Source organism: Oratosquilla oratoria, chromosome 26, assembly GCF_046742065.1.
Source record: "Oratosquilla oratoria isolate Oo_2021 chromosome 26, ASM4674206v1, whole genome shotgun sequence".
NCBI classification, from domain to species: Eukaryota; Metazoa; Arthropoda; class Malacostraca; order Stomatopoda; family Squillidae; genus Oratosquilla; species Oratosquilla oratoria.
In genome coordinates, this window is record NC_134802.1 from 11,993,923 (window position 1) to 12,138,101 (window position 144,179).

The 144,179-nt window shown below is 41.4% G+C and overlaps 3 protein-coding genes and 1 pseudogene across 3 annotated transcripts; 2 read left to right on the forward strand and 2 right to left on the reverse strand.

The window, feature by feature from the left end:
- Nucleotides 1–13,359: 13,359 nt before the first annotated feature.
- On the reverse strand, nt 13,360–22,474 carry LOC143039268 (endoglucanase E-4-like; annotated as a pseudogene).
- Nucleotides 22,475–23,827: 1,353 nt separating this feature from the next.
- Nucleotides 23,828–33,232, forward strand: LOC143039269 (endoglucanase E-4-like). The gene is made up of 4 exons (XM_076209142.1): nt 23,828–23,944; nt 24,028–24,240; nt 30,816–30,969; nt 31,062–33,232. The coding sequence occupies exons 1-4, from the start codon at nt 23,828–23,830 to the stop codon at nt 32,108–32,110; spliced, it is 1,533 nt and encodes a 510-aa protein (XP_076065257.1). The 3' UTR covers nt 32,111–33,232.
- Nucleotides 33,233–33,480: 248 nt separating this feature from the next.
- LOC143039382 (uncharacterized) lies at nt 33,481–86,321 on the reverse strand. Its single transcript, XM_076209308.1, has 4 exons — nt 85,037–86,321; nt 62,366–62,512; nt 60,828–60,976; nt 33,481–44,369 (listed from the first exon to the last, which is right to left on the reverse strand). The coding sequence occupies exons 1-4, from the start codon at nt 85,715–85,717 to the stop codon at nt 43,595–43,597; spliced, it is 1,752 nt and encodes a 583-aa protein (XP_076065423.1). The 5' UTR covers nt 85,718–86,321; the 3' UTR covers nt 33,481–43,594.
- Nucleotides 86,322–117,751: 31,430 nt separating this feature from the next.
- Nucleotides 117,752–118,387, forward strand: LOC143039270 (protein FAM200C-like). The gene has a single exon (XM_076209143.1). It carries the CDS (start codon nt 117,752–117,754, stop codon nt 118,385–118,387), a length of 636 nt encoding a protein of 211 aa, XP_076065258.1.
- The last annotated feature ends 25,792 nt before the right edge of the window (nt 118,388–144,179 follow it).

Here is a 144,179-nt window from a genome sequence, read left to right on the forward strand (position 1 = left end):
CACACAAGTTTTTCTTTCATCGCTAAGTTATTCCATATAATCCAGCAGTTGTGTGTGGGGAAGCTATTCTTTTTTCCTATCGCTTTCTATAGTTTGTCCTTTTTGAGTTTCGTTTCATGACCTTGTTTTTTCCATTGTAATTTTTTAGTAAATCTGTTCTGTCAAGGATTTCCCATTCCTGTCACTTTCATGATTCTAAAAATAGTCAGTAGATCACCTCTTTCCTACTTCTTTACTCTAGTGTTGGTAGTTGTAGTTTTGATAATCCTGTGTTCAAATGCTAATTTGGAAAAGAGCTGGTGCCAACTTTGGTTGTTGCTCGCTGTATTCTTTCTGTTTCCGTGTCGCTGCTTATTACCAGTTTTTGGTCTAATCAATGTGACTATTTTCTTTTTTATCAAAATTCTTCATCCAAGTATTCAAATGCCACTTTCATTGACCTTAGTAGGTTGTATGTTGTCAGTCCTACTATTTTGGGTATTATGTCTGTCTGGTGTCATGCTCATTGCTGAGTTATCACATACAAGGTCCCTGGCTGAGTGCACTTTTTTTTTAGTTAAGTTTTCACCAATTTTGTAAGTTAATTTTTTGTAATTTTATTTTTTTTTTTTTTTTTCTTTTTTTTTTCTTTTACCAAACTCCATTAGGCTACTATTCGTGATATTAAAGTTTCACCTCCCACTTTTGAGTCCATTGCCAGTTGGTGTCCAGGGCTGGATAGTAATGAATCAGTCCTCATGTGGTGAGACTTTCTTTAATATTTTTGCTTCATCTGCAATGAAATTCATATAACATTCACAACGCCTTCTCCCATCGGCGTTTACGGACATGGCAAACATGATTGGAGCCAGTACTGACCCGTGTGGAACACCATTTATCATTTTCCTCCCATTTCAAGTACAGTATTTGTCTCTAATTACTACCCTCATTTTTCTGCCCAGTCAGGAAGTCTTCCATCCATTTTAATTATAATTACCTGCAGATGGCCACCTATTGATTCTAATTTCTCCTATTAATTCCTTTGGGCCCGATACGTTTGTCAAATGCTTTTTTGGTAGATCTAGAATAGCACAAGTCTGCCCATCCATGCTCTCATCTATTATAATCTATTATTCTTGAATACGAAGCAGATTAGACTTTTGTCTTGTACATGATCTTTCCTTTGTCTAAATCCAAATTGGCTTGAAATGAGGTGCCCTGAGAAGTATGATAGAGGTTAATAGGCTGGATAGAGTGAGAAACAAGGTGAGAGAACGGAGGTGGGGAAAGGGAGATAGGTGTTGAATGGCAGCTAGTAGGGCGAGTGAAAGCATAGGAGGGGTTAACCAGCATAGAATGAATGGATGGATGGGGTAAAAAGGGCATTGGGGGAATGGAGGGGAATGTCTGTTGAGGAGAGGATGGGAGAACACAAGATAGCGGGTGAAATGGAGAATGGTGGTGTATGGATGATGCCTGTGGATGCATGAAGTGGAGTGGGTGGGGAATGGGGGGTGATGGAGTATGTGTGAAAAAAATAATTTAATGTAGATGCAAAGGGTTTCCTTGCCCCGTCTTCTCCTTTTCTGCATGAGGGGATGGACAGTGGAGGTTCGCCGATTTATTGAAGCAGCCTTGCTGTGAATGTGCTGTGTCTTGCGATACTGCTCTCTGACCCAGGGCATCAGGCAAGATGCAGGATTGGCACCTGTCATCCCAGAGGAGCCCCAAGATAAGATAAGAGGGAGGATGTTAATGGGAGTAAAAGATGTTGGGGATGGAATTGGATGGGAGTGCGATTTTTATGCCGTTGTTTTTTTGGCTACTGCTCTTCCCCTTTGTAAGGGGGAAAAAGTCTTTGGTATATGTATATTAGGTGTCTGTATTTCACAACTTTATGTAGTGTCATGTTTAATATTACAGTAACCTTACGTCATAATATGTTTCAATTTCAGGTCAATCATTGCATCAATGATATCAGCAGCAATTGGCTATCAGTAATAACATCACTGAATTAAAACTGGGGTAAGAATTCGAGGAGATTAAGGACCATGCCACCATACTGAACTCAGAGCTCAGGAAAGGTTATGATGAGCTCAGGGCTTCATTACTTTTCACAGTCTCAAAATATTGTGAACAACCGCATCAATGTTTACAGGTCAGTATAGAGTCATCTTTAAAAAATGGTTTGTTTTCCAGCAAGATTCTTTTGACTAATGCCTTCAAATCCAAAAATAGCCATCTTCATTCTCGCCCTGTCCTCCTCCTGCCTCCTCCTCCTTCCTGCACCACTGCCTACATCTGAAAATACCACCCAACCACCCAATGGTTGTTGAACATCAATGGTAGACATTAACCAAGGAATTTCTTCTGCAATTGCTGAAAAAGTACAAGAATAGTGTATCAATGGGAACTACTGTCTGGTTGTTGGGTTACTGAGAAGGAGAATTTCCTTGAAGAGCTGAAGCTGTTACAGGAGCAGAATGAAGATCCCCCATAGAAGACATTTCAAGTGCTGCTTCAAGCATTGCAGTTGCTGCCACAGACATTTCCTCTGCTGCAAAAGACATTTCGTTAGTTGCCCAAGAAATTGTGACAGCAATAAGTGACAGTGCAATTTGCTGCAGATGTTGGTGACACCATAATTGGAGCTCCAGTTACAGATTTTGGCTACCGAAAAATTGTGCTTCCATGGTGATTGGTGCAGGTATTGGTGTAATGGCAGCAACCATTGTGATGGGTTGCTTTAGTGGCCCAGTTTAGAGCAGTAGCAAAGAAATTCTCCCTCTTAGAGAGGACTAGGCAGTGCCACCTTTAGAGGGCTTTTTGAAGCAGGAAATTTAAAGTAGTATGCCCTTACTACAAACTCGCTTTCAGTTGGGATACTTAATCTGCTTCCACTCCAACCTGGCAACCCAAGTAGTGATAACCCTAAACCACTTGGCCAGTAAACATTCCACTTAGGTAAGATTGGTATTACACTAGGAACATATCTTAAATGCTTTATGATCAACTTTGATTGACTTTCTTATAATGATAAAGGACTACCAATATCTCATTTATATTAATGTAACAGTTGGTTTGATGTTGAAATTGACCCTATATTTGCATGTGTGGAGGGAATAGAAGATTATTTATATACCTTAGTTTTTCATGTCTAATGGCTTAATAGTGGTATTGCAGTAACTCTTCTGTTAGATGTTCAGCCTTACTTTTTTATTTATAAGCTGTCAAGCTGTCTTAACATATATATATATACATATACATACAACGTACATATATAATATACATATACACGTATATATTTGGCAGAAAAACCACTGTTAATTTCTCACACGTACTCCCTCACCCCCATCCCCTACCATCTTCCCCTCATGCATCACAGCATCATCTATACACAACCATTCTCCATTCACCCCTATCTTCTGTCCTCTCCCGTCCTTCCTCAACAGACATTCCCCTCTTTCCCAATGCCCCTTTTACCCCATCCATCCATCTCATCCTAGGTTGCCCCCTCATGTTCTCTCCTTCCACCTCTGCCTTCCACACCTCTTTTACTAGTCTGGAGTATGTTTTCAGTTTATTCCAATACTTGTGTACATTCCCTGCTTTTTTACACTTACTTCAAGCAGAGAACTTTCTTAAATATCACATATTTGGAAATTGTATTGTTTAAGGAATGCTGAACACATGAAAATTAAAGCTACAAGAAAAGGTAGTGTGGGATTTTCTTTGTCTTACTATACACACACTCGCATTGCAAGACTAGGCTAGTATTATTACTATATATACTCAATATAATATGAATTGTTATGATAAATTTTTTATGCAATATTGGGTTTGTACTGTACTCAGGTAAATTTTTGGAGGAGTTAAAGTCATACCTTTTTAATAAAAATAATCTACTTGGTAGGCCTGCATTTTCACAGTAACTGTTGGAGCTATGCAGCAATAATGTCCTTGTGTCTTGAATTATTTTCTTTATTTGCTACTTGTAGAACAGAACCTCAGGTAGTATGTGCGGCTTAAATCAAATACCTTATATAAATGAATAAGTTATGAGTGTTTTTTTTTTCTTTATCAGATTGCATCATTAGTTGCATTGCTTACATGACTTTTAAATGCACACATCTGGCTCATTGTATTATATTGTTATTATCTTGTAGGATGTATATTTTCAGCAGAATTGCTGCTATACCCAATAAACCGTAAATTATTATTATTATTAAGGGTTGTATAACTTCAAATCTGTTTCTTATTCTACCTTCCTGTGATTGTTTATTTGTATTTTGTTTCATTATTTATATTTACTGGGAAATAGAGCTGGACGGGGAGAACTTGAGGGAAGACCAAGAATGAAGTTGATAGATAATTTGAAGGAGTATTGGATGCAAGAGAATATCCATCAAGCAAGGAAGGAGAGGACAAAAGATGGGTGCAGGTGGTGAGTGTTGTAAATGGATGAAGAAATGTTGTGGCTAAAAGGCTTTATTTTGCCTGCTCTATATATTACTTGAATGAGGAGTGGTGGGGGAGTTGCCATGAAGTGTCTTCTTCATTAGGCTAAACCCAGAAAGAAGGCAGTCAGCCAGGCTGGTGAGCTTTCCCTTGGAGTTCTCACTGGCTAGGGTGGAGTAGGATCCAAAGGGTTACCATCACCAGTAGGGTCTCAGCCAGAAAAAGGAGCTCAACCACATCATCATGAAAATGCAGGCACGCTTCTTGCAAAGTTAAACCTGGGGTCTGGGGTAAGAGCAAGCTAATCCCCCTTCCCCAGAACCACTTCATTGCGTACTGTGCCAACAGTTTAACTTAAGAAATAAGGAGACTGGAAGAGACCATAAGGCCCACACTAGGCAGTTCCATGTCCATTACCACCTGTCATCCCCATCCATAAAGTTGTTTCTTAAAACAATTGATAGTTTCAGCACTCACTACATGGTTATTAAGTCTATTCCATTCATTGACCACCCTATTAGTAAGCCAATTCTTGCCTATTTCTTTATTTAATCCAAATTTGTCCAATCTAAACCCATAACTGCAACTACTGCCCTGTTGTCTTAATAATCACCATGTTTGTGTCACCCTTGTTAAAGGCTTTGATCCGCTTGAACACCTCTATTAGGTCACCCAGCACGCTGTGTCTTTCCAGAGAGTGGATTCTAGTGATATGTCCATTCGATAGGACAAAGACCAAAACGGTACTGCATAGTCCAGGATGGGCCTAACTAATGCCAGATAGAGTTTGATAATTACCTGTGTACTTCTATTCGTAACCATCCTAGCTATGAAGCCTAATGCTCTGTTAGCTTTATGCTAAAGCACTGTTTTCCTAGGTTTAAGGTCAGATTCACTAGAACTCCCAAGTTTCTCACTCAGTTTTCGCTAAAAACATGTTATCTAAGCTATATCTTGCAGGGTTGTGTAGCCCTACATTGAATATGCTGCACTTTGAGATATTAAAGTCCATTTGCCATTTCACCAACCATGTGAACAATTTTAAGATCTTCCTGCAGAATCTTGGCATCTTTTGACCTAATTAGGCGTCCTGTTTTAGTGTCGTCTGCAAACGCACTAACATCACTCTTAATCCCATTGTCCAAGTCTATATGCATGATGAATGATAAGGGACCCAAAACCGAGCCCTAGGGAACTCCACTAGAAACACTCCCCCATTTGGGTTTTACACCGTTTATGGTGACCTTTTTCCATCACTGATCCAAGCTTCAATCCATTCATACACTTTTTTCCTATACCATGGGCCTTGACTTTTTTTATTAGTCTCTGGTAGGGCACCTTGTTGAATGCTTTGTTAAAGTCAAGGTAACTAACATCATTATTATCTGACACCTTGTATACTTTAGTGTAAAAAGATAGATGATTAGCCACACATGACTTACCCTTGGAGAACCCATACTGTGAGTCACAAATCAAATTACCCATATGTTTCTCGATGTAATCTCTGATTCTTTTAGTTATTATTGATTCAAAAGCATGTTACCTATAACTGAAGTCAAACTGATTGGCTTGTAGTTGCATATAGACAATTTATCTCCCTTTTTGAAGACAAGAACAAAGTTTGCCTGCACCTAAGCAATAGGCACAAAAACCAGTAGTCTACTGACTTATTAGATATTTCGATTAAATGGTCGCAGATTTCAATTTTACATTCTTTTACCACTCTTGGAAAATTTTTGTGTGGAGCTGGGGATTTTGTAGCTTTAAACTGATGTTAGATAGTCTACGTTCTTCATCCCCAGTGAAAAATGGATCACAGTCAGGTATCATGGATCTAACCTCTCCTTTGTAAACACAGAGAAAATATTTGTTATACCCTTCTCTCATTTTTCCCTCTAATTCTATCATGACATCTTTGTCAATATAAATTGGACCTATCCTTTCCCTATTTCTTGTTCTGTAAAGAAAGAAACCCTTTGGGTTGGATCTTGCTTTTCTGGCAACCTTTATTTTGTGGTTACTTTTCGCTGTGTGTGTGTTCTTTTTAACCAGTCTAGCCATATCATTATATTTAGATCTAAGGTGAATTTCTCCATTTTATATTCTGGTGTAAAGTCGTCTTTATTCTGACCTCTTTTTTCAGCCTGTCCATCATCCTTTTGGGAGTATTACTATGCTTCCATATTGACTCAAGGGGAATAAATTTATTTTGTGCATTTAGAATTAAAGTTGTTAGGTTACTGTACATTGTCATCCAGATTGCTGACTGGGCTGTCAACCTTGTGCTTAGAAGTGACCTGACCCAAGGTGTGCATATTACCTTCCATGACCCAACACCTGACTGTGCTAATGACATCCAGCTGACCTTACTCTGTCACAGCCCCCAGGGTTGGTCTTGCAAGTGACCAGTTGTCTTAAATACTTTCTCATCTTATCAAAATTGGCTCTCCCGAAGTCCAGTACTAGAACGTAATTTGTACTATTTAATTCTTCCTATGTAATATTAGATCTTATTTTTTGGTTACTAGAGCTTAGACTATCTCCCACTTTTGCATTTCTCATTAGGTGCTCATTATTAGTTAATAGTCCAGAGTATTCTCTCCCTGTGTAGGATTGGTAATCATCTATTTTAGGAAATTACCCTGTGACACATCCAAGAAATTTTGCACTTCCTGATATACAAAATTGTCCCAGCCAGTGTTTTTATAATTAAAATCCACCATGATCACAACATTTTTGTACCCGGGCACCCTTCAAATTTCATAAATCAGGGGATCAGTTGGCTCCAGGGCCCCTCACATGGGATGGGGATGCATATGCCTCTGAAGTGGCACAGTTAGGGGGGTGGCAATGCTAGTCTGGATATGCCACCCACAACGCTGACAAAATAATTATAATAAAAAGTCAAAGAAACCCTGAATATTTTCCCATAATCAATGAAATTTGTGTTAGAATCAACAGAATATGGGGACATTAAATAAAAATTTTAAAATCTTTTTAATTTGAAATCCAATAGCTATAATAAGCAGTAAAGGATGGTGGAGATGGGAAGTAGTGATGGGAGGAAGGGGGCCTGGGGCATCACAGAACTTTGTCCCGGGGTGGCACTAGGCATGTAAGGCTCTGGTCTGCTCAATGCTTAGGTTAGGTCTACATAGGACCCCAATAATAAGTTTTTTATTCTTGCCTATAATCTCCACCCAAATAGATTCCATACTTTCCTCTTAACCAAATTGTTGATTATACAATTATCTGTGTTTTTGACAAAAAGTGCTACTCCTTCCCCACTCCTGCCTACAGTATCCCTGTGAAAAAGCTTATATCCTTCTATCTTGATTTATGGGAGGAAATGTCTGTCAGTCATATTGATCCAGGATTCAGTAATAGCTATTATATCAAATCTCTCTACACATGCTGTACCTTGTAGCAGATCAATTTTATTTACCATGCTTCTGATATTTGTTGTATAGTAAATCTTTAGTGTATCCTTCCTCCACCTGATTAGGCGATTCTTTTCAGTCCCTCTCTGAGCTCTTTCTAGTGCCTAAACTATATTCTGATACTTCTCCCCTGGCTCCCGTTAATCTACTCAAAAAGACCCTGCAGGATCCTACTTCTTGCTCAAGGGATTCAGCAAGGAGCCAAAATCCTTTGGGTGACAAGTGCACCCCTTCCTGTGTATATAGATGATTCTTACTGTAAAAGCGATCCCAGTTTCAACAAATGCCCATTCATTTGCCTTACAATGTTTTGCCAGCCTACAACTTATTGCAACAGCCCTGGAAAGCCACATTGCTCCAACTCTATGCCTCTGAAGGATTCCACATACAACAGGACCTCCTCCCTTCTTATCTAGCACATCCCAGAACCATGCAAATAATTCCTCGCTCCCTAACTTACCTCTTTTGTTCCCTCCTGCACTCAAGGAAACAATGGGTCTCTCACCTTCCCTGACCATACACTATTCAATTCTGTCTCTAACATCACCTATCCTTGCGCCAGGGAAACACACCTGGGTCTTATGTTTCCTATCTTTGTTGCAGGAGGCCCTATTGAAACATCTCACCCAGCTATTCCCTACAAACAAAATCTTACCTATAGATAGGGATCTAGCAAGCGGTCCCCTTCTTCTCTTGTGGTCTTCTTTGTTTCTGCTTGAAGACCCATGAGAGCTTGAAAAGAGTTCCTGCATTCAAGCAGCCTGGTGAGGGCTTTTTAGTATCTCCCTGTGTAGTCTTGGTCACTGTTTTCCACCCTGTTCCAAACATGGTTTCTCGTCCATGTCTTGGGCCCTTGAGTGAAGAACTCCTATTCTCCTCTATAAGGCCATCATCAGTCTTCTCTAAGGCTACAATTCTACTATGTAGAGATTGTACCTCTTCATCACTTATCACTGAAACACAACCACTTGCCATCTCACTGTTTGAAGCAGCTACCCCAGTTTGACCTGACCTGAGTGATGCCAGTTTCATTGTCACCACTAGGCCAAGTGTGTTGTCTACATGTCTACAGTGGTCCTCACTTGGAGGAATGTTTCCAGTAGTACAAGGAGGGAGTAGAAGTTACTCCCCAAGTGTCCCAATTCCCCCAACTGCCAGGAGGAATACAAAGCCTGGAGTGGCAACTGCAGTGTGCAGAGGCTGACCTTGGCAAAGTGCCACCCCTACTCTCCCCTGCCTCCAATACATAACCATCGCTTAAAGCCCCAGGCCACCTCTGCTCTCCTACCACCCATGATCATTTAGCATATCTTGCAAGTCTTCTGCTCCTCCTGAAATAAGAATAAAATCATCTGCAAATCTTAGATGATTAAAACATTCTCCATTCATCTTTAAGCCTTTCCCTTTCCAACTGAACCCTCTGAAAATATCTTTCAGCTAGTGGTAAATAGTTTGGATAAAATTGTTTTGCTGTACTTCTCTCTCAATCTTTATCTGGTTTCTTTGTGTAGCTGAATGATAGGTGCTTTTTGTATAAATGGTTATAAGAACCCTTACACTGCATTCATTTGAACCCTGCTTGCAGAATGAGTTTAGTGTTGCTATTTGTTTTACCAAGTCAAAAGCCTCTCATAATCCACAAAAGTTAAACAAAGAGGTATATTGTATTCGGCCTGTTTTCACAATTAGTTGACTCATAGTCTGCAAATGGTCCATAGTTTGAGTATCCGGCCTGTTTTCTTGGTAGGTTTCCATCTAAAACTTTTCTTAGTCTATTTGTAAGTCTCTTATAATATACAGTTGGCTTTGTTTTGACTTGGCAATTGGAACAATGTTCCCAAATATAGTAGCCTTATTATTTATATTATTATACAAAAATGATGATGATGATATGGTTTAATGTCACACACTCCCCCCTATCGGGAAGCTAGGATGGTGCCCCTCACATAGGGCTTTGTAGTGTGGAATTTAATGAACCATGCCCTTGGTTCAAACTTTGCCAGTGGTAGGATTCGAACTGCTTTCACCTCGACCTTCACCACAAGTAACACCGCCCTACACCCACTCAGCCAGCGAGCTTCTATAAATGTTTAAATATTGATATTGTCTGAAAAGTCATTAGAAGTATGAGCTGGGAATTGCCACATCCCACCATTCTTAAACTCAAGAAAGACATTCCTTTAGATGATGAATCACCAAAACAAATGGTGATGTGCACAGTGTCTCACCTATGTATTGTTACAAAGGTGCAGGTAGGTAGGTAGGTATGTGTTTATATTTTGTAAATTCTTAACGAGTGTGTGTGTGCATTCATACACTATCACTGGACAGCTGACTACAGTGAGTGGACACGGTTGCCACACAGCAGTACAGCCTGGATACAGTTGTGTCATGATAACACTTTGTTTGAAAGCCTTTTGTGTCTGTGAATTCCCCCTATGTGTTACTAAGAATTGTGTTAGTACATGAACTTTGTCCTTATGTGTCAGCTTGTAGCTAGATAGTGTGAAATAAATCATGGAACAGGACCATGTGCATATATTGACATCCCACAGGCACCCTTCTTTTTTGTAATGGTTCGTGTTTAGAACCATCAATGTACCTAAATTTTCCTATGAACCAGGTTTGCTACCATTGGGCTCAGCAAGAGGTGGTTTTCATAGCTTATGTTGTGCAATAATGTTTGTGCTCTGCTTGGCTAAGATAGGTTGTGAAATGATCCTCCCAAATCCTTTGGAAGCAACTACTGTGGGGTGAAACCTACTGTGTACAGAATTGTAACAGACTTGTACAGGTCTTGTAATTTTCATACCTACAGTATAGTCCAGGTATTGTAGTTGTATTATTTAATCCTCACCACAGCCTACACAACTTAGACAAAAAAAAAAAAATGAAAATAAAAGTAAATGTTAAGAGATTTAATATACAAATGCAGGACAGTAGTGTATGGATGATATTTTGACACAACCCGAAAGTATTTCTCCCCGTCTTCTCTATTTTCCGCATGAAGGAATGGGGAGGCGGTGGTCACTGTATAAATGAAGCAGCCCTGGTGTGGATATGCTGTGTCTTATTGCATTGCTTCTGACTTGGGTAGTGAGCAGGAGACCAGAATGACCTTCTGTCCAAGAGGAGCTAAAATGAGAGGGAAATGAGAGAAACAGGGTGGTGGATGGAGTGGTCGTACATGTCTTTGACTTGGCTACCTCCCTTATATTGGGGAAGAAGCTCTTAGTATATAGCTAACAGGCTACAAAGGTAACGTACTGAATTTTGTCAATATTCATTTTATAAACCTTTGTCCAACCATTGTAGTTGTATTATTCAATTGTCAACACAACCTGCACAACTTGGACAAAACAGTAAAAAAGAAAAAGAAGTGTAAATTTTAAGGGATTTAATATATAACTATTACAGACTACAAAGGTAACTTACTGAATTTCTTCAATATTCACTTAACAAACCTTGAAATTGTCAACATTTTCCACATTAACCTCATTAAAAGATTTTTTCTGCCATTTTCTGTACATATTTTTGCACCCCTGTGTATAGATATTTTAAAGATAGTCCAGTCCATTTGTTCTCTACATCAATATTTTTATTTAATTTTTTCCAGTTTGCATCTTTAATGTGTAGTTTATTAAAGTTTGCCTTTGAAAAATTATATTATTCTTATCTCTACAAGCCGTGGCTTCGCCCTCCCCGGCTTCGCCGGGTGCTTGGCTGCGCAAACAGCGGCCTATGGCCGCAGCGCTCCACGCTCTAATCCCACAATAGGGATCCCGTGCTGGGGATCTCATGTTGGGGCTCTGCCTTGAGGCCGAGGCCGAACCCAAGGGACATTTTTTCCTGGTCAGTTCAAGGGAACATGGCAACTATTGAGGACTTGTGACCACTGAGACTTGCTACCACTGAGGACTTGTTACCTTGGAGGACTTGTTACCTTGGAGGACTTGTGTGACCTTGGAGGACTTGTTACCTTGGAGGATTTATTACCTTGGAGGATTTACAACCTCGTAGGACTGTGCAACTTCAGAGGACTTGCACCCTCGTAGGACGTACGACCTCGGAGGACTTGCAGCCTCGAAGGGCTTACAACTACGGAGGACTGCTGCTGAATCCTCGCATTTCGATGGTTAACTTCCGTATGCTTACAGGTGTGTCCGCAAATGGTAACGAAGCTACCCAAATTAACGGAAAGTTTATTTTTAATTGTATTAAAATATTTCCTTTCTTAATTCAGTCTTCCCTGCTTCCAGTACAAAATCCAAAACTACATAATCACTCTTACTTAATAGGCATCAGTTTAATGTTAATGTTTGTCTAAAATAGGTAGAGTGCTGGGGGACTGGAGGAGTGTCTATATAGTTCCAGTTTACAGAGGAAAAGGACTATGTGAGTGTGGTAGTTTTGGAAGAATCTGTTGAGTGTAGTTGGGAAGTTTATGGGAGGGTTGTAATTGAGAGGATTAAGAGAGGAACAGAGGGAGTAATTGGTGAGGAACAGTGTGGGATTAGGAAAGATAGGGGTTGCATGGATCCAATTTTCGAGGTAAGGCAGATATGTTAGAAAGCTTAAAAGGTAAGGATGTTTTTTGGGCCTTGATGGATTAGGAAAAGGTTTATGATAAGGTAGACAGGAAGGCACTATGGGAGGTATTGCAGACATATGGGATAGGAGAAAAGCTGAATTCATGATGGCTATCATTTATCAAACAGTTCTTAATGATGTTTGATAGCAGCTCTGATGATAGTTTCCATCATTTTTCCTATAATTGAAGTCAAGCTTATAGGCCTGTAATTATTGGGTTTCTTTTTGTCACCTTTTTGGAATATTGACGTAACATTAGCTAGCTTCCATTGTCTTTGGGACATCGCTGGATAAGATGGATTTCTTGAAAATAATTTCTATTGGAACAACAGTCTCATTTTTCATTTCCTTTAAGATTCTTGGATGCCAACTGTCAGGCCCTGGTGTTTTATTAATTTTGAGTTTTTCTATAACACCAAGGGGAACCAAGAAAAGAAGGAGGAGGGGTGGTGAATGGGAGTGGAGTATGTGGGGATGAATAGGGGTGGGAGTGGATACCTTTTGACTCCCTTGTAAGGGGGAAAAAGCCTTTGGTATATGTATGAATATTTCCTTTTGTAATTCAGTCTTCCCTGCTTCCAGCACCAAATTTATTTATTATTATTATTATTTTTAACCCACTTGTCATTACATTGTTCATTGCCATGTTCAGTAATACATTGCCCCAAGATTCTTCACTACTTGCGTACCATTCTTCCCAGATTGCTTCTCCATAGCTGAAGTAATCAAAGAGCAATACAGTGGCTTCACTTTTCTCCATAAACCCATGTAATTGTACAGTTGTTTTGATGATTAACTCACGGGATTCTGTTTCATTCCACATGTTTGTCTTGTTGGGGAGGGGGTATACCACGGCTTTGGCTATTGATCCACACTTTTCATTTTTATTATCTATATTCATAATTTTGGCCATGCCTTCTTCCATTTTCTCCTCTGTGCAGTTGGGGGCCACTATTACCACTCCAGTTTATCCTCTCCTGTCCTTCCTATATATTTTATATTCATTGTTGCCTATTTGAGCTTAACTTTTGTACTAGCAACCTTAATTTTTTTTCATGTATCATTATCTCACTGTTATCTACCATTAACAACATTCTTACATTTTTAGTTTCTTGAACCATTACTCTTTATCTTCTGTTGTGTCTTCTTACATATATGTTCTTTAATTTCTCTACAGTTAATAATTTCCTTGTGTTCTTTATTAATTTGGATACTGTATTTTGAGATATAAATTTAATCTTCATTAGTTGTGCATCGTGTTGATATCTTCTCAGTCTATTCAATTCTCCTATGTCTTCATTTATGTCTTTCTTATTACCCATTATAGTTTGTGTTATTTCTTCAGTTTTTTTTTTTTTTTTTTATTTCTCATTCTTTTATTTCAGTATGTGTTTTTCCTGCCATCCTACCACTATAACGGTTTTCTTTTGTCTGCTGCTTCTTATCATCATATCTTTATTTTTCAGTACCCTTATCAACTTTTCTACATCAATTTTTTTTCTATTGCTCCATATTTTTTTATCATTTGTGTGTGTGTGTAACTGATTTGTATATCTACCCTTTCCAAATGCCAACACTGAACTGTATGTATGTATATACATGTCTTTGTATGTGCAGGTGTTTGTGTTCAGTTCCTGTAACAATGTACAGTATTACCAATGTTGCTCTGGCAGTGTTAACACAGAACCTGAGATGTACATTGGTGCTGCTCTGTGATGCCTTTCTCTCTCAGATACAGAATCAGCTACGCAGTTCTGCTACAGCTGACTGGAAACCAGCATTGTAGTCACAAGTCACCTCATTTTTAGTGTAATCATCACGTTAGTCCTCATAGAAGTCATTTTTGTCAGGACCCTCCAACCAGTGCCCCTTCAATCACATGAGCATGTTGGTTCAGGAGAATTGAAGTTGGACCAGTCACAGGAGGCTGGTGCGGATGGACAGGAACTACTGGCATGGTGGGGTCGCTGGGGAGGGTTGTGCCCAAACCCAACCACAAAGCTCCTTCCAGTGTCCCCAAGGATGTAATGAATCTGTGTCTTTGGCCAAGTCTCTATAGATTTCAGGTTTAATCCCTTGGGCTGCGGCCCGGAGGCATACAAACACAGCATTAGAAGCATAGCGTAGAGATCCCCACTGAGATATATACACCAAACCCGTAGGGGTGCGAGGTTTGCTATAAACAATGCTGTCACAGAAGTCTGTGATTGCTCTTTTATAAACTACTTTATTTGTTAATTGTAAAGGAGCACGTGGACACCTGGTCTTCTCGTCCCAAGAAAACGCATTCGGAGTCTCACCAAGGTCAAAGTCTTCATAATGACCTACAGCTTTGATCTATAGGAATTGTCATATGTAGCTCTGTAGAGCCAAAGAGCTGCCCCAGCCAGCTCATCTCCATAGCCATTCCAGCTTTTGTAAATTTCCCTGCATCAGAATTGAGTCAGAGTATGTTCGCGTAACTGTCAGCAAACTTATATAATTCCTTGGCATGCTGGAGACAGTCATTGGCATAGCTAGGGTCAGAGTCCATGAACAGGATGGAAGCTGCAGCCAGGGCAGCCGCTGGCTCTCCCGCCAGGTTCTGATCCAGGTTTCTCTTTGGTGATCTTAAGGGCAGGACGTTCCATTGTCAGCTCCTCTGGTCTTCCCCAGTAGGCATGGTCCAAGTCTCCTAAGCCCACCTGCCCATAAAATATGAAGGGAGACACATGGGCCTTGATGAAATAGTCGGTGGCCCACTTGACTGCTTCTTTCATGTGATCCCATTCACCTTAAGAAAAGAAAGGAAAAAAGAAATGAGAGGTAAAGGTATATGGAAATGAATATTAAATTCCGTTTCATGAACAACATTTCCAAACTGACCTGCAGCTTCATAGGTTTTCCCTGTTTTCAATGGCTCCCCATGCCAACACGGTTGCAGTGCTGGCAAATGGGAATCCAAACTTTACATAATCACCAGCTGTTAGAGAAAATATTATAACATTGGAGTTATTAATGTGTAACTTGTGTGTATTTACCTAATTGCAGATACAGGAAAGGAGCAATGGTTGTAGGGAGTCCTGTCTCCTGTTCTTCAACTTATCATTCTTATCTTCTAACTCATAATGGTTTCAATTGTTGTCTATATCTTTAATTGCCAATTATCATATTTTAATTTGAATTCATGTACCTTCTAAGCTCTTCCAAGTATTTATACAGCGATATGGAGAACTGTATGTTCTTCACATCTTTTAGAATGTCTTTCTTACTTAACCTACACAATAGTAATATAAGGCCGAAGCCAACTGTTTGCTACACAACATATACATTCCTTTATGCACAAATTTCACAAGTCACACATGAATCACAAATATGCAGAGTCCACTAGGAAGAGGAAAAACATACGAAGTCGCGCTTTTGTGATATATTCACATTATCAAGGAGTACAGAAAAGTGGGTACAAACAAGTTGAGATACAGAGTCTGAATAGGACAAGTGAGACATTTACCCTCCTCTCCGAAGCCTGAATATTCAGGTCGGGTCCTGCGGCGAGGTTATGGAAACAGAAATTATCACATTACTTTTGAAATATGTGTTATTTATATTATGGCAATATATGGATCTAATTTATATAATCCTAAACTATTATTAATAAGTTGGTCCTAATTGTATTTGATGATTCCTAACTGTACATTTCTTTCTGTTATGTTTTTACACCACTGCATAATTTTTTAATAATTTTTCTAGTCAATAGGATGGTCAAAGTTACGTATATGTTTAAAAAGGGCACTACATTCCTGGCCTTTTTAATATTGTTTTTATGCTCTTATATTCTAACCTCTAATTCTTTTCTTGTTTGACCTACATAACATTTATCACATTTATTACAAGGTATTTTGTATACACAGCGTATTGAATTATCTGGGGAATTTTTTATGAGAAGATATTTTAGGGTTGAATAATTTTTGAAGATTACATTTACCTTGAAATTCTTAAACATAGTGGGAATCTTTATAAGGTTTTCATTAAAAGGAAATACTAGTCATTTTTATTTATTTGTTTTTTCAATTTTTTTTTTGGTTCCTTTAAGAAAGTACTTTTTTTTTTTTTTTTTTTTTTTTTTTTTCATGGCCTAAAAGAATTTGGGATATCTTAACTGTGTACCGATGTTATAAATTTTGCTTATTTCATCATTCACAAATTCTGGGCTGCAAATGGGCAAATCACGAAGGAACATGGAAGAAAATGCTGACTGTTTAACTCTATTATGGTAAGCAGAATAGTAATGCATATAAGCGTTGACATTGGATGGTTTTCGTCAACATACCTAAACCATTTGACCTTTTTGGGAAGTATGTTTGTTAAAAAGCTTTGTCTCAAAAAATTCCATGCAGGCTCATACTCGCTGTAATTGGGAGGCGTAGTTATCAAAGACGTCCATGCCCAGCCAGACCAGCCAATCAGGAGCTCGGAAAGTTTGCCGGAGACCGGCCGCCACACAATGTGTGTGTGTGAAATTTGGGAGTGAAGCTCCCACGGGCTTTGATTGTGAGCCCGTTTGGTGGGTGATTTGACTTATGAGTGTGTGTGGGCCCAACCACACACTCATACATTCACAAGATGTGCTGAAATACGTATCCACATCTCGGTGAATGCACCCTTCTCAACGTAAACTGTATTCTGTGTTAAGTGATGGTAGTATGATATATTTAATAATTAGAAAAAAGAGAGGGGGTGATTCAATGTATGAGTGGTCGTGGTTTGGCCACGCCCACTCATACATTTACTGGATGTGCATGCCTATGTGAAATATGCATGCACATCTCGGTGAATTCACCCTTCCTGACATGAACGGAGTACAAGTATCAAAGAATATAAAGAATTAAAGGGGGGGGCTGACACTCCACCAGCCGACGCAGTTCGTATTCGCTTAGGTGGCGGCATAGGCGACGCACAAGACCCTCAGATGTTGTCGGAGGCCCTCTCCTCAGAAAAGCAGTTGCGGGGTAATGCTTGAGGTAATGGTTCAGGGTGGCTTCAGGGTGGCTGCAGTGGTGGCATCTTCTTTCTTCGGGTGTTCAATTGCTTTTAATTTCCCAGAAACAACGGTCCTCTAGTCGCAGACGGAAGAGCAGAGTTTCCACTTTTCTAGGTGTGGAGCGAGGAAGTACAAGGGGCTCGTAGTCTGTGACTGCCCTGTACCACCTCGCCCTCTCTGACACCTCTGCCTCCAGTCTGTGCTGAAGGAACCGTTGTACCTGATTTAGAGCCCTGGTGCGTAGACGCAACTGATTTCTGCTGAGAGGGACGACAACATCGACTTAGGGTCTTTGGCGCGCCGCTTCAGCTGCGGCGTCGGCTAGCTCGTTACCTGGGACACCTACGTGGATTGGCACCCAGTTGAGCCTAACACTCCTGCCTTGCCTGATGCTGCTTCAGCAGGAGTGCTAGGATGGAGGTCAGTAGGCGTACATTGTCGCTGGGCTGTGTCGATTCTAGGCTGCCTAGCAGAGATTGTAAATCCGTGTGGATTACCACAGGACCAGCTCGAGATATTAGAGCATGCTCTAACGCTCCTTGGACCGCTATGGCCTCAGTTTGGAGAGTGGACGCATGATCAGATGCTCTCCTGCCGAAGGTCAAACCATCCGTCACGAAAGCAGCCCCCGCACTGCGAGGCCTGTTGGGGTCTACGGAGCCATCCGTGTAATGGACCGCCATTCCAGGTTCCGACAGTGCGCGAATGCCTTGTAGGGCCTGCGGTCGTACCCTTTCCTGATCACATTACTTCTTCTTACTGGAAGCTTTGTGACAACAAAGGTTGCAGGTATCGACAGCCATGGTGGTGGGGGCTTGAACTCTGGGTGTGGAGAGTCCCTACCCGGCTCAAGGAGAGTGCTGGTGAGCCTGAAGGAGTCCAGGATCCCAGGCGCCTGTGATAGCCAGGTATCGGAGTGGATAAGAGTAACCACCCTCCCAGAGCTGTCACAAGGCTCTGACTCAGCTCAGTTATCCTGGGGCTCTGGACTAATTTGGCAAGAAAGTCGACCTCCAGCCTTCTGACCCGTGATGTTAATGAAGGCAATGAAGCCTCCATTTGGAGGTTAACGATCTTAGTCCAAGGTTGAGCTCCCAGGATAATCCTTGCTGCGGCATTTTGGCAAGGCTCCAGGTCCTCAAGCTTGGCAGTCGCCACATTTATGAGAGCTGGGGCAGCGTAGTCCACCAAACTGCGGACTGCGTGCACATAGAATGTGCGAAGGACCCGATGCGTGGCACCGAGTGCCTTCCCCGTCATTGCTCTCATAACTGTGGTTCTTGGCCTTCAGTCTCTCCTTGAGATTGGTCGTTCCTTCTGAAAGGTGAGCCTCTCATCAATCCAGACCCCCAGGTACTGATACTGGTAAACCCAGTCCAGCCAAGGTCCTGGATGGTGAGGTGCTTCCCTTCTTTCCAGAGTCTCAATGCCATACCCTTCGATTTTGTAGGGGAGATCTTTAACCCTAACCTGCAACATTCCGTCGCCACAGTGCTTAAACAGCGCTGAGCCCTGTTGAAGCACTGCCGTTTCCCAGTAATCATGAGTGCAATGTCATCTGCAGAGCATATGATCTTGCATCCCATGTGGGAAGGTAGTTCCAGAATGTTGGAGACGAGCACATTGAACAGAGTGGGGCTGAGAACCCCTCCCTCCCGGAGTGCCACTCTCCAGCATTCTGGCCTCTGTTATGTGACCTTGAAAGTGTACTTTCGCAGACCGGTGACTGAGATAGTCAGCAATCCAAGAAAGCAGCTTGCCTTTTACGCCCTTGCGAGCAAGGGTGTCCTAATATCACAAGTGGACTGGCCAGCTCAAACGCCTTTTCCCAAATCCAAAAAGACCACGATGGACGGTGTTGCCACTGACGCATTGCGGAGTGTTGCTATACTGTTTGCTGTGCCAGTGCCCTTGCAGTAAGCATGGATATGCTCATGCGTTGGGCCCCGTTTTCCACAGCAGCCTGTTTAGCACCATCCTCTCCGCTGTCTTCCCCTTGCAGCTTGTCAGGCTGATGGGGCGGTAAGCACTAGGTTCCTTTGGCTGTGAATTGGCGTTATGATTGCCGTCTTCCAGGCTGTTGGTAGCTTGCCAGTCCTCCAAGACGCGTTTATCACCCTTAGAAGTGCCTCGTCACCCGCTGGCCCAAGGTGGGTCAGCATGGAATAGGTGACGAGGTCCTCACCAGGTGCCGTGTCTGAGCTGGTTTTGTGTGTGACCCGTAGCTCCTGAAGCTTAAAGCTACCGTCAGTATCATCCGATCGACTCATCATGTTCTCAACACTATGGCGCCTCACTCCTTGGAGGTCCTGCAGCGTGTCTTGAACACACTGCGGGAGTGAGGTGCTGCTGGAGCGAGAGACAAACTCCTGTACCAGCCGCTGCGCCTCAACATCAGGGGCATGATGAGTGCGTCGTGGTTGAGTCCTGCCAGTAGCTTTACGGAGCTTAGACCACAGCTCTGCTAGGGGTGTGTGAGCGTTAAAGCCCTCACATCATTTAAAGAATTTAGCTCTTCTGGCATCTGCAGCTATGACGTGAGCGTCATGAACTGCAGCGCGCAAGTTGGCCAAATTGGTCTGAGTTCGGCGCCGTCGGAAAACACGCCTAAGCATGTTCACCCGATGGTTGGCTTCTCTCAACTCAGGGGTATAATACCAGCTGTTCTTATGTTCTCTGGGGGACTGGCGAGTCTTTGGTGGCTCTGTTGGCAGCCACCTGAATGGCTGCAGAAAAATCAGCTTCTAACGTTTCCACGTCCTGTGGTGGAACGTAGGACGCTGCCCATTCTTAAACAGACCTCTCAAACACTGGCCAGTTTGCCAAAGCTGTCTTCCACCTGGAAACAGGTAATACAGCTGGTATGGGTGGTATATCCCGTATGTGCACAGAGACACCGAAGTGATCGCTAGTGACAATAGATGCACCTCCCAGGTTACCCTCGGGAGGAGAGCGGCCGTCGCCAAGGTCAGATCAAGTCGTCCACCTTGCACGTGCGTCGGATTTTCCATCATTCAACAATGCAAATGTCAGGGCATTCATCTAGCACGTAATTTTAAGTGGCGCCCAGCGACATTGGGCCCATGGGCGACATCAAAATTTCACGATGGGCGTTGAAGTCCCCTCCTATGATGAGGAGCCTGTCCGCAGCAAGAGCACTCACTTCTCCAAGGTCCAGTTCCGCTCTGGCCCCTGTATATGTTGTAGATGGTGTACGTTTCGTGGGCCCGATGGAGTCGAACCGCAAGAACCTCTACACCATCCCCACATGATACAGGATCCGTGATCTCACTGCAGGGGATGGCTGATTTGACTAAGATCATGCACCCCCTAGCAGTGAGTGAGCGAGGGAGGGAGAAGATGCGATATCCCGGAAATCGCACTGGAGAAGTATGATATCGTAATCATGCTCTTGCGCAAGCGCAAGGAGATACGAGCTTTTGCTGCGGAACCCGTTTATGTTCCACTGTTGCACCCTTAAGTGACTATTGAGCAGGGCGATGTTTTTTCCCTGTCAGTTTCCATTACGGTCTCATCTTGTCCTCCCCGGTTAGACGACAAGATGGGTTGCGACTTTATAACAGTGGGAGCATTTTCCTCCTCATCAGAAGAGGAGTCTTCAAGCCTGAGTGCAAAATGACGTTCGGGCCTAGCAGAAGACACTCTCTTAGTCTTTGAAGATGTCGGAGTAGCTTGCACAATGGTAAAAGTGGGTGTGGCAGGCTTGGGGGAAGTGGAAGGGGAGGAGGAGGAGGAAGAGGTAGTGGAAGAGGTGAGGAGGAGGTGGAGGGGGAGGGAGGCCTCTCCTTTCGCCCAGGGTTCCTCTTGTCTTTCAGGAGTTTGAGCACGTTCTTGACGGCCCTGTCCACTAGCACTAGCATCTTGTCTGGGTCGCTTTCCCCTAGGGTAGTAGCGACTGCAGAGACGACACCAGTCACAATCAAGTCGATGTCATCCTCCCTAAGGGGGATGACATCAGACGGATATTGAGGTGGAGGGGGCTTCCGGTCCTGTGGTCGGGGGGTTGGTACTGGGGGCGTGGGTTTGGCTTTAGGTTTGGGGGTTGGGATTGGAGGCGGGCGTGGATTTGGAGGTGGTAGCAGGTTAAGAGGCGGGCACAGATTTAGAGGTGGGTGTGGCTTTTTTTGGGAGCTGGTTGTGTCTTCGTGTTATTCTGTGTAGACTGGTTTCAGTGATGGAAAGTGCTCCTGATTGTTCAGATCAGGAGCACTGTGTGTAGGTGGTGGTGGTGCTGTGGTAGGAGAGTGTTTCCTGCTGCCCCATACACATGTTCCTGGGGGGGCAGGTATGAAGTCCTGTCGCTTCTCTGTCCTCTCCCTTACAGGCACTGGCCTGAACTTTACGCACTGCGCATGAGGTATTCCTGGCGTGGTGCTTCTTGCTACAGTTCGGGCACTTGGCAACAGTCTCAGTGCCAGCTTTGAAATTGTAAGACAAGTCTCAGTGGCATGAGGCATGCTTGCAAATGCCGCACTTGGGCTGCTTCGCAGTGCACCTCGCCTGGTGATGACCATACCACTGACACCTGAAGCAACGGAGAGGATCAGGGATGTACGTTCGTTCCATCATACCTGCCATACATCCCAGTCAATCTTGTTGAACGGCTCGCCTTTATAGTTATGAGGACCTGTCGCGTAGGCGTCTTCTCCCAGCGGCGCATTCTCGTGGGCACGATTACTGAGGATGGTCCTCAATGGCCTCAGTCATATACGAGGTCGGGTAATCATGTACCACGAGTAGATGCTTCTGTCTTCTGGTTAAGCCGCACCAGGTTCAGAGGCTTACCATCCAGCGATGTTACAGCCTCCAGCTCCTCTACGAGTTGGTAACTACTCGGTAGCAGCAGCAATTACCATCGCCGGGGGGGACCTTTCCAAAGCTCTCACCACCTCAAATGCGTGTCGTATCCAGCCGAGGGTACGACTTTGAAGGTGGGGAGCTTGCCACCCTGGTTAGGAGGGGCCATCACTATAGCAGCTTCATCACCGATGAGGCCTAACTCGAGCTAGGCTATGTACCCGCTGTAGTTGGCAAGCATAGCAAAGACGTCCATATCCAGCCAGACTCAACCAATCAGGAACTCTGAAAGTTCACCGGAAACTAGTGGTGGGCAGCTACCGGTAAAGTTACTGGTTTTATCGGTAACCACCTTAACGGTAGCTTACCGGCAAAAATTCTGCCACCGTTAAGGCTCCGTTAACCGAGAAGCTAAACCATAACACTCAGAGAGTGGTAAGCACGTCTTGGCTTGGTCTGAGTGACGGTACTGCGGGCCCAGTCCCTACCGGTTAAACTTTTACCATTTAGCAAGGTCCGGATCTCTCGGTATTTCTGCATTAAACAGTTTTTTCGGCAAGTTAAATTTCTCAATAGAATTAATGTTATTTTCTGTGATCAGCATACGGAACTATATGAATTGGAAAGTTTCATCGAAAAATTCCGCGTGTCCAAACGAAGACCCCATATATTATAAGAGAATAGAAAATATATTTATATATATTAATGATCTTTATTTATATTATATTTATATATATATATATATATTTATAATTTATAATATTATATATATAAAGATATATTATATGTATATAGATATATATATATTTCATATATATATATATATATATAATTATAATAATAGAGATTATATATAAAATATTTTAAAATATATACATATTATATATATATAGTTTATATATATAAATATTATATATCATATAGAGTATATATCTATCGTGTTATATATATATTATATATATATATATTATATATAATATATATATGGGTCTTCGTTTGGCGACACGCGGAATTTTTCGATGAAACTTTCACAATTAATATAGTTCCGTATGCTGATCACAGAAATAACATTAATTCTATTGAGAAATTAACAAAATTGCCGAAAAACTGTTTTAATGGTAAAAAAAAAAAAAAGAAATACCGAGACCTTAGCGGTACATACTTGCTAAATGGTAAAAGTTTAACCGGTAAAATTAGCGGGACACTGGGCCCGTCAGTACCGTCACTCAGTACCACCAAGCCAAGACGTGCTTACCACTCTCTGAGTGTTATGGTTTAGCTTATCGGTTAACGGAGCCTTAACGGTGGCAGAATTTTTGCCGGTAAGCTACCGTTAAGGTTGTTACCGATAAAACCAGTAACTTTACCGGTAGCTGCCCACCACTAGTTCCCGGTGAACTTTCAGAGTTCCTGATTGGTTGAGTCTGGCTGGATATGGACGTCTTTGCTATGCTTGCCAACTACAGCGGGTACATAGGCCTAGCTCGAGTAGCCTTCATCCGGTGATGAAGCTGCTATAGTGATGGCCCCTCCTAACCAGGGTGGCAAGCTCCCCACCTTCAAAGTCGTACCCTCGGCTGGATACGACACTGCATTTGAGGTGGTGAGAGCTTTGGAGAAAGGTCCCCCCTCGGCGATGGTAACTTGCTGCTGCTACCTAGTAGTTACCAACTCGTAGAGGAGCTGGAGGCTGTAACATCGCTGGATGGTAAGCCTCTGAAGCTGGAGCGGCTTAACCCAGAAGACAAGAAGCATCTACTCGTGGTACATGATTACCCGACCTCGTATATGACTGAGGCCATTGAGGACCATCCTCAGGTAATCTGTGCCACGAGAATGCGCCGCTGGGATAAGACGCCTACGCGACAGGTCCTCATAACTATCAAAGGCGAGCCGTTCAACAAGATTGACCTGGGGATGTATGGCAGGTATGATGTACGAACGTACATCCCTGATCCTCTCCGTTGCTTCAGGTGTCAGTGTTATGGTCATCACCAGGCGAGGTGCACTGCGAAGCAGCCCAAGTGCGGCATTTGCAGCATGCCTCATGCCACTGAGACTTGTCTTAACAATTTCAAAGCTGGCACTGAGACTGTTGCCAAGTGCCCGAACTGTAGCAAGAAGCACCACGCCTGGAATACCTCATGCGCAGTGCGTAAAGTTCAGGCCATTGCCTGTAAGGAGAGGACAGAGAAGCGACAGGACTTCATACCTGCCCCCCCAGGAACATTTGTATGGGGCAGCAGGAAACACTCTCCTACCACAGCACCACCACCACCTACACACAGTGCTCCTGATCTGAACAATCAGGAGCACTTTCCATCACTGAAACCAGCTCCTACACAGAATAACACTAAGACACAACCAGCTCCCAAAAAAAGCCACACCCACCTCTAAATCTGTGCCCGCCTCTAAACCTGCTACCACCTCCAAATCCACGCCCGCCTCCAATCCCACCCCCAAACCTAAAGCCAAACCCACGCCCCCAGTACCAACCCCACGAGCACAGGACCGACGGTCCCCTCCACCTCAATATCCGTCCGATGTCATCCCCCTTTGGGAGGATGATATCGACCTGATTGTAACTGGCGTCGTATCTGCAGTCGCTACGACCTTTGGGGAGAGCGACCCAGACAAGATGCTAGTGCTAGTGGACAGGGCCGTCAAGAACGTGCTCAAACTCCCGAAAGAGAAGAGGAACCCTAGGCGAAAGGAGAGGACTCCCTCCCCCTCTACCTCCTCCCCCACCTCTTCCACTACCTCTTCCTCCTCCTCCTCCCCTTCCACTTCCCCCAAGCCTGCCACACCCACTTTTACCATTGTGAAAGCTACACCCACTTCTTCAAAGACTAAGAGAGTGTCTTCTGCTAGGTCCCAACGCCAATTTGCACTCAGGCTTGAAGACTCCTCTTCTGATGAGGAGGAAAATGCTTCCACTGTTATAAAGTCGCAACCCATCTTGTCGTCTGACCGGGGAGGACAAGATGAGACCGTCATGGAAACTGACAGGGAAGACATTCGCCCTGTTCAATAGTCACTTGAGGTTGCTACAGTGGAACATAAACGGGTTCCGCAGCAAAAGCTTGTATCTCCTTGCGCATGCGCAAGAGCATGATTACGATATTATGCTTCTCCAGGTGCGATTTCCGGGATATCGCATCTTCTCCCTCCCTCGCTCACTCACTGCTAGGGGGTGCATGATCTTAGTCAAATCATCCATCCCCTGCAGTGAGATCACGGATCCTGTATCATGTGGGGATGGTGTAGAGGTTCTTGCGGTTCGACTCCATCGGGCCCACGAAACGTACACCATCTACAACATATACAGGGGCCAGAGCGGAACTGGACCTTGGAGAAGTGTGTGCTCTTGCTGCGGACAGGCTCCTCATCATAGGAGGGGACTTCAACGCCCATCGTGAAATTTTGATGTCGCCCCATGGGCCCAATGTCGCTGGGCGCCACTTAAATTACGTGCTAGATGAATGCCCTGACATTGCATTGTTGAATGATGGAAATCCGACGCACGTGCAAGGTGGACGACTTGATCTGACCTTGGCGACGGCCGCTCTCCTCCCTAGGGTAACCTGGGAGGTGCATCCTATTGTCACTAGCGATCACTTCGGTGTCTCTGTGCACATACGGGATATACCACCCATACCAGCTGTATTACCTGTTTCCAGGTGGAAGACAGCTTTGGCAAACTGGCCAGTGTTTGATAGGTCTGTTGAAGAATGGGCAGCGTCCTACGTTCCATCACAGGACGTGGAAACGTTAGAAGCTGACTTTTCTGCAGCCATTCAGGTGGCTGCCAACAGAGCCACCCCAAAGACTCGCCAGTCCCCCAGAGAACATAAGAACAGCTGGTACTATACCCCCGAGGTGAGAGAGGCCAACTATCGGGTGAACATGCTTAGGCGTGCTTTCCGACGGCGCCGAACTCAGACCAATTTGGCCAACTTGCGCGCTGCAGTTCATGACGCTCACGTCATAGCTGCAGATGCCAGAAGAGCTAAATTTCTTGAATGGTGTGAGGGCTTTAACGCTCACACCTCCCTAGCAGAGCTGTGGTCTAAGCTCCGTAAGGCTACTGGCAGGACTCAACCACGACGCACTCATCATGCCCCTGATGCTGAGGCGCAGCGGCTGGTGCTGGAGTTTGCATCTCGCTCCAGCAGCACCTCACTCCCGCAGTGTGTTCAAGACACACTGCAGGACCTCCAAGGAGTGAGGCGCCATGGTGTTGAGGACATGATGAGTCGGCCGGATGATACTGACGCTAGCTTTACGCTTCAGGAGCTACGGGTCACGCACAAAACCAGCTCAGACACGGCACCTGGAGAGGACCTCGTCACCTATTCCATGCTGACCCACCTTGGGCCAGCGGGTGACGAGGCACTTCTAAGGGTGATAAACGCGTCTTGGAGGACTGGCAAGCTACCAACAGCCTGGAAGACGGCAATCATAACGCCAATTCCAAAGCCAAAGGAACCTAGTGCTTACCGCCCCATCAGCCTGACAAGCTGCATGGGGAAGACAGCGGAGAGGATGGTGCTAAACAGGCTGCTGTGGAAACGGGGCCCAACGCATGAGCATATCCATGCTTACTGCAAGGGCACTGGCACAGCAAACAGTATAGCAACACTCCTCAATGCCGTCAGTGGCACACCGTCCATCGTGGTCTTTTTGGATTTGGAAAAGGCGTTTGAGCTGGCCAGTCCACTTGTGATATTAGACACCCTTGCTCGCAAGGGCGTAAAAGGCAAGCTGCTTTCTTGGATTGCTGACTATCTCAGTCACCGGTCTGCGAAAGTACACTTTCAAGGTCACATAACAGAGGCCAGAATGCTGGAGAGTGGCACTCCGGAGGGAGGGGTTCTCAGCCCCACTCTGTTCAATGTGCTCGTCTCCAACATTCTGGAACTACCTCTACCACATGGGTGCAAGATCATATGCTATGCAGATGACATTGCACTCATGATTACTGGGAAACGGCAGTGCTTCAACAGGGCTCAGCGCTGTTTAAGCACTGTGGCGACGGAATGTTGCAGGTTAGGGTTAAAGATCTCCCCTACAAAATCGAAGGCTATGGCATTGAGACTCTGGAAAGAAGGGAAGCACCTCACCATCCAGGACCTTCGGCTGGACTGGGTTTACCAGTATCAGTACCTGGGGGTCTGGATTGATGAGAGGCTCACCTTTCAGAAGGAACTAACCTATCTCAAGGAGAGACTGAAGGCAAGAACCACAGTTATGAGAGCAATGACGGGGAAGGCACTCGGTGCCACGCATCGGGTCCTTCGCACATTCTATGTGCACGCAGTCCGCAGTTTGGTGGACTACGCTGCCCCAGCTCTCATAAATGTGGCGACTGCCAAGCTTGAGGACCTGGAGCCTTGCCAAAATGCCGCAGCAAGGATTATCCTGGGAGCTCAACCTTGGACTAAGATCGTTAACCTCCAAATGGAGGCTTCATTGCCTTCATTAACATCACGGGTCAGAAGGCTGGAGGTCGACTTTCTTGCCAAATTAGTCCAGAGCCCCAGGATAACTGAGCTGAGTCAGAGCCTTGTGACAGCTCTGGGACGGGTGGTTACTCTTATCCACTCCGATACCTGGCTATCACAGGCGCCTGGGATCCTGGACTCCTTCAGGCTCACCAGCACTCTCCTTGAGAAGGGTAGGGACTCTCCACACCCAGAGTTCAAGCCCCCACCACCATGGCTGTCGATACCTGCAACCTTTGTTGTCACAAAGCTTCCCAGTAAGAAGAAGTTATGTGATCAGGAAAGGGTACGACCGCAGGCCCTACAAGGCATTCGCGCACTGTCGGAACCTGGAATGGCGGTCCATTACACGGATGGCTCCGTAGACCCCAACAGGCCTCGCAGTGCGGGGGCTGCTTTCGTGACGGATGGTTTGACCTACGGCAGGAGAGTATCTGATCATGCGTCCACTCTCCAAGCTGAGGCCATAGCGGTCCAAGGAGCGTTAGAGCATGCTCTAATATCTCGAGCTGGTCCTGTGGTAATCCACACGGATTCACAGTCTCTGCTAGGCAGCTTAGAATCGACACAGCCCAGCGACAATGTACGCCTACTGACCTCCATCCTAGCACTCCTGCTGAAGCTGCATCAGCAAGGCAGGAGTGTTAGGCTCAACTGGGTGCCAATCCACGTAGGTGTCCCAGGTAACGAGCTAGCCGACGCCGCAGCGCAGCTGAAGCGGCGCGCCAAAGACCCGAAGTCGATGTTGTCGTCCCTCTCAGCAGAAATCAGTTGTGCCTACGCACCAGGGCTCTTAGTCAGGTACAACGGTTCCTTCAGCACAGACTGGAGGCAGAGGTGTCAGAGAGGGCGAGGTGGTACAGGGCAGTCACAGACTATGAGCCCCTTGTACTTCCTCGCTCCACACCTAGAAAAGTGGAAACTCTGCTCTTCCGTCTGCAACTGGAGGACCATTGTTTCTGGGAAATTAAAAGCAATTCACCACCTGAAGAAAGAAGATGCCGCCACTGCAGCCACCCTGAACCATTACCTCAAGCATTGCCCCGCAACTGCTTTTCTGAGGAGAGGGCCTCCGACAACATATTGTGCGTCGCATATGCCGCCACCTAAGCGAATACGAACTGCGTCGGCTGGTAGAGTGTCAGCCCCCCCTTTAATTCTTTATATTCTTTGATACTTGTACTCCGTTCATGTCAGGAAGGGTGAATTCACCGAGATGTGCATGCATATTTCACATAGGCATGCACATCCAGTAAATGTATGAGTGGGCGTGGCCAAACCACGACCACTCATACATTGAATCACCCCCTCTCTTTTTTCTAATTATTAAATATATCATACTACCATCACTTAACACAGAATACAGTTTACGTTGAGAAGGGTGCATTCACCGAGATGTGGATACGTATTTCAGCACATCTTGTGAATGTATGAGTGTGTGGTTGGGCCCACACACACTCATAAGTCAAATCACCCACCAAACGGGCTCACAATCAAAGCCCGTGGGAGCTTCACTCCCAAATTTCACACACACACATTGTGTGGCGGCCGGTCTCCGGCAAACTTTCCGAGCTCCTGATTGGCTGGTCTGGCTGGGCATGGACGTCTTTGATAACTACGCCTCCCAATTACAGCGAGTATGAGCCTGCATGGAATTTTTTGAGACAAAGCTTTTTAACAAACATACTTCCCAAAAAGGTCAAATGGTTTAGGTATGTTGACGAAAACCATCCAATGTCAACGCTTATATGCATTACTATTCTGCTCACCGTAATTGAGTTAAACAGTCAGCATTTTCTTCCATGTTCCTTCGTGGCTTGCACATTTGCAGTCCAGAATTTGTGGATGATGAAATGAGCAAAATTTATGACATCGGAACACAGTTAAGATATCCCAAATTATTTTAGGCCATGAAAAAAAAAAAAAAAAAAAAAAAAAAAAAAAAGTAATTTCTTAAAGTGAACCAAAAAAAATTTGAAAAAAAAAAAAAAAAAAATACTTGTACTTCCTTTTAATGAAAATATTATAGAGATTCCCACTATACTTAAGAATTTCAATGTAAATGTAGCCTTCAAGAATAATTCAACCCTAAAAAATCTTCTCATAAAAAATTCCCCTGATAACTCAATAGGCTGTGTATACAAAATACCTTGTAGCAAATGTGATAAATGTTATATAGATCAAACAGGAAAAGAATTAGAGGTTAGAATTAAACAACATAAAAACAGTATTTAAAAAGGCCAGGAATCTAGTGCCCTTTTTAAACATGTTCGTGACTTTGACCATCCTATTGACTGGAAAAATGGTTAAAAAATTATGCAGTGTAAGAATATAACAGAAAGAAATATCATTGAGTCTGGAATTATCAAATACAATTATGACCAACTTATTGATAATAATTTAGGATTATATAAATTAGATCCATATATTGTCATTAATATAAATAGTACATATTTCAAAAGCTAATGTGACATAATTTCTGTTTCCATAACCTCGCCGCAGGACCCGACCTGAATATTCAGGCTTCGGAGAGGAGGGTAAATGTCTCACTTGTCCTATTCATACTCTGTATCTCAACTTGTTTGTACCCACTTTTCTGTACTCCTTGATAATGTGAATATATCACAAAAGCGCGACTTCGTATGTTTTTCCTCTTCCTAGTGGACTCTGCATATTTGTGATTCATGTGTGACTTGTGAAATTTGTGCATAAAGGAATGTATATGTTGTGTAGCAACAGTTGGCCTTCGGCCTTATATTACTATTGTGTAGGTTAAGTAAGAAAGACATTCTAAAAGATGTGAAGAAATACAGTTCTCCATATAGATGTATAAATACTTGGAATAGCTTAGAAGGTACATGAATTCAAATTAAAATATGATAATTGGAAATTAAAGATATAGACAAAATTGAAACCATTCATGAGTTAGAAGATAAGAATGATAAGTTGAAGAACAGGAGACAGGACTCCCTACAACCATTGCTCCTTTCCTGTATCTGCAATTAGGTAAATACACACAAGTTACACATTAATAACTCCAATGTTATAATATTTTCTCTAACAGCTGGTGATTATGTAAAGTTTGGATTCCCATTTGCCAGCACTGCAACCGTGTTGGCATGGGGAGCCATTGAAAACAGGAAAACCTATGAAGCTGCAGGTCAGTTTGGAAATGTTGTTCATGAAACGGAATTTAATATTCATTTCCATATACCTTTACCTCTCATTTCTTTTTTCCTTTCTTTTCTTAAGGTGAATGGGATCACATGAAAGAAGCAGTCAAGTGGGCCACCGACTATTTCATCAAGGCCCATGTGTCTCCCTTCATATTTTATGGGCAGGTGGGCTTAGGAGACTTGGACCATGCCTACTGGGGAAGACCAGAGGATATGACAATGGAACGTCCTGCCCTTAAGATCACCAAAGAGAAACCTGGATCAGAACTGGCGGGAGAGACAGCGGCTGCCCTGGCTGCAGCTTCCATCCTGTTCATGGACTCTGACCCTAGCTATGCCAATGACTGTCTCCAGCATGCCAAGGAATTATATAAGTTTGCTGACAGTTACAGAGGAACATACTCTGACTCAATTCCTGATGCAGGGAAATTCTACAAAAGCTGGAATGGCTATGGAGATGAGCTGGCTTGGGCAGCTCTTTGGCTCTACAGAGCTACATATGACAATTCCTATTTGATCAAAGCTGTAGGTCATTATGAAGAATTTGACCTTGGTGAGACTCCGAATGAGTTTTCTTGGGACGAGAAGACCCCAGGTGTCCAAGTGCTCCTTTACCAATTAACAAATAAAGTAGTTTATAAAAGAGCAATCACAGACTTCTGTGACAGCATTGTTTATAGCAAACCTCGCACCCCTAAGGGTTTGGTGTATATATCTCAGTGGGGATCTCTACGCTATGCTTCTAATGCTGTGTTTGTATGCCTCCGGGCCGCAGCCCAAGGGATTAAACCTGAAATCTATAGAGACTTGGCCAAAGAACAGATTCATTACATCCTTGGGGACACTGGAAGGAGCTTTGTGGTTGGGTTTGGGCACAACCCTCCCCAGCGACCCCACCATGCCAGTAGTTCCTGTCCATCCGCACCAGCCTCCTGTGACTGGTCCAACTTCAATTCTCCTGAACCAAATGCTCATGTGCTGGAAGGGGCACTGGTTGGAGGTCCTGACAAAAATGACTTCTATGAGGACAAACGTGATGATTACATAAAAAATGAGGTGACTTGTGACTACAATGCTGGTTTCCAGTCAGCTGTAGCAGAACTGCGTAGCTTATTCTGTATCTGAGAGAGAAAGGCATCACAGAGCAGCACCAATGTACATCTCAGGTTCTGTGTTAACACTGCCAGAGCAACATTGGTAATACTGTACATTGTTAAAGGAACTGAACACAAACACATGCACATACAAAGACATGTATATACATACATACAGTTCAGTGTTGGCATTTGGAAAGGGTAGATATACAAATCAGTTACACACACACACAAATGATAAAAAAATATGGAGCAATAGAAAAAAAATTGATGTAGAAAAGTTGATAAGGGTACTGAAAAATAAAGATATGATGATAAGAAGCAGCAGACAAAAGAAAACCGTTATAGTGGTAGGATGGCAGGAAAAACACATACTGAAATAAAAGAATGAGAAATAAAAAAAAAAAAAAAAACTGAAGAAATAACACAAACTATAATGGGTAATAAGAAAGACATAAATGAAGACATAGGAGAATTGAATAGACTGAGAAGATATCAACACGATGCACAACTAATGAAGATTAAATTTATATCTCAAAATACAGTATCCAAATTAATAAAGAACACAAGGAAATTATTAACTGTAGAGAAATTAAAGAACATATATGTAAGAAGACACAACAGAAGATAAAGAGTAATGGTTCAAGAAACTAAAAATGTAAGAATGTTGTTAATGGTAGATAACAGTGAGATAATGATACATGAAAAAAAAATTAAGGTTGCTTGTACAAAATTTAAGCTCAAATAGGCAACAATGAATATAAAATATATAGGAAGGACAGGAGAGGATAAACTGGAGTGGTATTAGTGGCAAAAAACTGCACAGAGGAGAAAATGGAAGAAGGCATGGCCAAAATTATGAATATAGATAATAAAAATGAAAAGTGTGGATCAATAGACAAAGCAGTGGTATACCCCCCCTCCCCAACAAGACAAATATGTGGAATGAAACAGAATACAGTGATTTAATCATCAAAACAACTGTACAATTACATGGGTTTATGGAGAAAAGTGAAGCCACTGTATTGCTCTTTGATTACTTCAGCTATGGAGAAGCAATCTGGGAAGAATGGTAAGCAAGTAGTGAAGAATCTTGGGGCAATGTATTACTGAACATGGCAATGAACAATGTAATGACCAAGTGGGTTAAAAATAATAATAATAATAAATAAATTTGGTGCTGGAAGCAGGGAAGACTGAATTACAAAAGGAAATATACATACATATACCAAAGGCTTTTTCCCCCTTACAAGGGAGTCAAAAGGTATCCACTCCCACCCCTTTCATCCCCACATACTCCACTCCCATTCACCACCCCTCCCTCCTTCTTTTCTTGGTTCCCCTTGGTGTATAGAAAAACTCAAAATTAATAAAACACCAGGGCCTGACAGTTGGCATCCAAGAATCTTAAAGGAAATGAAAAATGAGACTGTTGTTCCAATAGAAATTATTTTCAAGAAATCCATCTTATCCAGAGATGTCCCAAGACAATGGAAGCTAGCTAATGTTACTTCAATATTCCAAAAAGGTGACAAAAAGAAACCAAATAATTACAGGCCTATAAGCTTGACTTCAATTATAGGAAAAATGATGGAAACTATCATCAGAGCTGCTATCAAACATCATTAAGAACTGTTTGATAAATGATAGCCATCATGAATTCAGCTTTTCTCCTATCCCATATATCTGCAATACCTCCCATAGTGCCTTCCTGTCTACCTTATCATAAACCTTTTCCTAATCCATCAAGGCCCAAAAAACATCCTTACCTTTTCCTAAAGCTTTCTAACATATCTGCCTTACCTCGAAAATTGGATCCATGCAACCCCTATCTTTCCTAATCCCACACTGTTCCTCACCAATTACTCCCTCTGTTCCTCTCTTAATCCTCTCAATTAAAACCCTCCCATAAACTTCCCAACTACACTCAACAGATTCTTCCAAAACTACCACACTCACACTTGTCCCCTTTTCCTCTGTAAACTGGAACTATATAGACACTCCTCCAGTCCCCCAGCACTCTACCCTATTTTAGACAAACATTAACATTAAACTGATGCCTATTAAGTAAGAGTGATTATGTAGTTTTGGATTTTGTACTGGAAGCAGGGAAGACTGAATTAAGAAAGGAAATATTTTAATACAATTAAAAATAAACTTTCCGTAATTTGGGTAGCCTCGTTACCATTTGCGGACACACCCCTGTAAGCATACGGAAGTTAACCATCGAAATGCCCGAGGATTCAGCAGCAGTCCTCCGTAGTTGTAAGCCCTTCGAGGCTGCAAGTCCTCCGAGGTCGTAAGTCCTACGAGGGTGCAAGTCCTCTGAAGTTGCAAGTCCTACGAGGTTGTAAATCCTCCAAGGTAATAAATCCTCCAAGGTAACAAGTCCTCCAAGGTAACAAGTCCTCCAAGGTAACAAGTCCTCCAAGGTAACAAGTCCTCAGTGGTCGCAAGTCCTCAGTGGTCACAAGTCCTCAATAGTTGCCATGTTCCCTTGAACTGACCAGGAAAAAATGTCCCTTGGGTTCGGCCTCGGCCTCAAGGCAGAGCCCCAACATGAGATCCCCAGCACGGGATCCCTATTGTGGGATTAGAGCGTGGAGCGCTGCGGCCATAGGCCGCTGTTTGCGCAGCCAAGCACCCGGCGAAGCCGGGGAGGGCGAAGCCACGGCTTGTAGAGATAAGAATAATATAATTTTTCAAAGGCAAACTTTAATAAACTAAACATTAAAGATGCAAACTGGAAAAAATTAAATAAAAATATTGATGTAGAGAACAAATGGACTGGACTATCTTTAAAATATCTATACACAGGGGTAGAAAAATATGTACAGAAAATGGCAGAAAAAATCTTTTAATGAGGTTAATGTGGAAAATGTTGACAATTTCAAGGTTTGTTAAGTGAATATTGACGAAATTCAGTAAGTTACCTTTGTAGTCTGTAATAGTTATATATTAAATCCCTTAAAATTTACACTTCTTTTTCTTTTTTACTGTTTTGTCCAAGTTGTGCAGGTTGTGTTGACAATTGAATAATACAACTACAATGGTTGGACAAAGGTTTATAAAATGAATATTGACAAAATTCAGTAAGTTACCTTTGTAGCCTGTCTAGCTATATACTAAGAGCTTCTTCCCCCTTTTAAGGGAGGTAGCCAAGTCAAAGACATGTACGCACCCACTCCCATCCACCACCCTGTTTCTCTCATTTCCCTCTCATTTTAGCTCCTCATGGACAGAAGGTCATTCTGGTCTCCTGCTCACTACCCAAGTCAGAAGCAATGCAATAAGACACAGCACATCCACACCAGGGCTGCTTCATTTATACAGTGACCACCGCCTCCCCATTCCTTCATGCTGAAAATAGAGAAGATGGGGAGAAATACTTTCGAGTTGTATCAAAATATCATCCATACACTACTGTCCTGCATTTGTATATTAAATCTCTTAAAATTTACTTTTATTTTCATTTTTTTTTTTTTGTCTAAGTTGTGTAGGCTGTGGTGAGGATTAAATAATACAACTACAATACCTGGACTATACTGTAGGTATGAAAATTACAAGACCTGTACAAGTCTGTACAATTCTGTACACAGTAGGTTTCACCCCCACAGTAGTTGCTTCCAAAGGATTTGGGAGGATCATTTCACAACCTATCTTAGCCAAGCAGAGCACAAACATTATTGCACAACATACTGCTATGAAAACCACCTCTTGCTGAGCCCAATGGTAGCAAACCTGGTTCATAGAAAATTTAGGTAAATTGATGGTTCTAAACACGAACCATTACAAAAAAGAAGGGTGCCTGTGGGATGTAAATATATGCACATGGTCCTGTTCCATGATTTATTTCACACTATCTAGCTACAAGCTGACACATAAAGGACAAAGTTCATGTACTAACACAATTCTTACTAACACATAGGGGGAATTCACAGACACAAAAGGCTTTCAAACAAAGTGTTCATCATGACACAACTGTATCCAGGCTGTACTGCTGTGTGGCAACCGTGTCCACTCACTGTAGTCAGCTGTCCAGTGATAGTGTATGAATGCACACACACACTCGTTAAGAATTTACAAAATATAAACACATACCTACCTACCTACCTGCACCTTTGTAACAATACATTGGTGAGACACTGTGCACATCACCATTTGTTTTGGTGATTCATCATCTAAAGGAATGTCTTTCTTGAGTTTAAGAATGGTTGGATGTGGCAATTCCCAGCTCATACTTCTAATGACTTTTCAGACAATTCAATATTTAAACATTTATAGAAGCTTGCTGGCTGAGTGGGTTAGGGCGGTGTTACTTGTGGTGAAGGTCGAGGTGAAAGCAGTTCGAATCCTACCACTGGCAAAGTTGAACCAAGGCCATGGTTCATTAAATTCCACACTACAAAGCCCTCTGTGAGGGGCACCATCCTAGCCTCCCGATAGGGGGGAGTGTGTGACATTAAACAATATCATCATCATCATTTTTGTATAATAATATTAATAATAATGCTACTATATTTGAACATTGTTCCAATTGCCAAGTCAAACAAAGCCAACTGTATATTATAAGAGACTTACAAATAGACTAAGTAAAGTTTTAGATGGAAACCTACCAAGAAAACAGGCCGGATACTCAACTATGGACCATTTGCAGACTATGAGTCAACTAATTGTGAAAACAGCAGAATACAATATACCTCTTTGTTTAACTTTTGTGGATTATGAGAGGCTTTTGACTTGGTAAAACAAATAGCAACACTAAACTCATTCTGCAAGCAGGGTTCAAATGAATGCAGTGTAAGGGTTCTATAACCATTTATACAAAAAGCACCTATCATTCAGCTACACAAAGAAACCAGATAAAGATTGAGAGAGAAGTACAGCAAAACAATTTTATCCAAACTATTTACAACTAGCCTGAAAGAGATTTTCTGAAGGTTGAGTTGGAAAGGGAAAGGCTTGAAGATAAGTGGTGAATATCTTAATCATCTAAGATTTGCAGATGATTTTATTCTTATTTCAGGAGGAGCAGAAGACTTTCAAGATATGCTACATGATCAGGGGTGGTAGGAGAGCAGAGGTGGCCTGGGGCTTTAAGCGATGGTTATGTGTTGGAGGCAGGGGAGTAGGGGTGGCACTTTGCCAAGGTCTGCCTCTGCACACTGCAGTTGCCACTCCAGGCTTTGTATTCCTCCTGGCAGTTGGGGGAATTGGGACACTTGGGAGTAACTTCTACTCCCTCCTTGTACTACTGGAAACATTCCTCCAAGTGAGGACCACTGTAGACATGTAGACAACACACTTGGCCTAGTGGTGACAATGAAACTGGCATCACTCAGTTCAGGTCAAACTAGGGTGGCTGCTTCAAACAGTGAGATGGCAAGTGGTTGTGTTTCAGTGATCAGCACTGAAGAGGAATCTCTACATAGTAGAATTGTAGCCTTAGAGAAGACAGCTGAGGGTTTTATAGAGGAGAATAGAGTTCTTCACTCAAGGGCCCAAGACATGGACGAGAAACCATGTTTGGAACCTGGGTGGAAAACAGTGACCAAGACTACACAGGGAGATACTAAAAAGCCCTCACCAGGCCTGCTTGAATGCAGGAACTCTTTTCAAGCTCTCATGGGTCTTCAAGAAGAAACAAAGAAGACACAAGAGAAGAAGGGGACAGTTGCTAGATCCCTATCTATAGGTAAGATTTTGGTTGTAGGGAATAGCCAGGCGAGATATTTAGATTTGGCCTTTTGTAACAAAGATAGGAAGCATCAGGCCCAGGCGTGTTTGCCTGGAGTGGGGATAGGTGATGTTAGAGACAGGATTGAAGAGTGTATGGCTGGGGAAGTTGAGAGACCCATTGTTTCCTTGAGTGCAGTAGGGAACAAAAGAGGTAAGTAAGGGAGTGAGGAATTATTTGCATGGTTCTGGGATGTGCTAGATAAGATCAGGAATAAGGGAGGGGTTCCTGTTGTATGTGGAATCCTTCTGAGGCATCAAGTTGGAGACATGTGGCATTCAAATGAATTGTAGGCTGGAAAAACATGGTAAGGCCAATGGATGGGAATTTGTTGAAACTGGGATCGCTTTTACAGTAAGAATCATCTATATACAAGGGATGGGGTGCACTTGTCACCCAAAGGATTTTGGCTCCTTGCTGAATCCCTTGAGCAAGAAGTAGGCATCCTGCAGGGTCTTTTTGAGTAGATTAACCGGGAGCCAGGGGAGAAGTATCAGAATATAGTTTAGGCAATAGAAACAGCTCAGAGAGGGACTGAAAAGAATCGCCTAATCAGGTGGAGGAAGGATACACTAAAGATTTACTATACAACAAATATCAGAAGCATGGTAAATAAAATTGATTTGCTGCAAGGTAAAGCATGGGTAGAGAGCTTTAATATTATCGCTATTACTGAATCATGGATTAATATGGCTGATAGACATTTCTTCCTGGAAATCGAGATAGAAGGATATGAGCTTTTTCACAGGGATAGGCACAAGTTGGGGAGGAGTAGCACTTTTTGTTCAAAACACAACTAATTGTATTATCAACAATTTGATTAAGGAAGAGGAAAGTATGGAATCTATTTGAGTGGAGATTATAGGCAAGAAGAAGAAACTTATCAATGGCATCCTATATAGACCTAACCTCAGCACTGAGCAGACCAGAGCCCTTACATGCCTAGTGCCACCCCGGGACAAAGTTCTGTGATGCCCCAGGCCCCCTTCCTCCCATCACTACTTCCCATCTCCACCATCCCTTACTGCTTATTATAGCTATTGGATTTCAAATTAAACAGATTTTAAAATTTTTATTTAATGTCCCCATATTCTGTTGATTCTAACACAAATTTCATTGATTATGGTAAAATATTCAGGGTTTCTTTGACTTTTTATTATAATTATTTTGTCAGCGTTGTGGGTGGCATATCCAGACTAGAATTGCCACCCCCCTAAATGTGCCACTTCAGAGCATATGCATCCCCATCCCATGTGAGGGCCCTGGAGCAAACTGATCCCCTGATTTATGAAATTTGAAGGGTGCCCGGGTACAAAAATGTTGTGATCATGGTGGATTTTAATTATAAAAACACTGGCTGGGAAAATTTTGTATATCAGGAAGTGCAAAATTTCTTGGATGTGTCACAGGGTAATTTCCTAAAATAGATGATTACCAATCCTACACAGGGAGAGAATACTCTGGACTTACTTTTAACTAATAATGAGCACCTAATAAGAAATATAAAAGTGGGAGGTAGTCTAGGCTCTAGAGATCATCAAGAAATAAGATTTAATATTATATGAGAAGAATTAAATAGTATAAATCACATTCTAGTACTGGACTTCAGGAGAGCCAATTCTGATACGAGGAGAAAGTATTTAGGACAACTGGTTACTTGCAAGACCAACCCAGGGGGCTGTGACAGAGTAAGGTCAGCCCGGATGTCATTAGCACAGTCAGGTGTTGGGTCATGGAAGGTAATATGCACACCTTGGGTCAGGTCACTTATAAGCACAAGGTTGACAGCCCAGTCAGCAATCTGGATGAAATGTACAGTAACCTAACAACTTTAATTCTAAATGCACAAAATAAATTTATTCCCCTTGAGTCAATATGGAAGAATAGTAATACTCCCAAAAGGATGATGGACAGGCTGAAAAAAGAGGTCAGAATAAAGACGACTTTAAACCAGAATAAAAAATGGGGAAACACACCTTAGATCTAAATATAATGATATGGTAAGAATGTTTAAAAAGAACACACACACAGTGAAATGTAATTACAAAATTAAGGTTGCCAGACAAGCAAGATCCAACCCAAAGGGTTTCTTTCTTTACAGAACAAGAAATAGGGAAAGGATAGGTCCAATTTATATTGACAAAGATGTCATGATAGAATTAGAGGGAAAAATGAGTGAAGGGTATAACAAATATTTTCTCTGTGTTTACAAAGGAGAGGTTAGATCATGATACCTGACTGTGATCCATTTTTCACTGGGGATGAAGAAAGTAGACTATCTAACATCAGTTTAAAGCTACAAAATCCCCAGCTCCACACAAAAAGTTTCCAAGAGTGCTTAAAGAATGTAAAATTGAAATCTGTGACCAGTTAATGGAAATATCTAATAAGTCAGTAGACTACTGGTTTTGTGCCTATTGCTTAGGTGCAGGCAAACTTTGTTCTTGTCTTCAAAAAGGGAGATAAATTGTCTATATGCAACTACAGGCCAATCAGTTTGACATCAGTTATAGGTAAAATGCTTGAATCAATAATAGCTAAAAGAATCAGAGATTACATCGAGAAACATATGGGTAATTTGATTTGTGACTCACAGTATGGGTTCTCCAAGGGTAAGTCATGTGTGGCTAATCATCTATCTTTTTACACTAAAGTATACAAGGTGTCAGATAACAATGATAATTATGTTATTTACCTTGACTTTAACAAAGCATTTGACAAGGTGCCCCACCAGAGACTACTAAATAAAGTCAAGGCCCATGGTATAGGAAAAAAGTGTTTGAATGGATTGAAGCTTGGATCAGTGATGGAAAACAGGTCACCATAAACAGTGTAAAATCCAAATGGTGGAGTGTTTCTAGTGGAGTTCCCCAGGGCTTGGTTTTGGGTCCCTTATTGTTTATTATGTATATAAATGACTTGGACAATGGGATTAATAGTGATGTTAGTAAGTTTGCAGACAACACTAAAACAGGATGCCCAATTAGGTCAAAAGATGCCAAGATTCTGCAGGAAGATCTTAAATTGTTCACATGGTTGGTGAAATGGCAAATGGACTTTAATATCTCAAAGTGCAGCATATTAAATGTAGGGCTACACAACCCTGAAAGATATAGCTTAGATAACATGTTTTTAGAGAAAACTGAGTGAGAAACTTGGGAGTTCTAGTGAATCCTGACCTTAAACCTAGGAAACAGTGCTTTAGCATAAAGCTAACAGAGCATTAGGCTTCATTGCTAGGATGGTTACGAATAGAAGTACACAGGTAATTATCAAACTCTATCTGGCATTAGTTAGGCCCATCCTGGACTATGCAGTACAGTTTTGGTCTTTGTCCTATAGAATGGACATTTCACTAGAATCCACTCTCTGGAAAGACACAGAGTGCTGGGTGATCTAATAGAGGTGTTCAAGTGGATCAAAGCCTTTAACAAGGGTGACACAAACATGGTGATATTAAGACAACAGGGCAGTAGTTGCAGTTATGGGTTTAGATTGGACAAATTTGGATTAAATAAAGAAATAGGCAAGAACTGGTTTGCTAATAGGGTAGTCAATGAATGGAATAGACTTAATAACCATGTAGTGAGTGCTGAAACTATCAGTTGTTTTAAGAAATGGTTACACTACTTTATGGATGGGGATGACAGGTGGTAATGGACATGGAAATGCCTAGGTGTAGGCCTTATGGTCTCTTGCAGTCTCCTTCATTCTTATGTTAAACTGTTGGCACAGTAAGCAATGAAGTGGTTCTGGGGAAGGGGGATTAGCTTGCTCTTACCCCAGACCCCAGGTTTAACTTTGCAAGAAGCGTGCCCTGCATTTTCATGATGATGTGGTTGAGCTCCTTTTTCTGGCTGAGACCCCTACTGGTGATGGTAACCCTTTGGATCCTACTCCACCCTAGCCAGTGAGAACTCCAAGGGATAGCTCACCAGCCTGGCCCTGACTGCCTTCTCTTCTGGGTTTAGCCTAATGAAGAAGACACTTCATGGCAACTCCCCCACCACTCCTCCATTCAAGTAATATATAGAGCAGGCAAAATAAAGCCCTTTTAGCCACAACATTTCTTCATCCATTTACAACACTCACCACCTGCACCCATCTTTTGTCCTCTCCCTTCCTTGCTTGATGGATATTCCTCTTGCATCCAATACTCCCTTCAAATTATCTATCCACTTCATTCTTGGTCTTCCCCTCAAGTTCTCCCCGTCCAGCTCTATTTCCCAGTAAATATAAATAATGAAACAAAATACAAATAAACAATCAAAGGAAGGTAGAATAAGAAACAGATTTGAAGTTATACAACCCTTAATAATAATAATAATTTACGGTTTATTGGGTATAGCAGCATTTCTGCTGAAAATATACATCCTACAAGATTATAACAATATAATACAATGAGACAAGATGTGTGCATTTAAAAGTCATGTAAGCAATGCAACTAATGATGCAATCTGATAAAGAAAAAAAAAACTATCATAAATTATTCATTTATATAAGGTATTTGATTTAAGCAGCACATACTACATGAGGTTCTGTTCTACAAGTAGCAAAATAAAGAAAATAATTCAAGACAAAGGACATTATTGCTGCATAGCTCCAACAGTACTGTGAAAATGCAGGCCTACCAAGTAGATTATTTTTATTAAAAAGGTATGAATTTAACTCCTCCAAAAATTTACCTGAGTACAGTACAAACCCAATATTGCATAAAAAATTTATCATAACAATTCATATTATACTTGAGTATATATAGTAATAATACTAGCCTAGTCTGGCAATGAGAGTGTGTGTATAGTAAGACAAAGAAAATCCCACACTACATTTTCTTGTAGCTTTAATTTTCATGTGTTCAGCATTCCTTAAACAATACAATTTCCAAATATGTGATAATTTAAGAAAGTTCTCTGCTTGAAGTAAGTGTAAAAAAGCAGGGAATGTACACAAGTATTGGAATAAACTGAAAACTTACTCCAGACTAGTAAAAGAGGTGTGGAAGGCAGAGGTGGAAGGAGTGAACATGATGGGGCAACCTAGAATGAGATGGATGGATGGGGTAAAAGGGGCATTGGGAAAGAGGGTAATGTCTGTTGAGGAAGGACGGGAGAGGACAGAAGACAGGGGTGAATGGAGAATGGTTGTGTATAGATGATGCTGTGATGCATGAGGGGGAATAGGTAGGGGATGGGGGTGAGGGAGTAAGTATGAGAAATTAACAGTGGTTTTTCTGCAAATATATATGTGTATATGTATATTATATATGTATATGTATATGTATATATATATATATGTTAAGACAGCTTGACAGCTTATAAATAAAAAAGTAAGGCTGAACATCTAACAGAAGAAGTACTGCAATACCACTATTAAGCCATTAGACATGAAAAACTAAGGTATATAAATAATCTTCTATTCCCTCCCACACATGCAAATATAGGGTCAATTTCAACATCAAACCAACTGTTACATTAATATAAATGAGATATATGGTAGTCCTTTATCATTATAAGAAAGTCAATCAAAGTTGTTCATAAAGCATTTAAGATATGTTCCCTAGTGTAATACCAATCTTACCTAAGTGGAATGTTTACTGGCCAAGTGGTTTAGGGTATCACTACTTGGGTGCAAGGTTGGAGTGGAAGCAGATTAAGTCATCCCAACTGAAAGCGAGTTTGTAGTAAGGGCATACTACTTTAAATTTCCTGCTTCAAAAAGCCCTCTAAAGGTGGCACTGCCCTAGTCCTCTCTAAGAGGGAGAATTTCTTTGCTACTGCTCTAAACCTGGCCACTAAAGAAACCCATCACAATGGTTGCTGCCATTACACCAATACCTGCACCAATCACCATGGAAGCCCCAATTTTTCGGTAGCCAAAATCTGTAACTGGAGCTCCTATTATGGTGTCACCAACTTCTGCAGCAATTTTTGCACTGTCACTTATTGCTGTCACATTTTCTTGGGCAACTAAAGAAATGTCTTTTGCAGCAGAGGAAATGTCTGTGGCAGCAACTGCAATGCTTGAAGCAGCACTTGAAATGTCTTCTTTGGGGATCTTCATCTGCTCCTGTAACAGCTTCAGCTCTTCAAGGAAATTCTCCTTCTCAGTAACAAAAACAGACAGTAGTTCCTTTGATACACTTTCTTGTACTTTTTCAGCAATTGCAGAAGAAATCTGGTTAATGTCTACATTGATGTCAACAACCATTGGTGGTGGTGGTATTTCAGATGTAGGCAGTGGTGCAGGAGGAGGAGGAGGAGGAGGAGGAAAGGGAGAAGGAAGTTGGCTATTTTCTGGATTTGAAGCATTAGTCAAAGAACTTGCTGGAACAACATTTTTTAAAGATGACTCTATCTGACCTGTAACATGATGCAGGTTGTTCACAATATTTTGAGACTGTGAAAGTAATGAAGCCCTGAGCTCATCATAACCTTCCCTGAGCTCTGAGTTCAGTTTGGTGGCATGGTCCTTAATCTCTCGAATTCTTACCCAGTTATTCAGTGATGTTATTACTGAAGCAATGGCTGCTGATATAATTGATGCAATGATTGACCTGAAATTGAAAAATATTTTGAGTAAGGTACTGTAATATTAAACATGACACTACATAAAGTTGTGAATACAGACACCTAATATACATATACCAAAGACTTTTTCCCCCTTACAAGGGAAGTAGCCAAAAAACAAAGGCATAAAATCCACTCCCATCCATTCCATCCCCACATATTCTACTCCCATTAACCACCTCCCTCTTATCTTATCTTGGCTCCTCCTGGATGACAGGTCATCCCTGCATCTTGCCTGATGCCCTGGGTCAGAAGCAGTATCGCAAGACACAGCACATTCACAGCAAGGCTGCTTCATTAAATCGGCGACCTCCACTTTCCATCCCCTCATGCAGAAAAGGAGAAGACGGGAAGAAACCCTTTGATCTACATTAAATTATTTTTTCACACATACTCCATCACCCCCCATTCCCCACCCACTCCACTTCATGCATCACAGCATCATCCATACACAACCATTCTCCATTCACCGCTATCTTGTCTTCTCCCATCCTTCCTCAACAGACATTCCCCTCATTCCCAATGCCCTTTTTACCCCATCCATCCATCTCATTCTAGGTTCCCCCCTCATGTTCACTCCTACCTCTGCATTCAACCCTATCTCCCTTTCCACCCCCGTTCTCCTCACCTTGTTTCTCACTCTATCCAGCCTATTAACCTCTATCATACTTCTCAGGCACCTCATTTCAAGCCAATTTGGATTTAGACAAGGAAGATCATGTACAACAAATCTAATCTGCTTCTATTCAAGAATAATAGATATAATAGATGAGAGATGGATGGGCAGACTGTGCCTATCTAGATCTACAAAAAGCATTTGACAAAGTACCGCACAAAGAATTAATAGGAAAATTAGAATCAATAGGTGGCATTGCAGGTAATTTATTAAAATGGATGGAAGACTTCCTGACTGGGAGAAAAATGAGGGTAGTAATTAGAGACAAATACTGTACTTGAAATGGGAGGAAATGATAAATGGTGTTCCACAAGGGTCAGTACTGGCTCCAATCATGTTTGCCATGTACGTAAACGACATGGACGAAGGAGTTGAATGTTATATGAATTTCTTTGCAGATGATGCAAAAATATTAAAGAAAGTATCAACAAATGAGGACTGACTCATTACTATCAGACCTGGACACAATCTGGAAATGGACTCAAAAGTGGGAGGTGAACTTTAATATCAAGAATAGTAGCATAATGGAGTTTGGTAAAAGAAAAAAAAAAAAAAAAAAAAAAAAAAAAAAAATTAAATTACAAAATTGGTGAAAATTAAATAAAAAAAAAGTGCACTCAGAAAGGGACCTTGTAGTGATAATCAGCAATGACATGACACCAGACAGACATATAAACAAAATAGTAGGTGAAACATACAACCTACTAAGGTCAATGAAAGTGGCATTTGAATACTTGGATGAAGAATTGATAAAAAAGATATTAGTCACATTGATTAGACCAAAACTGGAATATGCAGCGACACGGAAACAGAAAGAATACAGAGAGCAACAACAAAGTTGGCACCAGCTCTTTCCAAATTAGCATATGAACAAAGATTATCAAAACTAAAACTACCAACACTAGAGTAAAGAAGAGGAAGAGGTGATCTACTGACTATATTTAGAATCATGAAAGGAATGGAAATCCTTGACAGAAAAGATTTACTAAAAAATTACAATGGAAAAAAAAGGTCATGAAAAGAAACTCAAAAAGGACAACTATAGAAGAGATAGGAAAAAGAATAGCTTCCCACACACAATGCTGGATATATGGAATAACTTAGATGAAAAAACTGTGTGCAAATACTATTCATGATTTTAAGAATAAACTTGATGCTGAAAGATACAAAAATGGGTCACCATGAACATAGCTCCGTTCCCGTATAATACAACTAGGTAAATAAATACATTCAAAATCCTCTCTTGTTCCATGTTTCCATATAGTGCTGTTGGCATAATCATTCCTTCATACAATCTCCTCTTAGCATCCATTCCCAAGTGTTTATTTTTCATTACATTTTTAATCCCCCAAGGTATTTACTTGCTTCTCTCAATCTACATTCTACCTCCACCTCCACTCCTCCCTTTCCTGCCACATTTGCACCCAAGTATCTAAAATTATCCACTTCCTCCAGTCTCTCTCCCTTAATACTCACTTCCAGTCTGCTGCCACTTTCTCCCCTTGTACATCTCATCACGTTCCTTTTAACCCACATTTATCTTCAACTTTCTTCTTTCCCACATCTTCCCAAACTCTGTCACTAACTTCCTCAATCCCTCCTCTGATCCTGCTACAAGTGCAGTGTTGTCAGCAAACAACAACTGGCTAATTTGTCACTTTTCTCCATTTTCTTTAACCTAATATACTTTATGTTAATTATTACTGTTAGGCTGGTAGTCTTGCCCTCTGCTGGACAGCCAAATGTTAGTCTGGAAGTCTTGCCCCACATTAGGCAGCCCATATGTTAAGCTGGCTGAGGCAAACTCTGATGAAGAGAGAGTTGGTTTTATTTAGCAATGAATGTTGGGATCCAGTGGGGGGAGGGGGGTGACGAAATGGTGAGGGAGGTATTACAGTGTTGTATTTCAGAGGAATAGTAGAGTTGTACATCAGAGTAGTGTTGAAGTGGATTGAATCCCACCGCTGCAACCAGAATGTAGAGTTGTTGTTTCTCTCTGCATTAAATAACTAAGTACTGGTGGAGAGGCAAACTCTGAGCGGTCTCTTTGCTTTAATATTCCAGATTTTTCTCTTGTTTACAAATACAAGGCAACCTTCAGAGTAACTTCGGGGGGTTGCCAGATTAAATATATACACAACTGTACAAGTAGGCTGTTGACATATATAAAGAAATATATGTACAGTGCATATGTTTCCCCAAATGTTGGCAGCTTCTTTTGATCAAGCAGATGTTCAGGTGTCTGACCTGAGATGCGGCAAAGTATATTGTTTTGCTTGGGTGTTGGCTGGAAAAGTCAGCAGCTCTGATTAGTTAGGGAAAATGGACTGTCTCTTGGGAAATCTGGAAGATGATGGAGAAACATTTGAGTACTTCTGGCTCCATATATTTACCTAGTTGTATTTTACGGGAAGGGGAGCTATGCTCGTGGGGTCCCATCTCCCTATCTCGTTTTATCTAGACTGTTTTTAAATTCATGTATCATTTTTGCACACACCACATTCTCATCTAACCTGTTCCAAATGTCTATCATCCTGTGAGGAAAGCTGTTCTTTTTCATGTATCTTCTATAACTGTCTTTCTTGATTTTCTTTCCGTGTCCTCTTGTATCTCTACTATCCCATTTTATTAGATCCTCCATCAATGGTTTCTATGACTTTCATGATTCTATACTTATCAAGTCTCCTCTCTTCTTTACTCCAGTGTTTGTAGCTCAAGTTTTGCCAGCCTCTCCTCATATGATAGTTCTGAGAGTGTTGGTGCCAATTTTGTAATTGCTCTTTCAATTCTTTCAAGTTTTGTTATGTTTTTGTACTTGCTGACCATGCTGTTGCTGCATACTCCAATTTTGGTCTTATCAAAGTGACTAGTATTTTCTTCACCATTTTTTCACCCAGGTATGTAAATGCCACTTTGATTGATCTTATCAAATTATAAATTTCTCCAAAAATTTTGTTTATACATTTCTCAGGGGACATATTATTCATAATAATGACTCCTAGGTCCCTCTCTTTTTCCACTTTTTTAATTTCTTCCTCTCCCAATTTATATGATCCCACTTTTCTTTTTTTGCTTCTTCCAAATTCCATTACACTACACTTCTTAAAGTTGAATTCCATCTCCCACTTCCTACTCCATTCCCATACTTTATTGAAATCACTCTGCAGTGACTCACAATCTTCTTTGGTGTTCACTTTTTTCAACATTTTTGCATTGTCTGTGAAGAAGCTCATATAACTTTCAATTCCTTCATCCATATCATTAATATATATAGCAAACATTATTGGGGCCAGTACTGTTCCTTGTGGAACTCCACTAATCACCTCATCCTGATTGGAAAGTTTGTCTCTTATCACCACTGTCATTTTCCTTTCATGCAAGAAGTCTTACAAAGGATTACAAAGGCGGAGCATACTGACAGGAGACCTTTTGGTCCATATATAGGTCAGATGCATAAAAAAAAAATTATGATGATAATAAATGAATAAATAAAAATTATAATAATGTAAATAATAAATAAAATACATAAATAAATGCATAGGTATAGTTAAATAATAAACAAACAGGTAAATAGTAAATAATAATAAATTGACATATAACTAACAATAAATGAGAATCAAGCAAATAATGATAAACAGACAAATGATAACAAAACAAATAATATAAAATACAAGACAATCATTACAGCATCTTGCTTAGGTGTTTATCTAAATGATTCTTAAAGCTTTGAACTGAACTACATTGCACTGCCTCTGCAGGAAGTTTATTCCATTCATTAACTACACAGTTGGCAAAGTTGTTTCTACCCATTTCCAAATTAAATCTATTTCCGGACAGTTTGAGACCATTGTTTCTTGTCTGATTCTCATTCAGTGTGGAAATTTCGTCACTTTTGATGTTGCCAATTCCCCTTAGAATTTTAAAGACCTGTATCAAGTCACCTCTGAGTCTACGCTTTTTTAGGGAAAACAGATTCATATATTTTAGTCGATTTTTGCATGGTTTATTTTTTATATTTGGAATCAGTTTTGTGGCTCACCGTTGTTCTTTTTCCAATCTGTCAATATCTTTAATGAGATTCGGTGACCATACAGAAACAGCATATACCAAATGTGGACGAACTAACAATTTATATAGCTTGTTAATGAGTGATGAGCTTTTGAAGTAAAAAAAATTGTGCAATCAATCCTAGGATCTTATTTGCTTTCTCAGAGGCTGAAATACACTGTTTGGATGATTTGAGATCGTTACTGATAATTACGCCGAGATCTTTTTCACTATTCACATTTGTTAACGAATTTCCAAATAGTTTGTAATCGTACTTACTGTTATTTTTCCCTATGTGCATTACCTTGCATTTACTTGTGTTAAATTTCATTAGCCACTTTTCAGAACATTGCTGTAATATATCTAAATCTTCTTGAATATCTAACTGATTTAATTGATCATTTGCCATTCCGCACAGTTTTGTATCATCAGCAAATTAGGAAACGGTAGATTTTAGTCCATGGTCTATATCATTTATATATACTATGAATAGAAGTGGCCCAAGAACAGAACCCTGAAGAACTCCGCTTGTAACATTTTTCCATCTAGAAGTCTTTCCATTTAAAACAACTTTCTGTTTTCGATCAAACAATTACTAGTCCAACTTAATAGGCTACCACTTATTCTATGTGGAGCTAATTTAGTAAGTAGTCTTTCGTGGGGGATGGTATCAAAAGCTTTTGCAAAGTCTAGATATATTAAATCTATATTGTTTCTTTTGTCATAATTTGTCTTCCATCCACTTAAGTAGTTTGCCCTGTATTCAACAAAGGATTACAAAGGCAAAGCATGCCGACAGTAGACCTTTTGATCCATATCTAGGTCGGATGCAAAAAAAAAAAAAAATCATAATAATAAATTAAAACTATAACAATGTAAACAACAATTAAAATACATAAATAAATGCATTGGTATAGTTGAATAACAAACAAACAGGTAAATAGTAAATGATAATAAATTGACATATAACTAATAATAAATGAAAATCAGACAGACAAATTATAACAAAACAAAAACAAATAATATAACATAAATTATAATAATTACAGCATCTTACTTAGGTATTTATCTAAATGATTCTTAAAGCTTCGAACTGAACTACATTGCACTACCTGTGCAGGAAGTTTATTCCATTCATTAACTACACGGTTGGCAAAGTTGTTTCTACCTACTTCCAAATTGAATCTATTTCCGGACAGTTTGAGACCATTGTTTCTTGTCTGATTCTCATTCAATGTGAAAATTTGGTCACTTTTGATGTTGTCAATTCCCTTTAAAATCTTAAAGACCTGTATCAAGTCACCTCTGAGTCTACGCTTTTTTAGGGAAAACAGATTCATGTGCTTAAGTCGATTTTCGTATGATTTATTTTTGATATTTGGAATCAGTTTTGTGGCTCGCCGTTGTACTTTTTCCAGTCTGTCAATGTCTTTAATGAGATTCGGTGACCATACGGAAACAGCATATTCCAAATGTGGACGAACTAACGATTTATATAGCTTGTTAATGAGTGATGGACTTTTGAAATCAAAAGATCGCGCAATCAATCCCAGAATCTTATTTGCTTTCTCAGAGGCTGAAATACACTGCTTGGATGATTTGAGGTCGTTACTGATAATTACGCCGAGATCTTTTTCACTATCCACTTTTGTTAACGAATTTCCAAATAACTTGTAATCGTACTTGCTGTTATTTTTACCTATGTGCATTACCTTGCATTTACTTGTGTTAAATTTCATTAGCCACTTTTCAGACCATTGCTGTAATTGATCTAAATCTTCTTGAATATCTAATTGGTTTGAGTGATCATTTGCCACTCCGCACAGTTTTGTATCATCAGCAAATTTGGAAACAGTAGATTTTAGTCCATGGTCTATATCATTTATATATACTATGAATAGAAGTGGCCCAAGAACGGAACCCTGAGGAACTCCTCCTGCAGTTTCTAATTTCTTTAGCAATTTTCTATGTGGCATCTTATCAAAAGTTTTTTCCAGGCCTAGAAAGGCACAATCAGCCCATCCATCTCTTTCCTGTTAGTCTTAAATAGAAACACATCAAGACTGAGATAAATGATCTTGTCTAAATCCAAATTGCATCGGATTTAATACATTTTTTTTTCCAAATGCTTTATCCATCTAATTTTGATAATTCTTTCACAAATTTTGCTACCGTACTTGTAAGATTGTGTTTGAGATGAGGTGCCTGAGAAGTATGATGGGGGTTACTAGGCTGGATAGTGAGAAATGAGGTGAGGAGGAGAGGGGGGTGGAAAGGGAATTGGGCGATAGGGTTGATGAAAGAATATTGGGATGGTTTGGACACATGGAAAGAATGAGTGAAGAAAAATTAGTAAAAGAGGCATGGAAGGCAGAGGTGGAAGGAGTGAACATAAGGGGGTGACCTAGGATATGATGGATGGATGGGGTAAAAGGGGCATTGGGAAAGAGGGGAATGTCTGTTGAGGAAGGATGGGAGAGGACAGAAGATAGGGGTGAATGGAGAATGGTTGTGTAAGGATGATGTTGTGATGCATGAAGGGCAGTGGGTGGGTGATGAGGGTGAGGGAATATGTGTGAGAAATAAACTAACAGAGCCTGAAGGAGTTTCTCCCCATCTTCTTTTCTGGATGTGGGGATGGAGATGGGGGGGGGGGGTTCGCCGATTTAATGAAGCGGCTTTGCTGTGGATGTGCTGTGTCTTGCGACACTGCTTCTGACCCAGGGCAGTGTGCAAGATGCAGGGATGACCCATCATCAATGTTATTTTGTCTGATTCTTGTACTCCTCTGCGGTATTTCCCATAATTTTATCCTCGAGGGGTCTGTGGCTGAGACTCTATATTTTAGTTTTTCTGTGGTCCTACATTTCATCATATGTGCTAACAATTCTTAACTTAATTGTGACCAAAACCAATTTAAATATCATGGCACACAAAACATCAATGAGGGCATTTACAATATCATATAACTCTCCCATGGATATGTGGATGAGCATTTCCTAACACTCCTTACATAAGCTAGTGTGTCACTGCTATGTGATAAGCTTAACAAAACTGTTGGAATGTTCATTGTCATTTGGTTGAGGGCAGCCATATTGGACTTGTGTGGTTCTGTGAACAGACACCAAGTTATATAATTTCAGAAGAAATAACAAGAATATTAATAAGTATGTGAGTTTGAACATAAGTTTACACAGAAAAGAATGACACTAGCGGACTCTGTGATGGCTTTTATGCTTCTTGCTTCAAGCAACTTGGCTAAGGATGAGACTCAATTTGTGATGTCAGCGATCTCCAAAATCAACTATACTAATATATCTACTTTAAGACATGTCCTTGGTCAGCAATTGAGTGTGCACTCAACTCAGGAGTCAGATGTGGACATAGGTGCAGCCTGTCTTTTATGGCAATAATAAAGAGGTCTATTATGCCACCTATGGGCAACGACCATGTAGATCATCACAGAGATACAGATTTCAAAGAAGAGGAAGAGGAGCAGTAATGTCGACACAAGTTGACTTGAGGAACCAAAGGACTAATCGAAGAATCAATCTTCTGGATTGTGATGGCCAAGTTTCACGATGTGTGATATATAATTCGTATTACCATTGGGCTAGATATTGTCTGCATTCAAACAAGAATAATGAGGTGTCATTTAGAGGTACTGATAGTGAGGAACACATGATACAAATGCCAGTATTTGTTGGATATGCCAGTGATGAAAATGTCAAACAGACTAAGATTAAGTGTTTGGTCAAGGAGTCTCAAAATTGTGGTACATTGGATTCTGGTTGTTCTACTACATTTAGCGGTCAACAGTGGTTGGATAATAATTTGAACAACCTGTGTGATGAAGAGTTGCCCATGGTGAGAGAAGAAAAATCTAGCTGTACATTTACATTAAGTGATGGTGTAAACTATTGATCCATTCAGTGTGTAGTACTTCCAAATATAAAAAATAAATCATACGAAAATCGACTAAAACATACGAATCCGTTTTCCCTAAAAAAAAGCATAGACTCAGAGGTGACTTGATACAGGCCTTTATATTCTAAAGGGAATTGACATCAAAAGTGACAAAATTTTCACATTAAATGAGAATCAGACAAGAAACAATGGTCTCAAACTGTCCGGAAGTAGATTAAATTTGGAAGTAGGTAGAAACAACTTCGCTAACCGTGTAGTTAATGAATGGAATAAACTTCCTGCACAGGTAGTGCAATGTAGTTCAGTTCGAAGCTTTAAGAATCATTTAGATAAACACCTAAGCAAGATGCTGTAATGATTATAATTTATTTCATATTATTTGTTTTTGTTTCGTTATCATTTGTACGTTTTGATTTTCATTTATTATTAGTTATATGTCAATTTATTATTATTTACTATTTACCCGTTTGTTTATTATCTAACTATATGCATTTATGTATTTTATTTGTTATTTACATTATTATAGTTTTTATTTATTAATTTATTATTATGATTTTTTTTCGCATCAGACCTAGATATGGACCAAAAGGTCTCTTGTCGGCATGCTTAGCCTTTGTAATCCTTTGGATTGAAGGTGTGAGATCGGAGCTGTCAACCAATGCTGTTGAGCGCAATCTTCCACTTTTGATAAGTAAGCAGTCAATGAAAAAAGGAAAAATGATTCTTGATTTTGGTAAGGATTCAGTGAAGATTATGAATAAATAGGTGAAATTGAAGGTAGCATTGTCAGGTCATTACATGTTACCATTGTTCTTGTGACTAGAATCAGGGATCCACAATGTGTTTCTGGCTTCAATGGATTGCAGTAAAACTGCTTTAACACTTCATCATCAATTTGGCCACCCGGGTGCAGAGAGATTAATAAGGATGCTGCAAAATGTTGAAATGTGGGAGAGGGACATGGAGAAATAGATTAGAAATGTTACTGAAAATTGTTAAGTGTGTATAAAATATAAATGATCAAAACCTAGACCAGTTGTCAGTGTGCAGATGGTAGAGAAATTTCATTAAGTAATTGCAATGAATCTGAAACAGATACGACAACATTTGTTTCTTATCATAAGAGATCTTGCTACAAGATATTGTGTGGCATCTACCATCACCAATAAATCTGCTAGGACAGTGATTGACAGTGTCTTCAGATATTGGATTTCATTGTTTGGTGATCCAAGGAAACTTCTGACAATGGACTTGAATTTAATAATAGTGACATGAGAGAACTTGGCAATCTGTTTGGTGTTAAAATTCTAACCACTACTGCAGAAAGTCCATGGAGTAATGGCACATGTGAACAATTGAATGCTATAATTGGTGACAAGGCTAAAAGTGTTTGAGCATATAAAGTGTGATATTGATGTAGCCTTGGCTTGGGTAGTGTCAGCCCATAATGCATTGGTGAATAATTCTGGCTTTAGCCCAAACCAATTATTATTTGGTTTCAATCCTGCAGTGCCATCTGTCACCAGTAGCTCCTTGCCTGCTCTAGACTAGTCAGTTTCTGGCTCGGATATTGTGTGACATAACTTGAATGCTCTGCACTCAGCTCGAAGGGAATACCTCAAAAATGAATCTAGTGAAAGGAGAGCCTTGCATCATAATGTGTGCACAATAGAGATAAGTGACCTTCACAATGGCAATGAGGTGTAATGATGATCAGTGATGGCAAGGTACGGGCATGGTTATTGGCGGGGATGGCAAGCAGGTTCTGGTTTGTCATGGGGGTGTTTACGCCAGAGCCCATATTTGCCAATTATCTAAACTTCCACTGAGGTCTCAAACAGACTGTCGTCAGACTTGTGGTGGATCATCTATTGGCACTTGGGAGACATTCAGGAATATGGAGGGCATATGTGATCAGGAGTAGGTGGAGGAAGATATAGAGGGGTTTGCTTTATCTGTATCGACATCTGAAAACATTGAGGAAGTAGATGATAGTGGTGAGGTACAGGAAGTACAACAAAGACAAAATGATATTTTAAGCAACTTTGAATTGCCAGAGAACTCTCGAAGAGAAACAAGACCATTCAAACTGATAGTGGGGCAAAGGATCCGAGGACTGAATGAAAAAACTGGTGAGCACGTCTGGAAGAATAGTGAGCTGAGGATGTAAAGCTAAAGGAAAATATAAAGATTGGTTCCACTTCCAAAAGGATTCCAATGGGAGTGTAGAGTATGTGGATTTTTTTGGTACTGCAGAACTGGAAGTGGTCCCTGATGAAGTGGATGTGTTAATGCTTTATTCCAATGAAGAAGTAATAAAAGCAAAGGAGCTGAAAGTACAAAATTGGAAAAAAAAACAATGTTTATGAGGAGGTGGAGGACACAGGACAGGAATTTATATCTGTGCAGTGGGTTATCACAGAAAAGGTAAAAGATGGAGGCCCTATAATCAAGGCACACCTTGTAGCAAGGGGTTTTGAGGAGGACACATCCGGCTTTAGGAAGGAATCCTCTTCTTGTTCTAAAGAATATATCTAATTGGGTTTGGCAATGGCTTCTGCATTTGGTTCAGAGTGTCACAGCCTGGATGTGAAGTCAGCTTGCCTTCAGGGCAACTACATAGAGCGAGAGGCTTACTTGCGTCCTCCCCCAGAATATTATAGTGGTCAGCTTTGGAGACTGAAAAAGATGGTGCATAGTCTAGGTGACACAGTGAGAGCATGGTACTTGTGTGTCATGAGTCAGCTACTGTCTCTGTCAGCTGAGATGTGTCCACTCGAACCATCCTTGTTTTCTTGGCATTATGGTGATGAACTTCATGGTATCATATGTGTATATGTAGATGATTTTCTCTGGATGGGCACTGGGGTGTTCCAGAAGGTTACTGATATTCTTCAAGGAGAGTTCTGTATTGGGAGCACAGTATCATCTACCTTCATAGGTTTGGAAGTGGGCACTACGGCAGAACGTATAACTGTTGGCCAATATAGCTATGCCAGTCTCCTCACACCACAGAGTTTGGGATGTTGCAAGTCTGCAACTAAGTCCAGTAAGCTGTCGGACAATGAGAAGAAAGGATTCAGAGCTCTGATGGGCCAACTGAGCTGGATAACTATACAAACAAAACATGACATTGCCTTTGATGTATATGAACTGAGCAGACATTGTAAAAATGTCACGGTGGTTGATGCTGAGAGATTCAATAAGATTATCAACCGAATTGTGGATGACAATTTTTGCTTGCTATTTAGATGTAAGCTGTAGAAGACTGTATAATTGAGTGCTTCTCAGAACCTTCCTTTGGGAACCAATCTGATAGCTCCCAGGGAGGATTTGTGATTTTTCTCATATATGGAGAAGGAAGAGGATGCCTGATTTATTGGCAACCAAGGAAATTGCACTGAGTGGTAAAATCCGCATTGCCTGCTGAGACCCTGGTGCTCATTGAGTGGACTGAGGCTGCTTCCTATCTTGGATGGATTATCAGGGACATTGTCAAATGCCAGACCTTAGCTGTACACTGCTTGGTTGACAACAAGAGTTTGGTGGAGGCCTTGAATTCTTCTCATGGTGTGGAGGATCATCATCTTCGCATTAACATTGCACTGCTGAAGGATATGTTGTCACGTGGCAAGATTAACTCTGTTTCTTGTGTTGAAACCTCGGAGAAACTTGCCGACTGCCTTACTATGAGGGGGGCCTCAACCCAACAGTTGCAAGCAATCCTCTCTGGTCAACAGGTTTCCTTGGCTTATAAATGCTTTGAAAAAAAAAAAAAAAAAAAAAAAAAAAAAAAGCATTGTTGGGGGTGTTCATTGTTGTCATTTGGCTGGGCAGCCATATTGGATTTGTGTGGTTCAGTGAACAGACACCAGGTGGCAGTGCTGCTGAGCTACTATGTGGAGTGCTGGGTCCCCAGTATAAAGGAAATTGTGAATAGAACAAGTCTTGTCTAATAAAAACAGTTACCATCATGTTAAAGGTGGTCTACAGTACTGGGTAGCTTTTGCTACAAGCTTCTCATCTGAGGAGGATGGAGATTACCTTCTATGGAAACTGTTAATAAATGGCAGAAAGTACACTCACCACTAGGGGTGTGCTGATTAATTTTTTTTTGCCGATCCCGATTCCTATTTATTCTTAGTTGATGATGCAGATACCTATTCACTCTTAGTTGCCAATGCCTATTCCACTTCATATAATTACAGTATATCAGTTTTTAATATAAAGTAATTAAACTATGATTTTTACTTGCTTTATAATCTATGTAGATTTATACACACCAGTTGTTGAGCTGTTGGATGCTAATGATTGATTGAACTTTGTGAAATGTTTATGGACTGACCACTTTATAATTATCAATGAGTGATTGTATTATTTTCTATCAATTGAAAAAGAGGTTAAAAATTACATATTTCATAGATTTTGATGTAACTACTAACTGCAAGTAACTTGAATCATTTAATGCTTGGTTTTAATAAAACACATGTGCAGAGTGTAAAATTTATTAATCAATTTCTTAATCCTAACTTAATAGTAAAACCTAAACCTAACTCAGTCTCTACTATCTAATATTTGAGCCATGGAATGCAGGAAATGTTTTTTTTTTCAAAAGCTGTGTCTGAGCATAAAATCCAAAAAGGAACAAAAACTCAATGAAACTTTTTTTTTCAGCATGCTGACTCACCTGAATACTGCCACATTCCATGGGTTGTCAAAGTTAAACATTCACTAACTGAAGTTCAAGAGCATCAATTCCTTCTCTGTTTCTGGAGTCATGCAAATACGGTGTGGGGTGTAGACATTACCACCAATGCTGATGAGGCGTTCACTCTCCATTGAAGATGGTGGAAAGCACAGCATTTTGTTGGCAACTTTTCCAAGTTCAAAATATGAGCTATGGTTGTCTCTGCACCAACTAAAGGAATCCAAGACATGTGGTTCAAGTGGGAGGGAGCAAAATTTATCAACTTTGCTTTGTGATGAGTGAGGAAAATGGAGGAGAAATAAGGAAGGATGAAGTGAAGGCAGTTGTTAAAATGATGAAAGCAGGTAAGGCACCTGGTCTGGATGGATGCCATGCAGAATGTCTAAAAAAAGGAGGTACAGTGATGGTGGACTGGTTGGTGAGGTTATTTAATGTTTGCTGGAGAGAGGGTAGAGTGCCGGAGGACTGGAGGAATGCCTGTATAGTTCCTCTTTACAAGGGAAAAGGGGACAAGTGTGAATGTAGTAGTTTCAGAGGGATTAGCTTGTTAAGTGTAGTTGGGAAGGCTTATGGGAGGATCTTGATTGAGAGGATTAGGAGAAGAACAGAGGGAGTAATTGGTGAGGAACAGTGTGGATTTAGGACGGGTAGAGGTTGTGTAGATCAGATCTTTGTGGTAAGACAAATATGAGAAAGCTATAGGAAAGGGGAAGGATGTTTTTTGGGCTTTTATGGATCTGGAAAAGGCTTACGATAGGGTAGACAGAAAGGCACTGTGGGAGGTTATGCAGATATATGGGATAGGAGGAAAGCTTCTGGGAGCTGTCAAGAGTTTTTATGAGAGTAGTAGAGCTTGTGTCAGGATTAGAAATGGAGAGTGAGTGATTCAAGGTAAAGGTGGGACTTCGTCAAGGATGCGTTATGTCGCGCTGGCTGTTCAACTTATACATGGATGGGGTAGTGCGAGAGGTAAATGCAAGGGTAGTGGTTCAGGGATTGGAGATGGTTAAAGAAAATGGAGAAAAGTGGGAGGTGACCCAGCTGTTGTTTGCTGATGACACTGCGCTTGTGGCAGGATCGGAGGAGGGATTGAGGAAGTTGGTGACAGAGTTTGGGAGAGTATGTGATAGAAGAAAGCTAAAGATAAATGTGGGTAAAAGTAAGGTGATGAGACTTACAAGGGGTGAAAGTGGCAGTAGACTGGAAGTAAGCATTAAGGGAGAGCAACTGGAGAAAGTGGATAGTTTTAGATACTTGGGTGCAAATGTGGCAGGAAAAGGTGGAGTGAAGGTGGAGGTAGAATGTAGATTGAGAGAAGCGAGTAAATGCCTTGGTGGATTGAAGAGTGTAATGAGGAATAGACATTTGGGAATAGATGCGAAGAGGAGACTGTATGAAGGAGTGATTGTGCCAACAGCACTGTATGGGGCAGAAACTTGGAACATAAGAGAGGAAGAGAGAAGGAGTTTGAATGTGTTTGAGATCAGGTGTCTGAGAAGTATGATGGGGGTTACTAGGCTGGATAGAGTGAGAAATGAGGAGGTGAGGAAAAGAACGGGGGTGGAAAGGGAGTTGGGAGATAGGGTTGATGAAAGAGTATTAGGATGGTTTGGACACATGGAAAGAATGAGTGAAGAAAGACTAGTAAAAGAGGTATGGTAGGCAGATGTGGAGGGAGTGAACATGAAGGGACGTCCTAGGATGAGGTGGATGGATGGGGTGAAGGGGGCTTTGGGGAAGAGGGGAATGTCTGTTGAGGAAGGTCAGGAGAGGACAGAAGACAGGGGTGAATGGAGAATGGTTGTATATGGATGATGATGTGATGCATGAGGTGGAATGGGTGGGGGGATGGGGGGTGTGGTAGTATGTGTGAGCAAAATTTTGACGCAGCCCGAAGGGATTTCTCCCCGTCTTCTCCTTTTATGCATGGGGGGACGGAGAGGGGGGGGTCTCCGATTTAATGAAGCGGCCTTGCTATGGATGTGCGGTGTCTTGTGACACTGCTTCTGACCCAGGGCAGAGGACAGGGTGCAGGGATGACCCGTCATCCAGGAGGTGCTAAGATAAGAGGGAGGGTGGAGGGGTGTGGAGTGTATTCAGGGATGGAATGGGTGGGAATGATTTTATGCCTTTTCCTTTTTGGCTACCTCCCTTGTAAGGGGGAAAAAGCCTTGGTATATGTATGTATGAATTGTAGTGTCAGAATAGATGAAGATTTTTTTTTTCTTTGAAGTTTCACTTTGTCCAAATTTGACTCGTGTGATTGTGAATTTGACAGAAAATCATCTAAATATGAGTCAAAGTCATAGCTGTCATTGTCAAAAAGCATAAAGATGTATTATATATTTACTTGTCAAAATACATAAAAAAATGATATATGATTCATTTGGCTATAAATTGCTGCAAAGTCGGAGTAAATCCTTCCACCAATTTTTCGCACTTAAAAGCGGGTAAAATCAATTGAGTCCACAGACGCCTGGATGATTTACTCCCATATTCCTCCCACTTAATTTCTGTTGTAGAAACTTTGCTGTTTAAAAAAAGATAATAAATAACAATAATAATAATAGAAAATAAATAAATAAAATTTATACAATACAAAAATGAAATTGAAAATTATTATAATTTGCTCTAACATTTACTCCAATTTGTGCTGCTATTTTAAAAGTTTCTCCAGTCATAAATCATTGTTTCTGCAGTTTTTATCACCTCTGCATAATATTTTCGAAATGTGTGTTATGGCACTAGATGGCAATGTAGGTTTACCATTACCAAAATATATTCCTAGCCACCTCATTCCCTATGGTTGTGATGCTGTGATGCTATGTGAAAATAAAATAAAGCAATGAATATTTGGTAGTGGTATCTCATATATCATATAATGTGCTACATGGCCCTATGCAACCACCAAAACAATGAATAATTGGTGAATTACTGAATTGGCATCAGCACTGCCAAAATATTGATAACGTCGATGCCAAATCCCTTTCTTATTTATATTAAAAAAAAAAAAATCTTGCCAATGCCGATTCACCAAAAAAGTGCCAATTCTTACCAATGCCAATTAATCGGCACAACCCTACTCACCAGTATTTACTCTGCTCTGCTTGAGTTCTTTCCCTTTCATGACAATCCCTAATGGCTGCTGATAAATGTGTGAAGGTATCTCTTTCTGCACTTTCACAAGCCTCAAATTCGGTACGAAGTATTTTCAGTCTATTATTAATTTCACGTGCCTGGAATGGACAGGACAGAGTAGGCAATTATTGATCAGAATATTGGTGTCAGATTACTGGAAGAGGTAAATAAAATTATGTCACTGTATCTTTTCATGGCAGGATCGGAGGAGGGACTGAGGACGTTGGTGACAGAGTTTGGGAGAGTATGTGATAGAAGAAAGCTAAAGATAAATGTGGGTAAAAGTAAGGTGATGAGATGTACAAGGGGTGAAAGTGGCAGTAGACTGGAAGTGAGCATTAAGGAAGAGCAACTGGAGGAAGTGGATAGTTTTAGATATTTGGGTGCAAATGTGGCAGGAAAAGGTGGAGTGAAGGTGGAGGTAGAATGTAGATTGAGAGAAGCGAGTAAATGCCTTGGTGGATTGAAGAGTGTAATGAGGAATAGACATTTGGGAATGGATGCGAAGAGGAGACTGTATGAAGGAGTGATTGTGCCAACAGCACTGTATGGGGCAGAAACATGGAACATAAGAGAGGAAGAGAGGAGTTTGAATGTGTTTGAGATGAGGTGTCTGAGAAGTATGGTGGGGGTTACTAGGCTGGATAGAGTGAGAAATGAGGAGGTGAGGAAAAGAACGGGGGTGGAAAGGGAGTTGGGAGATAGGGTTGATGAAAGAGTATTAGGATGGTTTGGACACATGGAAAGAATGAGTGAAGAAAGACTAGTAAAAGAGGTGTGGAAGGCAGATGTGGAGGGAGTGAACATGAAGGGACGTCCTAGGATGAGGTGGATGGATGGGGTGAAGAGGGCTTTGGGGAAGAGGGGAATGTCTGTTGAGGAAGGACGGGAGAGGACAGAAGACGGGTGAATGGAGAATGGTTGTATATGGATGATGCTGTGATGCATGAGGTGGAATGGGTGGGGGGTGGGGGGGATGGGGGGTGAGGTAGTATGTGTGAGCAAAATTTGACACAGCCCAAAGTGATTTCTCCCCGTCTTCTCCTTTTATGCATGGGGGGATAGAGAGGGGGGGTTGCCAATTTAATGAAGCGGCCTTGCTATGGATGTGCTGTGTCTTGCGACACTGCTTCTGACCCAGGGCAGTGGACAAGGTGCAGGGATGACCCGTCATCCAGGAGGTGCTAAGATAAGAGGGAGGGTGGAGGGGTGTGGAGTGTATTCATGGATGGAATGGGTGGGAATGATTTTATGCCTTTTCCTTTTTGGCTACCTCCCTTGTAAGGAGGAAAAAGCCTTGGTATATGTATGTATGTATCTTTTCATGGAATCCAGGCTAAGGGTGAGATGGTAAACAAAGTGAAAAAGGAATATTTGAAGTAAAATATTGAGAGCAGTATACCTAAACTGATATTTTTCTTTTCAGTTTTAAGTATCAAAAGCCTGACCTGATTTTTTTTTTTTTTAATATAAATGTTTGCACCTACACTTTCAAAGAGCTTATAATGATCTTCAGAATACAATTCTGTTTTGGTAATCCGTTGATGAGTTGATATGAGTAGTTCCTGTTGCTGCTCAACCTCTGCATGAAGGCTTCGCCTTTGTCCTTGGGCATTTAGAAGAGAAGCAGTCAACTGAAATAAGTAAAGTATGGATAAAAATTTGTGAATTATGTTAACCCATTAAACTCCGATGACAAGATTCTTGTCATTTGGTCAAATAAAACAAAAAATCATAAAACACCAAAATATTTGATCAAACCCCAGAAAAACATGACGTCAGTCCTCACTTCGCTTCCATATACCAGCATCCCACACCTATTCAGCAAGTATTCTATAAATATTTTTCATGTATATTATTTTTATGTGGAACATTCACCTGTATGATAAAAATACTCACATATACACTCAACCAGCTTTATATATACAGACGCTCCTCAACTTACGTTCCGAACGGCCGAACGTAAGTTGAAAATGAACGTAAGTTGTTACTGTACTATACATCGGTAAATTCTATTACCGTATCTTATAAAACACCCCTAAATCATTAATTAAACACATAACATTGTAAAATACAGGTAAACGTCGACTTACGATGGCCGCGACTTACGATTGTTCGACTTTACGATGACGACGACGACGATGACGATATGATAATTTAACCCCTTCCATACGGTGCCGCACACGTAGGCGTCATGAGGAGCAAGTGGATTCGCGACGCTGCCATATCGGCGTCTTGATTATATTTATTGTAGTCGCCCCTGTGTTTTTACATTCTCTCAAATGTGCCCTAAATCCCATTCTCTGTGGTTTTCAAAATTCGCGGGTGAAAGAGAGAACGATCGATATAAGCGGTGACTATATTTTATGATGCGAGTATTATTACGTCACGTCGTACGGCTGGCATTGGCTGCTGCCCGCGAGATTTAAGGATCCGTACTGAAAATACATATTATAGTGTTTGAATATGGTAAAAAGGATAAAAATAATCAAATAAACTACTGTACATGTTTAATAGGCTATATTCAGTATCTCTGGTGGTTAATATACAGGTAGGCTAGGTACAGTGACCACGGAACAGAGTGGGGATCGACTTACGATGAGATCGTCTTACGATGGCTCTATCGAAACCTAATGCCATCGTAAGTCGACGTTTACCTGTAATAACATTAATTTCAAATAGATTACATTCAAGCAACATAAATTGAGATGGTGGAGGAGGAGGGGAGGAGGAGGAGGCAAGGCATGTTTAGTTTGTCTACGCAATGTAAACAATGGACGCAGCGTCGTGCGCAAGTATCGTTTGAACTACGGAGAGCGCGGTAAACTAAAAAATTCACAAAAAAAAAAAAAAAAAAAAAAAAAAAAAAATTACCGTCAGTTCAAATGTAAAATCGAAAAAACATAAAACGAATGAACGTAAGTAGAGGAGCGTCTGTATATGCACACAAGCACGTATATTCGTATAAACATATATATATTAAATATATAATGGTATTATTTATGCTCAAGATCATCTACCAGCTTATGAGCACTTTCAAATCTGTCATGGCAGAGTTGCCACTTCAAGCTATATATTTTCTTTTTCCTTTGTGCCCCTCCCCTCTCCCCTCCAAAAAAAAATCATCTGTTATTTCATTTGTCCAATCTCATAAACCTTCTATCAAAATATTAAGAAAAAATGTAACAAATCATGTTGAGGAAAGGTTAATGGAGGATGCCCTACCTAGTACTTACTGCAGAATTAATTTCACCATGTTATCATAAAAACCAGGAATCAGTTCAGGAAAGAGAGAGACAACCTTCCCCTGTGCACACTGTTCATAGCTGCTGTTGTTCCTCCCCTTTTCAGTCATCACCAAATGCTGTGACATATGCTCTAATGTCATTCCTATCTGGCCTCTGAGACTGGTCAAAGTTTATCTCAGGGCATTATCCCAGCATGACATAGCTCCTACAAAACAGTAAACCACACAAAAACACTTCCATTGACTTTTACATACATGAAGACGTACGTGCATAGTGCATACGTAGTGGATATATACTATTGTCTACACTGTCATGTACGTGTGTACATGATGAAGTTCTAGATGTTAACATAATTTAAATTAATTAGACTGTCAACATAGGTAAAGTAGCTAGTTTGAATTATTTAAAGATAAAAATCATCTCTGTCACTTGACAGCTGACAAATTATTCAGGAATTTGAATTAATAATTATATTCATTGAGTATTTATAAAAAATAGAAATACATTCCACTGGCTATAACTCCCATAGTATAGAATGAATGAAACATTAATACAAACTACATTCTGGAAACTTCTATAAATGGTATATATCCTGTAACTAGCTATAAAACTATTCTATACTGGATGGTTATTAAATTTTCTCAACATACATATCAATTTTTTTTAGATTTTTTTAAACTTGGAATAATGAGACCTACTGCTTTCTATTTGCACAATAGCAACAAATTATTTCACAGTGCACATCTATAGACAGTATTTTACAGCTATTGTTGGCTTGCCAATTACTGTAATGGTAAAAATGCAGACAAAGCTTTCAAGAATATAAGAAAATATATGTACTGTACCTTAAATACTCATATTATTACGTTAATAACTAGGTTAGAAATTCAATCTATAAAAATTTCTTATAATAACATATTTTATGTTCCTTGAATCTACCGAGTGTAATGAGGAATAGACATTTGGGAATGGATGCGAAGAGGAGACTGTATGAAGGAGTGATTGTGCCAACAGCACTGTATGGGGCAGAAACGTGGAACATAAGAGAAGAAGAGAGAAGGAGTTTGAATGTGTTTGAGATGAGGTGTCTGAGAAGTATGGTGGGGGTTACTAGGCTGGATAGAGTGAGAAACGAGGAGGTGAGGAGGAGAACAGGGGTGAAAAAGGATTTGGGAGATAGGGTTGATGAAAGAATATTAGGATGGTTTGGACACATGGAAAGAATGAGTGAAGAAAGACTAGCAAAAGAGGTATGGAAGGCAGATGTGGAGGGAGTGAACATGAGGGGACGTCCTAGGATGAGGTGGATGGATGGGGTGAAGGGGGCTTTGGGGAAGAGGGGAATGTCTGTTGAGGAAGGAAGGGAGAGGACGGAAGACAGAGGTGAATGGAGAATGGTTGTATATGGATGATGTTGTGATTGCATGAGGAGGAATGGGCAGGGGGGTGGGGGGTGGGGTAGTATGTGTGAGTAAATTTTGATGCAGCCCGAAGGGATTTCTCCCCGTCCTCTCCTTATATGCAAGGGGGGACGGAGAGGGGGGGGTCGCCGATTAAATGAAGCGGCCTTGCTGTGGATGTGCTGTGTCTTGCGACACTGCTTCTGACCCAGGGCGGTGGGCAGGGTGCAGGGATGACCCGTCATCCAGGAGGTGCTCAGATGAGAGGGAGGGTGGGAGGGGTGTGGAGTGTATTTAGGGATGAAATGGGTGGGAGTGTTTTTATGCCTTTCCCTTTTTGGCTACCTCCCTTGGAAGGGGGAAAAATCCTTGGTATATGTATGTATGTATGAATCTACCGGTATTATTACATTAATAACGAGGTTAAAGCTCAAATCTATACAAATTTCTTATCTGTAAACATTAAAAAAATAGGCTTTATTCATAATTATAGAACTTATAGACTACTCAATTGAAATTTGCACATAAAAAATTGTAGTTTGTACTTTATATAAGTAGGGTAAACTGATATCATCTTAATGTGATGAAAATAGTTGGTTAGACTAGCCTATGAGAAATATAGGTTAGAGTCCTAGACTACCCTATGAATAGAGGCAGCCTATAGTCTAGGAAAAACAAATTTGACCCTACAATTTATGGTAAAAAGAAAGGTAAATGTGGATTATAAGGTTATTTTGGGATGATCTTTTTTTTTTTTTTTAATAAAAAAATAAAATAAAATAAATAAAAATAAAACAATAAAACATTTAAAAAAATGAAAAATTAAAAATAAAAACAAAATAAAAATAAAAATAATTTTTCTATTATTACATTAGTTTTATTTTTTCATTTTCTTTATTTTTTTTAAGAACCCGATAATCAACATGTACCAAAAGAAATAGGTCTTATCTGTGTATACATATTATAGTACATATATATATACAGGTAAACGTCGACTTACGATGGCCGCGACTTACGATTGTTCGACTTTACGATGACGACGACATGATAATTTAACCCCTTCCATACGGTGCCGCACACGTATGCGTCATGAGGAGCAAGTGGATTCGCGACGATGCCATATCGGCGTCTTGATTATATTTATTGTAGTCGCCCCTGTGTTTTTACATTCTCTCAAATGATTCATTCTCTGTGGTTTTCAAAATTCGCGGGTGAAATCAATATAAGCGGTGACTATATTTTATGATGCGAGTATTATTACGTCACGTCGTACGGCTGGCATTGGCTGCTGCCCGCGAGATTTAAATTCCGTACTGAAAATACATATTATAGTGTTTGAATATGGTAAAAAGGATAAAAATAATTAAATAAACTACTGTACATGTTTAATAGGCTATATTCAGTATCTCTGGTGGTTAATATACAGGTAGGCTAGGTACAGTGACCACGGAACAGAGTGGGGATCGACTTACGATGAGATCGTCTTACGATGGCTCTATCGAAACCTAATGCCATCGTAAGTCGACGTTTACCTGTATATATATATATATATATATATATATATATATATATATATATATATATATACTGTATATACACTCTCTTCATCAAAGTTTTAAAAATAATACAAACTGCTAATGATTGGCTAGGTTAGCCTATGGAGATTGCCTAGGCCAACAAACTGAGAGGCTAGTTTAGCCTATCTCATAATCAGCATTTATCATACAACAGGTAGGACCTTACAAGTAGCCTAGGCTACATCACTGGGAAAAGTAGGAAACTTTGGCAAAGTAATCTAAATTGTTCTTGCATCCAATGCTTATTGTTTACCAATTCCTACAAAAAAAAACATAGCCAAATCATGCAAACTGTATATCTTGTAGGTAATATTTAAGGTCCGGTAGTCACTCAATAGGCTATCAATAGTATTATTTTCCAGACTATTCCGTATACCAGTATATCAATATTTGGCTTTACCAAGGTCACATTACACAATATACAAGATTTGTCCTAAATATTTTCTTTTTACTATTATCAAAAGATTAAAAGAGGAAGGAAAGTTGATTCAAGTAGGGAAGAAAAGGTAAAAGGCAAAGATGAAAAGATGATAATGGAAGAAGGAGTGATAAGGGGAAGATGGGCAGAATATTTTAGGGAACTGTTGAATGTAGAGGAGGATAGGGAGGGAATGGTGATAACAGTGGGAGGTGCAAGGAAAATGACAGTGATGGGTGAGGAAAATGGGGGAAAAATAAGAAAAGATGAGATGGAAGTAGCAATTAAAATGATGAGAGCAGGTAAGGCACCTGGGTTAGATGGGTGTCATGCGGAGTGTCTGAAGAAGGGAGGTAAAGTAATAGTAGACTGGTTAGTGAGGTTGTTTAATGTGTGTCTAAGGGAGGGTAGAGTACCAGAGGACTGGAGGAGTGCATGTATAGTTCCGCTTTTCAAAGGAAAAGGGAACAAGTGTGAATGTAGTAGTTTCAGAGGGATCAGTTTGTTGAGTGTAGTTGGGAAGGTGTATGGGAGGGTTATAATTGAGAGAATTAGGAGAGGAACAGAGGAAGTAATTGGTGAGGAGCAGTGTGGGTTTAGGAGAGGTGTGGATCAGATTTTTGTGATAAGACAGATTTGTGAGAAAGCTTTAGGAAAGGGTAAGGATGTCTTTTGGGCCTTTATGGATTTGGAAAAGGCTTATGATAGGGTAGACAGGAAGGCACTGTGGGAGGTCTTGCAGATATATGGTATTGGGGGAAAGCTGTTAAGAGCAGTCAAGAGTTTTTATGAGAGTAGTAGAGCCTGTGTTAGAATCAGAAATGGAGAGAGTGAATGGTTTGAGGTAAAGGTGGGACTATGTCAGGGATGTGTCATGTCGCCATGGCTGTTCAATGTGTATACGGGAGGTAAATGCAAGAGTAATGGGCAGGGGACTGGAGTTGGTTGCGGAAAATGGAGAAAAGTGTGAGGTAAGTCAGTTGTTGTTTGCTGATGACACTGCACTTGTGGGAGGGTCAGAGGAGGCATTGGGAGAGTTAGTGACTGAGTTTGGGAGGGTGTGTGATAGGAGAAAGTTGAAGGTGAATGTGGGTAAAAGTAAGGTGATGAGATGTACAAAAGGAGAGGATGGTGGAGAGTTGGAAGTAAGTCTTAAAGGGGAAAGGCTGGAGGAAGTGGATAGTTTTAGGTACTTGGGGGTCATATGTGGCTGCAATGGGAGTAGAGGTAGAGGTAAGCTGTAGATTGATAGAAGCAAATAAATGCCTTGGGGGATTTAAAAAAGTAATGAGAAATAGACATTTGGGAATTAATGCAAAGAGGAGATTGTATGAAGAGGTGATTGTGCCGACAGTGCTGTGTGGGGCAGAGACATGGAATTTGAGAGAGGCAGAGAGGAAGAGTTTAAATATGTTTGAGATGAAATGTCTGAGAAGTATGGTGAGGGTTACAAGGCTGGATAGAGTGAGAAACAAGGAAGTGATGGGGTGGAAAAGGAGTTGGCTGAGAGGGCTGATGAAAGACTATTAGGATGGTTTGGACACATGGAAAGAATGGATGAAGGAAGACTGGTGAAAGGGGTATGGAAGGCAGAGATGGAGGGAGTGAATTTGAGAGGACGACCGAGGATGAGATGGATGGATGGGGTGACAGGGGCGTTGAGCAAGAGGGGAATGTCTGTGGAGCAGGGAAGGGAGGTGGCAGAAGATAAGGATGAGTGGAGAAGGGCTGTGTATAGATGATACTGTGATGAAAAGAAAGGGAAGGGATGGGAGGATGGGGGGTTTGGGGAGTGGGAAAGTGTGAATGATACTTTGACGCAGCCCGAAGGGACTTCTCCCCGTCCTCCATTTTCTATGTGAGGGGACAGATAAGGGAAGTCGCCAATTAAGTGAAGCAGCCTTGCTGTGGATGTGCTGTGTCCTGCTGCATTGCTTCTGACCCAGGGTGGTGGGCGGGATGCAGGGATGACCCGTCGTCCATGAGGGTGGAAGGGATGATGGGTGGGAGTGGGTTTATGCCTTTTGACTTGGCTACCTCCCTGATAAGGGGAAAAAAGCCTTTTGTATACAGGTAGTCGTCGACTTACGACCTATGCGACTTACGACTGATCGACTTTACGACCACGAGATGGTATAATAATATCTAACATTTAATAGAGTAATAGAATTGCAATGTTATGCCTGGCAGTGCAGTACATTACTCCGCACTCTGCGAGACGCGAGTATGATAGTTTTCGCAGGCTGCCGGCAGCGTCAGCATCCCAGCTAGCTAAATATTCTTTCATTTTGTTTGTTTGAAGTAAAATGTTTCCTAATTTTGCATTGCATTTTGTATTGTTGTATGTTTTGTAATTAATAAAATATAACACACTTTTTATGCCTAGGCTAGTTTGTTGTCGATAACAATATATTCGGTACAGTACTTGAACGAAAAGAATGAGTTTTGTTGAAAAAAATCCTAATTTTGCCTTACATTTTGTATTTTTGTTTTGCAATTAATAAAATGTAACAGTATTTTTTTATGCCTAGTCTGTTGTCGATGACAAAATGTTCGGCACAGCATTTTGTATTTTTATGTTTTGCGATTAATAAAATGTAACAGTAAACTTTGTTTATGCCTAGTCTGTTGTCGATAACAATATTTTCGGTACAGTACGTAAACGAAAAGAATGTGTTTCGAAATATTTTTTCCTAATTTTGCTTTACAATGATTTTAATGTAACCAACAAAAAAGGATTTGTAGGTCAAAGATGACAGGACTTTATTCAGTATGCGTAGGCCTAGGCTACGTTTCCTAACGAAAATGATAAAAAGTTAATATTAAACAACGTAGCTCAAAGATAATAAGATTTTATTCAGTATGCATACGTTTCCTAAAGAAAGTCTGATGGTAAAATAATACAAAGGTTAACAAATACAGTATTAAATATCATAGGTCAAAGATGATAGGATTTTATTCAATATGCTTAGGCCTAGGCTACGTTTCCCAAAGAAAATCAGATGAAATTATAAAAAGGTTAAAAATACTATACAACATAGTTCAAAGATGCTAAGATTATTTCAGTATGCTAAATATACAATATATATATATATATATATATATATATATATATATATATATATATATATATATATATATATATATATTATATAAAGGGTAATATATACTGTATATATATATATAGACCGACTTGCGTCCAGATCGACTTACGACCTGTCTGTCGGAACCGAACTCGGTCGTAAGTCGATGACTACCTGTATAGAATTATTATTATGGTTATGGGTTAAAGCATAAATATCTGGTACACTTAGGCCTAATTTGCAATTGTCTTTATAACATAATCAGTTTTTAAATTAGATTAAAATGGTTCGTGATTTTCTTTACTCTGATTTCTATTTTTCATTGCTTCACCTGTAGGCCAATCATATTCACTAGTACTGTATTTTCCGGCGTATAGTGCGCGACTTTTTTCCGTTGGAAGGGCCTAAAAATGGGGGGTGCGCGTTATCCGGTGGTGCGCATTATCTACAGCCTACGATAAAAATTCTGCGGCTGTGTGTAATTTTTTTCACAACAACATGACGATGTTGGCCGTCACAAAGTCGGGACGGCACACTTCTCTGTGACATTCCGTGAGAACAAGAGGAACAGCCATGGTGGCATGAAAGAATACGCCAGCATGCGTTACCGTATATAAATATTTGGTATAGGCAGGTATCTATCGAATCTTATTTTTCATGTTTAATATGATCAATATTCATGATATTTGCCCATGTTCACAGCATCCTAGTTTGAATTTTTATGTTGGCTTTGTTGCTTCACTTTAGGTATGGTACAAATTCCGTTGCGGCCGTTCATAAACTCGTGTCAAACATCTGACTACAACACCCTCTTTCGGGAGTTATATTAACTAAACGTCACCTCGATGAGAGACTGTCCTATTTCACCATTGTCATTGCAGGTTCAAAGCTAAAACGAAACAGTCTGTAGTTTGTTTCAGTATTAAATAAAAAATGGTAAAGACGAATTATTTCCTCAAGATATAAAATGAACATTTTCTGTAAAAATCCCGAAATTTTTCTGTATACAGGTAAACGTCGACTTACGATGGCATTAGGTTTCGATAGAGCCATCGTAAGACGATCTCATCGTAAGTCGATCCCCACTCTGTTACGTGGTCACTGTACCTAGCCTACCTGTATATTCACCACCAGAGATACTGAATATAGCCTATTAAACATGTACAGTAGTTTATTTAATTATTTTTATCCTTTTTACCATATTCAAACACTATAATATGTATTTTCAGTACGGAACTTAAATCTCGCGGGCAGCAGCCAATGCCAGCCGTACGACGTGACGTAATAATACTCGCATCATAAAATATAGTCACCGCTTATATCGATCGTTCTCTCTTTCACCCGCGAATTTTGAAAACCACAGAGAATGGGATTTAGGGCACATTTGAGAGAATGTAAAAACACAGGGGCGACTACAATAAATATAATCAAGACGCCGATATGGCAGCGTCGCGAATCTACTTGCTCCTCATGACGCCTATGTGTGCGGCACCGTATGGAAGGGGTTAAATTATCATATCGTCGTCGTCGTCGTCGTCATCGTAAAGTCGAACAATCGTAAGTCGCGGCCATCGTAAGTCGACGTTTACCTGTATTTTACTTTCAATAAACTTTTTTTAGATCATATTTCTTACAAACTATTTAAGCTACAAAGTAATAAGGGACCAACGCACAACATGAGTCATATACCGGTATATGTAGTTCCGACTTTTTCTTAGTTGTGTCCTGATTGATGCTTAAACTGACACTTAATTTAGTGACAAATCAACAGATTTCCCAGCGGTGGCTCTAGCCAATGAAAAATACTTCTCCATGTAACCTCGTTCACATGATATAAATACCGAGGTAAAACTGTGTTATAGACAAATGCGATCGGGCATGCGCATTATACGTCGGTGCACGCTATCTGTGTACTGAAATAACAAAGTGCATGGGTGCGCATTATAACCCGATGCACATTATAAGCCGGAAAATATGGTAACCATGATCAATAGCCTGTTTCTATTTCGTATGTTTCAAACCACTAAATTTCTTTGATAAATGTATGATTTTCATATTCTGAAGTAGCTTTATCATAATCTAGCATATTTCTATTAAAGGAAAATATGATAAAACTACCGAAAATGAAGGAAAAGAAAATTCACTGGGAGACACTGCTTCAGGCAGAATCTGCAGCTGTTGTTTGTTTACATTAGTACTAGTAGCACACAATGCCGTCACATGGTGGCAGCACGAATTGATGCTTATTTATGTTGAAGTAGAAGCATTGCAGTACAGTATAGTACAAAATATTATATATATATATATATATATATACATATACAGTATATATATAGTTTCACTCTCCTTACAGGAAACAACTACAAATACATGATCACAAACACTTTTACCCAGACTGACAACGATAGCTTGTCAATATTGTGTATTTTTTTTATTTTTTTTTTATTGATGGATTGTTTTTTGTTTCCATCTGGAGAGACCACTTAGTGTACATATACACTGCACACACTCACTATTGCCTCCAAAATTAAAAGCAAAACCATACAAAAATTGCTAAATTGTGCAACTGGTAAAACCAAACAGGGAAACCATGTTAAAGAAATAATTTTATTGGACTTAAGGAGTCGGAGTCAGATAAAAAATTCCAACTCCGACTCCGACTCCTAGTACTCTTCGAAATCCGACTCCAGCTAAAACCTCCGACTCCGACTCCGCAACCCTGCTTCTCAGGCAATTCATCTCAAACATATTTAAACTCTTCCTCTCTTATGTTCCGCTTTCTGCCCCACACAGTGCTGTCAGCACAATTTCCCCTTCATAAAAATCTCCTCTTAGCATCTATTCCCAAATGTCTATTTCTCACTACACTTTTTAATCCCCCAAGGCATTTACTTGTTTCTCTTATTCTACATTCTACCTCTACCTCCACTCCTCCCTTTCCCACCACACACATCCAGTATCTAAAGCTATCCACTTCCTCCAGTCTCTCTCCCTTAATACTCATTTCCAATTTGCTGCCATCCTCTCCCCTTGTACATCTCATCACCTTACATTTACCCACATTTATCTTCAACTTCCTTCTTTCACAAACCTTCCCAAACTCTGTCACTAACTTCCCCTAATCCCTCCTCTGACCCTGCTACAAGTGCAGTGTCATAAGCAAATAACAACTGGCTTACCTCCCATTTTTCTCCATTTTCTTTAACCATCTCCAATCCCGGGCCCATTTCCTTTGTGTTTACCTCTCACTCCACCCCATCCATATATAAATTGAACAGCCAAGGTGACATAACACATCCATGGCAAAATCCCACCTTTACCTCAAAGCACTCACTCTCTCCATTTCTAATTCTAACACAGGCTCTACTACTCTTTTAAAAAATCTTGACTACTCTTAACAGCTTTCCTCCTATCCCATATACCTGTAATACTTCCTACAGTGCCTTACTGTCTACCCTGTCATAAGCCTTTTCCAGATCCATAAAGGCCCAAAAAACATCTCCACTGTTACCCAAAGCCTCCCACATATGCCTTACCACAAAAGTCTGATCCACACAACTCCTACCTGTCCTAAATCCATACTGTTCTTCACCAATTCTCTCAATCAAAACCCTCCTATAAGCCTTCCCAATAACACTTAACAAACTGATCCCTCTGATACTACTACACCCACACTTGTAACCTTTTCCCTTAAAACAAAACCATATAGGTACTTCTCCAGTCCTCTGGAACTCTACTCTCCTCCAGACAGACACCAAACAACTTCATCAGCCAGTCCACCACCACTGCACCTGAACTAATTGTATTTAGCTAATTATAATATACAGGAAAGGAGCAATGCTCATGGGGTCATACTTCTTACTCTCCAATTTATTATACCTAGTTTCAAGTTTATGTATGGTTCTTTGGTTCTATCTTAATTTTCCAATTATACTTAGACTTGAATTCATGTCTTGTTCCAGCTTGGGCTATATCACCTAAGCTATTTCATGTATTCATGCATCTGCACAGAAAACTGTATTTCTTTATATGCTTTAGACATGCAGTCTTCCTCAGTTTGTTCTCATGACCTCTTAAAGCCCTATTCTTAATAAAGATATCTCTTTTGTCAAAGTAATCTATATCCTCTTGGGACCTAAGCACTGATCAAGTCACCTCATTTTCTTCTATCTTTCAACAATGACAGATCCAGTGGTTTTAATCTCTCTTCATATGGTTTATTTACCAGACTGGGAACCAGTATGGTTGTTGACCTATGTATTCTCTTAATAACAATGAAATGTGCAGGGAAATCACTTGTTGGTTGTGTTAGGAGAGGCAGTTATGTTGTGGAGAATTCAGTATCATTTAGTATGTATGTGTATAGTATTTAGATTGGAAAGTTGGTCCAAGACTTGGTCTCCCCTTTGGTCTACTGATTATGTGTGTACCCATATTGGGTGATGTGCATTCTTATGTTTGCAACAATGAATATTGTTGTCTTTATTTGTTTGAATGACAAATATTTCTAATATAGTGTCTGTGAATGATTGTTTCCTTTCCTTTGTTTTCGTTGGAGAATAGTATACTTTTGTGTATAGATCTATTCACATCTATGGATGAAAAAACTCATAGAAACCCTGATCCATCAAAGATTAGAATATGCATCAGTAGTATGGTCTCCACACAGAGTGAAGGATATAAGCAAGATCAAGAGAATACAAAGGAAAGCAACCAAACTAGTTCCCAGCCTAGCAGACAAACCAGATGAGGAGAGACTAAAAGCACTGGATCTGCCAACATTGAAAGAGATTAGTATTCAGGTCACTAAAGAGGTGATATAGCCCAAGAGGTGATATAGCCCAAGCTGGAACTATTCATGAAACTTAAGTATGATGATTGGAAAATAAGGATATAGCCTAAGTTGGAGCCATACACAAATTTGAAGCTAGGCAACTAGAGAGTGAGAGTGTAGTAATTCTTCTCTTTATAGTATAAGTAGTAATTATTCCCTATATAGTGCTTAATTCCTATATAGTAATTAAGTAGTAATTATTCCATTAATTACTACTTATACTATAACACATAGACTATACTATAAAGAGAAGAATTACTACAAGAGACAGAACCCCACAATCATTGCTTCTTTCCTATACATTGATGATCTGGTTTAACATCATAAACTCCACCTATCAAGAGGCTAGGATGGTGCTCCTTATGACTATGTATTGAGGAAATTAATGAACCATGCCCTTACTTCAACTCAACAGCTGCAGGGTTTAAACTATCATCACCTCAACCTTCACCAGAAGTAGCGATGCCTTCACCTGTTCAGCTGGCAAGCATCTTCCCATTTACTACTTACTTTCTTATGTTTACTTATGTTGTTACTGGACGCAGGCCTTTAGACCTCTATATCCAGATCCTTGTTGATCATCTTGTCTATCCGAGTGCTTGTCCAGATGACATTTGAAGGAAGCCATAGTAGGCGCTTGTACAACCTGGGTAGGCAGGCTGTTCCAGACGTCCACAATCCTATATGTAAAATAGTTCTTTCTCAGCATTTTGTTGGCTCTCTTTTTATAGTTTGTAACCATGTCCCCTAGTCATCAAAAGTAGTGTTGCACCTTCTTCATATTCACCTTGCGTCATCTTATATGTCTCAATCATATCTCCCCTAACTCTTCTATAAACTAATGATGGTAAATCTAATTTTTTTACTCTTTCCTTGTATGTCAGGTCCTTCAGACCAGGAATCATCCTTGTACCCTTCTTTGGACATTTTCAATAGCTCTAATATCTTTTTTCTCCAAGGGCTCCAGACTGCTTGAGCATATTCCAGGATGGGTCTTACCATGGCTATAAATAGTGAATGAAACATTTTTATGTCCTACAGATAACACCCATAATTTGATTGGCTTTGTTGATTTTGCTTTGTATATGGCCTTCAAACTTCAATTTGTTGTCCACTAGTACTCCTATTTCTTGTTCTTCTTGTGTGTATTTTAGTTCTGAGTTGTTATATGTCTTATACCTGTAATTATAATTATTATCAGCGTGTCGCCCACTTACATGCATTACTTTACATTTATTTGGATGTAGCTTTAACAACCACTTGCCAGACCTATAGAGGTGTTCTGTCTTCTTGGAGTTTGATATTGTCATTTGGACTTGATATACTTCTGAACAGCTTAGCCTCATCAGCAAATATGTAAACATCAGATTCTATAACAACAGGCAAGTCATTAACATAGATGATGAAGAGCACTGGTCCTAAAACACTTCCTTGAGGTTGTACTAATTAACACCTGGCAGCGACCGGCGATTTTCTATGGTGCCCGGGCATTGTGTTTTTTTCAGTTCCAACTGTTCATATCATATGAATGATTCGTTTACTAGTGAATTCACGAAAAAAAACTGCTGAATTTAGCATGAGAAATGATGCACAAAGCAGAAAATCCTTTGCTGAATTTAGCGCCCAGACCATGGCGGTGCCGCCATCTTTGTTTATGTCCGGTCATTGGAAAATGTGGAATGGCCAAATTACCAGCAGTTGGAATGTGAATCCTAACCTAACCTTTGTGCGTCATTTCTCCTGCTAAATTCAACATTTTTTTTTCGTGAATTCACTAGTAGAGGAATCATTCATATGATATGAACCATTGGAACTGAAAAAAACACACTTACACAATGCCCAGGCACCATAGGAAATCACCAGTCGTTACCAGGCGTTACTGGGCATTATTTAGTAGGACTGCTTCCTTGTGGTATCCCACTTAATACTTCGTGCCATTCAGATTCTTATCCATTTACAATAACTCTTTGCTTTCTTCCAATTAAGAATGTTTCAAGCCATCTGTATATTTGTCTAGTTACTCCATACATTTGTAGTTTGGTCAATAGTCTGTTGTGAGGGACTGTGTCAAATGCTTTTATAAAGTCCAGATACATCACATCCACACCATTACAGCATGAAAAATATATTAAAGTAAATACATAATGTTTACCTAATATTTTAAGGGTCAACACAGTTTAACCTTTCTCTAAGCTTAAAATATCTAGACAGTAAAAATACTTATGTGATGTAAAGAGCCCTGTAGCCTAGTTTTACATCCTGGTATAAGGTATTGACTACATAAGTTTTAAACATTTAATACTTCAAGGACTTCAGTGACATCTATATGGACCTGAGTCCTGCAGCATTCTTCCATTATTAAAGACTAATCTCCATTTAACCCCTACAGCATCAGTGGTATACATCACATGCCGCAATTGTTTTCTGGATTGAGTGTCAGTGGCATGCATTGTATGCCACAATTTCAAAAATTCACCAAAAATAGGCACTATGTCAAGAGTCAAATCTGTGGTAATGAACTAAGTAGCCCTATCCATTGGCTATAAAAGGCATCAAAAATATTTTATTTATTGACAAAACTGGCAACCCTGACAAAAATTTTTTGGGGGTAACTTAGGGTATAAAATCGGCGTTTAGGATTTAATTTAGGTGATTCTGGCGTACGAAACAAAGTATGAGGAGGTGAAGTTGTACTTTGACAGTTAGGCAGGTGCTATTTAGTACATACAGGTAAACGTCGACTTACGATGGCATTAGGTTTCGATAGAGCCATCGTAAGACGATCTCATCGTAAGTCGATCCCCACTCTGTTCCGTGGTCACTGTACCTAGCCTACCTGTATATTAACCACCAGAGATACTGAATATAGCCTATTAAACATGTACAGTAGTTTATTTAATTATTTTTATCCTTTTTACCATATTCAAACACTATAATATGTATTTTCAGTACGGACTTAAATCTCGCGGGCAGCAGCCAATGCCAGCCGTACGACGTGACGTAATAATACTCGCATCATAAAATATAGTCACCGCTTATATCGATCATTCTCTCTTTCACCCGCGAATTTTGAAAACCACAGAGAATGAATCATTTGAGAGAATGTAAAAACACAGGGGCGACTACAATAAATATAATCAAGACGCCGATATGGCAGCGTCGCGAATCCACTTGCTCCTCATGACGCCTACGTGTGCGGCACCGTATGGAAGGGGTTAAATTATCATCGTCGTCGTCGTCGTCGTCATCGTAAAGTCGAACAATCGTAAGTCGCGGCCATCGTAAGTCGACGTTTACCTGTACTCAGACTTCCACGAAATTATAAAAAAAATATACTAAAAAATCAATTAACCACATAACAAAGTGATATTTCCCAAAAATTCCACAAAAATTATTTATAAACACGTTTTCCAAAAGTGTCAGACTATTATGGGTGACTGTACATTGACTTGAAACATCATAAATGTCAAATTCACTATCTGAAATTCTAACAAAGCTTCCCTGAAAAAATACAATGGACGTTACTGTTCAACTCGCATGAGGAACGAAAGAAAGTCTACGGATTTTCTACCAAACTTTTGCATGCATATCTTGACAAAATCGACCCAGTTTCTCCACTTCTAGGCTAAGGTGAATCAAAATAAGCAAGATTTGTTGGTTTTACATCATTTTGAGTTGATTTAAGCAAATAATTTTTTTTATTTTGGCTCCGACACTGGGGGGGGAGGGGGGGAGTATATACAACATTTGGCTGCCGACATACAGGTTAAAAAAGAATACTGATCATTTTCAACTTCTACCCTCTATTTTGCTACTCCCTTTAAATCTCACCTTTATGACTCCACCTCTTCTGTGCAATATTGTTCCTAACCCCTTCCTTACGGTGCCACACACATAGGCGTCATGAGGAGCAAGTGGATTCGCGACGCTGCCATATCGGCGTCTTGATTATATTTATTGTAGTCGCCCCTGTGTTTTTACATTCTCCCTAATCTGCTCTTAATCCCATTCTCTGTGGTTTTCAAAATTCACGGGTGAAAGAGAGAACGATCGATATAAGCCGTGACTATATTTTATGATGCGAGTATTATTACGACACGTCGTACGGCTGGCATTGGCTGCTGCCCGCGAGATTTAAGTCCCGTAGTGAAGTGGCGAATAAATGGGTACCTCTTGAGAGGTACATACCTACATGATATAGAAATAGAAAATTAATTATTAATTTTGTAAATTATAATACATCAATGTAATATGCAATTTTCTTGGCAGAAATCAATAACAAAAAGTTGCTAAAACTGATATACTAACTTATGAAGTCACAGTAGTTGAATGATACACCATGATAGATGCCGAGGTCAAAGAAATGAAAGGATGATAATTTTGTCTATTCTAACCTACCTAACTAACCTATATTTAGTAATTCGGTACTTCAAATTCTAAAGATCATCCAGGTCGTCGTCATCACAGATGCTGATGGCCTGATTATTATTGTACCTCAGGCAATTAACAGAAAACAGCAGAACTCCATGTTCTCTCATAAAGTCCAAGGAAGCCCTAGTCTTATAACAGTGCTTATTAATGTCACTTGGAGTTGCCAGTCCACAACATGAAAGCCATCATCCAACTGACAGTGAGAAGACTGGACAGACAACAACATGGCGTCTGGACCATATCTTAGTGGCTTCGTTCATAAGTAGATTTGCTTGTAGCAAGTTTTTTTTATTTCCTCCAAGAAAATCGCATATTATGTTCATGTATTATATTTTACAAAATTAATATATAATTTTCTAATGCTATATTATGTAGGTGTGCACAACTAAAATACATACATATACCAAAGGCTTTTTTCCCCTTACACAGGGGGAAGCCAAAAAGAAAAAGGCACAGTAATCATTCCCACCCATTCCATTCCCTACATATTCCACTCCCCTCCACCCTCCTTCTATCTAGGCACTTCCTGGATGATGGGTCATCCCTGCATCCTGTCCACTGCCCTGGGTCAGAAGCAGTGTCGCAAGACACAGCACATCCACAGCAAGGCCGCTTCATAAATTCAGTGACCCCCCCCACACCTCTCCATCCCCTCATGCAGAAAAGGAGAAGACGGGGAGAAATCCCTTCGGGCAGCGTCAAATTTTTTCTCATACATACTTCCTCACCCCCCATCCCCCACCCACTCCCCCTCATGCATCACAGCCTCATCTATACACAACCCTTCTCCATTCACCCCTATCTTCTGTCCTCTCCCATCCTTCCTCTACAGACATTCCTCTCTTTTGTAAAGCCCCTTTCACCCCATCCATCCATCTCATCCTAGGATGCCCCCTCATATTCACTCCTTCCACCTCCGCCTTCCACACTTCTTTTACTAATCTTTCTTCACTCATTCTTTCCATGTGTCCAAACCATCCTAATACTCTTTCATCAACCCTATCTCCCAGCTCCCTTTCCATCTCTGTTCTCCTCCTCATTTCTCACCCCTATCTAGCCTAGTAACCCCTATCATACTTCTCAGACATTTCATCTCAAACACATTCAAACTCCTTCTCTCTTCCTCTCTTATGTTCCATGTTTCTGCCCCGTATATTGCTGTTGGCACAATCACTCCTTCATATAACCTCTTAGCATTCATTCCCAGATGTCAATTTCTCATTACACCAAGGCATTTACTCGCTTCTCTCAATCTACATTCTACCTCCACCCCCACTCCTCCCTTTCCTGTCACATTCGCACCCAAGTATCTGAAACTATCCACTTCCTCCAGTTTCTCACCCTTAATGCTCACTTCCAGTCTACTGTCACTCTCTACCCTTGTACATCTCATCACCTTACTTTTGCCCACATTTATTTTCAGCTTCCTTCTTTCACACACCTTCTCAAACCCTGTCACCAACTTCCTCAATCCCTCCTCTGATCCTGCTACAAGCGCAGTGTCGTCAGCAAACAACAGCTAGCTCACCTCCCACTTTTACCATTTTCTTTAATCATCTCCAACCCCTGACCCACTACCCTTGCATTCACCTCTCGCACCACCCCATCTAGCCTAGTAACCCCTATTATACTTCTCAGACATTTCATCTCAAACACATTTAAACTCCTTCTCTCTTCCTCTTTTATGTTCCAGTTTCTGTCCCGTACAGTGCTGTTGGCACAATCACTCCTTCATATAACCTCCTCTTAGCATCCATTCCCAGATGTCTATTTCTCATTACACTTTTTAATCCACCAAGGCATTTACTCCCTCCTCTCAATCTATATTCTACCTCCACCACCAATCCTCCCTTTCCTGACACATTTGCACCCAAGTATCTAAAACTATCCACTTCCTCCAGTCTCTCACCCTTAATGCTCACTTCCAGCCTGCTGTCACTCTCTCCCCTTGTACAGGGTCTAACAGATAAATCCGTACAAACTTTGAAGAGGTTTTAAGCACTTAAAAAGTAACATATGGCAATTCTGATTGTTTCCAGATACTTCCATTTGTCTAATAATTTAGCCAGTTGTATACTAGCACCGGTGCAATAAACATTAAGCAATGGAACAAGCCAAACGTTCAGCCATATGCGAACTTCGTCGCGCGGGTCACACTCCTAGCGCCATAATAAGGATGCTAAAATACTCCAGACAAACTGTTTATGATGTTTGTAAACGTTTTGATGAGACCGGCGAAGACCAACGAGCTGCTCACAAGCCCAGAAGGGGCAGAATTCTAACACCTCGCTTTTTAGCTGGTCTCAAGAGAAGTGTCAATGCAAATCCAGCCTTACCATTATCGACATTGGCAAAGAAGAGAGGTGTCAGCACAATGACAATTCACAGAGCATTAAAGAAATTGGGATTAACCTCATTCTCACAAGGAAAAAGACATCTTTTGACACGAAAAATGAAAGAAATCCGCTTGACCAGGTGCCAAAAGCTGTTGAACTGGATGAAGTCGAATGGCTCAGTCATCAAGTTTTTTTCTGACGAGAAGATTTTCACGGTTGATGCGACTTTCAATAAGCGGAATGATCGCTGGATAGCCTCCTCATCCTCAGAGGTTCAACACAAGACAACGACGAAGAAACCAGCAAGTGTCATGGTGCTCTGTGTGGTGTCAACTGAGGGGGACGTCTTCACTCACTTCTTCAACAACAAGGAGAAAGTCAATGCCGTTGTCTATTGCAAAGTTCTAGAAGAGAAAATAATACCCTGGATGAAAGATAAGGCTAGTGGCAACCGGTTTGTCTTCCAACAAGACTCGGCTCCAGCCCACACAGCGAAGAGGACCACCAACCTTCTCGAAGGGTCAAATGTGCAGTTCTGGAACAAAGAGTTGTGGCCCTCAAATTCGCCAGACCTAAACCCTTTAGATTATTATTTTGGGGCGCGAATTGAGGCCAAGGCATGTGACAAGCCACACAGAAGTATAACAACCCTGAAGACAGACATCAAGAAGGCTGGGGGTTCATTATCAAAGTCTGAGATCATCAACGCTGTATCCAAGTTTCGTAAACGCGTTGAAAGCGTCATAACAGCTGAAGGTGGTTACATTGAATGAAATCATTGTTCTTATTGCCTTTTCTAAATATACTGAAAATTTCATAACTCTCTGTTTATTATAACCCGAGATATTAATCTTAAAACATGTGATAAGAAGTTGTACGGATTTATCTGTTAGACCCTGTACATCTCATCACCTACTTTTGCCCACATTTATCTTTAGCTTTTTTTCACACACCTTCTCAAATTCTGTCACTAACTTCCTCAATCACTCCTCTGATCCTGCTACAAGCACAATGTTGTCAGCAAACAACAACTGGCTTATTTCCCACTTTTTTCCATTTTCTTTAACCATCTCCAACCCTTGACCCACTACCTTTGCATTCACCTCTTGCACCACCCCATCCATGTATAGATTGAACAGCCAGGGCGACATAACACATCCCTGACGAAGTCCCACCTTTACTTCAAACCACTCACTCTCTACATTTCTAATCCTAACACAAGCTCTACTACTCTCGTAAAAACTCTTGACTGCTCTTAACAGCTTTCCTCCTATCCCATATATCCGCAGTACTTCCCACAGTGTCTTCCTGTCTACCCTGTCGTAAGCCTTTTCCAGATCCATAAAAGCCAAAAAAAAATCCTTAACTTTTCCTATAGCTTTCTCACATATCTGTCTTACCACAAAAATCTGATCTACACAACCCCTACCTGTCCTAAAACTCCCTGTTCCTCTCCTAATCCTCTCAATCAAGATCCTCCATAAGCCTTCCCAACTCAACAAGCTGATCCCTCTGAAACTACTACACTCACACTTGTCCCCCTTTCCCTTGTAAAGCAGAACTATACAGGCAATCCTCCAGTCCTCTGGCACTCTACCCTCTCTTAAACAAACATTAAATAACCGCACCAGCCAGCCTACCATAACTGTACCTCCTTTCTTCAGACATTCTGAAGGTGCCTTACCTGCTCTCATCATCTTAACAGCTGCTTTCACCTCATCTTTCCCTATTTCTCCACCATTTTCCTCACTCATCACTCTCATTTTCTTAGCACTTCCCACTGCACCTACCTTTCCCTCCCTATCCTCCTTCACATTTAGCAATTCCCTAAAATACTCTGCCCTCCTACCTCTCACTGCCTTCTCTTCCATTATCATCTCTCCATCTGCACCTTTTACCTTTTCTTCTCTGCTTGATTCACCTCCTCTTCCTCTTTTAATTTCTTTTCAAAACATCTTTTTATTACTTTCAAAATTTTCTGTCATACTCTTACCCCATTTCACATCTGCTGTCCTCTTTGCTTCCTTTATCTTATGGCTATGCTTAACTTCCCTTCTCTTTACTTTGTACCTCTCACATGATTCCCTCGTCCTAATTTGTAGCCAATCTATGAATGCCTGTTCCTTCTCTTCTACACCCTTCTTTGCTTCCTTATCCCACCACTCATTATGCTTCCTTCTATTTCCTCCCACCCTCCTTGTTCCATACACCATCTTTGCACACCTTATGACTCCCTCCTTGAACCGTCCCCATTCCTCCTCCACTCCTAGTTCTACTCTATCCTTCACTCCCTCCCACTCCTCTCTCAGCTTCTTCTTATACTCATTCTCCTTTTCTTTCTCATTTAAGCAGTTCACTCTAAGTACCTCCCTACCTTCTGCCCTTTTCCTCTTTCTCCACTCTCAATTTACCTTCCACCAGAAAATGATCTGATATTCCCCCACTCTCTCCTCTTAGAACATGTGCATCCTTAAATCTTCCTACCATACTCCTGAGTCCTGGTCACCACTATATAGTCCATTAACGCTCTATCTGCCACCCTTCCACCCACCAACCTCTCCCATGTGTACTTATGCTTGACTTTTTCCTAAACACTGTATTTGCTATCATCAGCTCCACCAGCAATTCTCCACTACAATTTTTACCAGGAACTCCAAACTTCCCAATTACTCCATCTAAATGCACAGGTTATTCCAATGAAATACAATACTTAGTGTTACATGAGTTCTGATTCTATATTTCTATAAAATATGGGAATACATAAAAGTAAACTATGCAACCAGAAAGTATATATTCTTATAAAATATGAAATTTTTATGAAGTTAACTTACCTCAATCACTCTATCCTGAGCTCTTTTTAATTCAGTAATCCCCACAAAATCCTGGTAGGATCCATACCATCGGTTTAAAATATCATTCCAATCTTCTTTCTTCTTACTTGTGTCAGAAGTTCTATCATTTCTAACAGCTAGAGCAGCTGAAGAAATTTTTCCTAATAAGACAGATGATTTTTCTGCAATCTGATTTCCTATACGATGTAAGTCTGGTGAGTTTTCTTTGACATATGCCTTAACCTCTACAAAATTGTCTAGAACTTGCTTCCTGTCAATATTTGATTTGTCTGTCTGTGCCAAGGTCTTCTCCCCTAGCACTCCAAATTTCTTTCTTTCAAGTTTTTCTGGTACATGAGGCTCCTTCTCCTTCTCTGGAGGTGTGGACTTTGATGACCAGTGTCTATTTTGTGCCAAAGGCTGAGAAGACCAAACTTTGTTAATGTTTTGTGAGGTTAAGCAATATAAATTCCTTCCACAGTGACAATCCTCATTAATGCCTGTAGTCCATTTATTCCGAACTAACAAAATGCGTATAGATTGTTTACTATCAAAATGACTGAACAACTTGTGTTTAATTATCACTGAACATGAAGATTGCAACCTTAAATGCTGTGCATATTGAGGGTTCACAGCACTAATTTTCTGAGCATACATCGACATCCTGTTTCGCATATGCATAGTGACTATGTGTTTCTATTACATTATATTATTTCGCTACATTATAACATGGCCAGTTCGCTACCAAACAGTACTCTTTTTCTTTAGTCTTTACCATCATGATCATCACTGTTTATATTCATAATCTGATATAAGACATCCTTTTATCTAATTTCTGTTCAATCTCGCCACACCGGCACCAGAATTATATAACGTTTCCATACCCTTGCAATCCATGTAGAAATAAGTAGCAACAAGTAAGAGTTGACAGTTTCTTCAGTGTCCGCACTGTATTTAACCTGAACACAAGTGAAAACCCTGTAAGATATTGTTTACTTTTGCTTTGATGAATCGCTTGATCCATCCCTGTTCGTCATGGCTATCACTACAGTAAAGTGTCGTATGTTTGACTGGTCCACTGAATGTATGTACTTGTGTCTGGAGCAAATAAGTAATTATTTATTATTTCTTATTTTGAACGGGTATGTTTTCGGCGATATAAGGACCGGCCAATCTTTCGTTTTCATGCATTTTTTCAGTGTCAAAGAGCTTGCATTTCGCACGAAATCGTGCCGGCAGCAGTGGGTTCAACACCAGTTTTCACACATTATGATTATATAAGTTCAACGAAGCTCACGCTGTCTTAACAGTCATACTCGATGATAGTGGTGGGCAGCTACCGGTGAAATTACCGGTTTTATCTGTAACAAACTTAATGTTATTTCTGTGATCAGCATACGAAACTGTATTAATTGTGAAAGTTTCATAAAAAAAAAAATAATAAAAAAAAAATTCTGCGTGTCGCCAAACGAAAACCCATATATTATATGGGTCTTCGTTTGGCGACACGCGGAATTTTTTATGAAACTTTCACAATTAATACAGTTTCGTATGCTGATCACAGAAATAACATTAATTCTATTGAGAAATTAAAAAAGTGCCGAAAAAACGGTTTCAATGGTAAAAAAAATGACCGAGACCTTAGCGGTACATACTTGCTTAATGGTAAAAGTTTAACCGGTAAAATTAGCGGGGCACTGGTGACTGGGCCCGTCACTCAGTACCACCAAGCCGAGACGCGCTTACCGCTCTCTGAATGTTATGGTATAGCTTATCGAGTTATCGGTTAACGAAGCTTTAACGGTAGCAGAATGTTTGCCGGTAAGCTATCGTTAAGGTTGTTGGATAAAACCTGTAACTTTACCGGTAGCTGCCTACCACTACCACCTCCAAACATGAACCCATGCATGCAGACAGGCGAACGAAAATTTATACACCACACCCACCCTCAGATATAATGTCACTGAAGGACATATAGGATATAATGTCACTGAAGGACAAAATATAATTTTAGGAAGGGATACCGGACAGAATGTCAATGAAGGCCAAAATATCAAGATAGGATGTAATGTCAGTGGCAGACAAAAGATCACGATGGGATGTAATTATAGTGGAGGAAAAAATATCATGTACTTTAATGCTCGTAGTATTAGGAACAAATTTCAAGATATACAGGCGTATGTCAAAAGCAAAAATCCCGATATGATAGGAATAACTGAGACATGGTTAAATGGTACAGAGTTCGAAGCTGAATTTAATATTGCGGGATTTAAACACTTTCATCAGGATACAAACCACAAGAAAGGTGGGGGTGTTCTATTGTACGTTAAAAACAATGTTCATGCTTGTGTTTTAGAGAAAGTGAAACAGGATGCATATGATAGTTTGTGGGTTGAGTTAACCCAAACAAATGGACAAAAAATGAATATAGGTGTAATATATAGGCCAAAGACATTATCATTAGGAGACGACAAACTGTTATTTCAAGAACTGTCTAGTTTCTGCAACCGGGATTTATTGATAATGGGTGATTTCAATTTTACTGACATTGATTGGATGACCCTTGAACATGGCCATATAGGTAGTCGCTTGATTGATTTTCTTGGTGACAATTACTTAATTCAGCATGTAAAAGAGCCCACAAGATATGGAAACTTACTCGATCTTTTGATCACTAGCCGCGAAAGCATGGTAACTGATGTAGAAGTCGGTGAATCTGTTGCAAATAGCGATCACAACTTAGTTAGATTCAAACTCCTAAACAATTTTAGAATAGATACTTGTGTTTCTAAAATACCCGATTTCAGTAAAGCTCAGTTCATAGGACTACGTCAGGAGCTTCAACTTACAGATTGGGAGGCAAAATTAAACGAAAGACCTGTAGATCAGATGTGGGAAATATTTCAAAATACGCTCACTAAGATGATTCAAACTTACATTCCTTTTAAGGACAGACGTCCCCCAAATCAGGCTCGCCCAAAGTGGTTCGACAAAGAAACTGAAAAAAGTATTGCTAAAAAGAGACAGGCTTATAAGAAATATAAGTGCTCGGGTGCATCTAATGACTATGAAAGTTATGTATCAATACAGAGAGATTTAAAAAAGACAATAAGAAAAAGAAAACGACAATACGAAATGAACATCGCTGATAAATCCAAAGAGAATCCCAAAGAATTCTATAGTTACATTAGAGATAAAAAGGTTGTTAGGAATCACATTGGTCCACTATTATCTGCTGACGGTCAACTTGAATATTCAAATGAAGGAATGTGTAATATCTTAAACAATTATTTTAGCTCGGTATTCGTAAACGAAACACCTCAAAGTGAATTCCAAACTGAAACCTGTGAAAAGTCTGGGGTAAACTTACTCACTACGGTAAATATAACAAAAGAAAAAATTAAAAGGTGTATAGTCAAACTCAAAGTTAATAAAACACCAAGGCCTGACGGTTGGCATCCAAGAATCTTAAAGGAAATGAAAAACGAGATTGTTGTTCCATTAGAAATTATTTTCAAGAAATCCATCATATCCGGAGATGTCCCAAGAGAATGGAAGCTAGCTAACGTTAATCCCATATTCAAAAAAGGTGACAAAAAGAAACCAAATACCTATAGGCCTATAAGTTTGACTTCAATCGTAGGAAAAATAATGGAAACTATCATCAGAGATGCTATCGAACATCATTTAGAAAGTAACCGTTTGATAAATGATAGCGAGCATGGTTTCAGACGGAAACGTTCTTGCGTGACTAACTTACTCGAATTCTACAACACAGTTATTTCGAATTATGACAAAAGAAACAATATAGATTTAGTATATCTAGACTTTCCAAAAGCTTTTGATACCGTCCCACACGAAAGACTACTTACTAAATTAGCTTTACATGGAATAAGTGGTAGCCTATTAGGTTGGACTAGTAATTGGTTGAATGGTCGAAAACAGAGAGTTGTTTTAAATGGAAAAACTTCTGGATGGAAAAGTGTTGCAAGTGGAGTTCCTCAGGGTTCCGTTCTTGGGCCACTTCTATTCATAGTATATATAAATGATATAGACCATGGACTAAAATCTACTGTTTCCAAATTTGCTGATGATACAAAACTGTGCGGAGTGGCAAATGATCACTCAAACCAATTAGATATTCAAGAAGATTTAGATAAATTACAGCAATGGTCTGAAAAGTGGCTGATGAAATCTAACACAAGTAAATGCAAGGTAATGCACATAGGTAAAAATAACAGTAAGTACGATTACAAGTTATTTGGTAATTCGTTAACAAAAGTGGATAGTGAAAAAGATCTCGGCGTAATTATCAGTAACGACCTCAAATCATCCAAGCAGTGTATTTCAGCCTCTGAGAAAGCAAATAAGATTCTGGGACTGATTGCGCGATCTTTTGATTTCAAAAGTCCATCACTCATTAACAAGCTATATAAATCGTTAGTTCGTCCACATTTGGAATATGCTGCTCCCGTATGGTCACCGAATCTCATTAAAGACATTGACAGACTGGAAAAAGTACAACGGCGAGCCACAAAACTGATTCCAAATATCAAAAATAAATCATACGAAAATCGACTAAAACACATGAATCTGTTTTCCCTAAAAAAGCGTAGACTCAGAGGTGACTTGATACAGGTATTTAAGATTTTAAAGGGAATTGACAACATCAAAATTGACCAAATTTTCACATTGAATAAGAATCAGACAAGAAACAATGGTCTCAAACTGTCCGGAAATAGATTCAATTTGGAAGTAGGTAGAAACAACTTCGCCAACCGTGTAGTAAATGAATGGAATAAACTTCCTACACAGGTAGTGCAATGTAGTTCAGTTCGAAGCTTTAATAATCAGTTAGATAAATACCTAAGTAAGATGCTGTAATGATTATATTTTATCTTATATTATTTGTTTTTGTTTTGTTATCATTTGTCTGTCTGATTTTCATTTATCATTAGTTATATGTCAATTTATTGTTATTTACTATTTACCTGTTTGTTTATTATTTAACTATACCTATGCATTTATTTATGTATTTTATTTGTTATTTACATTATTATAGTTTTTATTTATTGTTTTATTATTAATATGATTTTTTTTCGCATCCGACCTAGATATGGATCAAAAGGTTTCATGTCGGCATGCTCCGCCTTTGTAAACCTTTGACACCCTCCATTCACTCACTCGCGCGGTAGATAGCATACTATAGTAGTACCAATTAAAGTATGACATTTTCCCTTTACAATGACATAACAATAAAAACAATATGTAAAATAGAACCAGAGATATAACTTATTAAAGGTGTAGCTGTTTTTTGGTTGCGGTAATATACAGAGAGACGAAGTTCGTCTCTCTATATATTACCGCAACCAAAAAACAGCTACACTTTTAATTGGAAACAACACTTCTCGCCCCGAAGGTCCCGCTTGCACCAACGTAGTATACAAATTTTCCTGCCCCCTAGAGGACTGTACGCCTCTCGACTTCTACGTTGGCCAAACGAGAACAACATTGTCGAGAAGAATGTCTTCCCACTTGTCAAGTGGAGGCCCCAAACTACACCTGCTAGAAAAACACAACACACAAATCACATGAAAACTTTTAGAAGACAACACCGTTATTCTCGCCAAGGAATCAGAAATGTCTAGACTTTTCTTCCTGGAAACACTTATTATACGAGACATACAACCAACTATTAACAGACAAGTGGAAGCCCCTACATTACTCCCCAGCATGAAGCCCCTCCCTAGGACTAGTAGCCCTCTCAATCACAACAACACACCTTCCAATCACACCGACACCCAAGTCCCTCTCCGACGTTCCGCCAGACTCATAGAGAGGACACTTGGCCCTCAACGGACATTTCCCCCACAGTAACAAAATCCCCCGTCATCCCACACATGTATGTGACCTCTCTCCGTGTCTTACGTCGTGACCTCCCCCCGTGTCTTACGTTGTGACCTCTCCCAGAGCTTTCTTTCTATGTTTATTATGTCCTGTACTCTCTGTCTCTATTACATTGAAAATGCTAACTGCGTTTAGCGAAACGTCTGTACATTCTTTCTCAAGTAAAGTTCCTAATGTCTACTGGAAATCTATTATTCCGTCTGTCCTGTGAAAACCAGAAATCCACGTTCAGAAGACTTGAAAGTCTACTTAAGAAGCTTTGTAGCGCCGAATGCGCAGTTGTTTTTAACAAAACATGTTTAAAAGAAAACCTGCTGCCAAGATTCACACACACACACACACACACACACACACACACATATATATATATATATATGCTTAAGTGATGAAAATGCCAATATGCTTCTGTTTCTAAATAAGAATATGAACAAATTTTTATGAAAAGATAATTGAGGAAATAAAAAAATAAAAAAACATGCTGACAATGAAATCTAATATATCCTTGAGTATTCACCTTGGTCTTTGGATCACGTGCTGGGCTAATTTGTATGAAATAAGTATTAAAACAAGGGAGCATTAAAAACAGTTTTTAGGAAAACATTTATTACAAATTAGTCAGTTTAGGTTAGTTTTTAAGAAAACATTTATTACAAATTAGTCAAAGCTCATTGTATGTGTATGTGTGTGTGTGCATTAACAAAACTCCCACTCCCACATGCACCCTCCAAACATGAATCCATGCATGCAGACAGACGCGGACGAAAGTTTATACACCACACCCACCCTCAGACACCCTCCATTCACTCACTCGTGCGGTAGATAGCATACTATAGTAGCACCAATTAAAGTATGACTTTTTCCCTTTACAATGACATAACAATAAAATTTATATGTAAAATAGAACCAGAGATATAGCTTATTAAAGGACAAAAACATTGATTTTTCGAACTTGACTAGAAGTTGGGACGTCACTACTACTTCACGAGTCTGTTACCGGTACACTGCCGGTAATTTCGGTAACGGTATTGAAATTAGCGGTATTTGCCCAGCACTATTGTTCACCAATAATTTCGATATTGAAATTAGCGGTATTTGCCCAGCACTACTCGATGACGCAAATCAACTACGAGAATCTTATCCAGCAACGTTCCGTAAGGACTTAAATCATTCAACCTTTATATAAGGAGCAGAAAGTTGATATACGTCCCGAAATCCCTGGACAGTGGAAGGAGGAGGTGGTTGTGGGGCATGAGAATACTCGTACATTTGGAAATTGGCGACGGGGGATAGTTGTAGTGTAGCCAAAGTCCAGGAAATTTGGGATACCGGCCGGGACCACGCACGGTCCCTTTAGTCCAGTGGTTCTTACCTGTGGGGAATGGCGGAGTTGCCAAGTGGGGAATGACTGGTCGGACAGAAGAACCACTGTCTTTTTTTTTCGATCTGTTTTTGTTTCTTTTTGTTTGTTTCTGGTGTCTTCTTGTTGTCACATTTCGTGAATTTGTAAATATACAAATTCGATTTTAACCATGCAGTGTTTAGTAACTAAACACTGCATGGGTTAAAATCGAATTTGTCAAAGACCGATGCTGTGGTGGGAAATGGAGAGTTGGCTCACTAAAAAGTGGGGAATTGGAGAAAAAAGGTTAAGAACCCCTGCTTTAGTCCATGCATGAAATCATGTAGATCACTGTGTGGAGAATATTATGACTTCTGACAGATTTCCCATATCTTTTATATGAAATGTTGACGGTGTAAGTTAATCTAGGTGACCGTCCCACCGAGTTAATACTGGGATACTCTTTGTGAACTTGTATACAACTTTCAGCAACAACAAAACTACGTACCTGTGATCGACAGTGACTCATCGAACCCTCAAAAGTACAATGACATCACAAAGCATCATGTATCTTTGTGAATATATAATCATTTCAATTATTCATATTGGTTTGGATATTTCATGTAACTCAATTTATGACTTACCGTGGCCTCGGAGCCTCTTGGAAATCTTCTTCGTCTTTGTTCTGGTTAATGACGGTGATGTGTGCGACGACTTCGGGCGTGGTATGGAGGATGAGTATGGGAATGGGGAGAAGGATAGCCATGATATAAAGAAAAATATCTTTAAAAACGTCAATAAGATTACGGAATCAGAAGATCTGAAAAATCTAAGAGTTGCTAATGACTTTACAAAGAGAGAGAGATTGAAATGAAACTAGTAAAGGAAGCAAAAAACCTGACCAACTCAAGAAAAGGGAAGCACAAGGTCAGAGGCCCACCATGGAATCGAAAAATTGTCAAAGTAGAGGAGCCACAAAAATAGTGGAAACATTTTTCAAACAGACATCACAAAACATTGGTGCGAATGCTAAAGGGAAGTTTACTGTAATGTTCAGTAATGTTGATGTTTATAGCATGGATAAAGTTCTGGAATTGAAGTCACAAGTTGAAATGATGGTGGACAAACCTAACGATATTGGAGTGATAGAAGTTAAACCTAAACACTTTAGGTTTGTAAGAGACCTTGAAGAGTTTAAGATCGAGGGATATGAAATGATTGAAAATAACCTCTTTAGTGGGGAAGGTAAAGGTTTGTTAATCTACGTGAAATATGGAATATAATTCACCCCTGCTTCACTGAATTAATTGTTTTGTGAATACTGTTGTTTGGAAATAATTTTACAAGGAGGTAATCTTGTATTAGCACTTGTGTATCGCAGTCCCTCCAGTACAGATGATAACAATCAATTGTTACTGAGTTTAATGCTGGAGGTAAATGAACTCAAAGCACCATATAATATAATTATGGGTGATTTTAATTTGCCACATATTGACTGGAGGAATTTGACCACTAATACCGGAATAAGCGATTTGGGAACCAAGTTTGTTGAGATGGTACGAGATTGTTTTCTTTCTCAACACGTACATGAAATAACAAGAATTAGAGGAGACCAGGAGGGAAATATCTTGGATTTGCCATTTACAAATGAAGAAAACATTATAGAAGAGGTTGTCGTAGACAATCCTTTGGGGAAGAGTGATCACGCAGTTATCAAAGTTACATGCAATTTGGAGGACTTACATCTACAGAATAAGTTGGTGTACATGTATGATAAGGCAGACTATGACCTATTGAGGAGAGAACTTGATATTGACTGGAGGGAATACTTGTCTAATGTGAAAAATATTGAGGAAATGTGGAATAGATTTCATGTTAAATTGCAGAATACAATTAACAAATGTGTCCCTAAAAGGCATTTCATTACAAATAGAAGAAAAAGGACTAATGAGAAATTGCCTATGAACAGGAAATTATGGACTAAGATAAAGAAGAAACAAAGGCTATGGATGAATTTGAAAACGCTTCAGTCTAATGGATTTGTTTCTGTTTCTGAGCGGCAGGACTTTTTGAGGATGGAGGAGTACAGTAGATTGAATAATCAGAGCAGGAAAGAGACACGCAATGCTGTAAAAGTCAAAGAAAAGGATATTGCCAAACATGTAAAAGAGAACCCTAAGATTTTTTGGAAATAGTGCAATCAAAAACGACGAATAAGCTGAGAATTCCTGACCTATACAAAGATGAAGATAAACTGATGATGACCAATGGTGATTTGGAGAAAGCTGAAACTCTTGCAGAACAGTTTTCTAAAGTGTTTGTTCATGAACCTGAAGGAGAAATTCCAAGATGTCCTGAGAAGGATGTGCCTGAACTACAACACTTAGAAATACGAAAGGAAGATATACGGAAAATTATTCAAAAGTTAAAAAGACACAAATCTCCAGGACCAGATGATTTACATCCAAGGATTATTAAAGAGGCAATAGACGTTTTATTGGAGCCTTTAAAGATTTTATATGAATATTCTTTTGAGTATGAACAACTTCCAAATGACTGGCGTATAGCAAATATTACAGCGATTTACAAAAAGAAAGGTTCAAAAAGTGACCCGGGGAGATATGATAGAAGTTTTCAAGATCTTAAGTGGAAGATATGATGAAGAATGTAGTGAGGGAGTATTACAACATTGACAAGAAAACACTACTAGGGGACACTCTAGTAAGCTGTTCAAGACAAGGTCAAGACTGGATATCAGGAAATACTCTTTCCCATGTAGAGTGGTTAATAACTGGAATAGCTTGCTGGAGTCGGTAGTCTCGGCATCCTCAGTGCACCAATTTGAAGCTCGGCTGGACAAGTTGTGGGCGAATCAGAAATTGCTATATAACTATAGAGCTCCAATAGTCCAATACACATCACCACCAAACGAGAGTATTATTTACGTAGATCTGGAGTCACAGGCGTAAGCCTCTTCCAGGGGATCTGTGAGTATCTGTGAGTATGTTGAGGAGAATGGTTCTCTCTCAGAATCCCCTCATTGGTTTAAGACACGCTTCGTCGTATATGCACTTCACACATTATATATATGAGGTCTGTGATAGGAGTAAATTCATGTCACTCCCCAGTCACGAATCACTAACGCTTTTGGTCAGTTACATCTCTTGTCTTGGACTTGTCTTGTACTCAACTACGTTATAGGGGCGGCAGGGGCCTCTCTTGGTCCCGAACGCCTAGTGACCTTTGACCTCTCGTTGCCATGGGTCTATGGGAAGTACAACTTCACCTTAACTGAGGGAAAAATATTGCACGATACATATATAATCCCCATGCATGGGAACTATAGATGGGTAATGCACCAGAACCAATACTCGAGACGGAGAAGTCACCAAGTGGTAAACAAAAAGATTAATAATTAAAATATGGAGAGACGGTATCAGACAAGCCATAGAGTCAAGAGGAAGAACTATGGAAGATGTGGAGAGTGTGCAGCTGTATGCTGATAGGGACTTGTGGAGGGACTTCGTGAGGCATCATCGCTGACAGGGCATAGCCCTACCTGGTGTATGGTGAGAAAGGTGGTGTGAATTAAAATATGTTGGTAACTCGACATTCCTGAGAGGGGTTAGACAACCAGCTTGTGGTACCTAGGGGTGTCAAGTCCTTTATATAATGCTTTATATAATGTTTTCGTATATATAAACAAAAATTATAGGCCACCTATCTAAATGGAAAAAGTAAGACAGTATAATTTATGCATGCTTTCATATACTAAGTTTCTAGAATACAAATTTCATACAGCTTGATATGCTTAATTGCTGTATTTCAATCTTAATCCTATCTTACTTCCTTCCATTTTGTTCTTTCCTTCCACTAAACCCCCAAATCCCCCCTCCCTCCCTCTACCCCATCTTATCTATCCTGCCCTCTAACTAACTAAGCCTAATTCTACAGCTATCAATTCACTAAATTAACTGAGGCCGTAACCACAGATGCCTATGTTAATTTGTAATAATAGCTTATTTACGCTCAAAAATGCCTCTGTCGGGATTTATTCCCGACACACTGCCCTAGGGCAGTGGCGGATTAATCATAAGGCAAACTAGGCACATGCCTTAGGGCCACAAAAAAATCCAGGCCATTTCTGGCAGTCCAAAAACATTTTGATTATGACAGAGAAAAATGTTACGTGTCAGTTATTGGTAATTAGCCACGTTGTGAAAGGTCTGAAGTTGTTTACTATGTTTTAAGTGCTTTGGCTGTAAAACAATAAAATTATTAAGTTTCGTAATCATCAGAACAACAGACATTTCTTGACGTTGTTTACATATTCTACATGTATGTCCTTGTCCGTGTGAAACACGCCGAATACCTAAACGCAAGAAGCATATTAGTGAAGGAAGTGCTGCAGATGCTATGGAAAGTATGACAGGAAAGCAGAAATTTAAAGTTAACACTTTTAATGTCATCATCGATCAACTGAACAGTGCTTTGAAAAAATGCATTGAAGCATATTCAACCATGCAGCAGCGGTTTGGTGTTCTGACTGAGTTTGAATCAATGTCTGATGATGATATTGTGGCTGCAATTGAAAGACTTGTTGGTGTGTATGCAAGTGATCTTTCCTCTGACTTCTATTCAGAATTCTGTCAGTTTATCTGTTGGTATAAGGAACAGACAAATAAGAAATGTAGCAAAGAAGCGTCAACAGGTATTGCTCAACATATGTTCAAATTAATGCACAAAACTGGAATTTCAACTGCATTTCCAAACACTGAAGTGGCTTTGCGAATTTACTTGTCACTGATGGCTACTAATTGCTCTGGTGAACGGTCATTTTCCCAGCTTACTCGAATAAGGATGTAAAGCGATCCACAATGAGTCAGCACCGCCTTGGTGTGTTGGCACTTCTGTGCATTGAAAAATATTTGCTATCCGAAACTGACTTCAGTTCTATGATTGATGAGTTTGCTACTGTCAAAGCAAGAAGAGTGAAAATTTAATAATGTATACAAAAACACATGTATGTAGTAGTACCTTACCTTAACACATGTAAAATTGATAAGGTTTTTAGAAATAAATGTTTACTAATGGATATTTGTTATTATTGTACAATAATATAAATTTTATCATTAGTTCATGCCATATTTAAAAAAAAATCTTGAAATTTGCCTAAGGGCCACAAGAGCCTTAATCCGCCACTGCCCTAGGCTAATTAAACAGAACATACTACACTAAGTTTATTCATTAACATTATTCATACAATCAATGGCATACAACTGGAATCTTTAAGTATTCAATATCAATTAACTGGCCCAATTTCACATACGACTTACGTTATCCTACATGGCTGGCCCTGCGCGCTTTAATTCCTAACTAATAAACATCAAAATACCTCGGTTTAATCTGGAGTCTCTCCGAGGATAGCGCACTGCCAGATAAAGTCTCCAAATTAGTAGTGGTGGGCAGGTACCGGTAAAACCGGTAACAACAAAAACTATACTTTACCGGTAAAAATTCTGGTACCGTTAACGGTAACCGATAACCTATACCATAACACTCGGAGAGCGGCTTGGTGGTACTGAGTGACGGGACCAGTGTCTCGCTAATTTACCGGTAAACTTTTACCATTAAGCGAGTATGTACCGCTTAGGTCTCGGTGAATTTTTACCATTAAAACCGTTTTTCGGCATTTTCTTTAATTTCTAAAAAAAAAAAAATAATAATAATAATAATAATAATGTTATTTCTGCAATCAGCATACGAAACTATTAATTGTGAAAGTTTCATCGAAAAATTCCGCGTGTCGCCAAACGGAAAAGACCCTTATATATATATATATATATATATATATATATATATATATATATATATATATATATATATATATATATATATATATATATATATATATATATTTAAGTACCGGTAATCCCGGAAGCGTTTTTTTTTTTTTTTTTTTTTTTTTTTTTTTAACCGGTAATTCCAGTACTGAAATTAGCGGTATTTGCCCAGCACTACAAATGAGTAGATGTCCTCGGTTGTACAGGATGCTGCCAGGCGCGGATCCAGGGGGGGGGGGGGCTGAAGCCCCCCCCCCCCCCAAATTTGTTCTTCCATGAATCATTGTAAGGATTTCATTTAATCGATTTTAGTACTTTCTGGTCAGCCTCTGCGCTATTTGATGGGTTGAGCGACACGACTCGGTCATTGTGTTTATGGAATTCCTGCCAGTTATTGCCGTCTTTCTGGAGAACGAGAGCAACTCGGACGCGACGGCGGGACTACTACTAATAGCAATCCGAGAGCCGCGCTTTCTGATTGGTCTCGCCGTCGCTGAGTCTGTGCTATACCCGTTGCACTGAGAACTGGCCGTTAGGGCGGAGCACTGGGAGTTCCCCTGTGGTGCCACATCTAATTATTTCATAATTTTATTTTATAATTCTATTTTATGATTTTATAATGTTGCCACATATGATTATATTATAATTTTTGTCACACACCACCACTGAGGTAAAAATCAAAGCAATGTTTTCTATACAAAGGTTTCGTTTCTTCGAGTCTAGATATGGCATATGGAAAAGAGAGAGCGACGTTGCCGCTACATCTAATCTCTGTCCCCGCCCCCCTCACACTGCATTCAGAAAACATTGCATCCACACGCACGTTCTCGCCATGGATGCCCATGTGTGGCAACACCGGGAAATCTCCTAGCCCCGCCTTATCGGTCATTTCTCCTTGCGCTGACTATAGCTCACACTGTGGAGCCGAGCCGAGCCCTGCAGTTCCCTATGGTCGATCTAGTCTCAGCGTACGCTAGGATTGGTGATGTGGTGACGCATCTAAACAAGACCCGGGAAGGTGCACTGACCAGCTTCCAGAACATCTTCAAGAAGGCAGAGGGGCTCCTCCAGGAGATCGGTTCATCACATGACACCATTCCTGTACCTCGAGTTTGCAAGCGCCAAACGCAGCGAGCGAATTTACTCTTCCAGAAGCTGAGGGAGTATTACCGAAGATCTGTATATGCAGCGGCGGCGCCACGAATTTTTAGTTGGGGAGGCTAAGGGGGGGCTGAGCAAATTTTTGGTGGGGCTAATAGTAATATGATAATACACATATATTATCCTCATTTCAGAAGGGGAGGAGGTTAATGGTTGGGCTAGCACTGATGGCTGACAAATTTTTAGCCCTGGCAATTAAAAATTCCACTTAATAAAATTATTTCAATGAGTGTTTTAAATTTTCAATTTGCTCATTTCAGTTTGGGGGGGGGGGCTGGCCACTTTTCCACCCCCCCCCCCCCCCTGGCGCCGCCACTGTGTATATGTCCCATTCCTCGACCATGTATTGACTGAGCTGCAGACCCGGTTCGGGAATGATACTATTCCTGTTGGCTTCAAGATCAAGAATCTGCTCAGCAGCGCTGACGGAGATGTTGCTGCTGTACTGGAAGCGGCAAAGGTTTATGAGGCTGACATCGAGACCTTGAGCCTCGTGAAGGTGGAAGCAGAGCGCTGGTATTCAACAACAATGAAGTTCGAATCCATTGGAGATGCCCTTGCCCACGCCCAGACCCGAATGTATCCGAACCTGGCCAAGCTCCTCCGAGTTTTGATCACGCTCCCAGTCTCGAACGTAGAGGCCGAGCGTTCATTTTCAACCCTGAAGCGACTGAAGACCTACCTAAGGAATACTATGGGTCAAGATAGCCTCAACGGCCTGGCGCTACTCGGCGTTTACAATGAAATCAATATTGAAATTGTCACAGATCACTTGTGACTCGTAAAAATTTGGCTGAATTATACATATACATAAACAGCTCATTTACTAATACATCAATTACAGTTTGAAGAAACTAAGTGGTTTGCGAGAGTATCACCAATTTGCGTAATCGAAGTTCGAAACTCTGATGCATCAAATACCAAGACTTGGAAACTCTGAAGCTTCAAACCTCCGAAACTTCGAAACTCAAACTCCGAAGCGCGAAGAGTGGAGGAAGGGAGAATGACCAGAATGGACAGTCAAGAATCGACACAGCTGGTGAAAGATTCTGACATAAATGGCGCCCATCGTGGGGCCTTCTTGTGCGTTATTCACACTCTGGCAGTAAAACTTTTATTGTAACATTGAAGTTGATTACAGAAGTGTGAGAGCCATGTCCGTGCAGGAATTGACGAGTGAGGCGGAAACCCTGGGGTATAAGGATACTGAGGAAATCCGGGAGTACGTCCGAAAACGGCAACAGCAACTTCGGGACGACAGAGCGCAGGAACGAGAGTTCGAGAAACTAAAGTTGGAACATGAAAAGGAGAAACGGCTGCATGAGAAGGAGATGCTACAGCTCAAACTTTCCCAACCTCAGACCGATGGTACCAGCTCGCCAGGTGTCAACCCAGTTGCTCACACCCAGTTCTCTACACACCGGCTCAACATTCCAAAGTATGAGGTAGGTCAAGCGATTGAGCCTTTTATTGACAGGTTCCAGATGGTGGCGACTACGTACAAATTGAGCGAAGATGTTAAGAAGGTCGAGTTTATGAACCTCTTCGACGGGAAACCTCTCGACATCATCCACCGTCTTGACTCCTCAATGCGAGATTATGAAGGTATGAAGAAAGCATTACTTCTAGCTTATGGTAAGACATTGGAGGATGCGCGTGACCAATATCAGCGAGCTATGTTGCAGGATAAGGAGACGGTAGCCCAGTTCTGCGCTAGATTGAAGAGTTACTTGGACCATTGGATGGAAAAGGACGAGATTCCGCAGACTGTCGAGGGTCTGCGCGACTTGATGCTGCGCACCCAGCTGGAAAAGTCGTGTCCCACGGAGCTGGTGGCTAAATTCAAGACACAGAAAGTAAAGGACCTCCAGCAAATGACTGACCTGGCCGACGCACACTTCGCAGCTTACGGGTACCACACGAGGAAACAACTTCACAAGAAGTTGCCTCCCCCTGTACATTCTCAGACACCACAAGGGTCTAACACGCAAGCCCAACACCACAATAAGTTACCAGTCATCTCCACAGCAGTCGAAACCACAAAGATTTACTCAATCTTTTTTTTCCTCACAGCCAACCACAGCAAGTGAGGAACCAGCCCTACTCTCAAGGTGGTTGGAAGGGTCACAAGGGTCAGAAGAATCAGCACGCTGCAGCAGCAGCAGTACACCACGGAGGAGCACCTGAGGAATTTTCCCCAAAGGTTATTCCGCAAGAAGAGTGTGTCACCGCCGGTTCCGTGTCAACTCCCCAACACGTGTACTTATCAGCTGCATTGAGTTCTAGTCTCAGAGGTACAGGGCTCCTGGTTCAGCCTGGCAAGGTAAATGGTGTCACCGCGGAAGTCTTAAGGGACAACGGATCGACGGGGTGTTGTGTCAAGGAGAGGCTTGTAACGCCTGACAGTTACACTGGAAATTATGTAACCGTGAGTCTTATCAACGGGACTCGGGTGATCTGCCGCTTAGCTACGGCTCACACGAAGACACCACCCAAACCTGTGCAGCGGCGGTTACCAGAGGAGCCGCCAGAGCAACCAACTAGGTAAAACCTTTGATACTTTCATCTGTTTCAGATTTTGCAAATAGTGAGGACGTAGTTGCCGAGCAAACGACCGATCCCACACTTGCCATGGTTTGTAAGAAGGTTCTAGAGGGACATTGCAGAACTTCTCGGGGAACGGAAACCAGATTCCTTAAGAAAAGGGGAAGACTTTATCGCAGTACGGTGTATCCAAGCGGGGACTCGAGACTACAGTTCGTCGTTCCAGAGAAGTACCGCCTGGCAGTGTTTAAGCTGGATCATCATGCTGCACTAGGTGGACACATGGGAGTACAGAAAACTCAAGATAGAATTCAGTCTCAATTTTTCTGGTCTGGGATAGGCAGAGAGATAGTGAGGATGATGAGGTCATGTGACGTATGTCAGAAGACTACAGATCGCGGCCGAGTGAAGCCTACACCACTCTGATCTCTGAGCCATTCCAGCGAGTGGCTGTGGACATCGTTGGACCTATCATTCCAAGGGCAGCTGACGGAGCCAAGTACACCCTTACCTGCGTGGGCTTCGCGACGAGATGGTCTGAAGCAGTACCCCTTCGCAATATTGAAACCATAACTGTCGCCGAAGCAATGTTCGAAATCTTTTGTCGCGTGGGCATTCCTAAGCAAGTGTTGTCCGACCGGGGGAGCCAGTTCACTTCAGTCATGATGGAAGAGTTGCTGAGGCTACTGGCTGTAAAAGGGCTCAGGACTACCCCTTACCACTCTGTGAGCGTTTCAATGGCACCCTCAAGAAGATGCTGAAGCGGATGGCAGCAGAGCAACCTAAGGAATGGCCACGATTTATCGCCCCTCTACTATTCGCCAACCGCGAAGTACCCCAAGCTTCACCACAGTTCTCACCATTTGAGTTAGTCTACGGCAGGTCAGTTCGTGGTCCTCTGCAAGTACTGCGAGAACTCTGGGACGAAGAAGAGCCTGACCCCGCAGTGAAGACAACTTATGCATATGTGCTGGACTTGGCCGAACGACTACGAGAGACCTGTGAAGTAGCAAAGCAAGAGCTACTGAAAGCTAAGGAAGTTCAGAAGGCGTACTACGACAAGAAAACTAAGCTGAGGATCCTCGAGGAAGGAGACCAGTGCCTCCTCCTTCTACCCACCGCGCACAACAAGTTGCTGTCGCAATGGCAAGGACCTTTTGAAGTAGTCAAACGTCTCAATGATTTGAACTACTTGGTGCAAGTGGGACCAGACCAAAAGAGGTTCCACATTAATATGCTGAAGAAATATTACACACCTCAAGTTACATGTTCGGCAGTTGGTCAAGAATGTTTGCTGAATAGGGGAGATCGTGTGCTATCACCTGAACAGTACGAGTGTCTGCAGATTGTCGAAGGCCAGTTTAAGCAGTCGCAGATGGTCTCTGCTGCCGTGGTTATACCAGAGGTTGAGGAATTGACAGATTGCGCACCCCTTACCCGTGAAGCTATTCAAGGCGAAACGGTGGAGGATGTGCAAGTACCTCCGAGGCTTGGTCCAGAGCAGAAGAGACGTATAAATTCTATTCTCCAGCGACATTCAGCAGTGTTCTCCGATAAGCCTGGAGTCGCCAAGGTGGATTGCCACGAAATACAGCTGACGAGCAGCGTACCCGTCAGATTGAAGCCATACCCGATACCCATTCGTCTGGTGGATGCGGTCAAGAAGGAGATAGACAACATGGAAGCTGCAGGCATCATAGAGAAGTCATCGTCTCCCTACTGCAGTCCTATAGTCGTTGTACGCAAGAAGTATGGAGGTGTACGAATCTGTGGAGATTACCGCGGAGTAAATGCAGTAACCCAGGTGGATGCAGAGCCAATGAGCAATCAGCAGGAAATATTTGCAAAGGCCGCCAATTCCAAAATCTTTTCCAAGATGGATTTGGCGAAAGGATTCTTCCAGATTCCGCTGGAGGAGAGAAGCAAACAGGTCACGGCAGTCGCAATACCCAACGGACTTTATCAGTTCAAAGTACTACCTTTTGGACTTACCAACTCCCCAGCAGTTTTTAACCGTGCCATGCGTCAAGTTCTGCGCGGCATCCATGGAGTGGAAGCTTTTGTGGATGATATACTCATCCACTCTTCTACCTTCGAGGAACATCTGGAGATCCTGGAGAAGGTACTTAAGAGACTTAGTTCAGTGAATATGACAGTCAAGCCGTCTAAATGCGAACTTTTCCAACAGGAAGTACAGTTCCTGGGACATACCTTAGGCGAAGGACGATGTGGATGCCAGGATAGCAAGATAATGAAGATCAAGAATGCATCTCGGCCGACCACGAAGAAACAGGTCCGATCGTTCTTGGGACTTGTGGGCTACTACCGCAGGTTCATTCCGAATTTTGCTGTCCTCGCCTTGCCACTCACAGAGCTTCTCAACAAGAATGCTCCTAATAAGTTGACATGGAGGCCTGAACAGGAGGAAGCGTTTACGACGCTTGAACCTCCTCTGCAAGGAGCCGATACTTCAACTACCGGGCTTCAACCAGCCTTTCATCCTCCGGACCGATGCGTGCCAAGAAGACATTGGAGCTATCCTGATGCAAGAAAGGGATAGGGATATTTTTCCTGTTAATTATCATAGTAGGAAGCTGAAGCCAGCGGAGTTGAACTATAGTGCGGTGGAAAAGGAGTTGCTTGCAGTTGTAGAGGGCATCAAAAAGTATTATTATTTCCTCTACGGAGATAAATTTATTTTAGAGACTGATCACTTGCCTCTTTCGAGCCTTAGGACCTCCAAGAACGCCAACGCCCGAATCATGAGGTGGGCATTGTACCTCCAGCAGTTCAACGTGGTCATCCGGTACATCAAAGGAAGTTCAAATGTTGGAGCTGACCTGATGTCCCGACTGCTCGAGAAAGACGTAAAAGTGTAGTAATTGTACTTTTATAGAATATTATAGTTGTGCAGTTAGATTTCAATTCAATTACATATCAGTGTCTCTATGTAATTATTACTGGAGTAATTGGTTAGACATTGCGTGGAGCAATATCTTTTTGTGTGGGCGAGTGTCACAGATCACTTGTGACTCGTAAAATTTGGCTGAATTATACATATACATAAACAGCTCATTAACTAATACATCAATTACAGTTTGAAGAAACTAAGTGGTTTGCGAGAGTATCACCAATTTGCGTAATCGAAGTTCGAAACTCTGAAGCATCAAATACCAAGACTTGGAAACTCTGAAGCTTCAAACCTCCGAAACTTCGAAACTCAAACTCCGAAGCGCGAAGAGTGGAGGAAGGGAGAATGACCAGAATGGACAGTCAAGAATCGACACAACTGGTGAAAGATTCTGACAGAAATAGACAGTGTAATCAGTGTATTTGCCCCCCCCCAAAAAAAAACAAAAAAAACAAAACAGGAGGCTGATGTTCGTGTGAGATCCCATGAACAATGCTATGTGTTATTAATGTAATTTAAACACTTTTATTAACAGGTTCAGAAGTTCATACACGTTTTTGTTTGTATTTCTGTTTTTGAAGCTACTTCTATTTTTTATTACTTCCATGAGTCCATGTGCACTAACACTACACACGGATCCTACAATAATTTCTGTCTATGCGAGAGTATACGCGTGCCAGTGCCTTATCACTGACTAGCACAAGAGTGTAACAATATAAAACGAATATTTATTCTATTATATATGTCTAAAATACAGAAAAATCTGAAAAACCTTATTAAGTATACTCCAGACTTCTGATACATCAGACTACTCAGAGGAAGGAATTCAGGTTAGCCCCCCCCCCCCCAAATTCTTATCCTGGATCCGCCACTGGATGCTGCTACTGGCGTTAGATACACACGTGGCACTGAGGGCAGCGGGAACCATGCCCGTTCTTTGTTGTTGGCACACCTCGTGGCGGGGAGCGGATCCGCTTCCGAAGACTTTCTTCTCCAGATCTCACCACACTGAACAAAGTTATGTTCTAGTTATGGAATCACTGGAGTAGGTTCGACATGCACTCCGAATGGACTTGCAGACTCCGAAGCCAGAACCCGTCGCGACACAGATCAAGCATGTTCCAATACGTCTTTGTGGCACTGCTCGTAACACTTGTCTCATTTCAATAAGTCTCTGGAACACTGGGCACATGAATCACTCTTGTGTGGCCGGCGATGGCTAAACGAGTAATATTGATGTGTAAAATCCTCGATAGTCACCTTATGGAAGAGTGGGGCACGTCTGATTCTTCCGAGAGCGCGTGTGGCCTACCTCACCCTGTACGAACAAACAATAACATGCTTCGGATGTAGGGGCTCTGATCATCTACATGGCCAAAAGGAATGCCCTGCTTTTGGGAAAAAAATTTAACCACTTCGCATCAGCCTGTATGCATAAACATAACAATAGGAAGGAAAGAGTCAACTTGGTGAAAGAAGGCAGCTCATCCGACGACGATGATCATGTGCGACACATGCTGTCAAAACGTTCAAGCGACCTAGACAGCGACAGGTGAAATCCTATGTCTCCTTGGAAGAACAGGTCTTGATAGACGACATCCCCATCAAAATGTTGATAGATTCAGGAGCGAACGTCAACCTACTCGATGGAGACACTTTCGACCAGATCACCATCCTACGTCCGAACATTGTACTCAGACATACAAGGATGGAACCGAAGTCTTATGGAGATAACCCTATACCCCTGAAAGAGGAAGTCTTTGCAACACTGACTAATGTATCATCAAGGATCGCACACTATATATTGGTTACAAAGGCACGTCAAGGGGGTAACATCTTAGGTAAACGGGCCAGTACGGAATTAGGCTTCCTGATAGTCGAACATGCGACGACGGTGACGATCAAGGGAATTCCACCTTCAACGCAGAAGATACTGGATCACAATCTGCCATCCTTCGATGGTCTAGGAAGAATGAAAGGATTTCAACTCAAACTCAAGATCGATAATAGCATCCAACCCGTGGCACAACCACCCCGACGAGTGCCGTTCCACTTTCGGAAGGCAGTCCAACAGAAAATACAAGACATGTTGAACAAAGACATCATCGAGAGAGTGGAGGGTCCCACACCATGGGTCTCTCCGTTAGTGACAGCACCGAAGCCAAACGGAAACATCAGAATATGTGCCGACCTGTGGATCGCTAACAAAGCAGTGAAACGTACACATTATCCAGTACCGACAGTTGAACAATTACTCAGCGAGGTGACTGGGACGAAGAAGTTCTCAAAGGTGGATCTGAACTCCTACTACCACCAAATAGAGTTGACCCCAGAATCAAGAGACATTACAACCTTCTCGTGCGACTCTGGCATCTACAGATACAAGATGCTGGTCATGGGCATAACCTCAGTGGCAGAGGAAGGCCAACGTCTACTACATCAGATCCTACAGTGTCCGAACTGCCGCAATGGGGCGGACGACATTCTGGTTTGGGGTAAGGACACTGAAAGACATGATAAACCCTTAGAACCAGTATTACAAACATTGGAAAACAACAACCTGACCATAGCTCTAACAAGAGCGTGTTCCATGTAGATGAAGTGGAGTTCCATGGTTTCATGGTGTCCGAAAAGGGCATCAAACCAACAGACTCAAAGATCGGGACCGTCAGAAACTTTGTGCATCCAAAGACGGCCCAGGAAGTCCGTAGCTTCTTGGGTCTAATCAATTATCTGACCAGATTCATTCCGCGATTTGCAACACTTAGCGAACCTCTGAAGAACCCGACTAGAGCGGATACCAAGTGGAGATGGACAGAAGAGGAGGAGGAGTGCTTCGAACAGTTGAAAGATGCAGTTACGCGTAGCGAAGCTCTCGTACACTTCGATCCACAACTCCAAACACCGCTCATTGTGGACGCCAGTCCAGTAGTGTTAGGGGCTATCCTCTGTCAAAACCGTCAAGGTATACTCAAACCTGTCAATTACGCCTCCAGGACCCTAACAAATGTGGAACGCCGGTATTGCCAACTGGAAAAGGAAGCACTTGTGAGAAGTTCCACCTTTATCTGTATGACCATCAAGCACTGACATCGATTTTCAACCCCAAAGGCAAGCCCTTTGCACGTATATTAAGGTGGATCCTACGCATACAACAGTATGACTACCCCGTGCAGCAAACCAAAGGAAATGAAAACCCTGCTGACACACTGCCAAGACAAACTCTGAAGTATCATGGAAAGGTTTCAGTTAAGGAAAAGCTAGCAGAAGGATTCATCAATCACATTGTAGTCCTTCGCCTCTGTATTCACAACTCGGATGGCTTTCAACATGGTTGCGAAGAATATTTCCACCTCCCCGTTGGCTTGAGGGTGATACTGTGTGACCTTCTGGTGTCGTATTCACCATTCATCGCAAAACTTGCTGAATTCTGTGGCTCGAAACTACGGTCCGTTGTCAGATACAATAACTGCCGGAATGGCATGTGTGCAAATACATTTTTCTAGAACGGAGGTAATGGCGTTCGTCTCAGTGCACCCAACAACAAAGGCTTCGGGCCATCTGGAGCCTGCATCAACTGATCCAATGACGTAGTCCCCGCTCAGGAATGGTCCACAGATATCTATGTGATTCACTTCCCAAGGCCCCTTTATTGTTGTCATTTTCACGGGATTGGCTTGTTTCCTTTGGTCCAGACTTGTACATGGTATACATCGTTTTACAACTTCTTCCACGTCTTTGTCCATGTTGGGCCACCACACCTTGGCCCGGAGGAGTGCTTTTGTTTTTACCATTCCCATGTGTGTCTCGTGAGCCAGTTGCAATGTGTACTGTTGTAAGTTCCTAGGGATAACGATTCTGGACCCACGCACTATCATACCCCGTTTTGTCGTCAGTTCGCCTCACATGTCTGAATGGTTCTGTGACCTTGTTGGTCCAATCATTCGTCCGGATTGCTTCCTTTATTGCCGTTAGGGTCGGATCTTGGTAGGATTCTTCCTTTATATCCGATAGGGTCATTGCTTTTGGAGATGACACTTAGGCAAATTTATACTACACTATAGGAACATTCCTCATGCTATGACAGGAGAGACCCCAGAAAGCTCCTCATGAGTAGAGGTCTAAAGGTGAAGCTACCGCAACTACAACGCGGCAAAGAGAACCAGCATTGGAAAACTGCACGACAGAAAGATCAGAGGGAGATACAAATTGAGGCTTCGAACAGATCACAGAAACAAGGCCAAATCAACCACAATAGTGGTGGAAGAAAAAATATTTCTAAAACAATCGAAACACAATAATTTTTCCACAAGATACGATCCCAGTCCCTGGGAAGTTAGGGAAAGGAGAGGGTACTCAGTCATCATCACAGATGAAAAATATTCCAGGAGTGATTTACAGATGGGAAGGTGAGGACGAAGATGACGATGATCCTTACGATGACCACTCGTCTCATAGTCAGACCTCGCGAGTCACCTCTAAATATTGGGGTGATCAGTCCTTCTTTTAGTAATTTTGGATTTTTTTCTAGTTGTATTAATTTCCTCCATAATATGATTATCAGTAATGCTAGTGCCTTTTTGCAGTTCTTAAGGGATATTGCTGGGACGTTATTTGGACCGGCCGAGGAACTAAATTTTATCTCATCTTTAGCCTAGCAGATTTCTTCTGGTGTAAAGTTCAAGACACTGATAATTTTTTCATCACTTACCTCTACTTTGAAGAAGTCCCTTGGGTTTAGCACTTTTTTGTTAGTTTCTGGAGCTCTGAAAACACCTTTGTACTGGTCTTCTTATATGTTGGCAATAGTGGCGGGGTCGTCCACTAATATCCCGTTTCTATCTTCTAGAACAGTGTTTCTAAACGGGGGCCATGTGGTTTTTTCAGGGGGCCACGCGGCCAATTTTAAGAAATGGGGGCCCACGGGAGGTCAAGGGGAGCCACAGAGGAATTTTGTTTGCTAGCGAGGATAAATGGTAGCACATGACAACTGTATATCGATGCAACTGAGCGTGTGAGCAAGCACGTGTGATTCATGTGTCAGTGGGATTGTGGAGGTGTAGCCGCATAGATGCGCCACAGAGTTAGCACGCACACACACATACACATACAGGCTGCAGCAGCAGACTTCCGGCGCTAATTCGCGAGATGAAAGCGTCACAACACATGGTACCCCCGGAAATACTGTTCGCAAAATAAAAGTGGCAGAGCAAAGGCTTCCACCGGAAACACTGTATAGTGTATATAAACGTGCCAGACCGAATACAAGCACTTGACTCTCGGCTGTGCTACTGCAAACATCTGCTTTACACGCTGGGTAGGTACCTAGTATTGGGAAGCTGTTTTTTTGTGGAGGTATTTGTTTCGTGGTGGGCTAGGACAGGGCCACTCTGGATTTTTCTTTTCCCTGTGATAGCCTTTTTTCTACTATTGCTTTGCTATCGCTGAATTTTCGCATTAAAACCATAATTTTATTTTCGTCGTTTTGCTTCAGGTTGTGAGCAAAGAATACATCTCATTTCTGGTATGTATGTTGTAGGCTGTGTGTAATGTTACAATTTTTTAAATTGTGACACCCGGCTCGCTGTCTCCCCTTCCCATTTTCTCGTCTGATTTCTCACCGTTACGGCCCTTCATTCCCTATACTCGGGGGAATTACCAGTCCTTAAGACTTCTAGTAGCTACATCCTGTCCTTTCACCTTATCCTTATCCTCTTCAACTGTTGTGCCATTTTGGCAATCAATTAAAGTGCCTTAACGAAGGGAGAGACTTCTAATTATCTAGAAACACCCCCCCCCTTTTGATTCGTGTTCTCATAGCCAAACTCAACGGTTTTCGCGCCCAAACAAAGCGCCCATACACACCCCCTCCCCCCCCCTGCGCGCTGCCTCATATTTGTTTTAAGCTAGGCAATTAGAATAATTAGGATTGTGTCTAACCCGCTCGTGAACAGTGTCTACCTCATGGAACAATTGGAACTGTGTCATCTCCCACATGAACATTATTCGTAGTACCCTTCGCAACTAGGGACGGAGACATAGAACTATTGGCAACGTCGGAAGCCGGCTAGCGGGCATCACGACCTCACATGCCGCGAGACAGAGGTCAGTCTATCCAATAAGGTCAAACAGGGAGGTTCGGGCCGCTCACGTCCTTGAGAGCTCAATCGCGCCCTATCCTCCCTCATATGGCTATTAAGGATTTACATCCTTAAGTGAGCGCTTACGCACTGTAGACATTCGAAGAGTAATTGCGGGACAAATCCCCCTCCGAAACTTATCAGGTGGAGTGCTGTGTGTGACATCCCGACCATCATGGGGATGTGAATAGTGACTAGAGGCATCCAGCCTCCAGTGAACAAATCATTCGTGTATCAAGGGGTCACGTACGTACCTGTACCCATTTCCTCGGGACACTGACCTGAAAGGAACTGGATAGCATATACAAGAAGCCCCCTACGTGTTCAAACCCGCTCCCCCACCACGAGGCTAATCACAAAGGATGACCCGGGTTCCCGCCGTGATCGACAACACCGATATCCTTCAATAGCAAAAGCATCTTGCCAGAACGAGGAACAGTACCCCATGGAAGTCATCCCCTCACCCAGCAGAGACCCTCTAAGGATAATAGCAAGTAACAAAGAGTATTTACTAGATAGGGCCCCTAGATAGGCGCGCAGGGAGATAGGATAGATAGGATGTATGTGTGAATCCAACTGTTAAAACCCTTATTTAATGTCAAGTAGCATATTTCTAGTGTTTAATTATTCAATTCATTAAAACTCACAATAGGAGTTCTGGGTTTCATTAGCCTAGGACGGTTCACTTAATGAGTTGTCCCATCATACCCCTCCCCCCTCTTTGATCTACTCTCACGCTTGCCTTGGAGGGAAGGCGAGTGGTCCCGAGATGTGATACAAATCGCCTGGACTTCGGTTCCCCAACTGCAGCTATCTTCCCCCTCCCTTCATCAATCACTTAAGGTACGTGTTACCCACATCACCTCATCTACCACCTTCTTCCACTGTCCAGGAATTTGCATCACGTGCTCGCTAGTGGTCCTTCGAACCGTATATTCAGTCCATTACCTATGTACAGACTAGTTAATCAAGTAACGTGTCCTGACAAGTTCAATAATCTGTATGACAACTCATTAAGTAAATCACAACATGTTTCCCTGCGCATAGGTTAGCAACTCAATGCACTGTACAGGAGTCACTCCTGCTCGTTAAGGCACGCACGAGGTCAACCATGATATAGTAATTTTATGTCACATTAATTTACCCTTCCTACTTTTACCTTTCTCTTGGGCAACATTTCGCCCCCTAAGTAGAATTAGATTGTGCTGAAATTACACTGGTCCCTTTTTCACGGGTAATTCCGCCCGGCGACTTCATTCAGCGGCATCCTCAGCCGCACATCGTAATTTTAAGTCCAGCCATTTTCGGCTTAATTTAGTTTCGGCTCGGCCCAGCCTTCCAAAAGCGGCGTTATAGTTAAGCCTCCCTTTTTGGCGCCATCCGCCACCACGTCCTTATGTTAAGCCTAGCCGTTACCGTTACGGATGACCTGACGCTAACGGCTCGCATCGGCCCGGAATCAAGCGGCCTTATTTTTAAACTTTCGCGGTTTCACGCGAGTAACCTCTCTCCCACCTCCTTTGTCAGACCAGCTCGTATGACAGCACAATCTTCTGTAGTCACCCCCTTCGATTCTCCATTTTCGTTGTGCGATTCTTTCGCTCGACTCTAAATGCATCGTTCTTTAGAGAGAGAGCGGACCCCCACCCCCCCTCTCGGCTTATGATTCAGTGACCGCAAGCATACTCAGACGGCCACCTTTTCACATAGAATCAGCCTATTGTGCAAGTTTATTATTCGGCGGCCACCATGTCTTACTACAGCCCTACCGAAGACGCAATTACGAACGCAACACTGACCGAACTCATTGCCATCACGCAGAATTTCCTTGACGCTGTCACGGAATATACTGACGCGTTCGGGACTATCAACATCGAGAGCCTGAGTCCCAGTGCAGCAACGGAAATTCATCAAGAAGGTCAAGACCATCACCAAACATGGCGGTTATTGGAGCCCGCCTGGGCCCGTCACCCTCTCGATGATCAACTTACAAAACTCAAACAGAAATTGAGACCGCACAAGAAAGTCCTTTTAAACCTAAAAGTCCGAGCAGATGCGCGAGTGAACGGCGCAGATACCGCCGTTCAAGCGTCAAACAGCCAGCTTAATCAAAGCTCCCTTGTCACATACATAAGGGAAGAACCCCATCCACCCTCTTTCGATGGGGATCTGGAAATGTTCTCCAGCTGGTGGAGCATTTTCAAGACAGTTGTTCACGAAAGCAATACTGTAGATACACAGAGGGAGAAAAGTTCAGCGCTCTCATGCGCTCTCTAACGGGGCGTGCCAAACGCCTTGTTGGATACCCCGTGTTCAACAACACCGCGTATGAACACACCATCCGACGGCTGCATGATGCCTATGACAAGCCCTTGGCAGTACGAAGAAGTCTGAAGGAACGCCTCGTCGCCATTCCCGCACCTACGGACGATGTGAGGACTTGTCAAGGTTCCTCGCCGATTGGGACGAGTTGGGCGAAAGGTACAGGAACGCAGTAGGACAAGCCCTCTCCGATGAATTTGTAGAGGATGTCCTAGTGCCGAAACTACCCCGACAGGTTCTTTCGTCAATATACCTGTTCAAAGGCACTTCTGAACTTAGTGCACCAGAGCTTCAATCAGCACTCAAAGTTTACTCGGGTGCCATCACGGGCAGTCGACTCCATACCCCGGTGTTGGTACGCCCAGTTGCCGCAGCGACCACTACACCCGTTCCTACTCAATCATCAACACGCCAGCCTCGACAGACATTGACGAGTGCTCCGACGCCACCGAGGAGTCAAGGTCATACGTCAAGGCACAGCACTGGACGGCCAGTACCCACGCCCCCACAACCAGCACCTGCGGTCCCCGACGAAGCACAGCACCGCGCCAACTGTTTATTTTGCGGCGGCCCACATAGGCCGTCACACTGTACGACGTACCCGGATATCTCCACAAGCACCAACAGACTTTTAGCACTAAACAAGTGTACCATCTGCTACTCGAACAGGCATCTGAAGAACCGCTGCGACTTCCAAGCAGGCTGTATGAAATGTGGCGAGCGCCATAAGGCCCCCCTATGCCCTCAAGCCATCAGCATAACAAGCAATGGCATCATCGTTTCCCCTACACAGAATGCAGTTCCTTCTCACCTCTGGAACCAGTCTCCGTTAAGCCACGCCCACACTCCCCCCTACAGCGCGGCTTCATCTCAGCCTCCTGCTGGTTACCCACAAGCTCCAGGATACCATCCGTATTACCCCCCCTTCTATCAGTATCCGGGGGCCTACCCCCCTCATCACCAGTCCCCCTACCATCCTCCGTTGCAACCAGCGCCACTTGGCACGAGAGCAATCCAAGATGGCACCTCAACCCCCACACCATCAACCTCTACCAGCTCCCACGACGCCCTCAGAGCACCGCCAGAGGTAACCCACGCCCCTGCTTCCACCAGTGCTCCCTCTTCAATATACATGGCTCCCATCCTTGTAACTCCAACCGTCTTGGAACCCTCTTCAGCACCCACTGAAGCAGTGCTTGGGCACCCTCTGACGACCACAGTCCCCATCACGACGTCGGTTCAAACTTCCGCTGTACCTGATATCACCTTGCATCAGGACCCGGAACCAGCACCAGTCCTCGTTATTGAGAATTCACAAGTTGCCACTGACGCTCCAAGCTCTCAGAGCACCTCTACTACTTCAACAACGTCTGTCAGCTCCCACCACGACAGCTCCTGTGCCACGCTCCCAGTAGGTCACACCCCGGAAGCCACCTGCACCCCCTCTTCATCGCACTCGGCTCCCATCTTACGAACTTCAGTCAGCACTTCCACGGCACCAGATGCCACTTTATCTCAGGACCCGGAACCAGTACTAGTCCTCATTGAGAATACACAAGTTGCCACTGACACTCCAAGCTCTCAGAGCACCTCTACTTCTACTACAACAACGTCTACTAGCACTCACCTCGACAGTTCCTGTGTCACGCGCCAAGTAGGCCACGCCCCGGAAGCCGCCTGCACCCCCTCTACATTACACTCGGCTCCCGTCCCGCAAGCTGCAATCCGCACTTCCACAGCACCAGATGCCACTTTATATCAGGACCCGGAACCAGTACCAGTCCTCATAGAAAATACACAAGATGCCACTTTATATCAGGACCCGGAACCAGTACCAGTCCTCATAGAAAATACACAAGATGCCACCTCTGCTTCTACTTCATCCACGTCTGTCAGCTCTCACCACGACAGCTCCTGTGCCACGCCCCCAGTAGGCCACGCCCCGGAAGCCACCTCCACCCCCTCTTCATTACACTCGGCTCCCATCTTACGAACTTCAGTCCGCACTTCCACGGCACCAGATGACACTTCACCTCCAGAACCGGAAGCAGTCCCGATCATCGTTGGGACTACACAAATTGATAATGACGCTCGAGGTCCTCACATTACACCATTTGATCCTGGAACCACTGTTACGGTCCCCAGAGAAGACGACGTAATCAGATCCGTAAGAGTCCGCACTCTTAAAGGAGAATACGAGCGGTCTGTCACACAAATCATCCCTCGAGAAATCAATCTGAGCGCGGACACGCCCCCTCATTCCCACGCGGACCGTCACGAACCGACCGCGGAGCACCTTCCCCCCGCGGGGGAAGGCGAAGCGGACACCGTAGACGACGGAACCTCTCCGGCGGCGAACGACCCGACTGAAATCGCCTGCGAACACGAGCACCTCACCACGCCACCTACACTACAACCCAGCACGGCCACGGTGACCGACGTCCCAACAAGATCAACAACCACGTCATTCAACGAGCCAACAGCGGCTCCATTAACAAGAGCACGACCAAGAAGAACGGCCGCCTAGCAAGCCAGAAACTGGTTCTCTATTCTTGTTGAATGACCAGCCTTCTTCTCCCAGCTTCAGGCCATAGGGGATACCGCCCCCGGCCCCCTTTTTGGTTAATAACCGTGTCACAATTTTTTAAATTGTGACACCCGGCTCGCTGTCTCCCCTTCCCATTTTCTCGTCTGATTTCTCACCGTTACGGCCCTTCATTCCCTATACTCGGGGGAATTACCAGTCCTTAAGACTTCTAGTAGCTACATCCTGTCCTTTCACCTTCTCCTTATCCTCTTCAACTGTTGTGCCATTTTGGCAATCAATTAAAGTGCCTTAACGAAGGGAGAGACTTCTAATTATCTAGAAACACCCCCCCCCTTTTGATTCGTGTTCTCATAGCCAAACTCAACGGTTTTCGCGCCCAAACAAAGCGCCCATACACACCCCTCCCCCCCCCTGCGCGCTGCCTCATATTTGTTTTAAGCTAGGCAATTAGAATAATTAGGATTGTGTCTAACCCGCTCGTGAACAGTGTCTACCTCATGGAACAATTGGAACTGTGTCATCTCCCACATGAACATTATTCGTAGTACCCTTCGCAACTAGGGACGGAGACATAGAACTATTGGCAACGTCGGAAGCCGGCTAGCGGGCATCACGACCTCACATGCCGCGAGACAGAGGTCAGTCTATCCAATAAGGTCAAACAGGGAGGTTCGGGCCGCTCACGTCCTTGAGAGCTCAATCGCGCCCTATCCTCCCTCATATGGCTATTAAGGATTTACATCCTTAAGTGAGTGCTTACGCACTGTAGACATTCGAAGAGTAATTGCGGGACAAATCCCCCTCCGAAACTTATCAGGTGGAGTGCTGTGTGTGACATCCCGACCATCATGGGGATGTGAATAGTGACTAGAGGCATCCAGCCTCCAGTGAACAAATCATTCGTGTATCAAGGGGTCACGTACGTACCTGTACCCCTTTCCTCGGGACACTGACCTGGAAGGAACTGGATAGCGTATACAAGAAGCCCCCTACATGTTCAAATCCGCTCCCCCACCACGAGGCTAATCACAAAGGATGACCCGGGTTCCCGCCGTGATCGACAACACCGATATCCTTCAATAGCAAAAGCATCCTGCCAGAACGAGGAACAGTACCCCATGGAAGTCATCCCCTCACCCAGCAGAGACCCTCTAAGGATAATAGCAAGTAACAAAGAGTATTTACTAGATAGGACCCCTAGATAGGCGCGCAGGGAGATAGGATAGATAGGATGTATGTGTGAATCCAACTGTTAAAACCCTTATTTAATGTCAAGTAGCATATTTCTAGTGTTTAATTATTCAATTCATTAAAACTCACAATAGGAGTTCTGGGTTTCATTAGCCTAGGACGGTTCACTTAATGAGTTGTCCCATCATACCCCTCCCCCCTCTTTGATCTACTCTCACGCTTGCCTTGGAGGGAAGGCGAGTGGTCCCGAGATGTGATACAAATCGCCTGGACTTCGGTTCCCCAACTGCAGCTATCTTCCCCCTCCCTTCATCAATCACTTAAGGTACGTGTTACCCACACCACCTCATCTACCACCTTCTTCCACTGTCCAGGAATTTGCATCATGTAAAGAGCAGACTGCATTCCTTTTCGCGAAATGCAAAAGTTATGGCTAATAGTTTTTGTTTATTTGTTAGTTATTTGGAGGGCAGATATTTCCCATTCAATAATATCGGTACTTAGTATTAATGAGTTTCGTTTGTTTATGTTCCAGAAAAGTATGGCCAGTGCATCTAAGAAAAAATGCAGGCAATATTCAGTCGAATATCTTGCTTATGGATTCATCGAGTCCCCACAAAATTCTGCAATGCCCATGTGCCTGATATGCAAGGCCTCCATGTCAAATGAGAGTATGCACCCCTGCAAACTGAAAAAACATCTGGAGACTGCGCATAAAGACAAGAAAGACAAGCCGCTAGAGTTTTTTCAAGAATTTAAGTGATGAGTTCCAAGGAAGAATGACAGTAAATCGTATGTTCACCCAAAAAATGGCAAAAATAGACAGAGGAATGCTGGCTTCTTACAAGATATCCAATTTGATCGTAAAAGCAGGCAAACCTCATAATATTGGTGAATCTCTCATTATGCCGGCAGTGGCCATAGTGATTTTAACAGTCATGAAGCAAAGTCCACAAGAGGTCACTATTCCGCTGAGCAACTCTTCAGTATTGCGACGCATCGATGAAATGGCTGCTGATGTTGAGAGCCAATTAATGTTAAAACTGCAAGTGAATGTGTTCTCGTTTCAACTTGACGAAACTATTTTACCTGATAATTCTGCCCTTTTGATGGCGTTCGCAAGGTTCCTTGATGTTGATGGAATACGTGAAGAACTGATTTTTGCACTGAAATTAACAACTGACACTAAAGGCGAGTCAATTTTCAAAAAAATCGAGGCATATTTCGAGGAAAACAACATTCCACTCAAGAACATCGTGGCTTGTGCAACAGATGGCGCTGCTGCTATGATCGGAGGGTATCGGGGATTCAGTGCGTACTTGAGAAAAGCTGTCCCTTACGTCGTTTGTGTGCACTGTGTTGTTCACCGGCAGCAACTGGTCGCAGGACGTCTGCATGAAGCACTTGGGCATGTTATCAAAGCTGCCAACTTGATAAAAAAATAATGCTCTGCAGGATCGCCTTTTTCAGCAACTATGGAATATACTGTTTCCGTATGGTCACCGAATCTCATTAAAGACATTGACAGACTGGAAAAAGTACAACGGCGAGCCACAAAACTGATTCCAAATATCAAAAATAAATCATACGAAAATCGACTTAAGCACATGAATCTGTTTTCCCTAAAAAAGCGTAGACTCAGAGGTGACTTGATACAGGTCTTTAAGATTTTAAAGGGAATTGACAACATCAAAAGTGACAAAATTTTCACATTGAATGAGAATCAGACAAGAAACAATGGTCTCAAACTGTCCGGAAATAGATTCAATTTGGAAGTAGGTAGAAACAACTTTGCCAACCGTGTAGTTAATGAATGGAATAAACTTCCTGCACAGGTAGTGCAATGTAGTTCAGTTCGAAGCTTTAAGAATCATTTAGATAAATACCTAAGTAAGATGCTGTAATGATTATAATTTATCTTATATTATTTGTTTTTGTTTTGTTATAATTTGTCTGTCTGATTTTCATTTATTATTAGTTATATGTCAATTTATTATCATTTGCTATTTACCTGTTTGTTTGTTATTCAACTATACCTATGCATTTATTTATGTATTTTATTTGTTATTTACATTATTATAGTTTTAATTTATTATTAATATGATTTTTTTTTTCTTTTTCATCTGACCTAGATATGGATCAAAAGGTCTCCTGTCGGCATGCTCCGCCTTTGTAATCCTTTGTAAGAATTCGAACGACTTGTGTTGCACACGGAAGCAACGTGGCTGTCTAAGGGTAATTGTTTGCAACGTTTTGTTGCACTTTGGGACAGCGTTATTTCTTTCTTGAGTGAGACAGAACTCGGACAAAAGCTTGTTGATGCAAAGAGTGATATACTCTACCTGTCATATTTGAAAAGCTAAATGTTCTGAACAAAGAACTTCAAGGAAATGACTCCACCTTGTTTTCATGCAAAGAGGCGATCATTGCATTTAAAGGGAAATTCAAGCTGTTCTGGTTGAACCTTGGGAGACGGGAGTTTGCCCAGTTTCCATCCTTAGCAAGTATATCCACAGAGCTGCTTGATGCTGACCTAGCAGTGTATGTCGACCATCTGAAGCAGTTGCATAATGATATGGAAACTCGCTTTTCTGACCTACTTTAAATGACCGTGCCTGACTGGTTTGTGGGCCCGTTCATTGCTGATGCATCTGAAGTTGATGTCACCCTACAAGAAAGTGTCATTGAGCTGCAGAATGACACAACAGCTCGAGCAAGGTTCAAACGTGGAGGGCGCCATAAGCTGTGGATAAATCAAGTCTGAAGTTGAAGATGTGCATGAAAAGTACCCACTACTCTGGAAGGAAATGAAGTTGTTTCTATTTGCTTTTCCCACGTCTTACTTAGTTGAGACTGGTTTCAGTCGGGTGATGCACTTGCTGTCAAAGACACGAAACCGTCTTGATATAAAAAAAAAAAAAAATTACGTCTTTCTCTGACATCTCTGGAGCCAAATATCGATAAGTTGGCAGCCCTGCATCAGTCACAGGGATCCCACTGAAACTTGAAAAAAGAGCCAAGTTCGCCTACATGCATTCCTGCTTTATTCATTTTTATACTATTCAACAAATCAATTTATCCAACTAATATTGTTATTTGATTCATGCCTGAAGTGTTTTGAGGCCATGATATTTCACTTCTTTGGGTGATCAGGGTGAGGGATGGATGGACTTGGCATGGGGGGCCACAAGGTTTTTTATCGTATCGAAAGGGGTCACAGAACAAAAAAGTTTGAGAAACACTGTTCTAGAAGACCAGTCTTTGTTCTTGTTTTCAGTTTTTTACGGGTATATGTATGAAAGTACTTGTTTTGTGGCATTTGCCGCTATGTTTTCTTCACAGAGTCTATTCTATGTGAGTCTTTTAATTTTTTGCTCTATTTCATTCACTTTTTCCTCTATATTTTCTTTGTTGCTAGTGCTCCGTGTCACTACTAGTCTCCATAATAGTTTTGTTTTATTTTTCTCTTTTTTTTTTCTGTCCCGAGATATCTCAGATACAAACATTATGTCTTCTTTTTGATATATAATTTCCATACATGTCTGTGCATATGGACACTAAGTTTTCGAGCATGTCATCGATTGTCTTGGCTGCTCATGACAGACCAGTCTACTTCCACCAGCTTTTCATTAATCGTGTCCCAGCTCGCTTTCTCACTGAAGAAGTTTAGGTTCTTGAGGCCTTTTACTGCCAACCCATTTGGTTCTGATTTTTTATTTATGTATTTATTTATTCATTTATTTATTTTGGGAGGGCATTTGCTATAGGCAGGGAAATTTTCACCTCGATTAAGTAATGATCGGAGATAATGGTTTTTGTGGTACTATGCATTAGCTCACTGTAATTCATGAATATTAGATCTAGGATGTTTTTGGCACGTGTTGGTTCCCTCACTATTTCATGTAAGTGATGGTAGTCACATAGCCTTATTAGCTCACATGCCTGATTTTGGTCGCTCACTGTTCCTCCACTAATGCGTTTGTTTGGCCAACTGATTATCGGAAAGTTAAAATCCCCTGATACTATAATGTTGGTTTCACTTTCTGGTAGGTTTTCTGTTATCTTTGTAATTATTGCTTTATTTTTTTTTTTCTGTCTCAGAATTTGGTGGTCGATATACTAGTGCAACTACAAGGTTGATTTTAGGAACACTAACAAAGATCGATTCGTTTGTGCCGTCTGAGAAGTAATACAACACTTGAATTTGGGGCAATTTCGTCCCTGAGGTATATTGCCACACCTCCATGGCTTCTACCCTTCCTGTCTGTGCGGTCCAGAGTATAATTTTCCAGTCTCACTTCCTTATCTAATATACCCCCATTTAAATGCGTTTCGATAAACCCAAGGTATATATAATATCTTTGTTTTGCAAGTTCCTCTGTGTATGGCACTTTTGTCTAATTGTTCATGGGGTAGAGGCCCTGTATGTTATACATTAGGAATTGTTCAAGGCCTGGTGAGTTGCTGTTTAATGCACTGCTTGGGTTGGTGGTATTACTACCCACTGTTGGTGTGGGTGCCTTTGTACATGGTGTGGTACCGCTGATGCCCCTGTTGTTACTATTTGTTTCGGTATCGTTTTGCTGCTATATGGCCAAAAGATCTGCCCAATTTGGTCCTAAAGAGCATTTATTTGGTCTTGTGTTGCGCCTAATTTTTTTGTTTCATTTTTACCCTTGTTGGTGCTTTCTTGCTCAGAATTAGGCCTAGTTGGTGCTCCTCTTGATACATATAATTTTGCCTCTTGATTCACCCTTATCTTTTTGATACCTTGTAGATGGGTATAAGTACAATTGTTTCTACTGCACACACCTTATTTGAGGGACTGGTAGCATATTTTTGGGTGGAAATAATCACATCTTCCCCCTGGTGTGTACCCTTTAAACTTGTCCAGACCATGTTTTAGAAATTTTGAGCAGGCCTTTGGATGATCATTCCTGCAGCCTCTCCCACTAATGTGGTGATTCCATTTTTTTTTTTTTTTTTTTTTTTTTTTTTTTTTTTTTTTTTTTTTTTTTTTTTTTTTTTTTTTTTTTTTTTTTTTTTTAGTAGTAGCAGGTTTTCTTCCACTCTTGGTTTCTATTTGGGTGTCTTTTGGGATGAAAGTTACTTCCTCTTTGTCTTTTCCATCTTCATTAGGCATACTGCTGTTACTTCCTGTAGGATGTACGATAGTTTAGGCAGCCGAGTGCAAGCATGTAAGGGGAGTGTACTGAGTCACGTAATTCTCTGCTTTCAGAGTTGTGCTTAGAAGAAAAGAGAAACACAAATCAACATTCTCCCGCCTGCCCTCCTCGCACTGCCATCGGATCCACTCTCTTGACTATGCTTAGGATATTGCCCGCTGCCTCGTTAGAGGCCAAACGCCCATTGCCTCACCTGGGGTTAATCAAGAACGCTCTGCCTCACCTGAGGTTAATCAGGAACGCTCTGTCTAACCTGAGGTTAATCAGGAACGCTCTGCCTCACCTGGGGTTAATCAGGAACGCTCTGCCTCACCTGGGGTTAATCAGGAACGCTCTACCTCACCTGGGGTCAATCAGGAACGCTCTGCCTCACCTGGGATTAATCAGGAACGCTCTACCTCACCTGTGGTTAATCAGGAATGCGTTTTGCCTAGCTTGGGGTTAATCAGTAACGCCACACGCGGAAAGTGAACCCTACTCACTTCTTAAAGATACATACACGCACCTCTCACGAACATAACCACGCCCCTCACACAAACATCTACACGTACTATTTCTTCGACTAAGATTCGCTTTATTTCTAACTTTCTCTTATACTACATCTCAATTCAGTTTACCCCCCACTAAAGATTTTTCCGCTTTTCAACCTTTCTCTACTACTACGCCTCCTAACATTTTCTCAACTTTTGGTGATTTTAATTGCAGGCGTCGGCGCCGCCGTCCAAGTTCCCTGCCCGTTTCTTCCGAGCCACCACCATCAATCGCCCCTTAGTTTATTGCCCATGCAAAAAGCGCTTATTGGCAATAGCCCCCTTTTATATTATTCCCCTCTCACACAAACTGATCCCGCGCTAGCGGGTGGTCTGTCCCTCATTGTGGGATTTTGTAATAAACTAGTTCCTTTTTTAGAATAGAAACTGAAAGGGAAGGGGAAATAGATTGTACTGGGGAAAACAGAGTAAGGTATAGCAATAACGTAGAGCAATATGTCAGTGTAGGACAATATACAATTTTAGGATATAATGTCAGTGTACATACATACATATACCAAGGCTTTTTTCCCTTTACAAGGGAGGTAGCCAAAAAGGAAAAGGCATAAAATCATTCTCACCCATTCCATCCCTGAATACACTCCACACCCCTCCACCCTCCTTCTCATCTTAGCACATCCTGAATGACGGGTCATCCCTGCACCTTGTCCACTGTCCTGCGTCAGAAGCAGTGTCGCAAGACACAGCACATCTACAGCAAGGCCGCTTCATTAAATCGGCGACCCCCCTCTCCGTCCCCCCCATGCATAAAGGAGGAGACGGGGAGAAATCCCTTCGGGCTGCGTCAAAATTTATTCACACATATCACCTCACCCCCATCCCCCCGCCCATTCCACCTCATGCATCACAGCATCATCCATATACAACCATTCTCCATTCACCCCTGTCTTCTGTCTTCTCCCGTCCTTCCTCAACAGACATTCCCCTCTTCCCCAAAGCGCCCTTCACCCCATCCATCCACCTCATCCTAGGACGTCCCCTCATGTTCACTCCCCCCACATCTGCCTTCCATACCTCTTTTACTAGTCTTTCTTCACTCATTCTTTCCATGTGTCCAAACCATCCTAATATTCTTTCATCAACCCTATCTCCCAACTCCCTTTCCACCCCTGTTCTCCTCCTCACCTCCTCATTTCTTACTCTATCCAGCCTAGTAACCCCCATCATACTTCTCAGACACCTCATCTCAAACACATTCAAACTCCTTCTCTCTTCCTCTCTCATGTTCCATGTTTCTGCCCCATACAGTGCTGTTGGCACAATCACTCCTTCATACAGTCTCCTCTTAGCATCCATTCCCAAATGTCTATTCCTCATTACACTTTTTACTCCACCAAGGCATTTACTCGCTTCTCTCAATCTACATTCTACCTCCACTTTCACTTCACCTTTTCCTGCCACATTTGCACCCAAGTATCTAAAACTATCCACTTCCTCCAGTCGCTCTCCCTTAATACTCACTTCCATACTACTGCAACTTTCACCCCTTGTACATCTCATCACCTTACTTTTACCCACATTTATCTTCAGTTTTCTTCTATCACACACTCTCCCAAACTCTGTCACCAACTTCCCCAATCCCTCCTCCGATCCTGCCACAAGCGCAGTGTCGTCCGCAAACAACAGCTGGCTCACCTCCCACTTTTCTCCATTTTCTTTAACCATCTCCAATCCCTGACCCACTACCCTTGCATTTACCTCTCACACTACCCCATCCATGTATAAGTTGAACAGCCAGGGCGACATAACGCATCCTTGACGAAGTCCCACCTTTACCTCGAATCACTCACTCTCTCCATTTCTAATCCTGACACAAGCTCTATTACTCTCATAAAAACTCTTGATAGCTCCTAGAAGCTTTCCTCCTATCCCGTATATCCGCAAAACCTCCAACAGTGCCTTTCTGTCTACCCTCTCGTAAGCCTTTTCCAGATCCATAAGAACCCCAAAACATCCTTTCCCTTTCCTATAGCTTTCTCACATATCTGTCTTACCACAAAGATCTGATCTACACAACCTCTACCCGTCCTAAATCCACATTGTTCCTCACCAATTACTCCCTCTCTTCCTCTCCTAATGCTCTCACTCAAGATCCTCCCATAAGCCTTCCCAACTACACTTAACAAGCTAATCCCTCTGAAACTACTACATTCACACTTGTCCCCTTTTCCCTTGTAAAGTGGAACTATACAGGCACTCCTCCAGTCCTCCGGCACTCTACCCTCTCTCCAGCAAACATTAAATAACCTCACCAGCCAGTCCACCATCACTGTACCTCCTTTTTTTAGACATTCTGCATGGCATCCATCCAGACCAGGTGCTTTACCTGCTTTCATCATCTTAACAACTGCCTTCACTTCACCTTTCCTTATTTCTCTTCCATTTTCCTCACTCATCACGGTCATTCTCTTAGCATTTTCCACTGCAGCTATCTTTCCCTCCCCATCCTCCTTCACATTCAACAACTCCCCAAAATATTCTGCCCATATTTTGTCAGTGTAGGACAAAATATAATTTTAGGATATAATGTCGGTAGAGAACGAAAAATTACATTGGGATGTAATGTCAAAGGACAAAATATCACGATGGGATGTAATGATAGTGGAGGACAAAATATCATGATGGGATGCAATGATAGTGGAGGACAAAATATCATGATGGGATGTAATGATAGTGGAGGACAAAATATCACGGTAGGATATAATGTCAGTGGAGGACAAAATATAATTCAAGGAAGGGATGCCGGACGGAATGTCAATGAACGACGGGAGGCCGGTGTGGAACGCGGTGACGTAGGGGGGGGGGCAAGGTGTACATAAAAGATCGGATGACCATGAGCGACCAGATGTCCGTGATGGGGCAAATGTCTAGTAGCCATTGAATGTCAATGAAGGACCAAATATCAATATAGAGCAAGGTGTCAATAAAGAACAAAAATATAATGTAAGACATAATGTTAGATCTCAAAACGTGTCAAAAAGAAATAATCACGAGTTTTTTAATACCATATACTTTAATGCTCGTAGTATTAGGAACAAATTCCAAGAAATACAGGCGTATGTCAAAAGCGAAAATCTCGATATGATAGGAATAACCGAGACATGGTTAAATGGTGGAGAGTTTGAAGCTGAATTTAATATTGCAGGATTCAAACACTTTCATCAGGATAGAAACCACAAGAAAGGTTGGGGTGTTTTGTTGTACGTTAAAAGCAATCTACATGAATGTAGGCGTAATATATAGGCCAAAGACATTATCATTAGCAGACGACAAACTGTTGTTTCAAGAACTGTCTAGTTTCTGCAACCGGGACTTAATGATGGGTGATTTCAATTTTACTGACATTGATTGGATGACCCTTAAACATGGCCATATAGGTAGTCGCTTGATAGATTTTCTCGATGACAATTAGTTCAGCATGTAAAAGAACCCACAAGACATGGCAACTTACTTGATTTATTGATCACTAGCCGTGAAAGCATGATAACTGGTGTAAAAGTCGGTGAATCTATTGCAAATAGCGATCACAGCTAATTTTTTTTAGAATATATACTTGTGTTTCTAAAATACCCGATTTCAGTAAAGCTCAGTTCATAGGATTACGTCAGGAGCTTCAGCTTACAGTTTGGTAGGCAAAATTAAGCTAAAGACCTGTAGATCAGATGTAGGAAATGTTTCAAAATACGCTTACTAAGATAACACAGGGGAACACTTTTTCAGTAACTTTGAGTTGCATTGGATATTTTAACGGATTTTGAAAGAGTTTTAGGCGCTGATTTCAAATCTGAAATTAGTTTTTCTCTACAAGCTCTAGTTTGTATGCAATTTGAGGTTAATGAAATTGTACATATGTGAACTTGCGTAAACCATGTATAAGCATTTTAACGTCCATATATATAGATAGCTTCTAATATTTTGATCATTCTTCTTTTGTTTCAGTTCAAACATGGCTTCCAGAATGAGACATCATTGCAGAAACAAGCCTGATGCCTTCTGCTACATATATGGATGCTACACACTCAATCGTCAGAGACGTAACATATCCTCGTTCGTCAAGCGTGCCTACAAGGCATATTTTGAAGTTCATCTTGGTGATCAAGACAAGCAATGGGCTCCTCATGTTGTGTGCCACAATTGTGAGGAAATGCTTCGAGACTGGACCAAAGGAAAACGCAAAGGTCTGCCTTTTGGAGTTCCAATGATTTGGCGCGAACCCACCAACCATGTAACTGATTATTTCTGCATGGTAAACACAACGGGTGTTGGGAAGAAAAACCGACATAAGATTACGTATCCAAACATTCCCTCAGCTATTCGGCCTGTTCCGCACTCTGAAGAAGTACCTGTTCCAGTTTTCAAAGGCTTGCCTTCATTGGACGATAAAGACATTGGACATGATACAAGCCAGCAAGACAGTTGTGACAGTGAATTGTCAGAAAAGTGTTCACAATCGGAGGACTGTTCTTCAGACACTGAACCTTTCCCCGTCCCTAAGCCTCTTCCCCAGGCTGAACTGAATGATTTAGTGCGGGATTTAGGTCTTTCAAAGAAAGCAGCAGAGCTTTTGGCATCAAGATTACAAGGCAGAAATCTTGTTGATCACTCTGTTAAAGTATCATATTTCAGAAAGCGTGACCAGCTTTTTGTGACCTTCTTTTCAAAAGACAGACAGTTTGTTTACTGCCATGACATCCCAGGGCTTCTCAAAGAACTGGGTGTACCTTACTATAGTCCTGCTGAATGGAGACTCTTTTTAGACAGTTCAAAACGCAGTCTAAAGTGTGTTCTTTTACATAATGGCAATGTTTATGGAGCAGTACCTGTCGGTCACTCAGTGCATTTGCGGGAAGACTATGATGATATGAGAATGGTCATGGACTTATTAAAGTATCATGAGCACAATTGGATAATTTGTGTAGACTTAAAGATGGTCAACTTTCTTCTTGGACAACAGAAAGGTTTCACCAAGTTTCCATGTTTCCTCTGTATGTGGGACAGCCGAGCACGAGACAGACATTGGGTCCAGAAGGACTGGCCTATTCGTGACACCCTTGAAGCAGGCATGCCAAATATCATACAAGACCCAATTGTAAACAGAGATATGATTATCTTTCCTCCTCTTCACATCAAATTAGGTTTGATGAAACAATTTGTCAAGGCACTGGAAACCGAAGGTGAATGTTTCCAACACATCATCACAGCTTTACCAGGGTTATCATTTGAGAAGATCAAAGCAGGCGTGTTTGATGGCCCACACATTCGAACCCTAATTCGTGATGATCAGTTTGTTGCTAAGATGACCGCTTTAGAAAGGGCAGCATGGTTATCCTTTGTGGCAGTCGTTCAGAACTTCCTTGGAAACAATAAGGCGGAGAACTACAGTGAACTTGTGAACAGAATGCTCCTCGCTTTTCGTGATCTCGGGTGCAACATGAGCATCAAGCTTCATTTTTTGAACAGCCACCTTGATCAGTTCCCTGACAACCTGGGGGCTGTGAGTGACGAACAAGGAGAACGATTCCACCAAGACCTAAAGATCATGGAAGAACGCTACCAAGGGCGCTGGGACAAAAGTATGATGGCTGACTACTGCTGGAGCATTAAACGAAATTGCCCAGATGAAATGTACAAACGCAAAAGTTACAAACGCAAATTCCTGCCTGAAAAAAATACACAAAGAAATTGATAAGCTTCCATCAGCTGTGGTGATGTTCTGAAGGATGCTAATCTAACTTTGGGATAGATGTTCTGTTAATGTTCTGTTTCTTTTGCCTTAATAAATGTACAGAAATGGCTTTCATACTGTTTTAAGATTCAAGTGAACAAAAGAATTGTGGCTGATATTGCAATTTCCTATAATAACGAAAATTTAAAAAATAAATAAAAATGTCAAATTGCATAAAATCTGTAGCTTGCAGACAAAACCCGACTTCAGATTTGAAATCAGCACACTCAAGTTGACTATAGAAAAGTCTTTTTTAAATGCAACAAAATGAGTGTTCCCCAGTGTAATTTATACTTACACCCCATTTAAGGACAAACGCCCTACAAATCAGGCTCGCCCAAAATGGTTTGACAAAGAAACTGAAAAAAAGTATTACTAAAAAGAGACAGGCTCATAAGAAATACAATTGCTCGGGTGCACCTAATGACTATCAAAGTTATGTATTAATACAGAAACATTTAAAAATTACAATAAAAAACAAAAACGACAATATGAAATGAATATCGCTGGTAAATCCAAAGAGAATCCCAAAGAATTATATAGCTACATTAGAGATAAAAAGGTTATTAGGAATCACATTGGCCCACTATTATCTGCTGACGGTCAACTTTAATATTCAAACGAAGGAATGCGTGATATTTTAAACAACTATCTTAGCTCCCCTATTCATAAACGAAACACCTCAAAGTGAACTCCAAACTGAAACCTGTGAAAAGTCTAGGGTAAACTTACTCACTACGGTAAATATAACAAAAGAAAAAATTAAAAGGTGTATAGATAAACTCAAAGTTAGTAAAACACCAGGGCCTGACGGTTGGCATCCAAGAATCTTAAAGGAAATGAAAAATGAGATTGTTGTTCCATTAGAAATTGTTTTCAAGTAATCCATCATATCCGGAGATGTCCCAAGAGAATCGGAGCTAGCTAACTTTACTCCCATATTCAAAAAAGGTGACAAAAATAACTACAGGTCTATAGACTTCAATCGTAGGAAAAAATATGAAAGCTATCATCAGAGTTGCTATCGAATATCATTTAGAAAGTAACTGTTTGATAAGTGATAGACAGCATGGATTCAAACAGAAACGTTCTTGCGTGATTAACTTACTCGAATTCTACAACACAGTCATCTCGAATTATGACAAAAGAAACAATATAAATTTAATATATCTAGACTTGCAAAAGCTTTTGATACCGTCCCCCACGAAAGACTACATAATAAATTAGCTTCACACGGTAGCCTATTAAGTTGGACTAGTAATTGGTAGAATGATCGAAAACAGAGACTTGTTTTAAATGGAAACACTTCCAGATACCTTTACTTAATTTTTTTTTTTTTTTTTTTTTTTTTTAGGAATGTCCCCTGTGGCGCTACAAGGAGAAGGATGCCTAGTCCCAATCCCCGTCCCTTTCTTCTTGCCTCTTACGATCCAAGTGAAAATACTTGGTGGCAGTATGCTTTTCCCCCACCACAGGGAAGTTTTTCCCCACCACAGGGGATTTTACAACAATACTCAACAATTATTCGGACTTTTCTCCAACCTCTTGCTTTAAATCAAGGTACTTTCTGACAGAACTGTCCATAGTAAAATGGACTAATGAATCAATGGGATGAACAATGACTGGAATACACCCAAGACCTATTGCACTTGTGACCCATTTGGGCGTAGACAGAGGCACTTTAGGAAGCATTTTTGCCATAGTAAACAGAGATGTCAATATAATAGTACTGGGAGACCTTAATGCTAGGGTAGGAAATGGTCCAATTGATGGAGTGGTTGGGAAATGTGGAGTTCCAGGAAAGAATTATAGTGGAGAGTTGATGGTGGAAATGTGTCTAGAAAGAGAGTTGATGATAGCAAATACAGTGTTTCGGAAGAAAGTCAAGCATAAGTACACATGAGAGAGGGTGGTGGATGGAAGGGTGGTAGATAGAGCGTTAATGGATTATGTAGCGGTAAATAGGATTATGATAGGAAGAGTTAAGGATGTACATGTGTGTACATGAGGGTGGGGGAATATCAGATAATTTTTTAGTGGAAGGTAAGTTGAGAGTGGAGGATAGATGGAGAAAGAGGAAAGGGACAAAAGGTAGGGAGGTGCTTAGAGTGAACTCTTTAAAGGAAAAGGAAAAGGAGGAGTACAAGAAGCTGAAGGAGGAGTGGGAGGGAGTGAAGGATAGAGTAGAGCTAGGTGTGGAGGAGGAATGGGGATGGTTCAAGGAGGAAGTCACAAAGTGTGCAAAGATGGTGTGTGGAACAAGAAGGACAGGAGGAAATAGAAGGAAGGGTAGTGAATGGTGGGATGAGGAAAGAAAGAAGGTTGTAGAAGAGAAGAAGCGAGCTTTCACAGATTGGTTACAAAATAGGACGAGGGAGTCATATGAGAGGTACAAAGAAAAGAAAAGAGAAGTAAAGCAAAAGGTAAAGGAGGCAAAGGGGAGAGCGAATAAAGTAGAGAAGAAAAGGTAAAAGGTACAGATGGAGAGATGATAATGGAAGAGTAAACAGTGAGGGGAAGATGGGCAGAATATTTTAGGGAGTTGCTAAATGTGAAGGAGGATAGGGAGGGAAAGATAGCTGCAGTGGGAAATGCTAAGAAAATTACCGTGGTGAGTGAGGAAAACGGAAGAGAAATAAGGAAGGATGAAGTGAAGGCAGTTGTTAAGATGATGAAAGCAGGTAAGGCACCTGGTCTAGATGGATGCCATGCAGAATGTCTAAAAAAAAAAAAGGAGGTACAGTGATGGTGGACTGGCTGGTGAGGTTATTTAATGTTTGCTGGAGAGAGGGTAGAGTGCCGGAGGACTGGAGGAGTGCCTGTATAGTTCCACTTTACAAGGGAAAAGGGGACAAGTGTGAATGTAGTAGTTTCAGAGGGATTAGCTTGTTAAATGTAGTTGGGAAGGCTTATGGGAGGATCTTGATTGAGAGGATTAGGAGAGGAAGAGAGGGAGTAATTGGTGAGGAACAATGTGGATTTAGGACGGGTAGAGGTTGTGTAGATCAGATCTTTGTGGTAAGACAGATATGTGAGAAAGCTATAGGAAAGAGGAAGGATGTTTTGGGTTTTTTTATGGATCTGGAAAAGGCTTACGACAGGGTAGACAGAAAGGCACTGTGGGAGGTTTTGCGGATTTACGGGATAGGAGGAAAGCTTCTAGGAGCTGTCAAGAGTTTTTATGAGAGTAGAGTGAGTGGTTCGAGGTAAAGGTGGGACTTCGTCAAGGATGCGTTATGTCGCCCTGGCTGTTCAACTTATACATGGATGGGGTAGTGCGAGAGGTAAATGCAAGGGTAGTGGGTCAGGGATTGGAGATGGTTAAAGAAAATGGAGAAAAGTGGGAGGTGAGCCAGCTGTTGTTTGCGGACGACACTGCGCTTGTGGCAGGATCGGAGGAGGGACTGAGGAAGTTGGTGACAGAGTTTGGGAGAGTGTGTGATAGAAGAAATCTGAAGATAAATGTGGGTAAAAGTAAGGTGATGAGATGTACAAGGGGTGAAAGTGGCAGTAGTATGGAAGTGAGCATTAAGGGAGAGCGACTGGAGGAAGTGAATAGTTTTAGATATTTGGGTGCAAATGTGGCAGGAAAAGGTGAAGTGAAAGTGGAGGTAGAATGTAGATTGAGAGAAGCGAGTAAATGCCTTGGTGGATTAAAAAGTGTAATGAGGAATAGACATTTGGGAATGGATGCTAAGAGGAGACTGTATGAAGGAGTGATTGTGCCAACAACACTGTATGGGGCAGAAACATGGAACATAGGAGAGGAAGAGAGAAGGAGTTTGAATGTGTTTGAGATGAGGTGTCTGAGAAGTATGATGGGGGTTACTAGGCTAGATAGTGAGAAATGAGGAGGAAAACAGGGGTGGAAAGGGAGTTGGGAGATAGGGTTGATGAAAGAATATTAGGATGGTTTGGACACATGGAAATAATGAGTGAAGAAAGACTAGTAAAAGAGGTATGGTAGGCAGATGTGGAGGGAGTGAACATGAGGGGACATCCTAGGATGAGGTGGATGGATGGGGTGAAGGGCGCTTTGGGGAAGAGGGGAATGTCTGTTGAGGAAGGACAGGAGAGGACAGAAGACAGGGGTGAATGGAGAATGGTTGTATATGGATGATGCTGTGATGCATGAGGTGGAATGGGCGGGCGGATGGGGGGTGAGGTAGTCTATGTGAGCAAAATTTGACGCAGCCCGAAGGGTTTTCTCCCCGTCTACTCCTTTTATGCATGGGGGGACGAAGAGTGGGGGTCGCCGATTTAATGAAGCGGCCTTGCTGTAGATGTGCTGTGTCTTGCGACACTGCCTCTGACCCAGGGCAGTGGACAAGATGCAGGGATGACCCGTCATCCAGGAGGTGCTAAGATAAGAGAGAGGGTGGAGTGTATTGGGGATGGAATGGGTGAGAATGATTTTATGCCTTTTCCTTTTTGGCTACCACCCTTGTAAGGGGGATAAGGCCTTGGTATATTTATGTATGTACTCCCAGATGGAAAAATGTTACGAGTGGAGTTCCTCAGGGTTCCGTTCTTGGGCCACTTCTATTAGTATATATAAATTATATAGACCACGGACTAAAATTTATTGTCTCCAAATTTGCTGATGATACAAAACTGTGCGGAATGGCAAATGATCACTTAAACCAATTAGATATTCAAGAAGATTTAGACAAATTACAGCAATAGTCTGAAAAGTGGCTAATGAAATTTAATACAAGTAAATGCAAGGTTATGCACATAGGTAAAAATAAAAATAAGTACGATTACAAGTTACTTGGGAATTCGTTAACAAAAGTGGATAGTGAAAAGGATCTCAGCGTAATTATCAGTAGCGGTCTCAAATCATCTAAGCAGTGCATTTCAGCCTCTGAGAAAGCAAATAAGATTCTAGGACTGATTGCGCGATCTTTTGACTTCAAAAGTCCACCTCTCATTAACAAGCTATATAAATCGTTAGTTCGTCTACATTTGGAATATGCTGTTTCTGTATGGTCACCGAATCTCATTAAAGACATTGATAGATTGCAAAAATTACAACGGCGAGTCACAAAACTTATTCCAAATATCAAAAATAAATCATACAAAAAATAGAGTAAAACATATGAATCTGCTTTCCATAAAAAAAAAAAAAAAAATGTAGACTCAGAGGTGACGTGATACAGGTTTTTAAGATTCTAAAGGGAATTGACAACATCAGAAGTGACAAAAAATTCACATTGAATTCGAATCCGACAAGAAACAATGGTCTCAAACTGTCAGGAAATATATTTAATTTAGAAGTTGGTAGAAACAACTTCGCCTACCGTGTAGTTAATGAATGGAATAAACTTCATGCAGAGGCAGTGCAATGTAGTTCAGTTCGAAGTTTTAAGAATCATTTAGATAAACACGTACGCAAGATGCTGTAATGACTATCATTTATTTTATATTATTTGTTTATTTATGTTATCATTTGTCTGTTTGATTCTCATTTATTATTAGTTATATGTCAATTTATTATTATTTACTATTTACCTGTTTGTTTATGATTTAACTATACCTATGCATCTATTTATGTATTTCATTTATTACTATTTATATTATTATATATCTATTCATCTATTTATTTACTTATTTATTTATTTATCATTAATATAATTTTTTCGCATCCGACCTAGTTATGAACCAAAAGGTCTCCTGTCTGCATGCTCCGCCTTTGTAATCCTTTGTTTTTTTTATATAGTGGGAAATTTCATTGTTTGCACAGACGCTTCATTTTTTAAATATAAGTAGTTAAGCCGGTCACATTGGTTTGTTTTGAATGTAGTCTTGTCTGCTGATTTCTGTTACAAATACAAATTCAATGTGCCACACAACACGTCATTCTGAAAATTTAAAGTGCACATAATACTGAAGCATATTGTGAATTTGCTACCCATATGGTTGAAAAAATCGAATATGACACCAGTATGATGTAATGTAACTGAATGCTGCAAGTTATATTGGGTGGATGTGTTAGTGATGCATTTATAGTGCATGGAATGATCAAGCATAATTAAAAGTTAAGCACCGGTGGTGGTGGTGACAATCAAAATGCCCCCAAATCAATCCTGCTTAGGGCCCCATCATGGCTTGGGCCGGCCCTGCTGGTGAGCTGTGTCTTTTCCTGGAATGGGATAATGATGATTTTCTATTCGTGTGGAGAAAGGAACCATCGAGGTTGTGGATGAGAGTAATGTTATGGCTGCTGCCGACAAATTTCCCATCCCATTACGTAATGCTGACGGTGTAAGTTTCATCTAGATGACCGCCCCACCGAGTTAATTATGGGGTACTCTGTGTGAAATGCGACGTTCACACTGAAAATATAAAACTACATACCTATGATCGGCAGGGACTCATCGAACCCTGAAAAGTACAATGGCATCACAAAGCATCATGTATCTTTGTGAATATGTAATCATTTCAATATTTCTGTTTTATTTGGATATTCCATTAAAACATCATATAACTTATCGTGGCCTTGGGCCACTTGGTGATTTTCTTCGTCTTTGTTCTGGTGGTGGTGATGTGTGCGTCGACTTCGGGCGTGGCATGGGAGATAGAATGGGAATGGGGGGGAAAGGATGAAGGTATGTGTTGAGGGGAGACGGGTTCTCTTATAGAACGCGTCCCCTTATTTTGGTCTAGCACACACTTCGTCGCATTTACACTTCACACTATTGGGTTTATATGAGGTCTGTGATTGGAGTAAATTTCATATCACTCCCCAATCACGAATCACTAACACTTCTGATCAGTTTCAAATCATGTCTCGGACTGCGTAAAAGGGGTCCGACGTCGCGCCGAACGTTGCCATAGGTTTATGGGAGGTACAACTTCGCATTAACTGAAGTGAAAATATTGGACGATACATATATTAGATAATCCCCATACATGGGAATTAGAGATGGGTAATACACCAGGAACCAATACTTAAGATGGAGAAGTCACTAGGTGGTAAATAAAAAGATTGATAATGAAAATGATATATCGGTAACTCGACATTCCTTGAGAGGGTAGTCAACTATACTTGGTCCATGGCGTTGAGTCTCTTACATAATGTTTTATATAATATTTTCGTATGTATAAACAAAATTGATAAGCCACTATCTAAATGTAAAAATTAAAGTTGTATAATTATGCATGCTTTCATATACTTAAGCATTCTAGAATACAGATTTCATATAGCTTGGTATGCTCAATTGATGTATTTCAATCTTAAATCTAATTCTACAGCTATTGATTCGTTAAATTAACTGAGGTCGTAACCACAGATGTCTATATCAATTTGTAATAATAGTTTGTTTTCTCTAAAAAATGCTTCTGTCGGGATTTATTCCCGATAGTGGAGGTAAGGAACAGGAAGTCTGTAAGGGGTGTAAAAAAGAAATAGGAAATGATCAATATGGTTTTGGTCTGGCTCTTCCGACCATTCATAGTCTAAAAAATGTGAGTACAAGGAAAGGTCTGTGTGTATGTGGGTCAGTAAGTGAACGGTAAGCGTCACTCAATTGAGCAGTAGGCGTCACTCAGGTCAGGTCAAACTGGGGTAGCTGCTTCAAACAGTGAGATGGCGAGTAATGAGCACCTAACGAGAAGCGTAAAAGAAGGAGATAGTCTAGGTTCTAGTGATCATCAAGAAATAAGATTTAATATAATCTGGGAATAATGAAATAGTACGAATAACGATCTAGTACCGGACCTCAGGAGAACCAATTTTGATCAGATGAGAAAGTATTTAAGACATTTGGTCACTTACGAGACCGACCCAGGGAACTGTGACTGGGTGAGATACACGGTCAATCCGGACGTCATTAGCTCGGTCAATGTTGGGTCACGGAAGGTAATATACGTACCTTGGGTCAGGTCACTTACAGGCGCAAGATCAACAGCCCGGTCAGCGATTTGGATGAAATGTATAGTAACCTAACAGATTTAATTCTAAAGGCAGAAAATAAATTTATTCCCCTCAAATAAATAAGGAAGAATAGTAATACTCCCAAATGGATGACGGATAGGCTGAAATACGAGGTCGGAATGAAAAGAGGACTTGACGCAAGAATAAAACACGGGGAAACACACCTTTGATCCAAATATAACGATACGGCTAGACTGGTTAAAAAAAAAAAAAAAAAAAAAAAAAAAACAGGCGCACAGCGAAACGTAATTATGAAATTAAGGTTGTTAGATCACAAGTTAGATCCAATCTAAAGGGCTTCTTTCATCTTTACAGAACAAAAATAATAAGGAAAGGATAGGCCGAATTAAAAACAACGAAATTTTCATGATAGAATCGGAGGAAAAAATGAGTGAGGTGTTTAAAAAATCTTTTCTTTCGGTGTTTACTAATGAGAGGTTAGATAAGGTACCTGACTGAGATCCGATTTTCAGTGGGGATGAAGAAAGATGAGTATCAAATATCAGCATTAGTAATGTAGAAGTAGTCAGATTGAAAGACCTAAAGCTACAAAATCCCCGGGTCCAGATGATCTTTTTTTTTCCGAGAGTGCTTAAAGAGTGTAAGTTTGAAATCTGCGACCAGTTAACAGAAATGTTTAAGTCGGTAGATACTGATTTTTGTACCTATTGCTGGTGGCATGCAAACGTTGTTCCCGTTTTCAAAATGGGAGATAAATTGTCTATAGGCAACTACAAGTCAGCCAGTTTGACATTAGTTATAGGTAAAATGCTTGAATCAATAATAGTTAATAGACTCAAAGATTACATCGAGACATAATTTGATTTGTGACGCACAGCATGTTTTTTTTTTTCCAAGGGTAAGTCATGTGTGACTAATCTTCTATCTTTTTACACTAGCCTATATAAGGCGTCAGATAACAATGATAGTTACCATGTTACTTACTTTGACTTTAGCAAAGCGTTCGACAAGGTGCCAAACAAGAGAGTAATAAATAAAATCAAAGCCCATGGCATAGACGGAAATGTGTTAGAATGGATTAGAGATTGGATCAGTGACAGAAAACAGTGGGTCACCATAAATGGTGTAAAATCCAAATGGGGAGTGTTTCTAGCGGAGTTCCCCAGGGCCCGGTTTTGGGTCCCTTATTGTTCATTATGTATATAAACGACTTGGACAATGGGAGTAATAGTGATGTTAGTAAGTTTGCGGACAACACTAAAATTGGACGCTTAAGTCAGGAGACGACGCCGAGATTCTTCAGGACGATCTTAACCATTTTTTCATATGTTTCGGTGAAATGGTAAATGGACTTCAATATCTCAAAGAGTGCAGCATGTTAAACGTAGGGCTACACAACCCCAAAAACAAATGTAGTTTAGGTAACACGTTTTTAAAGAAAACTGAGTGCGAGAGAGCCTTGGGAGTTCTAGTAAGTCCTGACCTTAAATCCAGGAAACAGTGCATTAACGCCAGGTAAGAATTGGTTTAGTAATAGGGTGGTCAACGAATGGAATAGACTTAGTAACCATGTAGTGATCCCTGAAACTATTGGTTGCTTTAAGAAATGTTAGACAACTTTATGGGTGATGACAGATTGTAATGGCCATGGAACTGCCTAGTGTAGGCCTCATGAGCTCTTGCAGTCTCCTTCATTCCTATGTTCTTATATATTGTGTAGTCACAGTGGGTGGTTTGTTATAGAGTATATTAATGTGCCTCGTGGGGTTGTGGTGGTATCTTCCCAAGGGGTGTATTTTATGAAGTCTCCTAGTAGAAGATAGCCTACAGGGGAAGGGTGTAACTAAGCCGTTACTGAGCTAGTGACTCCGGGGAAGATTGACAGTCGGTTTCGGTTCCGCACTTTTATTTTCAAGACACTGGTATACAACACACGCGAGTGGGCCGGCCGACCCTTAGAAGGATACTGACCTTGACCTGACCTCACACCCGCCTTAAATACCCGCGGGGCGTACCGAAAAGTAGCGCCCCTCTGGCTGAGGCAGGGTTGCCGTGCGTAGCCCGAAATTGTACTTTCCTACGGATACAAATACATGTAGTACAGCCGTAATGTTTCCTTAACCTACAAATATTTACTATGAGGCCGAAGGCCAGCTGTCTGTCCCCTCATATTTACACTTATTGTCTCGCTCCTTACTGCAACGCCGATATTACAAGCCGAAATACTGCGTAGAAGCACATGTGGGGAACTCCGTTCACCACAAAGGTGGCGAGTTACCCGGCTTAGGGGGTCTGATAATATTTTTATAGTAATGCTTCCTGATGGGAAGAGGTATACGGAACAGATGGTTATTGGGTGATGTAGGATTTTTTTTTTTTTACCGCAGTGGCTTGAAAAGGAGTGTGGAGTATAACCGTTAGTGATCAAATATCTGGACGTAGTAGCATACAAAAGGGAGGCCAAGGGTCGGCGGCCCCGGACATCAAAATGGGGGTAAGGATCCAAATATCATTTGGTTGATTTATATCTTAATAGAATGAAGTGTTTATGTTTTATCTGTGTTTACATATTCAAAATATCTTCCTCTCTCACAATACTTCTCAGTACTGAAATATATATTTTAATCTTTGGGGCATACAATCAAGGGGTTGGCTCTGGGCATCACCACGCCTCTGTGCGCCATTGAGATGAGGATTGCTGTGCTTCCTCGTTTGCTTTTGGTAAGGAGTGGATATATATGTACGGCGGTGGAAGGGAAGAAGAGAGCATATGAGAATTGGCTGCAAGACTGAACAAGGGAAGCATATGAGAAATACTGTATAAGAAAAAGAGGGAAAAAGCAAAACACAAGGTGAGAGAGGTGAAGAGAAGGGCAAATGTATAATGGGGTAGGAGTTTGAGAATATTGATTAGAGTGAATGTGGTAAATTGAGATTAATTGTCTTATTATTATTTTTATATACATGAAAATGGTGTTAAAGAATTGTATACTGGTGCTGTATATTCCTTATATATGTGATTCTCATATGTTTTATACTTTGTAATAGGTTTAGATCCTATACAGCACTTTTAGTCGTGTGTATCTAATTTAATCCTATGTAGACATCTTTTGTTTTTGTTAAGTTACTGATACGAAGACGTTCTAGACGTCGCTTGTTTGTTTACATCCGCTTGCAATTAAACTCAAGAAGCAAGACCCCGTTTTTCAACTTTCCTCACCGACACACTGCTACAGTGAGATATTTTGGAAGGAAGCGGAGAGTGAGGGTGCAGTTGAACAAATGTAAATTAATATGCTGTATCCATTGTTATTAAACTAAAGTGACCAAATCTAATACATGAAGATAGATTTTACCATGGGAAGTCCTTTATCAGCAGTTATGGCTTGTTTGTTTATGGAAGTGCTAGAAACAGACGTTTTGGCATTATGGGAAGAGATGCCATATGGTTTTAAGATACGTAGACGAGGAATTTATGATAATGCCAAAAAAAAAAAAAAAAACTCATGTAGAGAATAAGGTAAGAAGACTAAACAATGTAAATAAAGACATCCAGTTCACAGTCCGGCTGGAAGAAAATGTTAAGTTACCGTTTCTTGAGACATACCTCAAGAGATAATGAACGGGTAAGGTTTTCAGTTTACAGGAACGATTTCATCCATTATTTATCAATACACACTAAGAGATAAGATTGAGTTCCTGATAGATAGATTTTTCAGAGCCTTTCGTATCTGCAGGGAAGAATGAATTGACTTATATCACAGAACTACGATAAAAACCAAGGTGTATTCACAGAAGACCCAATGTAAAAACCCCAGGGAAAAATAAGTTACTATCCCAAACTCCATAAAAAAGGAATAGAAATAGTCAAACCCTCCTCCAGTAGAAAAGATAGTTAAACAATATAACAACTTTGATATAATATCAGTGTTATTTTTCGTATTCCTTGAAGTGATTGTCCATCTACTTCGGCGTGTCGGATCGAGGTGAGACTGAATAAACGACCTGAGTGCCCACAGGAGTTCTACCTCCCTTGCTCGACATTTGGAAAAATTCTGGCTCCTGGTCAGTTAGAATAAAGTTTACGTAAAACACAAATGTTTGAAAAAGAAAAATATTGAAGCTCTCCGCATTAACGCCAGCGACAAAAATAAAGACAAGGTATGATTTATTTGTCCATGGAAAGTAGCAAGTGTCCTAGTATTAGATTCAATAGCAAGAGGGGAGAGTAGGGGATTCTACCCACTGCCAAATGCCCACCAGGTGTGATAACTTGACCCCATGGACATACAGTAAAAGTATAATCCAATTTTAACACAAAATTAATTCTCTGAAGAGTGAAGACCATGTTGGTCATAACATGAGAACAATAACTATTGCCAACCCATTTTCGTTTGCCGTTCCCCGCCTACACTCTCGTTTGTCACGGATCCCTTTAAATATATACCTATATATTTTCAATCAACTTCAGAAATATTTATTCGGCGTAGGAAACGTCGCCCTACTAAAGATTATATTTTCCTCTACCTGTTCGTTTGCAAGTGACTAGGTCACAATCAAATCGTCTGGGTGCTCAGCTATTTCATTTGGCTTAGAGAAAACCTCATATTTGTAACTGACGTCCTGTTATATGTCTATTCTATTCTCAATCGATTGAGGAAAATCTCACTCAAAGTTTATCTCCTAGCAGCAACTTAACCTTTGCCCCGTAACAGTCAAAACAATCTTATAAGTATCGGATCCATCTCTTATCTAGCTGTACGACCCAGAATTGTCATTATATAATAAGATATGGATATATTCTTTGTGCACACCTGCACGTCATATAGCAATAAAATTAATGCGATTTCACATTCAAAAACATTTTTATGTAAATATTATGAATTATCTGAATTAAATATTTGTTTAACAAATTAATCATTGCAATCTAGACATTTTCTGCCCCCCCCCCCACCCTTTCCAAAGTGGGGACCCCAAAAAAGGTCTCGCACCAGCACATTTTTCCCCTCTCGATATGTGTGTACAACTAAAATAATACCAAGATATGAACTGTGAAAGTTTTGCTTTGATTTGGCTTGCTTATCTTACAGTTATATATATATATATATATATATATATATATATATATATATATATATATATATATATATATATATATATATATATTTTTTTTTTTTTTTTTTTTATTTATTTTGTTTAACAGGTCCCGTTCCGCCAAGATGGCACTTTGTAGGACTAGCCTACAAATGTAGTACAAACCACAGAGCTAATCTTTCACAATCAAGTCTTGATGAGGAGGTCTATAAACAACAACAAATCTTCCATGGATACAAGACGAAGACACGAATAAAGAATTCCTCAGTTCCAAATAATTATAGAATTAGGTAATGGGGTGTGTGTGAATAATAATTATGTCTAGGTTTTGTACGCCTTATCGGATGTCATAGGCACATTCAGTGAGCATCCGCAGAAAATATATATGATTAACTGCAGGATAACTGTATGAGAAATGCCCCTTGTAGGATGGAGGCATCTGGCAACTGGGCGAGTGGAGCTCGCACCGAGTGCAGTGCTACACCTCAGTTAGCCTCCCACCCCCACGGGACACAGTCATACACTTGTGCCCCTAGTGTACGGGCTGATCAGTAAAACCAACCATCGATCCGGCGTTTCATTGAAGCTCCTACATGGCGCAGTGATACGGGACTAAACGCGCACCTACACCCACAATGGCTACGCCACGCCGCCCAAGGGTTAGAACCAGCGGAACCGGCTCGGCACGGAGACCAAGCCGTGCCGCTACCACGCCAGAAGTTGCGGACCTTCTCAACAGCATGGCATCCTTACTCTCACACCGCCCCTCGGGCCACAGAGTTCCCACTGCCGCTACGCCAGAGAAGTGTGGAATGGAGATGACGCCTGCAGGATTCCGGACATGGCGCCGCTCGGTTCAGACATGGCTGCGACTCGCCGCATGGCCTGACCAGGAAGCCGTGCTCCACGTGCGACTGCTCTGTGTTCCCGACCTCCAGTGCGCCCTGGACGAAAGGTTCAGCTCAGAACAATGGGAGGCCCAGAACCCTACAAGCGCCCTGGACGCCATTGAAAGGCTCGTTCTACAGTCGACGAACCAGGCTGTGAAATGGACGGACTTCTTCAGCACCTGCCAGGCCCCAGGTGAGTCAGTGGGAATCTACATGACGCGTTGCGCCCAAGAGGCTCGTGAGTGTGGGTTCCGATGCCCTGACTGTGATAGTGATCTTTCAGAATACATGCTATTGCGCAAAGTGATGGTGGGTCTGCATGACCCCGCCCTAAAGCAAGACGTGTTCCGACGGTGTGATTCTTTCAAGGACATGGACGACCTACGTGGCTATTGCTCGACCTATGAAGCAGCCCAGCGCGACGCGGCAAAATTTACGCGAGAACATGCGGTGGCAGGCACCGACATTGCCACCAGTGACATAAGCGAGGATGAGGAACCTCTAGTTGCCGCCTATCGCCAGCCATCACATCCGGCAAAAACTGCCCACCGCCGTTCTCCTGCGGATGCCCCTCCCAAAACAGGGGCCAAACATTGCTCCAACTGTGGTGAAAAGCACGGCCACGAGAAGACGTCATGCCCCGCATTTAGTCGCAAGTGTGGGGCGTGCGGAAAAAGAGGTCACTTCAGGAGAGTGTGCAGATCATCTAGGACACAGGAGGCAAGTAAACTGGTGAGCGGCATAATTATCGGCTCGGCGACCCTGAGCCCCGAGCCTGTTCTACAGGTATGTGTGGGGCCACTGGCGAGCAAGGTGGGAATCAAAGTGACTGCTGTGGCTGATACCGGGGCACAGGTGTGCGTAGCCGGCCCAGCCATGATGACGTCATTGGGTCTCAAGCCTGCGCAGCTACAGCGTCGGGCAGGCATCAGAGACCTAGCAAAGATTCCCATCACCAGCCTGGGTGCGACGCCATGCCGCATCGGCATACACGGACGCTCTACTGTTCAAGATGTGTACTTCGTCAGGTCCGTGGAGCGTATGTACCTATCATTCACCACCTGCAAAGAACTGGGCCTCATCGACGCAAATTTTACCCGCCCACTGCCGCTTGTCGCCAACGCGGAGCAGGTGTATGACGACATGGGCAACGACGTCCCCTCAAGACCTACTAAAATCCCTCTCCCACCACTCGAAGAGAATGTACCTCGTCTCGAGGATTGGCTGCTGCGCCAGTTCTCCTCCTCAACCTTCAACACGGAGAGGTACCCACTACGGGTGATGCAGGGCCCGCCACATCACATCCACCTTCAAGAAAACGCGCGCCCCTATGCGTGCCACACACCAGCCTCCATCCCCAAACACTGGGCAAGCGAAGTCAAAAAGCAGCTCGATGACGACGTCAGAAGAGGAGTGATTCGGCCTGTACCAGCAGGGGAGGCCACTGAATGGTGTGCTAGGATGGTTGTGGTTGCAAAGAAATCGGGAAAGCCAAGGAGGACAGTTGACTTTCAGAAATTGAACGCTAGCTGCCTGCGGGAAACGCACCACACCCCTGCTCCCTTCGACATGGTGTCTGATGTGCCCCCGCACTCCTATAAGACGGTGGCCGATGCACACTGGGGGTTTCATCAGGTTGAGCTGGAAGAGGAGAGCAGACGTCTCACAACATTCATCACACCATGGGGGCGGTATCAATACTGCCGCACACCCATGGGGCACTGCTCTGCCACGGACGCCTACACCAGAAGATTCGATGACGCGGTAGCAGACTTCCCCCGCAAGCACAAGTGTGTTGACGACACACTGCTCCATGACTCCAGTGTTGAAGGGGCCTTCTGGCACACATACGAATTTCTAGAGCTTTGTGCTAGGAAAGGCATCACCTTGA

Coding starts and splice junctions, on each gene's coding strand:
- LOC143039269 (XM_076209142.1), top strand. CDS start 23,828: ATGGCCCCTCCTAACCAGGGTGGCAAGCTCCCCACCTTCAAAGTCGTA. Junction 23,945..24,027: donor AAGGTCCCCCCTCGGCGATG/GTAACTTGCTGC, acceptor AAGCCTCTGAAG/CTGGAGCGGCTTAACCCAGA. Junction 30,970..31,061: donor GAAAACCTATGAAGCTGCAG/GTCAGTTTGGAA, acceptor TCTTTTCTTAAG/GTGAATGGGATCACATGAAA.
- LOC143039382 (XM_076209308.1), bottom strand. CDS start 85,717: ATGCATATGCGAAACAGGATGTCGATGTATGCTCAGAAAATTAGTGCT. Junction 60,977..62,365: donor ATTATAAGCTCTTTGAAAGT/GTAGGTGCAAAC, acceptor TGTCCATTCCAG/GCACGTGAAATTAATAATAG. Junction 44,370..60,827: donor GCAGAGCAGAGTAAATACTG/GTGAGTAGGGTT, acceptor TTTCAATTTCAG/GTCAATCATTGCATCAATTA.
- LOC143039270 (XM_076209143.1), top strand. CDS start 117,752: ATGGCAAAAATAGACAGAGGAATGCTGGCTTCTTACAAGATATCCAAT.